The following is a 137,518-nucleotide window of genomic DNA, read 5'->3' as shown; positions in this document are numbered from 1 at the left end:
AAACAAAAGTCAGAGGGATTAGAAAGAAAACAGTTTTACTGCTGTTTCACCTGTAACCACAAACAGGCCCTGCTAGCTCTCTCTCTCACACACACGCACGCACACACACACACACACACACACACACACACACACACACACACACATACATTTGTACTTCTATCTTTGTAAGGCCTTCCCCGGCCTTTAACCCTATCCATGACCATCACAACTAATGCTATGTTTCCACTGAAGGTATCGACTCTCCTCTCCTCTCCTCTCCTCTCCCTCTCCTCTCCTCTCCTCTCCTCTCCTCTCCTCTCCTCTCCTCTCCTCTCCTCTCCTCTACTACATAGACACATTGCAGATGCTGAATGGTTCAGGGTAACATAACAGCAGCACTTCTGAGCGTGTTTATGCTGAGGTCTCTGAATGAACTCCAAAACTTTCCCAAACCCTTTTCCAGGCCTTGTCTTTAGCCAGTGCCACTGTGCAAAAACCTCAAAGAAAGGGAGAGTTTAAGTTAGAATCTGGATGGGTGGATAAGCGAAGGTCAAAAGATTTAAAGATCAATCCAACACAGAGAAAACCAACATCCAGAGGCTCATAGAGGACTGCTGTTTGTTCTGCACTCTTATTTATTTAGTTCATCCATGATAAAAGCTTCCCAAAAGTGTCCTCACTTTAGTATGAAATATATCTGGAACTCACTTTGTACATTTACAAGAGCAAGTATACATCCATGAACTTCTATCTTTGTGAGGACATTCATAGTCATAATCCATCCCCATCCTGTTGACCTAACTCGGACCTTGACTTAAACCCAGTTCTAAACTTTACCTTATAACCCAAGGTAACCCTGGAATAGACCACTGAATCAGTGAGGTCCTCACTTTGCTAAATAAATGTGTATTTTGGTCCTCAATACTTAGCACACACAAGTATGTACACACACACACACACACACACACACACACACACACACACACACACACACAGACACACACACACACACAGAATAGTCTTTCTCATTAGAACAACTGCTGCCCCTCTCAAAAAGTCCCCAGCTCTCTGGAGCCCTGAATGTTTGGGATAAACTTAGTTATCAAGCACCTCTTGTGCAACTGTAAGCACACATGCCCTCTTGTGAGTAATTAGGCCTGAATTACTTTCAAAAGAAGAGAGGGCTTAAAATGCTTTTATATAGATGTATAAGCCTTGGCTGGTTAAAGAGGTTTAGGAATCTCATCATGACAGTGGCAAAATGGGACTCTTGGTAATTAGGAGCAAATGAAATTGCTTATCTGTTATGGAGTTAGTGTGCCAGCTATTTGGTTGTGTTGGAAAGGATTAATCACGAAGCTATCGACGTTACATTGTCCCACAATTATCATTCATATGTTTTATGCTAATTGGGCATTTTTTTCCAGGGTGGAATTAAGCAGCAATTCCAGACAATGAATACACGCAAAGAAAAACATTAATCACGGCCCTAAAATAACAACGATATTTCACCTGCTGTGATCCTGCAAAAGTACTGAATGAAACAATGAGGATATCAGTCTGCTCTTTGAGCTAAACTGAAATGCCACGGTAATAAATCATCGGGGTAAATGATAATCATTAAAACCTACGAGATTCAGTGATTAAAATAACGGCTGGATTTATACAGCACAATATAAATGTTTCTAATTAGTGATTCAATATCTGAAATATGGCTGCTGTGGTGCGTTAAGCCTTCAAGACAACAAGCCAGGATGTGAAATCAACCTAATAAACCTAATAGTATTAACCCCCCTGCTTTGTTCTCAATATAATCTAAACTTAAATGTTACACCTTCCTTGTATGTTCTCAACAGCACCTACACGTGAAAATTACATGTCATTGTAGCAATGGCCTGAGGAGGCGTGTTGATAAAGGAAGACTTTTCCTAATGCTTCCATAAATGTGTTAGGCAAAGTCCAGCAAGGTGTAATTGCGTGTAATATATTTACAGAGGATTGATTTCCCTTCTGCGACCCACCCACCAGGCAGCGGCGAGCTGGACCCAGGTTACCGTGGACGAATGTCTGCTCTGTTGCCTTTACATCACCTAACAAGCCCAGAATGCACAAAGTGTTGAAGTAATGAGCTGAGCAGAGAAAGTAGTGAGTTTTCCGGGAGGCTAATACCTGTGACCTCCTGGATCCTGGATTCCTGTTCCTGTCGCAGGTCTCTGGAGACTTTTACAGAAAATGCAAATGTCCCCCTCTTGGCAAGATACCATTATTACACCTCTATCTCTCACATTTCTTTGTTTTTGCTTTAATTACTTTTCCCACGTAGCCATGACCCCCCCCCCCCCCCCCCCCAACTCTTCCTCTCTGAAGAGAAATAAACCTTCTTATACTTAAACCACTTCACCTGTTTTCCCAGAGAATGAAGTTCTGGGAAATTGACAAGGGCAGAGAGAAACTACAAGGAGGCAAAACGGATGAAGAACACAAAGCAGGTTGATATTTTTCCCCTCTCCTATCCCTTTTCTTTTCTTTTTATCAGGTTATGTGACTGGAGGCTTCATTAATCACCACCTCGACAGCCTCTGCCAGAGGGAACTAACTGCATTTGGCCCAATTAGGCGCTGTAGAGACAATAGGAACGGCACAAGTCGCGCCTCTATGCCAGGAGCTAAGCATCGCCTCCCTGTCATTACCTACAGAAAGGGAAAAATTAACCCCTACCAGCATCCCTGCTTTCCTCCATTGATCTGAAGCTTTTGTGCAGTCCCTGGAGCGTGGCGGACAATTACAGATATTATTACATCTGCATTGATCTTTTTTAAAGAGAGCAGAGTGTCTCCGAGCAATTAAAAAAAATTATGGTTCGGAAGTGGGCCAATTAAAATGCCTCCAGCTCTGGAGGGGGACTGTTGGAGAGAACACGGGAGGAGAGCGACCTGTCAGAATGTTGCAGTTTTTTTTAAAGACAGTTATACCTAAATTCATGCACATGCATTATATTTGACAGTAAACATCGGTGTGCAGAGCCTGTGAGGACTACATTAGCATTTAGTGGTGCATTTTGTTGGTTTCATATTGTCTTATTCTTCATGCTAACTTTAGCATTTGGTTGGTGCAAAATGTACAAAAATTATTGAGTGTTAGTGATCTTTTTTTTAAAGGAAAAACAATCCTGGCTGTGTGTGTCTGACTGCCCGGGACCACCCCTGAGAGTGTTTATGCTGGGGTCTGTGAATGAACTGCAAAACTATTCCAAACCCTTTTCCAGGCCTTGTCTTTGGCCAGTGCCACCTTGCAAAAAGTAAGTTAGAATCATGATGGGCGGATAAGTGAAGGTCAAAAGATTTAAAGATCAATATGATGCACAGAAACCCAACATCCAGAGGCTCCTAAAGGTCTGCTGTTTGTTCTGCACTTTTATTTCTGGGTTCATCCCTCAAAAAAGCTCACAGTCACCTTCTTGAGATTTCTTTGGGAGCAGGTGGGGTCTGGGATTATCCGGACCAGCTTGTGACTAAGAAGGTAAACAATACCTCCAAATAAGACGTCTCGTAACCCAGAAAAAAACAACGGGTGCAGTTTAAGTAAACAGTGTTCGGCAGAAGGACAAAGGACAATGGAATTCTGTCTCTGAGCGGCAGTCGTTTTATCCACTAACTCTTTGCATGTGTTTGAAGTGGAAAATCACAGTTTCTTTAATCCGTGGAGCATTCGAATAAGTTTATTTCCTTCCAGGATTAAAAACAGTAACAATAGCAGGCAGCTACAAACACCCAGCAGAAACAAATGGCGACTCCACCGAGGCGCTCGGCTCCGTTAAGCTCTCCATCCACCGTGCTCTTTGTTAATTTGCAGAAATGCGTTATTATTGTTTATCTGTTCTGCGCGCCGATAAAGCGCGCCGTGCTTCCTCTGTTGGATTACAGAGTTAAAAGGTTTCAGGTGTAATCCACCAAAATTCTTTTCCGGCAACAGCAGCCTCCCGGAGATGGGATGAAAAGGAGTTTTCGACGCTCGAACATCGCAACACGTTTGATTAAAGAGGGCTAATTTCAGAATATCATCAAAGCAGAAGAGAGCTTAGAGCGCGCCTTTATAAGCACTCTAATAGCCTTCTAATATAGGAACGTAGACATCAACCAAGGGCTCTAATTTAAAACAAATGACAACCATGCATACTGTTTGGGTATACATCACGTTAGATGCACTTTGGGGTTTGTGGTGCCCCAATCTGGTGCTTTTCTAAGTTTCTTAAGGGAAGTTGCAGAGGTTTAGGAGTAAAACTGAGCTGGATCTGGTCTAAGATTGTGATTTGTTCATATTCTGCTGATCATTGGGGCACTTTGAAGTCTCATGTCTACAATCTTTCTCCCTTTTTGGGGAGGGAACCAAAATATCAAGAGGAAAAAATATTAATTTGGGTTAAAATTGCAATGTTCATTGTTCAAAAAAGAGCCTTGGTGGTAAAAGGCCAATGTGGGAGAGTTCACCTGCAAATTTGCCTGGAATTGTTGCAGTGGGACCTTTTTGCCAAAATGCCCTCCCAAAAACTATTGGTTACACTTCTGGTGTTGGACATTTTCTGTGGAGGAAATGAGTTTAAAGGGGTCTAACTAAGAAGGCATGACATATATCAGTTTTATTCAGATGATAAGCTCTTATGAGGCAGCTACGATTCACGTTTCTACCTCTGAGAAAGCCCCCACTGCCTGAATGCTCCCTAAAAAAAACATGAACATTTAAATGAAATTATGGAACCTGCTTCTCCTGACAGTCAGGGTGATGACACGCTTTCAGATCCCATTTGAAAGGGTCTTAATGTCCCCGAAATGTAAATGACAGGACGCATGGAGGCCCAAATGGGAAGCAGGATTCTACATGGGTCCGAGACAGGAAGACTATAGAAGGAAGATAAACGAAGGGAAGAGGGAGGTGGAGATTCTCATGCGGATCGTTTCACGTCGGACACACGGTGCCACTTGCATTATGCTGACTGTTGCGTCAAGGAGCAACATGAAGGGGCCCTTTTTTCCAATGCACCCCAGGGTTTTTGCTCTTCTCTGAAAAAAGGAAGTATTCAGATTTAAGAGGGCTTCTTACCCACATGATTAAAAAATAATATAGAGAATGTCTTAATACTAATATTTCAAAATGCTTTAAATAATTTCATAATCACCCGAGAATCAACAGACAAATTCAAATATATATCATATTAAGGATTATTAATAAAGTTTGGTGGAGAACAAGTATCTAATTTAATCCCCAGCGCTCATGTTAGCATTTTACTGCCTGTCACTGTCATTATATCTCCCCGTGCTGTTCATTCATGGTGCCTGACATGCTTTACTCTATCAGCCTGCTGAAATGCACACCCTCTGCTCCCTGGAAGCACGAGGCAGCCTTTTAATAGCAGCCATGCCTCCTTGTTAGCCAGGGAAAAAAAAGGTCATGCAATCGGATTTCCGTGAACCCCCCCCAAAAAAGAAAAATTCCCCAGTGATGTACCGCAGACATGTCAGGCACCTCACGTTCGTAGCTCAACTTTCTTTTCTTCTCTTTTTTGTTTCTATTTGTTAATTTATCAACCATGGCCAGGAACAGTTATTCTATGGAGTCTGAAATGCACGGAGGTTGAAATTGTCCATGTGCAGACACCCGCGTGGCCACCAAGCCCATTTTTGTCTATTTATATATCTTTGTCACTTTGTGATGTGGGAATTCAAAAGCCTGCCAATTAAAAAGAAATATTCCTTTCATGTTTATTTTTGACATTGAATTCAAATACAGTTCTGTAGATCTCCTGCAAATTGATGTTTGTCTTGTATTAATATGGGCTTGTATTCGTGGTGTATGTATTGTTCTTCACAAGCAATAAACAAGGATTTGTTCTGTTGTCTTCATAGATCAAAGCCTTGTCTCTTCTATAATATAAAGATTAAAAAAAGAACTCCGTCCTCCCTGACTCACCGCTCTGCCTGGAAACAGGCAGGTACTCTGGAAGTTTCCCCTGCAGCCATTAAGTGCCAACTTGTGTCAGAAATGACATGCATCTCCTGCTCCCATGTCATGCCATGCATGTGATGTGATGGGCGAGTCAAGGCACTTCCTGCAGAGAAGAGTAGGGGGTCATTATTAAGGTTCTTAAATTAGCCCCATCTCACACAACCCTTGTAATTTCCCCAGGATTGCAACTGCACACACATCCACCAAGCTGCAAGTATTAGACTCAACAAGAGGAATCATTATTTTTGAAGTTTTTCCTGGAGCAAACTCATTTCAAATGTGATCAAATTCGACCTGTATTTAAAGTTAAAGTCACACTTGGCTGCATTTTGAGCCCATTTGAGCAGAACCATGCTGTTAGTGCTCTATAGGCTGGGCCAATTGTATGTGCTTATACAAAGCAATTTACATGTCTCTCCATCACACTCACTTATATGGTTCAACTCACAGGAGCTACCATTTAGGTCACTTTAAGAGGGTGGGGGAAGGCGTAATACCACGCATGTAGTGCAGTGGTATAGAATGAGTGGCAAGAGCAGCAAAAGCTTAACCTCTGCTCCCTCAACTCCATCGGTGCAACACCGACGACACCGTTACGATCCCGACCCGACCCTCACAAGTAGGTCTGACCGCTTTAGCGTCTCTATGGCCGCCAGATTAAAGAGACCCCCGCCTCAGGGTCGCTGTTCGAAGGAAACGATTGCATGTTGAAATGCAACCCTGCCCCTCTCCCCCCACTTTTGCCACTCATTGTCTCTCTTTTATTCCACCTCTCTCACTACATCCTTTCCACTCTTTTCCCCAATCTGCACTTCCCCGTCCTCCCTCTCTTCCTCTCCTGCTCCTCGCGTATGTATATTTACAAGAGTGCACATAACTGGTGTCTGGGGAGAAGTAAGGAGCAGCGGGGAAGGGAAGCCATTAGGGGAATAAAGAGAGGTGCTGCCTCACAGCCGAGCTTCACAGGCCAGTGGTGCAAATCAAATTGGGTCTTGTTCTGTGGCAGAACACACACGTATGTAACCCCCTGCACACACACATACACACACACACGCACACCCATGGTGACAGTATTGGAGCTACGTACTGTAGCGGACAGGCGGGCCGTTGGGACAGAGCAGGGCTGGGCATGACAAGAGCAGAGCCGCAAAGGGACAAATTCATGACCCCTCAACTCTGCAGTCCAAACGACTCTAACAGTTAGTTCATGATTGCTTCTTTTCCTATCAAATGAGTATTTTCGTCAAGAGTATAAATGCTGTTTACAGGGTAGATTTCTGAACAAGGGTAAACAAATAAGCCTTAAACAATACCTTATTACTTCTTAAATACATGTCTCATCGTGACAGCCGAATATCCATCTGCCATCTCTGCACTAATACCTCATCAATAACTGCTCAAATTCTCTATTCCATAATGTTATGAATGAAATTTAAGTTATCAGTGGGCTCATAAAAAAGTTGAAGAATCGGCAGAAGACTCCAGGTAAAGGGCACTAGCGCTAATGAAAAATGAGAGGGGGAGACATTCAAGGGGCTTCACTTTTATTAGAAATAGATGGTAATGATGCCAAAACCTTAGTCAACATAATGTCCCCTGCCATTTATATGATATCAATGCCTACGGGGTGCTATTCATTCACAGCGGAATAAAGGGAGATGGGTAAAATATACACGCGCTGCTTACGCTTCTTTCAGGTCCTCCGAAGGATTGCTACCACAAATCACTTTGGCTCAATTTATTAGGTGCCTGCAGAGAGGGTGCAGATGTCTGATGGATGGCTGTCTGCAAATGGACTCATCGCTTACAGGAAAATGCACAGGCTTTAATTAAAGAGGACTGGACGAGCATATTGGGGTGTCTCCCCACATCTGTACAGACAGGGTCGTGCATCAGGAGGCTCTTTCATAAACCAGTGCATGCTCCTCCTGGAGAGCTGGTAGCATTAGCATAGCGTCTTTCGATGAAAAAAAGGAAACACGAACAAGTCGGGTGTCGTTATGAAAAACCCACTCATCATGGTGAAAGGGTTCAAATGCTTTGGTGAGTGTTTTATTGTGGCCATCTTGACCCTGGAACCATCGCCCATGGCAACGCCATGAAGGGGAAGGCCCAGGTGAAGTGTGGTTCAAGAAGAACCCAGTGAAGAGGAAAATCAAAGATCAGTGTACCCTGTCTGAGGCCCATCCTGAAGAGAAGGCCCTTTGTGGAGCACCTACTGCCTGGACCTCCTCAGGTGCTGGCTAATGGACCCCTTCTTCATAAGGTCCATGCTCCAGCAGCACCTGTGTAGAGCAGGAACACAATTAAAAGTACATTTAAAACATCGACACAGTTATTTCCAAGCCTGTACACACACACACACACACACACACACACACACACACACACACACATGAATAGTTCTACCTTTGAGAGGACACTAAAAATAGCACCCAGCCTTTCCTCCAAACCTCAACCACCACAGCTAAAACCTTCCACCTAACCTAATCAAAAATGTAACCATAAACCATGTCTTACATTTTTCCCTCCTCCAAAAAAATGCCCCATAGATGAAAGTTCATGGCGTATCTGGGGTTTATTTTTTGTATTTTTTCCCCCCTTAAATATAGAGCGATCCTGCAAACAACCATGTTTTGGTTTCTTTCAGCACTAGTTCATGTGTGCAACTTTTTCTTTTTTCCCCCTCTAAAACTACCTCTTTACTTGCTACTTTTGTTTAAAGGGCCCCGTTAATGAAGAGCTCTTGAGCTAAACACATCTCTATTTTACGATTAGCAGTGGTGCTTGAAGTAAGCACTGGTGTGAAAGGAGGCTAAGACCCTTCAGCATCCAAGCCTTTTACTGGCCCGTCTGCCATCAATCAGGCCTTGTGTCCGGTGAGTGCCGCCAACATTTATGAAATATTCATCAGCCATTCACTTTTGCTTTCCACTTACCCTAATCATTGCATTTAGGCAGAATTGTGTCACCTCTCCTCTTGAAAAAAAAAAAAAAAAGTAAAAATCCCAAAAAACCCGACAAAAAGCCTACAATCATCTCGGTGAGGGGAGGCGACTTGAGGAGCTGCTCCTTGTTGGTAGGCCTGTTCTGTCCTGGTATAAAAATCCATTATGACATCCATAAACTGGGCCATCTGCTGGGACTTTTCTATATCTTTCATCAGTTTTTTAATGACCCATGAATGCAAATTCATGTCTGATTTTGTTGTTAACCTCTGTCTCTCTTTCTTTCTATCTCTATAGCTTAGCTACCTACGGCTGTGATTAATGTCATTATAATACAATGAGTATTATATTCCCATCAGTCATGTTCAAGCAGTCCGAGACCCTGCTGATGAAAGGTTATTATATTTATCATCGTATGCTGACTGCACTCAAACACGTCTCAGTTCACAATAGCCAAGGAGGGGGAAAAAAATCCACTTTATTCTTTACTCATTTGCAATTCTTATAGCATTGAGAAACTTAATCTATTCCCAGGAATAACTCATTGGATGTTACAGCTTAAGCGAAGATGTCCTCAGTTGCTCATCTTGCATTTTAAACAGGGCGCAAAGAGCCTTGGTAGAATTTTCCAAACACAACTGAGCTAACACTGATTTATTGCTCCGGTTTATATAACTCGTATTAGGAATTCATGGACCTGGCAAAAGGGATTAGAGCGTTTATTTCAGGCAGGGAGATGATCCTGTCATTAATGGTCGATACTTTCATCATCGTTTAAACCAGAGGAATTTGCCCGGTGACGAATCGTGGCGGACATAGCTATCAGAGTTGTGCAGCTGTACTCGTTATCTGCCGACGACCCGCTCTGCTCGGCGGACGTGGACCCGCGCCCATCAAACTTGGATTAGGCTGTCAATCAAGCGTCGGCCTCGTATATTGTGTTACAATTTCTTCTAAATGTCACCAAGATCAGAGTAATTTCTCGGCTAATTGCATTTCGTCTCCCTTTAATGCTGCACGTTTAATGGTTTTTTCTTTTACATACGTGACAAGATGGTGTTTCTCTCACAGTGGCACGGTGACGAGCGTAAGGAGGGCCGCGCTTTTGTTTGGAGAGGAAAATGAAAGAATAAGTGACTGCTGAGGTTCAGAGGGCGGATATTCTGAAATGGCAGCAAATAAAGAGAGGAAACTGAGAAATGATCCCAATCTTGCTATAGCGTGACATCAATTACTCCAAAATTCTTATTAGCAGAGGGTTACTCTGTAATCTGCGGGCTTTGCAGGGCTCGTTTTGTTCTAGAAATGGTGGCACGTTCTGCAAAAGATCGGTGGCAGAAGTAATATTGAGGATTTTCTCGCCTCTGACACCTCCTTTTCAAAAACATGTCACTCTGTTTAAACAGGACAAATACAATTCCGAGCGTCTCACAATGTCCCGGTGCCTCTCCACAGCTAATAATAGTAGCCACAATAGACTCATTAATTACCTCCTCGCAGAAACCTCTGTGAGGTGAAATACTATTAAGCATATTAAACACACTGAAACACCAATTTCACTGCACGTCAGCAGCAGGATTACAGTCCATCATTAGACTGGAGGGAAGCAAACAAATAAAACTGCATTTCTGGAGTTAAAAAGGCCAAATGTGTATGTAGCGTAAGGCAAAATGGAAAAGAAACATTACTTTTAATGCATTTTAACACAGACACAAGGTGAAAATCTCAAAAAACAACCATGAGTGGCGCTGAAAACTAAAGCTCAAGACTCGTTGCTAACAAACAGTTAACTGCTTTCCATGAGCACACTTAACCTTCTCTACATGTTCAGTCATCCCACTTTTCAGTCCCTGTGGCTAACTGTGTGTTGCTAATTCAAAAATGAGACAACGTTTGGAGCGGCCCTCAATCTCCCCAGTGACTAAATGCCGCAATTAACTTTTCCGCCTTCCCCCCCACCAAAAATAAGGAGTTTTTAATGACTGTTACAGGCAATATCATCCTCTTGCAAAGTCTACGCTAGTTTTTTTTCAATGTTTCTGTGGCACTTAGTATCACAGATGAAGAGGTTATGAGATTATTCAAGGGCAAATTTATAGAAAAATAATCTAATAGTCATCAGATGTTGTCAGCAGAAATGAATATGCAACTGTTAAGATTTTATTTAGATAGCAGGAAACAGTTGTTGCTAACTCAAGTTAGCATGAGTTGAATTAGAATGTTCGGGTTTATGGGCACCACTGTTAGACTTTTATTGTGGTAGAACTTGATCATATTTTAAAGTCCAGTCTGGGTTGATCTTCTCCCAAATTACCCCTCTTGTCAGTGTGTGAGTGAATGGTGTTTGCCCAGCGATGGGCAGGTGAAGTATATTCTGGTCTCTAGTGAACACAAGATGGGCCCTAGCAACCCCTCATGACCCTGATGAGGAATAAATGATTATCTATCTTCTCTGTCATCAAACTATGTGTGTCAACTTCTCTGAGAGCTTAAGCGGCACAAATTATATTCTGAAATTAACTTAAAGGGCCCACAAAGTGATTGATGATGTGATCAGGATTCGTTTCCATAAAAAAAGAGAATGAATCACTGCTTGCAGTGCAACTGCTGACATCACATTTGTAAATAATAACCGGATGTCAGGATTAAACCCGATTTACGCTGTAATGATGTCATTAACATGTGCACAGTGTGTGAGAGTATGTGCGTGTGTGTGCCTGCGTGTGTGTGTGTGAGTCATTACAAGAGGAGCTGGTTGCATCCATAAGCAAAATAGCTGCATAACTGGTGATGTCCATGACACTGTGCTCTCTGTAGCTGCTGTCCCCCCCCGCATGTTAGCCAGAATCTAATTACTGGGGTTTCAGCAGGGAGGTAAAGCAGGCGCTGAGGAGACGCAGCCTGCAAAGCCTGATTCTGTCAACTGACGGGTTGTTCTGTCGGAGACACAGGCAGGCAGCCTGGAATCCCTGGGGTGCGTTTGGGAGAGACCCAGGGACTGGTCATATCAACAAATTTTAATCAAAAGCCTGAAATTGTCAGCTGTCATACACTTTTTTGTGATCTCTGATACCTTACCCCTCTTCCGACCTGATAATAGCAACACACATGCACATGCACAACGTTAACAGACACATAATAACACCTACGTACACACAAAGAATAACGAGATGGCATGGATGCTAACTTGCGCACATGCAAACAGGAAAGTAACAACCTAGAATATCAGGAAATGCAGCTACATGTGTTTTTATGGCGTCATTAAGGCTAAAAATCAAAAGAATTGTCTGTGTAACTGAAAGAAATGCCATTTGTTAACGTCGAAAGGCCTTTTCCCAACAAAGGTTCCCTGAGTAATCCAGGCTGTACTTAATAAACAGGCCTAACGTGTCCACGTTCCGCCGTGCATCAGCTTAACAGCTGCACATTTTGGTTTGCTACCTAAGGTCGGGGACAAACAATGCCATTTTATTTTGCCCCCAAGTCCCCTTTCAACCTTGTGCTTCAGTTCAGGAGCGGATGGAAAAGCTGTGGCAGCTTTGATCGCCGAACTGTTACTAAGAAGCTTTGAGGGGCTTTAAAGGACCTAAAATGTATAAAATGGACGGATCAAGAGCAGGCTGAAATTTGTCGGTTCAGGGGCAGGTTAAAAAAGTAAGAGCATTCCCATACAATATATATCCAGTTAGTGCATATTAGGGGACGGCAGATGACAAAAGTGGAATCTGAGAGCCGATTAGCATTGTAGTTAAACCTTCTCATGAGCGGGGGGCAAAAACAGCTCCATCCTCCGTGTTTCTGACTTTAAAGGGCAGATTTTTTTTATTTAAATGTACACAAAAGAAAACCAGAACAATAATGAAAAAAGGGTTGAGTCCACTGTGAAAGCAGCTCTGAGGAAGAAGCAAATAAGGGTAACATGGAGAAATGTGTCGTAGCTTAGCAACATCGCTAACATTGCAACTGAGAAACGGTTCAAAGTTCTGTAAGCGCCTGGAAAAATGGTTTATTCAGTCCAAAACATTCATGATTAATTAATGCTTTTGTAATTTATTGATTGGAGAGCTGCAGAAACACATTTCTCTTCTGTTAATAAGGACACATGAAAGAAGGCCCTGCCCTCGATAATGAAACAGGCTCGGTCTGCTAATGATAACTGCAATTTATTCCACTGCTACCCGGGCTTACATGGGCCCGTGTGCCACCATCAACCTCTCTCACTTTGGTAATTAAGCGTGTTGATACTGCAGGATGCTTACCTGCAATTACGCCATTTTAATGAGCAGCAGCGGATGGAAAAGGGGCAAGGCGAGGTCAGCCAGAAGCAGCAAAGCACCGGTGTTTTTAATAGATACTTAAATGGTGTTAATTTAGCTCCCAGTAATGGAGAAGACCTCTCTGAGGATATAACCACAGTTGTGCGCTTGGTGAGAAGGGGCTTTTTGAGTACAAAGAGGAAATCCTTAAACTCTTCGGAAACTTTTATTACTCCCCTGAGGAGGTTCTGCTTCTTTTCAGCTGCTTTTTGAGGATCTGTTTTCGACCCTCCAGGCGTTTGATGGGTTTTAGCAATAGTTTGGTGGGACTGTGTCGGTGTCACGCTGAGAGTTGGAGTCCGCTTCCCTCCGTCCAGCGTATGGGCATCATGGGCAGCCTCTATATGCAGATGTTTGAAGGAGATCTATAATAGGTTTCCACGCTTGGCTCTGAGGGTCGTGCATCACCTGCAAGAACACGGAAAACACGCCGGAGAGCTACAGCGCGCAGGTTATTATAACTCCTGCGCCGGCTCCTGCGAAGGTGGTGTGATAACAGTCATTAGGGGAGCCGTGGGAGGAAACGGAGTCTTATTAAAAGCGCGTGGAGATTCATTGGAAAAACAAGCACTTTCATTAACAGGTGTGAAGCTATGCAAATACATAAACACACCACGGTAGCCCACCTACCTCACACCTGCAGGTGGAAATGGCTGCTTATTAACACAACAAGCCTGCAATTAGTTCTGAAGAATCAGATTCAGTTAAACTGGACAAGAACGGATGCGTAAAAGCCTTGATGCACAAAAGAGTGATACTTATTTGATTTAGTGAAGTGTAAAATGATCTTATATAGGAAGGAATGTTTTAGATAAACTATATAAAACACATGATACTCATCTGAAATGTTCCCTTGAGACCATCTGCCCAGTGTGTGATATCTATGGTTGTGTTTTTTTTATAAGAAAATTAAATATAATAATTACTTTTAACATGTTGCCGACTGATCCCTGTCTTTTTGCTCACAGAAATAAGAAGATGAATCTTGAGGTGAGCGTTCCTCCAAGGGTAGTACGACATATACTGCTGTGTTTCTACAGTAGCCTAAAATGGACAAACTTCATGGAATTTGTTTGCATTAATCTATTATCATTGCTAAAATGAATGCTAAATGCTAGTTTTAGAATATTGCTACACCATATCCACACTATCTGCATTTCATAAAGAATTAACATTTAACAAAACAAACTAAATGAAAGTATGGGTAATAAACAGAGGTTTTCACCTTTTCGTCTTTGTTCAGCTCATGTTTGTTCATTTCCTCCCTCTCTTTTTTACAGTAAGGCTGGAAAATTGTGATCAGAAGATGATTTGCTACCTGACACATTTAATGTATAACATGCTTCCAGTGAGGGCTCTTGAATGGATGGATTTTTGAAAGGTGCCAGAGTGGCTCCCTGCTGAGCGGTAAGCTCGCTCTTTGATGTATCGCGCTGTAATGTGGTTGTTATCCATAATCGGCTCGAATTCAGGAGGGCCGTGGCTAAAAAGAGAGGTGCGACGGTAACACGTTCTGGTGGGACATTGAAATGCGCTCGTGCTCCTCCACCCTCCGCCCGCTCCACGGTAACCAAAACTAAACGCTTTATTGCATAAGCACCTGCAAATATGAATTCTTTAGGGAAGCAAAAAAGCACTAATGTCCACAGCCGCTGACAGGATAATGTAAAATATCAGTAACAGAACCTTGTATATTATTACATCCTGTGAACTCATAAAATGGAGATTAAATTGTTTCCTGATGCTTATGCTAATGTCCCCGGTTTGTCCAATGCGATAGGTTTAAGCAAGAAATAATCCCAAAGCCATCACATTAAGCTGCGATCTGAAAGGTGGGACGCAGCCACAGAGTTTGTGATATGAATCAGTTTGGAATGGAATATGGTGATGATAGCTGGAAGAACAATATACAGACGAGGGAGCGAAGAAGAAGGTCTGAAATGTGAGTCTTTGTTTTTGCATTAAACGCTGCCAGTGTAACGGGGTTTTAATGCTGCACCGGGCTGGAAAACGCAGTGATTGGATCACAGGAATTAATGTAATAATGCCGCAAAATCCCGTGCTTTCACCTGCAGTCGTAAACCTCTTCTATAGTTTGTTGTCATCCATAGATTTCAGCGGTCATCTGTATGATAAACGCAGCAGTGCGGGTGTTTTAATGGTGCTGTTATTGCTCCTGAAGCCATCTGATAGCCTGGCTAGCAAAAAATAAATAGAGTTGAGCACCCGGGTTGTGATTGTTGCTCCACAGATATGTGATATTACGACCTTCTTACGATGCGCTCTGGGTTTTAATTTAGCAGTGATAATTTGCTTATGCAGGCCTCCGCTGATTAGAACTCTTTGTTGCACCAACTGTTTTTTAATATAGTGTGAATTACCCACTGCGCTTGTTTATGCCACCCAAACAGGGCGGAAAATCAGCTACCAGCCTGTTTGAAATTAACAGCGGCGGAGGCAGAAAGGGAGCAGGAGACAGGCAGCCAGACAGAAGGGAAGGGAAGGGATGAGATGGTGGGAGTGGTCGCTGGGGGACGAGTGTTTGTAAAGAAGCGTAATCAAACCTCGGGAAAAAAGACCAAAATATAATATTGAATGGCGGTGACTCCCTGACATTAGCAAAGCTATAATAGTTAGTTCGGAGGGGCCGTCCTTATTGAAACCCACCGGAGTGAATGGAAATGTTCCAGTTATGCATCATTATGGGGGAAGAGCTGTCCACTTCCTGCTGGGAAAAGATGCCCTTTGCTTTCACACTAAAAGGAGTAGTTCACAAAATAACAGCATCCCCGGCGTCTGCCCCCCCCACACCCCCACCCCTACCTCCCCCTCCCTTTGACAGATAGGGCTCAAATGAAGAGCCCTCAGAAAAGGATATGCCTCCATTTAAACTTAAAAGCGGGCGCGTAATTCGGGGCTTACAACGCGCAGTGCTCATAATGGCGGTTAAAATGGCAGATGAGGGAAGGCGACAACAGTTCGTTGAAATGCACAATTACGACGGCAAAAACATGCAATTTGGTTTTTATTTTATTTTAGCAAAAGCAGCAGAGAGAGAGAGAAAGCATGAAAATGCGTAAGATTTTACTCGCTTGCATGCACGCACATGCCTCCCCATATCATCAGCCTGCATTGTGAAGAGCTCCTTCTTTTTTCCAAGGTCTTATCCACTTCAGGGGTTCAACAGATTAGCGATCCGCTGGGGTGTGATGGCTTTTCAGTGCCGCACTTTACGTCCAATTTGAAGTGTCTAAGAGCATGCTTGTCATTAGTGTTTACTCAAGACTGTTTTTTCTTTCTCCAGGAGATCCCAGACAGACTGTGACATTAAAGACAAATAAAAGTGCATCAGCCCCGTGTTGATCTTTTTCGAAGGCTCTCGGAGAAACAGGACCAACATTTTATCTTGGCAGGCAGCAGCTTCAGAGGTTATGGATAGGCCAGCCCGCGACGCCATTATTTACCAATGGAGCAGAGTGTCAGCCCTCCTCTCTCTGCTCGTTCTCTTTGGATTGTTTGCTCCCTGTCTGTTTGAAAGGGGGCACTTTATGGAGGTGAACGGCGAGAGAAAATATTTCTGCCCGGCCATCAGCGGATCAATGGAGATGTGTTTACCTGCCTATGGGCACAATGGTCACTCCATATAATGGATATTTAACAGCTTGTTGACCGATCGCTTCTCGTCGATCCCTTAAACTTGTTGACCAGTGGTGGGACACGCTACCAATGTGGGGTCACGCCATGTATCTACAGAGACTCAATGGCCCCCTTTGTCCTGCACTGGTCCAAACATAGTTTGTCAAGTCCATTTTGTTTGTTTTGTTAGTAGGTCATTTTAAACCCCCACGTCCAAAAAGTCCAGCCGGAGGGGTTTGTAGGAGATCAAAACTGAATCTGAGCATAAATTCTTTAGTGAACTCAGGAACTGGAACCTCAGTATTATAAAAGCCTTCAAACATGGAAGCGTGATTGGTGATGGGGCTCGTCTCCATCGAGATGCATCGCTGTTTATACTGATGTTTCTGAATCCCATTTAAACTTTAGATAAATGGCAATGAGTCCTCACATCCACTCAAGCACCTGAAAAGTTGCCAGAATCGATGACGGGTACATACAGAACATTAGCACAGTCAGCTAAAACCTCGACCCCCACCTGGGAAGACATCGAGATGGAGTCGTTCCCTTTTTAAAAAAATCTCGATTTCACCTCCTCTTCACCGCCCTGTTCCCCACTCAAGCCTCTCTCCTGTCATGGCTCGTAGCACCTTGGAACAAACACAACGAATGTCCGCCATCATTTGGTAAAGCCTCGCTTTGGTGCAGCGGAGGTGGCCGAAATGAAAAGGCTGGGTTACTTTTACATAAAGCCTGTAGCCGTCAGGGCTCCGCGGGACAGGCGCAGAGTGGGCCCGATAAATCACGACCTGCATTCATTCATTCAGCACATTTACACCCAGACACATTTCTCTCGCAGCCAGCTCTGCTGACTCCTCATTTCTGCTCCTGCTTTAATATCTGACCTCGGTTAGGAATGTAGCTGCACTGTTCAGGGGGAAGAAAAAGCGAGATTGCTGACAATAGAGCTGTAAGTTTCCACTCTTACATTTATTTACTGAGGGCAAATCAACTTTTTTTCCCCACATTTCAAGAATGGACTGGCTGAACATCGCCGCTTATTCAAGTGCTCGTCAGCCACTGGTATGTGTGTGTGTGTGTGTGTGTTTTCCACCTCCTTTAGGTGAATGCACGGCACCCTTTAGGTTTAATGCAATTCACCGCGGTGAGTGACAGGCTTTGAATAAGCTGGAGAAAATGGGGAGGTAAAAGGGGCATTAGGAGTAGCTAAAGAGGCGGGGCTTGTCTAAAGACTGACACCATCTTAGGGCTGCGACACTCCTACACAAACACTGCATATATTCAATAAAAGGTCACACACAATACATTCAATACACTTGTGCTCTGTGTGTGTGTGTGTGTGCGTGCTTGCGTGTGCATATATAGATGTATGGATGAGAAGAATACTTTTCAGGCCATGTTCTATGGAAGGTGAAGCTCTGCATAAAGGCTACTTGGTATTTGCTCATAAGAAAGTAACAAAATTTAGTGTTTGGATGGAAAAAAGGAAGGAACGAAAGTCTTTAGCTTAGTCAAAATAGCTTAAGGGATATGAGACTAATTTTTGCTATCTGTAACACTGTTTAACATGAACTCTGTATAAACTAAGATATTCAAATAAAGTCATCGTCACATTAAGGATGTTGCTGACATAGAGAGGGGAAGCTTGCCTTCAGTCATTACAGGCAGATTTGCTCTGAAATAACCTGGCGGGAACATGTGTTTCTTTGGATGGAGCGTGCAACCCTGGACGGATCTTAAATAAACGCGTTACATGCAAAACGTTCAGGACTGGCAGACGTCTGGGCGAAACAGACAGCGGCCTGTGATAAGCGCGGGCTTCCTTTGTTATTAATTTGTTATTTGTCATCTGTTTGGTGCCTGGCTGGATTATCATGTCGAGCACACAGTCCAAATTCCACTGTAAACATTAGCAATTAATCTTCTTCCCCCCCAAATGTCTGTTTTACATAAAGCTGATCAAATTAAGTTGTTTGCTGTGGGTAAATTCTGTCATCACTTTGTCTGAAAAGGCTACGATATTCATTCCTGAAAGTCCGCAATCATATTATTCTGTCACAGTAACTGTCGTCCAATAGTTTTCTTTTTTTTTAAACTGCATGTCCAGTGCGACTGACATTAACCACCAGAACCCTGAACCAGAATGGATATGCATAATAGACAACAGCCGGTGAAATTTATATTCGAGGAATCCTTTAATTGCTTCATGGAAAAATGTCTGTACCATATTAAGTAATTTAATACTGCCAGTTAATGGAAAGGCAGGGAGAGATCATGTTTTGCATAAAACCTTTAAAGCCAGTGCTTCGCAATGTGGTCCGTCTCCCTCGTTTTGATCACGCTGACACCTTCACATTCGAGGTAATCCCCAATCTATTTTGTGGTCTGGACTGAAGATCCCGCTTCCTAAGAAGGTTGGGCATGTTACCATATAAAGCTGGAATTACCGGGTCTTTAAAACTGCTCTTTTTGTACTTAGATGAACATACAGATTAGCATAATTCACAACAGTCTGGCATTAAACTTATTTTTCGCATCTCAGGCTTCCTAATCCATGATCTCTGATAGGCTAGTCCAGGGGGAAAAACAATTAAAAAGAAATTACGACCACCTTTTGCAGCACAATCGGATTATAATGATGGTCTGTCGCTTGTGTTCAGAGGCCCAAGGAAAATATATATCCTCAATGTATGTTTTACAAACCTGTCAGTCATTTGCAGATTGCTGGTGATGGCCTGAGGGACGTTTTCCATGCAAGAAGACATCAGGAACCCTGTTGACTAATGCCTGCAGAAGCACGCGCATGCAGCCGCCGCTTCACAAGGATGACTGACAAAAACAGCGGCGGCGCGAGCAGCGCGCCTTAAAAAGCATCTGACCCGCATCTGCATAGCAAACCCCCGTCATGTCGTAATGAAAGTTTCGACAGCATTCAAAGAGGACATGATGGAAAGCAGCAAACCGTAGCTGTTGTTTGAAGACACGTTCAAGTCTCCTGGGAGAGAGCCGTCTTGTTGTCGGACCTTTCTTTGGTAACAGAGGAGCCGGTGGGCCTGAGTCTTTTGGAATTTTCAAATGTATGCATGCGCGGTGCATAATGAGCTCCAATTAAGTGGCTCCTCTTAAGATAGAAAGCCCAGTTTCTCTTGTCACAGGAGGATAAATTAAATACCGTGGTTGTGTACTGTTGCATTTTTACGTTCAAGTGGATGTATAGAGAACATTCTTTGGCAGAGATTGACAAAGAAACTGCTGAAAGGTTTGATCAAAGCATCAAAGACAAGTGAAACAGTCGACATGTGGCTGTATGATATAAATTCCCTAAAAATAACAGCTTTTAGGCCCTCTTGGAATAGAGAAGGGACCATGTTGGCCAGAATCTGCCTCACATGTTGATGGAGAGCAAAAGTGTGACAGCAGTGGCTTTTCAAAGCTATCTAAATAGTGCTGCTCAAGCCGTCCATTGTCAAGGCAAATGGGCGGTCGGTAAAGGTGGTGATCGCTCTGTAAAACAAGCTTAGACCAGAGGTTCAACCAAGCTCTCAGATCAATGGAGCTTCTCCAGCAGGCGTCGGGGTCCCAGGGGTCCCAGTGACGTGCACCCTGGTCTAAAGCTACGGATGCTAACGACGCGTCGGCCTGAATCTCCAACAAAAGTCCAATGGACACGCAGAGTTTGAGTTACGGGTCAGGTGGATTATTGAAGAGCCCGCCATCTTTTTGTTGTTTGGTGGATAATCCTGTGGGAACAAAGAACTGCTGGAATTAAACTTCTCAACCTGTCCATCAGATTTGAGATCATGGGTGGAAGATAATGGAGCTAAAGGCCAGATCCTTGGGAATTTAATAAATAAATATAAAGTAAGCACTATAAATAAGAAACAGCTGTGCAGGTATAGTGTCTCCTTACACTCCAGTCATGTAGACCATGTGAGAGAATAGAGAAAGCTTTGTAGCTCCAGTTCTCCCCCTTCTAAGTTCAAGATTTCAATCTGCCCCAGATAACAAAGGACATGGTAGGCCAAGAAGACAATGGATGCAGGCCAGGGGACAGGGATCTCATATTTAGCTCGTGATTGCACTCAGGGTAGACAATAAGTAAGATTCATTAGGTCATTTTTTACTTGCGTCTGCCAAGATCTGGAATGAAATGTTAAATGTTTCATGGGCTAAGAAAAGGGCAGAATTTGTCTTTGTGTTTGCCTCAGAGAGAAAGAGAGAGGGGAGAATGATAGACAGCAAGATATAAAACAATGAAAATAAGGAATGACTGGATGAAGCGGAATGCTGGGGGGATACTGCGGGAGAAAGTCTGGAAGAAAGGAGAAAATGGGAGGGTAAAAAAGAAGGGATGGAGCCGGGAAGGGGAGCAGGGAAGAGAGGGAGCTGGGCTGGGTGTTTTGGGCTGTCTGATGGATGAGGGTGTAGAGAGGTTGGTGGGGGCGGTGTCTCCTGAATGATGATGGCCTAATATCATCATCCCCCTGTCAGGCCTAATAGGCTTTCCTTGGTAGAAATCACTCACACAGAGCCGCCATAATGCCCAGGCCCCTGACAGCATCATCCATCCACTCAAGCCAAGCGAACGTCTCCAAACTAATAAGGAAATATATGGTTCAAGGAGAGCTGAAAAATTAAACAGGTAGCTTATGAACAATTTGTTTCGAGGGGATGTTTATTACATTTATCGAATGTTGCCGAGGTGTCTTTCTCGCTCCGTCTTCATGTAGGAAACGCCAGTTCGGTGCATGATGTGCTGACAGGGCGGGTCTGTAAAGTATGAAATAAACACCCTCTCCTGCACCTCCGTGCTGGCCTTGTCCTCCAGTGTTGCTCGGCCTTACTTCTGTCATCCTGCAACGCCCCAGGACAGGCCCTTCCCCTCCGTAAATCTATATATTTCCACTGTGGAGGGTCATTATCAGTTGGAATAAAAATACTTTCTGACTCTTTAATCCTCCGATCTAACAGCTCACTTTTCAGATCTTCTGAAATATTCTTATTTTAGCGGCAGAGCCTCGTAGGAGTCGCCCATTCTTGTTTTCCTCGCGGCGAGCCTATCTGCGATACACCTGTCATTGCGTTCCCTCATGCAATGGCTGATCACAGCACACTTTAAACATGGTTACTCTCTTCTTATCTCTACCCATACCCTACCGATCCCGCTATCTCCAATCGTCTCTTTAATCATGTGACACCTCCTCGGCGACTCCCCCCCCCACCCGCACCCACAAGGGAGAACTGCCGCCGTCAATAACAACAGGAACTTTTGCAACATCTACTCTTAAAAGCACCTTCAAAACGGTCAGATTTCATTAGCGATGGCACGGCGTGAAAGCCAGATGGTATCGCGCGTTAGCCAATCATTGTTTTGGTTCTGCTTTGAGGAGCCGTGCGAGCATTGCGAAGACGTCCTCCGTCTTTCTTATGCATATAGAGTAATTACTTGCATACTCTTCACTCATTGTGACCGTCAATATTTGACATTGGAGGTGGGGATGAAGTGGCCCTCACACACGTCACATGCACGTGCTTTGAGACCTGCTTTGCATAGAGGGATGCTTTAGGAGTACGAGTCCCTCAGATTGTTTCGTACTTTAATGACTCTGTTCTTTTGCCCCTGAATATTCTTTTGTTGTCTGTTCTGTGTATTCAGCTGCACTTCAGACGTGGTCATCCGTATCCTTGTTTTTACTGCGCACGTGCCGTATGTTCCACAGGATATATCTGCAGTACAGAGGGTGCCTGGTAATAAGAGAGGGCTTGATGAGGTGTGTTTCGAGGCCATTGTGGTCTCCACGCTCATTGGTTTCTTTTGTACCATGAAAGCCCGGCGATACAGTAACAGCCAGTGGCAGAAAGGAACTGTCTGTCGTCAAGATGGCTGCTAACACTTGTTTTAACCAGCCTTCCAGGAGGCTGCGGAGAATAGAAGAGAGGCAGCTGGTAGGCCTAACAGGAAATGCAATGGTAACAGTGTCAACAGCTGCGCCTATGGCTGCGCAAGCCAAACGGTTGGCAACAACAGGCCATAAGAAAAGCTACTTGTTTGCATAGCTGGAGGGATTTGGTTCATACAGTACGTGTAATGCAGGGATGCCAAATGAGCACCTTTGTGTGTTTTCTCATTAGAGCATTGTACCCGCAGCTTAGTCATTTCACAGGTGATGACAACATGGAATGTTGAGTAAACAGGGCTAAAACCAACAGCTGAAGGGGAGCAGAGCTCTGCTGCGACGAGAGGGACCGTTGCCCCCCCCCCAAAAGCACACGTTTAATACAAAGTCTGTAAAATTGTTACCCAGATTTAATCTAAAAGTCTAAATCTCACACTTGTTTAACACAAGACTAAAGAACAAAAAACATTTTCAATTATTTAGTCTTTTTTTCTTTAAAAATATTTTTATGATATATTATAGAAGAAATGAATGCATATATCTTTCCCCACTACCACGCAAAAATGATCAATTTTAAAAATCAGACAATTCTGAATTGATAATTGTGTTTTATAGTAATCCAAACTGAAAACTTTAAATTGCAATAAATATACAGTGTGATGGATAGAAAGTGACTGGAATGGGAAGTAACAGTGCCATTTTAAAACATAAAAGGGCAAATAATTGATCAAACCAAAACTGACGCTAAGTGCGTTGCTGATTTTGAGATAATATACAGGCTGTACGACAATAAAGTTAGATGAGTCCCTGGATTAATCTAGCAAGGCTAATTTAGCGTAGCAGACATTAATCTGACTCATAAGCAAACTGCATCACTTGTTTTAAACAAAGATAAGGGCATACATTTTTTTCCCATTACTTGTGGCAGCTACAGTGACCTCAAATTCAGGTCAAGATGACCCCCGAGGAGCCGATAAATCACAGTCGCACCTCTGCTGCCCAGTCCCCCTCTTTGCTATCGCTAACTTTGAGTGTCCTTAGCATTTTCTCACTTCCCCCGCTCCTTGCACGACCCCCTCGTCCAAACAAACCGCCTGTCAGCAATGCAGCGACAGGTACAACAACTCCAGCTTAACGCGAGGAGTGATTCCCCCCACAAAAAGAAACACTCTTCTCCGTCCTCGACTTTCTGTCTCCGGCACTGTCTCACCCTCACTTTGTCACTCAGGAATAACTCAAACCTCAGTTTTGAAGCCTTTTCCTTCCGCTTAATCACAGTTGAGCTGTGAAAATATGTAATTATGATATGTACACTAAGCTATTTGAAGATGGAATTTGTTTTTAGTCTGTATCCAAATTCCGTGTAAGAGTTTTCAAATAAGAGACGTGAGAGATAATAGTATAAATTCCAGAATACAATATCAGGGTCTTTATTTAAATCCTGGTTACATCCAATTTGCAGGGAGCTTTAATTCACCCCTACATGATCATTGCTGGACATACATTTTTGAATCTGGTGGTATTATCTACCATTTGCTAACTATAATACCTTGCTGAGATTGCTCTGCATAAGAGCTTATTCCACATCTGACTTGAAGATTTGGAGCTCTTCTTATGTACAATTCATTACTATAATGTGAACGACTCATTGGGGTCATCTGCAGCCATCAGTTTACATTTTTAGCCATCATTAGACGAATAAATATCAATGAGATTACCTCATAAGCCTCGGAAAGTTTTCCCCTGCGAACCCTTTACTACCAAAATCTTTTCCGCTGTGCAGTATTAAAGGGCTATTTCTGTTAGCTCGTGTCATCTTAGCATTGAAATAGCCTTTTTTCATGTGGCAAAGGGACCAAAAGACCGCTTTCTAATTTAGAGCGAAACACGATTCTGATAACAGTAAAGAGGGAGAGGAACAGACATTGGGATCTTCTTTCAATGACCTTAAATACCTTATCTGCACCTTTGAAGCCAGAGAGAGGTGATTGGCAGGTCAATTTGTGATAGCATCAGTCGATGTACTTGGCGTTCTTAATGCTCTTTGCCACAGATAAGTCTGCTTAATATGAAAACTGTCATAATTCATCCGCCTTTTCAGCAACATACATCTTCTCTTGCAATCATCAATCCAGTCACCTGTCAGGAAAGACGCATCAGGATTCCCGTTCCCCTATCCAGCCTCATGTGATTACACTTTATGGAGCTTATCCCACACCATGAAACAGTCGGGTTTATTCCTTTGGTATGTTGAATCAAAGTTTTTACGTGAGTGCGTTGAGATAAAAAAGAAGCGAGAGGAAGTGGGAGCTCACACAGCGCGGAATATTTCACGTGTCCAGTCTCCTGTCACACCCGTCATAGTCCCATCATCTCACAGTTGGTAGTTTCCTGTGTGAATTATCAAACTCAGTGGTGAGGTAGATTCCAATTTTGCAGGAAAGTCTGCAAATTAGCCATGGTTTTTTTATTTTTTTTATTTTAATTAAGCCCAGTGCGTACAGCAAGGGAAGCAGGGCCGCTGTTCTGGATGGGACTGGTGTAAATTTGTTCCCCGGGGGAGCTCTGCGATGTCCGTCCTCCAGCGGGGACTCATCCTCAGCCTAATCAGTCCCCAGCTTGAAAAATGTGCGGGCTTTGGCGGCCTATGCTGAGAATAACTGCTGAGAGTGGTCAGAAATTATTCATTGTTTAAGGGCCTCATTTGTAACATTTCCATTAAAAGTTGCCACCGCAGAGCCAGGGTGGACATTTGATGTTTAATATTTATAGCTGTTGGACAACAGCATCATCTTGTTTTCATTTCAAGAGGGTCTTTTTATTGGATTTCCCTGCGGAGACCCCTCAGGTGTAGGACCATGCCCATGAGGATGCTGTCGATGTCTTGGTTTTTGTTCGCTAAAAATGTAAAACACATGTTTATTTGCAATTGTTTTGTTATTCAGTGATCATATAGCAGTTACTTCATTTTAATTAGTCTTATTATTGGGTTAAATTAGTTTATTCAGAAAGGAACTTGAAGAAGATAGGATATGAAATTTGTCAAAGGCAGGTCCTCCTTTGGATGACAAGTACGTCTTCTCTTTGGGTTGCACACGTTGCTCTGTGGGGGCTTGCATCAGACAGAGTAGCCACAGATAATGAGCTGTCTTTAATCACGGGAGACAGTACTTTGAGATCCCTTGCATTGCATTTGGAGATGAGGGGGAGGGGGGGTGTCTAATTACTGTATCGCAGGAAAAAAAGGGGGGGGGGGGTTGCGCAGCTTCCTCTCCATTCGAACTGATGCAGAGTCCTAAGGAACGCTGACAGGAAGTGACAACAAAGACCGTCTCGGCTCCGAATGCCGGAGACAAAGAAAAGTAAGAGATGGCCAAACTAGAGACGCTGATTGGAATAGATGGGAATCCCATAGGTGCAATTGACAGCATATAACATAACAGATGGGAGTTTTGACATTTTTTATCCTGATAGGATGAATCGGAAGCAAAAATCCATCAGCAGCTGAGCTGACTTCGACTCAGATTCTGACTGATATTGACAGCAGAGGACTCTCAAGAAACAGCAAATATGTTTCCTGATTGAGACATAAAATACTTCCTCATTGTCTCAACGCCAATTGAATGTGACACCTTGTCTGGATTTTGAGACCCACTCAGTCCATGAAGCAGAAATTAAATTTATCAGATGATTATAATAAAACAACCTGACTTTCTACTGTGGTGCGTCAGATAAGTCCACCAATCTCTCCCATATTTCATTCCTGTCCGTGTCCATGGGCAGCAGCATAGATTTGTCCCCTAACCCTATTTGATCATTTTGCATCTAAAACGATATTCGACATTTGTTATTCCATCCATCAATAACATCTCTGCCATTCTGTGCGCGCGTAATCTCAGCGCGCACATGCAAAACGCTTAACAATAACACGTATGTTGTACACGGAGCCATATATCATCCCTGGATGCATTTACATCCTGTTAACAATTTCTCAGGGCAGATTAGAGGGCGCGGAGACAGCAGCCCGGATCCCATGAGAGGTGGGCTTTGGAAGCTGATAAGGCCAGCCACAGGAAGGCAGGATTAATACGTATGACCAGGACACATGGAGGCCCTCTGATTATTCCAGCAGAAAAACGGTCCTATCCCATCAGTCCCCGCATGATTAAATACAGCCCTAGTGCGGACGGGGCGGCAAAGGGATGGGGAGATAACCGATTTTATTTATGCAAGCCGGTTAGCCTGGCAGATCACGTCTTAGGATTGTTCACGCTACAGGGGTGAGGGATCGCACCAGGGGAGCTCACCCCCGATCACACGCAGCGCTGCCTCGGCTGTCACTTTTCCACCTTGACTTCTCTCCTCTGCAGAATATAGATCAAGCATTCCCAAAATATTTCATGTCAAGGATCCCCAAACAGAAATATGTAAATAGGCGCCTTCAGTTGATTTAGAGTTTCCTTTTAGGAGTTGAAAATATCCTTCACCTTCTGGTTTTTTACTTCTTTTTTTTTTAATTTCTAAAGTGACCAAGAAAAAAAAAAATCCATTTGCAGATGAAGAACTCCTCAGGGTGCCCCCTTGACAAAGACTTCAGCAATATTTTGCCATTTGTGTAGTACACAAGACTTTGTGAAAGCCAGGAGTGCCTAATTAACTTCCCCAAAAACATGTACTCGTTATAGATTTAATTCCTTTTGGTAGTTAGGGGGGTACTTAATTAATTAATTGTGTTAATGACCCATTAATAGTAGTGCGCAAGAAATTCTAATGAGCCACCTTAATTAAATATTATCTCACTGTTTAATCAACGTGTTTAATTATTCACATGATATTTTCTCTGGAATCAATTTGGTCGCAGGGGTAAAATGCTGATTGTGTGTTCCCCTTGTGAGTCATCCCGGGATTGGTCATTCCGTTTAAAATTCTCTTATAATCATGGGAATATACGGTAAGCCATTTGGCTCGCATCCATACATTTTTTTGTGTGTGTGTGTAAGTAATTCTGATCATTTTGATATCAATTTTAATTGACCCGGGTTCACATTTTACATCTCTTTGATAGACGTTTTAATTAGCGATATGAGATTGGTGCAATTATATTGCCATGGTCGCAGCGTGTCTCTTGCCATTAGCAAAGATAAATGGTGGGGTTCCATATATTTTCATATTAATGGGCAATCTACCTATAATTTTCCCTGTTGCATGGTGTACAGTATTATGTTAATGACAGCCTGATATGACTTTTATATTTTTGACAGACTTGAGCGCTGTGTGGCGCCATAACACTAAATGTTTAGGCTCCTTCCCAGAAATGTCGAGGGCAAATGTCTCATCTGTACAACAATGTGTTCTTTTCCAGGATAAACGCAGCAGCCAGAGTGTTTGCGTATTTCGTTGTCGTGCCATCACCAAGTTTTTTTTTTATCAATCTTGAGCCCATGAACCTCTGCTCTTCCTTTCTCATCCCTCCTCCCCCTCCCCCGCTTCTGCAGCGCAAACTGGAAGACCTCACTCATCGTCCTCGTTTTAGCTCAAATTTGGTGGGATCAAAGGTGGCCAGCTGGGTGTGGGCGGGGAGCAGATGGCCGCATGCTCAAGGGAACCCGGCAAAGGCCCTTCAGGTTTTAACACCTCCTCTCCCCTGGGTGCCTGGGTGGGGGGGATCCGGCTTGGGGAACCTACCTGAGCTCAGTGGCATGACCAGCAGGCTTCCACTGCACCACCCCCTGCTTTGCTCGCATATGGCGCCGGTCCACAGGCGCCAGCCTTTAGATGAGATTGCGAGCAGAGGAAACTAAACTGTAGAAGGGCAGAGGAAGGTAAGCCTTGCTCATTAGGATGAGTGTTCAAGAACAAATCCATTAATTATCAAAGCAAAAATTAACTTTGGGTTCAAGGAGCTTTGGATTAAATTCGAACAGGAAAAGTTACCTCGGGTCTCGGGGTGATGCCTTTGAAGAACCTCAAAGTGATTCGATTACTGTTTCAAAGATTCATTCTTATAATTTTACCTTGGCTCTTGCTCTTGCAGCGAGCCACCAATGGCCGCTTACAAAAAAATGCAGGTGCTCGGCAGATTAATCCCTCGCCAAATCAGCTCCGCCTCAACAATCTCAAAGTTGCAGGAATGGAGCCTGCTGGGAACGTGAAGTGGTGCTTGTGGTCTGGGATTATGACTTTCAGACTTTCTGGCCTTGAGAACACAAATGTGGGCTCTTAAGATGAAGTTGCAATGGGAATAAACTCTCTGGAGGAGGGGTGAAACCGGGTGGCGGCAGCAGTGAGGGGGAGTCATCAATGTTTTTCTGGGGATAACTATTTTTCCATAAATCCATCTTAAGTAGTCACATTCTCCCTTTGGTTAATAGGATCATGATGAGAATAATCTTTCCAAATCTGACAGAAAAAAAGAATGTCCTGGCCTTCAACTTCTTCCTCTCGGTAAATGAACAATTTCAAGAGTCTTTCCTGTGGGACAAAGGGGGTGGGTGGACTTGTACTGGCGAGCGGACAAAAAAAAGGACAAGAAAAACAACATTATTTCTCTGGAATAGGTTTTGTCTGTACAACTGTAAAAGAATACCTGTGTCTCTTAACTTTTAAGATACAACTGGTGTGTTCCCGAGGGTTCGAGATTGAAATGATGCTCCGTTCTGACATTTGCTCCCCATTCTCCACTTGTCACTCACACCCGGGTCTACATTGCCACACAATAGCTCTGGATGCACACAATATGACAAAGCAAACCTCTTATTGTCGCGTCAAGCTTTGACAGCACGGGAATACGTGCATGTTTGCTCACCTGCACCGACGCACAAACACGTGTTTTTGAAGGCTTTCGCAATTTCAAACGGCAAACAAAGAAATAATCTATCCCTGGTATGATTTCCCTGACCCACGTCTGGCCTCGGAGCAGAATAAACGCCGCATGTTCCATAATATTTCAACACTGTCATTAGAAAAACATCATAACTAATAATTTCCTTATCCTTTTTGTCTCGCACTTGTTTGAATATAAAGTACAAAATGGACGTTATCGCCTTTGATCTGGGTAATTTAAAAAAAAAAGGCTTTCTGGGGGAACAAAAGTTAAAGGACGGAAATGTCTGCAGTGCTGAAAACCTGCCAGCAAGCGATAGAATTGTTAATGGAGGAAAATCCTTGAAATGATCAGAAATAGCCATTGTGAGTCTGAAATGTTTCACAAACCTAAGAGCCAACATTCTCCCCAAAGCTAGCTTCCCGCTAAACAAGCTAATATGTTTATATGTGTGTGTGTGTGTGTAAACACAATTTGGGGACAGAATCTTGCCAGTTTAGTGAGCTCCACAACTTAACAAAGACCAAAATGCTGATGTGCCTTTTCTAATGTAGAACAAAGGCACCCTCCTTGACCTGTCTACCCTTCTCAATGAGAGATTGCTGTTGAATTAGACGGTGTGTGTTTTCCACCGGTGCCTTTGTGTGTCATGGATGTGTGTCTGTACGTGTATCTGATGTGTGACTGACCCATTGTGCCCAGACACCTGCCCAAAGGCCTCTTGTCTGACTGATGAATCAGTGTCTTCAAGGTGTCTTTGTAGAAGTTTGTCTGCTTTTGTTCTATGGTCCTAAGCATCCTGTCCTGTTCCTCCATCCACTACTGAGGAGACAATAAATCCGCTGCTGACACCGCCACAATAAACGGCCGGGGCCATCGTTCCATCAGCTCAGAGCAGACAGAGAAAGATAATGGATGTAATTGTAATAATTGTGTGTACAGGATCTAACAATAGGCCTTCATCTCTGTTCTACCCATCTTAAATAAAGGAACTCTTTCCTTTTTTGTTTCACTTTCACTTCTATCTTATTTGTGATGTCACACCTGCTATCATTCATGTGCCGCGCGGCCTGTCAGGGCAGATTAGAAGCAGGGGCCCGCGCCTCGACAGCCATCGCGCAGTATCAATATTGTGACGGCTGAGGAGCTGCCTGTCCTCACATCTCTTCGGAGTGCAAAGACAATTGAAAAGAGGAAACGTCACAAACCTGACACCCAAGTCACTTCAAGGAATCCCTTTCATGAGGAAACAAAACCTCACCTGACAAAGCAAAGCTATCCCAGGACAAGAGTAAATAGCATCAAACAGAAAGGGTGTTTCCACTTTCAACTGGAGGAAATGCACCCGCTGGAATCAATTATGATGAGAGAAGCGAAATTATCTGTCCTCTTAAAACTATTGTGGAATTGTTGAGGCAATGTTGATGAAATTGCACGTGTTTGGATGTCGTTTTTTTGCTAAAAGCTAACGCAGATGCAAGGAATTTTGCTTGGCTCAGACCAGATGTAGAATGAGGTTCTCCCAAAGGCAGTATCATTGAAAACTTCCTGTTAGGGCTAATTTATGAACGTACATTCTTCAGATCCTGTATCATTAGCCACTGCCCCGGATTTTTTTTTACATAACGTTTACCGCTGGAATTTTTCATAGTTTGATCAAATGTAATCATTTCCTCCACCACAGCACCACTCATTAACCCCAATTATTCTTCCAGGAGGCTATCAAAATGACTCTTTCTTTTCTAGTCTTCTAATAACTCCAGCTGCTCTCCTCATCAACCAGTTTAATTTGGGCAAGCTGGACTGGGATGTAAGCCAAATGAAGAAATGTAACATGAGGTTAATCACCCAAATGCATCCTCAAAGAGTGCAATTTGTCGATTTTCTGGCTTTTCCCCCCTTATTTTGTACATATCCCCACACTGCTGAATGCACTATTACAAGTAGCTTTTGCTTTTCAGAAACAGATTAGAACCCAGTGACTTATCACGATTCTGCTAGCGGATCCAATAGTGAAGTGAATAAAAGCTGTTTGCTGCCTGTGGTCGATTGGGTGCAACAAAATTCCCAGTTTTTCTCTGAAAGAGATGTGTTGCTAACATTTAGTTCGGATCTTTTGTTTAACCTTGGTTCTGACCTGCAGTGCAACTCTGCCTCCTGCGGAAAGTAAAGTCCAGAAAAAAAAATAGGAGGAAGCTAAAACATAAAAAATAAATGAACAAGTAAAAGCCCATGTGTGATTCCAAGATCAGCATGCCACGGCACAATTACTATCACTTTGAATTTGAAATGGCCATTTAAAGGGCAGTAGAGCATCCTGGAAAATTAAACTGGAGCCTAATTAGCACACTCCAACCTGACAACGGAGCAGCTTTCAGCCTGAGCGAGCAGAGCAGTCAAGCACGAGGAAGTGACTGACTGGAGGACTGAAGAACTGCGGAGGCCCCACCGTTCCAGTTCTGAACTCATCACACGTCCAACTGTGGAGCTCACTTAGGGCACATTCACTCCAGAACAAATGCATCATCCATCATAAATACCCACACGGTTTAATCCCCCCCCCCTCCAAAAAAATACATTTCACAGCCAGGAAACGAGAACACGGATGACATTGCTCATTCTGTATCCATGCTTTTGCTTGTACGTGTAATGTCTGTAAAAATCTAATCTTTTTAGTCCATGTTGTTGTTGCTCAAGCCTGTCTTATATCTCTCAGCTTGCCAGCGGTGTTTGGGTCAGGCCCATGACCTCTGACCCCTCACTGTTAAATTAACTCTGCTCCCGCTTGGGTGTTGTGCCAAATGTCAGGAGCGGCCTCTAATCCCGTCTCGCCGTCTCGTTGACCGCTGGGCAGCAGACTACCTTTCCCGCCCTTGCATACCAACCTCTGCTCAGATCCGCTGCGGGCTGTTCCTGCGCGCAGACAGGACCACCTACTTATTCAGCCCGAGTCCTGTCGTCCAACAGCAACAAGGGAAAAGTTGTTGCAGAGGAGTTCTGAGCGGGTGAAAATTCAGACTGTACAATCCTGCCGCAGGGATGGAAAAGTGCTGAGGGGAGGTGAAAATTGATACTGTGAAGGCAACCGTGTGTGTGTTTTACCTCTGTCATTCTACAGCCCTGGGGTCTTTAGGACAGACTGGTCGAAGAGAGGAATAGCCCCATGGCCATACCTGTCAAGGAATACAAGAGGCCAACTTTAGCCTTCCTGCCAAAAGTTAGCACAGTGAACTCGATAATCAAATAAGTTAACGTTACCAGAGAGTAACATTTATTAAGATGTCATAGGCGCTTGCACGGTGTGACTTACCTTTCGCCATATTGATTAAGGCTCCAGCAGGAAATAACTTCCTCTGCACAGATCGATCCAAACCTGTTTTGGAGACCTGCGCGACCTCCCCATACCACCGTCATGTGGTGGCGAACATCATCTGAAGGCGCAGCTAATTTGATTTGAGTCAAATACGGGGCTCAATCAGTGCCTATTAGTTCAGATTTAATTAACCCAAATCACGTTATTGTGTGACAAAGAGGTTTTTTTTGTTTGGAAACCTCATTGTCAGATCATTGTTCCATTGTTTCACTGAGCTCAGTCAAAGGTTGAGGAAGAATGGCCGGCTGTCGATACGAAGAGACTAAAGCCTGAGATTATCGTTAATGTGCGATATTGACTCGATGGGACCAGAGTGACTAAGTTATAGAGAACAAAAGTCACAAATATCACCTGGCAAATATGAATTCAAGCAGAAATTAGCATCAGAAACTATAATTCCTTTTGACTGTCACTGATGGCTACCACTGAAGGGCAAAATATCTGCCATTTAAACAGGACTTGAAAAGCTTTATTGCCAGCTTGGTAAAGAAGGACTCTGCACTTGAAATCAAAGTTCTGCCAAAGACCAATTAATTGGAAAAGAAAAGATGCAAAAAGAACAAAGACTGTAAATCAATCACCTCTGAACAAAATGACCCAAATGCCATTAAATTCCAGAAGATCTTATTCTCCTTTGCTTCGCTCTCTCATCTGGAGTGACATGATATTTTTTCCGCGCCACGACGCACGTAATTGACAAAAGCCCGCCTGCACTTTGCCGAAGCGTATTGAGTCGCTATCAGGTCACAGAATACAAAAATCGGAGGTGCTCGACAAAACTGCTGCCAATTATCTGAAGCCCTGTAAATGATAACTCGGCGGCCCCTCGAGCGTGAAACAAGAAGATGAAGATGAATCTGACTCTTCCCCATCATTTCATCCCGTTTTAATTGACAAGGCCTCATTCGCTGTTAAATTTAGAGGATTACAAATATGAGAATCTCGAGCGCCCCATCCAACCGCTCTAATCACACCCAGAACCGGCCGCAAATTAATCTGCATATTTTAATGAGGCAACGGCGTCGTGGAAGGTGTGTGCAGACGTTTAATGGATTATCATTCCCCATCCCTGGAGTTCAGAAATTGAATAAATATCTTTGCTATAAACACACAAGAACGGCTGATAGCAGAGAGCTTTCTGTTTTACCATATTCTCTTCCTCCTCTCTCTCTCCGTCTCACAGATGAACGTGTAGGCTTTACAGGGCTTTCACTCCACTCCCAGTCCGGTCTGCTTTGGTCGATTAATAGTCCAGGCACTTACTGAACAAAGAATATGTAATTTCCCGGCTCTCCTAATACCAGTGGCTCCTGGGTTTCTTACTTCCAGCGTAATCTTTACGAGCACAGAAGAGAATATGCCTTTCCTAAGAATTAAACCTGCTTTTGGAGACGAGGGAGCTTGAAATGCCCACGTGTAAAACACTGCCATAACTTGTAGATTTAAAAGTTAATATGCAATGTTAGAGCTTATTGGGGTTTACTACTGCCGGTGGCGAACAGAAGCGAGGGCCTGATTAAGATGATCCCTTTTTTCCCCTCTCCACCAATCTTCTTTCAGTCTGCTGGCACTCTTGGAACTTTTCTTGGAGTTTAATAAAAGACCATACTTGCAATATTTTAAATAATTGTTGAATATCCAAAGGATATGTTTTCTTTGCATCTACGCCTCTACACTTCATCATTGAAATGAGCTTTTATTTAAAAGAAGCAACTTTAACCCAGAAGCTAGATCCTCTTAATGCATCGCGGATGACAAAGGGGGCTACAGCTCACAACAGAGGAGGATGACGCACGATACGTGGTCACTTCTAAAGCATTTTCAGTGCGAAACAAAGATGTTTTAACATGCTGTCAGTGGATGTGACATTGACGGTGCACTGATGCAAACAGGGACCGACTCAAGTCACTAACACCTTAGAGCAACACTCTTTCACAAACGTGGCAAATTTCAAGAGAAGACATCGGAAAACTGTAAGGACGGCTGGCTGCACGTGCTGAGGATTTGAGCATATTGTTTTGCACGTTAAGTATGTTTAAAATAAAATGTAAATGAGTCCGATTGGTGGCGAGCAAACGGCTAGGGTTGCAAGCAATATTCATGTCCAGCTCTTAGACAAATTAATCCTGAAATTTGTGAGCCACCAGTGTCAGCATTTAACTATTTTAATCACATCTCCATTGAGATGAACAAGGTTGTTTTTAGTTTACAGAGAAGGCGTAACACCGGCAGCCATATATACTGTGTAATCCTTTATAGGTTCCATATATCTACACCGTCATTATGTTTTCATTGTGCCCAGCGTTAATCCTTGCTCCAAGCAAACACGCAAACACCTACGGAGCAAAAACCTACAGCTTAACCTTCTCTTCACCCTCTTCAAGGCACCCATTTTCTTTGAGAAACACTGAAAATATAAGCTTCCTCTTTCAGAGCAAATAAAGCGGTGATGGGAGTGTTTAAGTGGCAGTACAAAGAGTTATAAATTGTTTTCTTTTTTCACCTTTTCACAATGCCAGGAAGAATATGGCCCCATTACACTGCTGAGGGTCACTTTTAGTGTCTGAAGGCAGTGCTTACACAGACTTTACAGCGTGTATCATTATACTTCACCATATAAGGAAGCAGCCGGGTTGGGTGGAGGAAAAAAGACGAGGTCACCGAAGCTGTCAGTTTCACGGTGAAAGGAGGAACAAAGATCATCGCTCAATCATCACCAGTTAACCGAAATGAATCTCCCAATAAGACACCTGTTTGTGAAGTCATACAGTAGCCTCACAGGGTTTTTGGTTATCCGTTGCTTTAAAGTTCACTTTAGTGGGGACATTTCGAAAGCAACAATCAGGTGGGGGGAAATCACAAATATCACACCTAAGCATTTTATCTTCAATCGGCGGGGACATATCTCGGGACAAAACGGTGATAAAGCGCCGGCGCGACACTGATTTGTCATTTAGAAGTGATTCGTCTATTGCCGTCCCAACTCCTGGCGGAGTGAGACGTCACATGTCAGCGGTGATTGACAGTTCCCAGCGCTGTCAGTTAGCTGCAGGGAAGCTGCAGGGAAAGATAAGGACATCTATCAGTGTAGTCCCTAATGGCATGCCGGGGTCACGTGAAGGTCCCCTCCAAACATGATGATATCAGTATCTGGTAGGTCTGGTTCACTTTTCCTGTAACACCAATCACCAGCTGACCTTTCAACCCTACCTGAACCCTACAGTTCATTTTGATTGATCTTTGTCAGCTGTAATTAAATACAAGATTTGACAGATCACAGCAAAAGTAAATGAGGGAAAATCTCTATTCATAAAAACGGTCATTATCCAACGTGAAAAATCTAAAATGTAATAATAAGAAGCAGACCTGATGATTTTATCCACAGCTGAGGTCCCTTATATTGGATTTATGTACATGTCTTTATCCTGCATTCGCAGTTTGGAGCAAAGCTAAAACTGACTGGACCAGACTGAACCACACCATACGTGTGTTATCAGATTTAACTGTCCTTTACTTTTATCTCTTCAAATCTTCTTATTTGGGTTTATACAAATGCAAATGAAGAATCAGACACTGCAAGGGGTACTGGGGGAGGGAGGGGCTGCACCACTTAACCCTAAAGCACCTTGTTTGTAAATCCCTCAACATATGTAGTCTGGGCCTGAGATCTATGTCAGGGTTTGTGTATTTGTGTATTTAAGTGATTAACTATTTTTGTAATTAATGCCAATGAGGCTGCATTACTGCATGTTGACTGTTGGCGGCCTGCACTCCACACCAACCTGCTAAAGACACCCAAGGTCACATGACCATTAGAAGTAATAAAAACAGTTTGAACAGCAACAGATTTTAATTACGGCTTAGATTTTGACAGTGCATCTGTCACTACACGAAAACCTCTTGTGAGCTCAAAGATGCCGTGCTTGCGTGTGCACGTCTGCGGACGTGCTGACATGTTTGACTGTTTCTCAACAGGAGGGACCTCTGAGGTCAAAGAGGGACCCTGTCTGTTGTTACATGTTACAGTTAATAAGAGTGCCATTTGAGGGAAATGAGGGAAAGAGGATCAATACTGAAATATTTCCACGTCAAACAAATGCTGAGACGGCAGAAAACGCTGTAAAATCAAATAACAAAAGGAGAAATCAGAGAGAGAAAGAAAATGATGAAGAAACAACAGGACTTTTAAAGGAACCAGAAAGGGCGTGTGTGTGTGTGTGTGTGTGTGTGTGTGTGTGTGTGTGTGTGTGTGTGCATGGGGTGGGTGGGGGGGGTGGGAGTGTCTAAAGAAAAAAAGCTTTACCTATTATCTCAGTCATCGAGCGGAATAATGGGACAACAAAAAAAGCCTAAGTGTGCCCAAACCCACCAGCCAGCCTGGCTGACAGGCGGTACTGACGTGGTTAAAAAGACTTTGGCTAATCGACTAAGCGCTCGCCGTCCCCACCTCGGTGACCCAGAACAGCCATCTTCCTCCTCCACTCCCGAGACCCCTACAGAGCAAACACTGCGGGCACATTAAACACTCATACACATTTTTAACCATTAACCTAAATGGCAAGGACTGCTCCTTTCTCCTTCCATAAGGTTTGAGCCATTGAATAAACTCAAATGATAATCCATCAATTTATTTCTACTTAGGTGGGTGAATAATGGCGCAATATCGGTCCTGGAGGGAGCATCGGGGAGTACGGACAAGTTCATGAAAAATTGACATCGTTTGCTTCAGAAGGGATCTGGAGTTTCCCTTCAAAGCTTTATGTTTGACCATTAGTCTCCACCAGTGTTGTAGCCCTGCTCCCTGCTCGTCATTTAGTTTCTAAATCTGATTGTTTGTGAGGATTATCGGTGTCTCTTTCACCTATTGGAAGGTATTGTGAACAGAAACCAGCAGACCTGTTTCCTGTCCCAGTCAGGACAATAGCTCCACCACATTATGGTTCATTGTACAGTTTGAGCAGATTTCAACACATTTCCAATCTTGTAGCCGAGGGACAGTTGGAAATCCGAAATAAAGCACAAGGTGGAGGATTTGTGATGTTAACGGATGAGTGAAATGATTCCAGTGAAATTTCATCTCAGTTTTTGGTAAAATTCTGTCATGAGAAGCCGTGCCAGAGATCAGCAGAGGATGTTGGAATGAGACGATGTTATTGCATAAATACTGCTGCACTTTTGACTCCAGGAAGCTACTTCCTGAGGCGTAACCCTTGGTGATTCAGGGGACTGTTGTACAGTAACCGGTCAGGGGTTCGACATGCTTTTCTAACACCTCATTCCACCCCTCTGTGCTCCTTCCCTCCCCTCTCTCCCTCCCTCTCTTTCCCTCACAGATACCCAGGTTTTCTCTTCTAATTTTAGGACGCTCTCACTCTTGACATGTCCTGGGGTCGATTTTCACCTCGACCACCGGCACAGCTGTCCGTCCTCGCTGTGTCCGGAGGAGAGATGTTCTGCTTTATTAAAACGTGTGAATGTAAAAAAAAAGAGGAGAGTGAGAAAAAGCCTGACACGCACACCACAGGACGAGGCAGAAACTGTATCTTTGAGACGTAGCAGTGCGCCATTTAGGTGTGTTTAAAAGAGAGCTGCAGAAGAAATTGTGCCCCTGCAGAAGCCTCCATCTGACAAACTTCTCTGGCGAACTCACTGCCAATCAAACTGGCTTTTGTGTGCACCCCACCAGATAAAAAGAACCTGACTTTGGAATCTGAAGATAAAAACAAAAGCTCCCTCGTCGGCTGTCTGTAAAAGCACCGACTCCGCGGCAGCTGATTGTGTACCGACCAACTGCAATTACATTCCTGAGCTCGCAGGAGGGGCAAAAGCGAGCCCAAGAGAGGTGATTAACAATTCAATTTGGATTCAGACGCAGCCCGGGCACTGACAGACACGGTCCCGCCGGGTTCCCTCATCAGAGAAGTCAAAATGTGGCCACCAGGCGGGAAAAAACAAAGCATTCTGCTGTCGTAAAGCATAAACACAGAAACGTCCCAACAGTTTTTCGGCCACCGCTGCATTTGATGAGAGCGCAGTGTTTTAATTTAAATGTGAAATTCCCAGACTCCCCCCCGTGAGTCCTCAGAGAACTCCTCAGCTCCCCTGTGCCTCTGTAACTCCTAATTTATTTCAAGAGTGTGTGTGATTAGAAAAAAGGGGGGTAAAAAAGCCTAAATTACTGTATCGCACAAAATGCTATAATTAAATTAATATTGGATGTAATAATTACTTTGTGGATTCTCATTTTTCATACACACAGCTGCTTTGTTGCCTGAACCATTAGCATTTGTCTGCTGCAATTAACAAAGGCCCTAATGAGATTCCAGAGCATGTACGTGTGTGTGCGCGTGAGCGTGACTTTGAGGGGCATCACTCTGGCATGCTCGTGTGTGTGTGTGTGTGTGTGTGTGTGTGTGTGTGTGTGTGTGTGTGTGTGTGTGTGTGTGTGTGTGAATGCTTATGCGTGCAGTTTTAACTGTATGGCAAACACGTGCACAAATACATTCACTGCACCTTTTAAAGGGGTTTTTGTCATGGAAGGCATTTTTCACAAGTACATTTGGGTGGAGTAACTCAGCCTCAATGAGAGCGTGAACTTTAAGGAAAAGGTGGAAAAGTTCCCACTTCTTAATGACTAAAGGTTGAGGAATCTCGGCGGTGCCACGAGAGGTACATTACTCTCAATCTCAACTGTAATGTATTCCACCGCTCGTGAAAAATAGCTACATTTGTCTAATGCACGTCAAGGAACCGGCTTAATCCTAAGCGATGATCCTGTCCGTCGATTTCATTCACATTTCGGCGGTTAGCGAGGGCGTGAGTCACAGTCGTTGAACTTCAGCGGGATTTTATGGAGTTTAAAAGCGCAGTCGTCACAATCGGAGTCAAATATTCAATACTGAAAATCAGCACCAAATGAATTCCATCAGCGTGTCAAGCTGCCTCAGTTAGTCCGTAAGTGCTGGTAGGTTTGAGCTGCTGCCTTTTTGTCCCGTCTGTTCATTTGTGAGCGTGTCACAGTTGCATTTGTGTATTCTGAGTAGCAGCCTCTCCCCACACAAGACTCCAGTGTTCCTCTCTGTCTTCTTCTCTGCCTCTGTCTACAAAAGATACTCTTCTGTGCCAGCACTGTCACTGCCGATGAAAACGTCCACTAGTTATCGGCCTGTGTAATTGCCGTCTTGTTTGGTTAGGAGATTAGAGGGCTGAAACTCTTTGTGTGGTCTTGCTGATTGAACAAACAGGCACCAGTTGGAGCTCCTGTCCAAGAACCACAAAGACGGACTCTCAACTGTGTGATGATAGCGAGCCTGATGGACTGGAGCAGGTGATAATTGTGATGGTTGGTGGGGGTTGATAAGTGTTCCCCTTCCTTTATATATTTCCATGCATTTTTCCTGCTAAGACAACCCATTACTGCCGTAAATTGCCAATTTTAGCGACACTTTAACTGATAGTTAAAGTTGACTACTTTCAGGCCTTTCGTTAGCGTGCTGCTTAGAGGCGCTGCGTCTTTGCAAGTGACTGAAATCTGCGTTGGTCCTCTGTGTGCTGTTGCTAGTCAGCAGTGACAACCTTTATTTCGACAGCCTGCACTTGTCTACCCGTCTCTGAGGGTGGTATCCCATCAGCAGCTCTGTCTCAGCCTCTGCCCTATACAATACCACACCCCCGTCCTCACCATTAAGGCATATTTCCAACCCAAGCCGTCCAAACTCCTGGCTTGCGTGCTTTTACTTCCCTTTTTCTGCTCCCTTTTTTGTCTTTCCTTTCTGCTGTCCACCCTCTCGTGAAAAGCGTAGAGAGCGCCGGGCTCGCCCTGTCACGGTGGTTCCAATCAGCCAGACAAAGCTCGCAGATCCTGTTTGATACTGTCAGATGGCCTGGAAAATTAAAAACCCAATTAAAGTGGCAGTCCAGAGGTCAGCTCCTCTGCATATCAAAAGCGCTCCTCTGGCCATTCTACACAAATTATATCCGTTAACAGCTCACTTTGCTTAGGCTGCACCAGCAGTGCGGTTGGGGAGTAATAAGTGCTTTCCCATCTCGCTCTTCAATTTCAAAAGTAAACCTCCAGCCGGAGGAAACAGCGATGAATAAATCAATGCCAAATCACTTTTGTTGTTTCTGTATTTGAGCAAGAGAAAAGGCTCGGCTGGTATTTTAAGATATCAATTTAAGAGAATTACAACAACTGAAGGAATCTATTTTGGGATGTTGGCCGCCTCACTCTTTTTCTCCGTTTTCTTTTTGCCCACACATGACGTCCTGCATTTCTGCTCATATTCATCTCCTGCTTTTTTGAGAAATAGCCACCAACCAAGCCCCCTCATATCTCTCCCACTGCCGCTCTTTTGTGCTCGCGACTTTGCCTACGATTCATTAATTTCTGTACGGTGGTTGGGGAAGAGGACAGAGAGAAATGGCCGAGCGGGCTTAATGGCATGCATCTCGGGCCAGGCCATTAATATTCAGCTTAATGTTTCTGATAACAGGGCTGGGGGGCCAATAGGAACTGCTGGCCCAGACAGCCTTATTAAGCAGCTGAAGTGGAATGATGCTCGCTCACGTCGGGGATCCAGCGCGAGTGTAAGTTCAGACCCCATGCGTGCACGGCACACACAAGCACAGTCTCAGTCAAGGCAGTCTTCGGGTCTTCCCACTAAATCGCTTCCACCATCCGCCCTCTATTTATCCAGTTGCCAGCAGCAGTTTCCAAGGTTTGATAAGTTGCTGCAGGTCTTTGTAATCGTGTCACGCCGCTAACTACGCTGCATTTCATTGTCATAGGTTGGTCAGCTTATTAAATGTTTATGTTCCTGCAAAATAAGTTAGTGCGGCTCGCCTTGACATTTCTCGTTTTATTTATCTGCCTCACTTGGTTGTGAAGCGAGCCAAGTCCTCGGCTGGGTCTTTTAGCTCCATCTCATTTACATTTAATGACATGATAATACACATTAGCAGACTATTTCAAATAATTACAGCATTTCAGTCGCTTTTTAGCCTCACCTCTTCCCCCAAATGTTCTTTTACATTGGAGACACTCTGTCCTTTCCCCCCTAAACTTTCATATTTCTAATAGCAATGACAGAAAATGCTTTCCCCCCCCCGAAACAATATATAATAATATGTCACAAGGACAGGAGGAAAAGAAATGATTGAGCAATTTTCAAAATGATGCAGGGCGGAGGGGTGAATAGGACATTAAGTTCTTTTCTGTGGGAGAGGTAGTGGATATGTTTTTTTCCTGTCATGCTGGGGGTCTTGCGTTAAAACTAACAGCAGACGGCCATGGAGTGGTGACAGCTCTCCTGTCAGGTCAGCCATGGTTGATGTTGAATAAGAGCCGCCGTAATTGTCAAGTTCAAAGAATCCATTCAGAAAACAGGCTGTGGATTGAATGTATTATCGTGTCACGTACTGTCCCGCATGGAGGGAGGGGAGGGGTGCACGTGCTGCGCTGCTGTTGCCCATGATGAGCAAACAAATGATAAATCATCTTATTTTTGTTGTTTCATTGTATTTGAGAAAGCATATGAAGTGTGGAAACTTGGAGTTAGGATGTTCTTGGACTGTGCAAGTAAAAAGACCTGAAAGAGAGTTTGTAGATTCTACTATTATGATGCTAGCTCGAACTTTCTTTGCTCTTTTCTCTGATTTAATCTGGGAAAAGGCTTGGATTTGATGGAGTATTGCCGAGTGCCAGTTGGAAATAACGAGTCTGATGTCGCCATCCTGACCCGGCGCTCTGCTGAACAGGCCACCGCTTCATGCAATGTATGCGTGTCATGTCCCAGCTAATGGCGCTACATCCGGTTGACTGCAGGATGTGTAGTTTCTTTCTGTGTAGCTCACAGAAACATCATTTCCAAAGCTGCTGCTGCCCTGTTACAGTCGCATTACAGCATTTGACAGACGCATCAGTGATTTAACCTGATGACAGATAAGTGATATTTGACTGGACTTTATGTAGGATTATGCCAGATCCACACTGGGCAGCACTGGCACAGAGGGGCGAGCATGGGAGTTACAATAATTTAAAATAGAGTTTAAACTGGGAGAGTGGGAAGACAAATACAACAAAAAAGGGATGAATGATTGTCAGGAGAGGTAGCAACAGTCTATAGGCAACTATACAGCAGTTCAGAGGCTGGAACAGCCCTGCACAAAGATGGTTTTAACTGATTGTTAAACTTTTTATGTCAATATAATGGGGAGTTGAAGACCACTGCCTGAAAAACAGTGTAGCCCCAAAGGAGCAGGCATGTCAATGTCCTGATAGTGGCAGAGCAGACTGTTACACTCTCCCACTGAAGCCATCCTGGAACACTTTACAGCCCAGTTCATAAAGCTGCAGACACCTGCACACCAGATTTGTAAAGTAACAGTGCCCTGAAGCCATAGTGGAGACCTGCCATTGCATCTTTGCACTTAGAGGAAATCCTGGCCAATTACTAGAGGGAACCAACCGGATTGACTCTCAGGTTACCATAGACTGATGCATCCTAAACTGAAACATCCATTTGAATGAAGAATTCTGAAGTTTTTCCACAAGAAATTATACATCCCACAAACAACTGATGGTGTTTTTTTTGTTGATGTGTTTCGACAGTAGCCTAATATTTACCCTGTAATATCACATTCGAGACCACACATGGATTAAGGATCGTATATATGCACCCAGGTCCTCAGGTTAATGTTTCCTCTTTAAGAAGTGGGGGTAGTAAATGGAAGTATGAGCTATACAGAGTCATTTTTTTCTTTATGTATGAAAAAATTAGCCATGTGGAAGAGTACACTGTGTGGTGCCTGCATGAATCTATTCCTCACAGTTGCACAGCACTGGTCAAACAAATTACATTACTACAACAGTATGTAAGTAATTTTATGTAAATTATGGTGTTAATGTTCTGCAACGTGCTGTTGATGATGGGCTCTTCTGGTGGCTGTCGTCTGCGGGCCCAGCAGCCACTGACTGGAAATGAACGTGTACATTTGCCAGTAAGAGTCATCAGTACGCCCTCAATTCGCTTCCGCCTTGCTGCTGCTGCCGTACATTCAAAAGGGATTTACCATATTTTATCTGGCTTGAGGCTGGAACAGGGGAGGGACTTTGTCGGAACTATTTCTGTCAGTCTGGGCCAATCTGAACTCAGGATTTCCGTGACCAAGAGAAATGCGAACACAGAAGAGAACATCGGGAACAGTCCTCCTACAATGTAGATTTTAAAGGTCAGTAAATACCAACTACAAAATCAGGATCATTTTATATGTCACAAATTCTGGAAGATCAGAAAAAAACTATAAACCCACAAGTGCTGCAGTTAGAAACAATTTTTCGCATTATGAGCACAAAGCAACCTCAATCTCGTCTCTTTTATCACCTTCACCGTCGAGTTGCCTCCCTCCTCCGGCCAGCCACGATTTACACGGCCACAGAGGAGTGCAGGATTTATGCTGGATTTTTGTTTCAGCCATCTACAGAATTAAGAAGTCTATCCTTGCATTTCATTAGATCCCGCCTAATGAGATGACTGACTCTCCCCAAAGAGCAGATGATGAAGCACCCTATGCCACGGTGCATGAATTAGTACGGTGGGGTTAAATACTGGAACTTACTCATGTTTCACAAGAGGGCCCAAACCAGCAGTTAAGCCAACATGCATGAAAAAAAACTGCAGGCTGAATGATCTCCAGTGGACCAGCCGCTTCCAGTGAATTCAGATGGATCCCTAACCCAGAAATCTTGATGTTATGCATTCAGATTGATATGATGTGCATGCATTTAGGATAAATCTATTCTACTGTAATAACATGTCGAGTACATTCACTGACAGCTGGATCGTTGCTTCTAGCTGGAATATAGTTTTCGCAAAGCCTTTCAAATTAGCTGACTTCGTCTGCCCTTCATTTCTGTCTATCTCAACATCTCTTTCACCATATATTTTTATGCGATTCATAAGACGCCCCTGGCAGCAAAGCAGCCAGAGGATGCCGAGAGTCTGCTGATATTCCAGGTATTTTAAGCTTTCCGGTCCGCATGGATGTAATGGTCTTCTCAAGCGGTGCTCGTCTCTCTCTAATTAGTGGTCCCCCCTCGAGCCGTAACAAGGGCACTGACGAGAGAGGCTTTTTCCCAATGATAATGTCAATGGATACCTGCAGGCGGAGATTTCGGCGCTGTTCCTCATCCTGTCAGCCACTCTGGGTAACACTGGGGCTTAATGAACCTGAAAACAAGACACTGTGTGTGGTGGTGGGGGTATACAGTATGTGTGTGAGCTTGGTCCTGTACAGCAGACAGAGATGACTGTGGCGTCTTTCCTTGACAGAGAGACTGTACATAAATTAGTATTCTGCATAGATGATGAAGTTAACTGGAGCACCTCGGCTGAGGTACTGGGCTCCCTGAGACATTTACAGAGAGGCGTTTATCTTGAGTAAAAACCATACACATCATGCTGATGCACGTGTCACTGAACCTGGAATGCGATATGGATGCCCTGCTCGTGAGAAGGCTTGACTGATACGTCGACACCACGGAGATGCATACCTGGGATGCATGCAATGTCACAAATGTCACATGTGATCGATTGAAGGCTGCGCTGTCTGAGTGAGAGGTCATTGCTCTCAATATACAGCCAGAGGGAAGGGATGTGAGGGGCATCCAGGAGCAAACGCCTGGTCAGCACATGGTCACATTTGGATGGGCTTCTCCTCCCCCACTGTCCTGAGTAGGTAATGAGATGAGCTGTTGTTTGGTGGAGCACATGTCACTCCATGTGACACTTGACTCGCTCCGTGCTGCCAGGGATGACCTGGCGCCTCATCTCGGCCACTCGGCCCTTCCACCGGGCAGCCAAGACTACCGTACGCAAGCTTGTTGACATTGAATGACGCCTGTGTTTATTGTGGCCGATGGGTGTCATGTTAGGGATTCATAAGTGGGAAAAGTGAGCCGTGCAAGTTCACATTCCAGGTAACGGGCAGCCCACGTGCACCACAGGAAAAAAAACTTGACCTGGAAATTTAAACCCGCACAAAAAAAGCAAAAACTAGAGAAATATGTATGTGAAGCATTCATCAAGGCATAGACACAAAGAGGGAAAGACTGAGACACATAAATGGAGGATGGGGACCACAGATGTGGCAGGGCCTGGAGCAATACAAGTCATTATGGTGTAAACCGCTCCAATGGCGATGCTGTGCTAAAAGCACTGAGGTCACGAGAAAGCGATACATGCGTGCATACGCAGGAGCATGCACACACGGAGGAAATCGAGAGAACATCTGGATGTGTGCCACCTGCCGAAAGGAAGCCATCTAGTTTACACGCAGTGCAAGGGGGGGGTCCCTTCCTGGATGTGCAACCTTCATGCTAGCCTGTACCGCTGGGAGAGGATGGAGGACAAAGTGGAGAGTGAAGAGCGTGCAAACTAAATGACACACTTTGCAGGGATTAAGTGTTTAAGTAAACAGGGATACTGTGAGGAAGGGCAGGAAATGGAGAGAAATACACACCACGCCACATCTCCCCTGCAGACCCCTATCATGTCACCACAGTTGCTTGTTCCACTCAGCTGCAGGGATTTGTTCCCGCACGAATGCTCACTGAGGAGGGTTACAGAATATCCAGAGGACCCTTTCAAGGAACAGATCAATTAAAAATCAAAGAGGGGAATGTTACAATCTAATTTGTGTGGAAAAAAATCAAGGACGAAAGAAGGAAAAATGGAAAGATGGGGGCTGCAAAACTCGGCATAAGCATTGACCATCTGGCTCCAGCCCAAGCTAGCGTGCCTCAAAACACTTGCATTCATTAGGTTAATTTATCATGGTGGTAAGCTCAATTTACTTTTGCCTGTGTGAGCGTGGCTCATTAAGATTCATCTGCTGTTTCCTCGGGCCTCGTCATGATCATTCACGTAGGGTTAGTGCATTTCGGTACAGATAGGAAGCACTCTGGGGTTATCTGCCGGACCTAAACCGTTTAAATAAAGGCGGCAAGCAAGAGAAGAGAGGAGAAGGATTATGGTGGCAAATGAGTGAATGTCACAGAGATGGTGGTGTGTACGTGGGGGGGTGTCAGCGGAGGAGACACTTCAGCAGCATTCTGGAGAAGAATGCCGATGAGGAGAAGTGGGCAGAAAGAAAGAGGCTCGGCCAGAGTTGACAGAATGGATGTTGCGGGGCAGTGGTGGAAGAGGAATGGAGCGAGGGCGAGGGGAAGGGAGGCACGTGACTAAATGTATTCTGATAACTGAACAGCAGATGCCTCGCATGGAGCTCCTTTGTTGCCTGAACAGCAGGACCCTGCACTTCAGTGGGCTCACTTCACACCGCATTTATTTGCCTGCCAGCTGCCAATTTAGGGTGGAGAGAGTGAAAAAGCAGGAGAAAGGAAGAGAAAGAGAGAGAGAGAGGGAAAAGGGAGGGAGGGAGGCTCACACCAATTCCTCCCTCCCTCAGCACGTCTTGTGGGGAAGCTGCCATTCCCTTCACTCTTCCCCCGGTGGCCTGCACAATTAGCGATCTGCATAACCACCCACACCTCCACACACTCGGAACAGAGGCAGAGCAGCCTTTGTCTTTTGGCTGCTGCACAATAAGTCGCCACAGACTTGGCTGAAAGCACGAAACTGCATGTTCTCGGCGGATGACGAATGGGATCTCGAATCTTGTGAAATGCGGCACAACAAAGGCGGCACGAGTGTCCTACGCTCAGAAGAGTTCATCGCTCCAGCCTCAAGCCGTAGAGATCATTAACGCCTCTGCAAAAACAAAATCACCCCTTCCCCCCGTGCTAAGTGGTACAAGCCCAGGCAGGAAGGGCTAATGGGTTTGACCAGGGCGGGGGTGCAAGGTGAGACTCAGGTGACTGCAATAACTTCAACAGCTCACCTGAATCCTGTGACGACATTAAATAAAGCAAATGACAGCTCACGTTTGATACACCTCCACCTTTTCAGCCAGAAACGAAGAACGTGTTACTTTCTATTTATAAAATGAAACTTTTTTTTACTGCTGGAGTCTAAAGCTCTGCTCATTTGACCTTCAGCATCGTGTTTTTTCAATGAGGCGATGTTGGATGGATGCCGAAGGACTGCTGACCCTGATCTGACCCATCATTAAGGCTTGTATAGGGGAAATAATACAAGTATTGATCAGGGGCCACCAGCTCATCAAAACCGGAGCCGATCCCACCCTCAGGGTCACTGTCCCCACTTCCTGTTCGGGCTAGCGTGGAGATGATTAAAACTTTGTGATCAGGGGCTGGGAACATTCCATTTCCCTGTGATTTGGGGAGGAAGTGGGGGTGGATTAATCTTAAGGCCATCATTTTACTGCCGGTCCCCACTCCTCTCTCAGAGCTGAGGAAGCGCAAGTGAATAATGGCGTGTCCGTCAGCCGTGGGCTCAGGCCCAGATCGGGCTTTTCTCCGGGGATAATGCAAAGCGCTGTGACAATGGGTGATTAAAAATGTACGATTTTAGCCCGATGATACTGCGCACTATTCTGGTGCAGTGGGAAAGGGTCTTCCAGTATCGGCCAGAGTGCTGAGAATAAACATGATGGTCCTGAAGAATCCTCATTCAGTCCTAATTGCAGAATATTTTCCTCATTTATAATCTCTTAACAATCTCCATCAGTTTGTTCTTTTCAGTACAAGCAACGGTCCCACTAACAAAGTTGTCAGGCTCCCCACCAAGCCAGCACCTGTCCTGTCAGACAGGGGAGGCAGATTCCGTGCCAGGCGTCCACGGCAGGAGCGCCATCCATCAGAGGTTCCATTTGATATTTAATTTAGACTTTTATGAGCCTCAGACGATGGGCCCTGTCATTTTTCTCCTCCTTCTGTAGGGATGGAGGATAAATTCCTTCCATCCATGCAGCAGTCTTGCCAAGGTTTCTTCAGATTTATAACTGTATATGTGATAGCGCCAATGCTTGTGGCCACGCACGGGCCACACAACTTCTCACGGGTCGTATCTGCCCCATCTTTGCTCAAAAGTGGATTAAAGAAAAGGACACTCTGATTTATTGTTAGGATTGGTCACGGACATTAATAAGAAAGAGCAGTTATGGTGTTGCCGTGGCGGGGGAATAATAATATCACATTAAAAGTAGCAGACCAGAATCATTTAATGTTGAATTAATCAAGAGAAGTTGATATTTTGCATACATGTTTTTATGTCCATGAGTTATGGTCGAGGTAGAACAGGCAATATTCTCAGAGGGTAATTTTAAAGAGTAGCAAAGAGTTTTATAAACTGTCCTCTCTTAATGTTCTGTTTGAACCTAATTTATAGCTTCATTCATTACCCCTTTTGAGTAAGTAATTATTTCTAAAATACCAAAGTGCCATCTTTTCTTTCCAGGTTCTTCTCAGGCTCTGATTTATCACCCCGTCCATGGTCGGATGCAGTCTTCCCAAGGTGTGACATTTCAAAATATTTATAGCTCCAGCATATTAAAGTCCTTCCTTTAATGGTGGCCAACCACTCCTCCTCACTAGTGTAATTAGTGGAGCCTCCGATGTGCCGTGTTATTTTTCCACTGCGTTCTGTCGGACCTGTACGGAAAACACGGCGTTCGCTCTGCTGACAGGGAAGACGTTTCCTGTCGCAGCCACAAAACTTTCAAATTTAATTAGTTTCATCAAACCTCTGCGTCCAAAGTGGCAATTACCATTCAATTAAGCTGACTGAAGGCATTATATTAAATTTAAGCTCTTTATGAGCTCCATGATCATTCTGGAGGATGTGAATATAATCATAATCTTTCTGGATATATATTATCCTGTTCATTCACTATAAAAGTGACAGTTTTAGGTATACTTTCAATATTTCTTACCTATACCAATAATATTTTATTGCCATTTAATGGACTTTAATGAGTATTGTACTCAGGGGATTACTTTAGGTATTTATTTAGATGTTTTTTTAAGTAAAAACAGGTGGAACAGAGATTGTGCAGCTAAATTATTATAATATAATGACTATTAATAATGACAAAAATAACAATCTGCAGTATTTTCCTGGTTTGGAATTAGCTGACGCAGCGCTAGCGGTCTGGGCAACGCACCCCCTGGTGGAAACGCAAGTCAGATGAGTGCAACCGAACGTACCACGTAATAGTGCACTGCTAGGTGGGAATGAACCACTGAGTGGCTCATATTTACCCTCCTATCACAGCAAATGTACATATGCGTGAATAAAACCTGAGCAAATACAACTTTCAGTAAGAAATCATAGCAAACATTTGAAAAGAAAAAAAAACTCCTCCTGTTTGACCGCCCCGTCTTCTCATTTGTCCTCTGGGCTCATCAAAGGTCAGAGGTCAAGGCTAAGCCACAGAAGGCCATTGATCCCGCGGCGTCCACGGCCAGTCAGCAGGCTATTTAGGCGTACACAGAGAGCAGTGTGGGAGCCTGAGAGAGGCTGGTGTTCCTGAGCGCTTCTCTGTTTGCTCTGTGTGATTATTCTCTCCAGCTCCCGGAGCGGTCCGGCTCCCGCCTCGGTGATAAAGATATTCATTTACCTGATATGAAAACTCTTGCTCATGTTGATCCCAAATGACTCTTTGGAGATGGAGGAAGGAAGCAGGAAGGTGAAGGAGGAGGGAAGAGGCGATAGGATGGAAGCTCACGAGGGAAGGCAGAGAGGCAGGCAGGGGAGAATGACATGAAATATTAATATATGATCCCAGCCGATGTGACACTGAAGTTTACATGATAACAAAATAAGCAGGTCGGGAGTTTTTTATTGACTTGGCCGAGACGCACAAGTCATCCGAAGTGGAAAATATGAGAATATGAATTTCTTTATTTCAATCGGTCCATCTTATTGGGATTCTGGGAAATGAAAGAGTGGATTTTTTCTGTGTTCTAATGTTCCTGCGCTGTTGTCAGGGAGTATTTCTCCGCACACACGTCCTCCCCTCTCTGGTAATAAAACATTCATTCCATTTTAACTGCTCGTGAATGAGGCTTTACGCGCCGAGCTGGCATCCATCCACCAAGCCGCCACAAATATGAGACCGAGAGAGATAGATTTGATGACGAGGGGCTTAAATAAAGCCAAACGTGTCCTTTCGAATGCATGCTTGTGGTTAAAAGGGTAAAACGAGAGGCAGGAACAGTCCCTCCTCTGTCACGGAGCCAGCCTGTCCCTTCTTTCTTTCCTTTGCCCGAGCGTACGGCTCACTCATCTCAGGTTTTATTGTCTCTACCCCGGCGAGCGCCGCATGTTCGCCGCGCGCAACGCATCATGCAAGTTCTTGATTCTGTGCTCAGTAATTTAAAGCCTTTATGGAATTGCAATTTCAGGGCTCAGTGCTTGTTTTTCTAAAATGTACTCAAGGAATTAGCTACTCCAGCCACAAATCAGTTGAATTTATGCACAGTTGTAATACACTTTATGTGCTCATGGTACATTGCTTCAAAAACAGCAGATGGGAAATTATGATAAATATAATGAGGATTTTTCCCCCCTCTTTGCTGCCTCTCTCTGCCCCCCCTCTTGACTATAGGAGAGAAGGATGTGAAGCGTGTTTACTTACCCCATACAATGCATTTAATGTCTTAGTAAGGGCAGCCAACAAAACCTGATTAATGTCCTCATCTCTTTTATTAAAGATAAGAGTGGCACTGCAGTCAGGAGATAGAGAGAGCACCATAAATCTCAGGCAAAATGAGCAGTCAAATAATCACTCATCAGAAATGAAATCTACATACATTAACACTCGCAGACGTACGGCGGGGAATATAAACACGGGGCCACGGGCGAGGAAGCCGGATCCATTTATCCACATATTCATGGTTAGGGGAAGGTTTCTGGAGAGGGTTCTCAGCCGGTGATGATGTTTAAGGGAGTCTGGCTCTGCAAAGCGACAGTCCACCATGTGAGCAAGGGAGCAGACGCTACGATCATTAGGGCAATGGATGGGTTAGATGGCGAAGGCAATTAGGAGTCAGCCTGAATGGGACGTAATGTTGATCCATCCCTGTGATTAATCATGGCATGCATTAGACAGTGATGGGTGACCCTCTGCCTTTGTGGCAAAATGATTCTTCATCCTGTGTTTGGGGAATGGGATTCTGAGGTCCCTAATGCGCCTTAGAGGTGCCCCAATGGGTCTCCGTCATTTATTCTCTGTCCCTCCCTGACAGCTATCAACCTGTCTTCCCCTAGCCAAGAAGCATTATCGGAACTGCTGTGGTAGTTAGCAGCAGGAACTTAGCATGCATGAGTGGTGATAGCAGACAGAGTGATATGTGAAGCAATGCTGATGCTACTTTCCCTTTGTCCTTTCACAATCCCTGTTAACCTGGAGTTTAGCCTCCACTTGGAAATTGGAAAAGTCCAAAAAAGTTCATCTTCTTTCAGGAATAAAGTTTGCTGTACCGGAGCTGAATAAATAGGTGAGCAGTATTTAGCCATAACGAGCAAAGTTACTCATATTTACATGTGTGACACAAATACAGATAGACAGGAAAGAGCAGTATTTCTCTGAACGTTCACACCATATAAGTTGCATTTAGTGAATCATAACAATGAATAGCAATAGCACAAATGCAGCTGTGCTATTTCCGTCACACATCCAAGGCCTTGCTGTGACAAATACCAAATGTCAACAATTCCAAATGAATCCACAATGAGTCAGGACTGCTCTTTGTTTTGGTGTCAGTCATATCTTGATCGTCAAAATTATTATTTTCACTCCTCTGGCTGCCACCAGTGTGGCATCTGGCAGGGATGGGATGATTGGGTGTTTTTACCGCGCAAATGACAAGGAATGCGTTTTCGATGCCTGATAATACTGTCAATCCACCTCGCGTAAAGTTGTGCAAAGTGCAGCAGCTTTGCTCAAAATATTGATAGTGATGGGGAGCGGCGCCGACGGTCTCGCTGTGATAATGATTTACTTGGCAGCGGATGTATGTGCCTGACTGACATGACTCTAAATCTCATGTTGCTAATCTTTCCGAAGTCTTTAACTTTTTCAATTATTGAGATTTAGCATTTAGCTCCTAATGCTCCCGTCTCCCTGTAATTTCCCCTCCGTCCACATGGTTACCTTTTCACCTGTGCTGAAGGATCATGAGAGTCATTACCTCCATCATTGAGCCCAAGCATCTGAGAGCCCGCTAGCCCAGAAAAGGCTGTGCCATGGCGCGCTGATGGTACAATATGCTCCTTGTTATTGCGGGATCATTGGCGCTAAAGCCCTGGCAATCAAGCCAGTTTTGTTGAAGCTCATTGGCTCAGTGGGGTTTCATCTCATCAGTTTGGAATGAGGAAAGGAGTATTCGGGTTAGTTGGGTCGTTAGGTAGGAATTCTTTGATAATGGTGCATGTTACATTAGAGCCCCACAAACCAAGGATAAGTGTTTCAGACTCTGTGTAATGCAGTTTATAGAATGGCTATAGCTGATAAGACATTCTCCTGAGGTGGAAAATATGGAGATGAATACTTTCTTATTAAACCTGAGTGACTTCTCCGGCTGTAGAGAGAGATGAGACACTAATGTCTGGACAGGTATGTATGATATCAAGGTGCAGTACAGAGCAAAGCAGCATTTGGCGTTTGACTGAATGTATGTTTCCAGATTGCTGGTGTGAGTGTGACTGCTACTCTCCCGGCATTAATAAGACATTCATAAATGACCATTAGGGGGAAACCATCTCTCAGCGCTGACAGGAGCCTGATGAGATTTACATCCATGATGAAATGGAAACAGCTGAGCAGCTGTGGTCAGAGGCGACCTGCAGCCACCAGATTCCCCTCAGAGTTCTGCGAAACACAGTGACCGGAGACACTTTCCACACCAAATGTCTCCTTTAGGTCTGCGGCACCAGCCTTGCAGTGGGCGTGCTGTAGCGGGGTGAAGATATTGGTACGGTCCAATATTGAGAATTGTGTTACTCATGATAACGGCCACAACTGGACACCATTCAAGCTCACACATACACGCTATTTTACCTCTCTGTGTTCTGTCATGGCCCGGAATGACGTGCTAATGCTAAAAAAGTGCTAAGAGAGTAGGAGAATTTATGAGAGGCCACGCATACCGCTTTCTTTATAAAAGATGAAAGATTTTAAGATGTATTGACTGCTTTTCTTCTGTGTGCACTGGACGACCCGTTTTGGCTGTCGGCTTCTTTAAACAGCCATCCTTGTTGGTCACTTAGGCCTGGAAACATCCTGGTGGTTACGTGCTTTTGCCCCATCATGCATTTCAGTGTCATCAACTCCTGGAACCCAGCTAATTAGAATCAAGAAGCAAATTTATAAAATTTTGGACACTGTTGTCTTGAGGTGTCTCGCCGTCCGTGCCGATTTCAGGTGTTCCGAGCGGTTCCCCCTTCTTGAAAAGTCTAACGAGAGTGCAGAAGTAAAAGCCGTTTCCCAGGGGGGCTCAGCAGCGAGTTGTCGCGTAATGCTCGCCACAGCCCCTCGGCAGCATCTCCGCTTCATCCCTCTCCCCCTCTGGGATGTCAAGAGGAGAGGGGGCATCGCGGAGGAGGTGGCGTCATGCAGCTGCCGCGGCCCAGCAGAGCTCCTGGAGGAAAGACGCGTTGTCAGTGAGCATTAATCATCGGGCCCACCATCGGAAACAGATTCCCCTCATAAGCAATTTCACTCATTAGAGTTACAGTGCTGATTTGCTGATTGAAGCCGTGCTGAGGCCACCGCGCTGCGAGGAAGTGGGGGGGGGGGGGGGGGGCAAGGGAGGGAGGGCATGACACATTTACAGTGACGTGAAAACTGAGATGTTGATTAATGCGCCTTGTTCCCGTCACATAAACTGAAGGAATAAATATCAAACCCAAGCCGAGGCAGGCGCTCATTTCCAAAGCAGGAAAGGAAAGTTCCATTTGGAGGCAGGCTGGGACTACTGGTGACACTAACTGGGTCCAGAGAGACACACAGAGGAACGCCGACTGTTCCTCCCAGGTCCTCCCAGGTCTTCCCCTCCCATAAGTGGCCTTCCTCTGCAACCAGCTCTTCAAATGAATACACACTTTTTTACGCACAATTTATCCCACTGGCATGACGCGCTGGGTCCCTGCAACAGTTGCGGCCCCTGTTATCATTTATATTTATGCTCGGCTGTTTATGTTGATCTACATATCCTATTCGCAAACACTGTTGTTTACATAAAGGCACAATATTATGTTTGCTGCCATGGAAACAGTTTACCCGGGCCTCAAAAATCACAGTTTAATGGAGTGAGATGTTTACTCGGCAGGGAATTCTGCCTAATAATGGCATAGCTCAACTGTCCTATTATGGCTTTTCATAAGTTGGATATGTGTTCATGCAGGCTCTCGTGGCAACGCTGTTCATGCTAACGCGTGCATAGCTGCGATTCTAGCGATTTTTGGAGCATCAGCGGTGTTCTCCTTACAGTAGAGATGTACGTTTGGAAGGGAAACAGACTTTTGGTCCTTATTCGGGTATCAAATTTCAGTTTATTTTCACTTTGTTCCTGACACAATGTCTGAGCAGTTGTTTCCTGCCGTGGCGAAAACCCACGAACAGATGCAACAGACTGAGTCCATTGTTTAACCTTTGCCAACTTGTTTTGATTTGATGCTATCCATTACACCCCCCCCCCCCCCCCCACACACACACACACACACACTTGGATCCCTGAGTGACCCCCACCCCACGAGTGCTCATTAGCTCGTTTCTCCATTTTAGGAAGCAGCAAAACATCCGAGGCCATCCGAGCTTTTCCTGTGGAGCGGAGCCAACAACCGCATGACTTAATAAACGGTGACAAACATAAGCCAGCGCTCACATCAGTAGCATTACGTAGCAACAAAGACGCGGCGCGAGTTCAACCAAATAAACTGTTACTACAGGGTGTGCGCGCATGTGTCTGTGTGGTGTGTGCGCGTTGTCTTCATCACTTCTCTGCTTTGATCCTTTGATCTATTTCAAACGGCTCCTGACGTGGTTCTTCTCTGACGGCGTTCGGCGCGCTAATTAAGCGTCGGTTTGTCAGGCGAGTGATGGCTGCTGATGCACCTCTGTCGCTTCCACCGTGACAGAACAACACTCGGGCAGGAATTCCTCAGCCTCCTTTATTCTCCCTGGTTTCACAGATCCCCGTCGGCCCGGCAGAAGTCATTTTACAGTTCAATCAGGAATTCTAATAAACTGACCTGTGCTTTAATGACTAATTCATTGTCTCCTTTACTACCTTCATGGGTATAAAGTGGATTAATGACTTGAGCAGGGTTAAAAACAGTACCACTGTGCTTTTCCTTCATCTATTATCAATCATCCTTTAGATTCTTTGGAGAGCAACGGAAATTGAAGGAAAATTAGCAATCCTTTTGATGGATGATGGCACAGGAGTGCACGCTCACAGTATAGCTTAGCTATAGGGTTAAATGGAAATCGCCTTATAAATAGCATCACAGTAGGACATAGCAAATTATAACGTCATACGATGGGAAATTTAAGACCAACATAGATTTATTCAAGGAATCAAATGGAGGGAAGCCGTTTTCTCGATGGACGCAAATAATCTGCCGCGGTTCTATAGCCTGTTTACAACAAAGTGCTTTTTTATTTATTTTTTTTTTTTTACTTCTACTCCAAGGTAGAAGCCGAAAAAATGGGAGTTGAGTTTCATGGAAGTTGTTAAACTTTGTTTTTGACAGTTTCTTTACTCCCCCCCCCCTCACTGTACCTCTTTCTTGTTTTTTTTTCAAAAATCCCAGTGAAGAGAGAAAAAAGGAAGTAAAACAAAGGAGAGGCAGAAGGAGAAGAGCGAGGAGAAGTGCAGAGTGGGTATAAGGCTGCGTCTCTTTGTTTACCGCTCCATATTCCCCATCATGCTCCTCACTCCTCGGCTGCATCTCGGGGCTCTTCCCATTCTTGGCCCCAGTCATTTCTGACAATGTTAATGATTTAGCGGGGCGCCCGCCACGGCGGATGATTTGTGACACGTAGGAAGGCTCAGAACGGGGGAGGACCGGGCAGGTTTCTGCGGGGAGTGTTTGGGATCCAGGGATGCCTTGAAAAAAGTGATTCATTATATTTAAGACAAGTGTGACATCCTACTTCAAGGAAGCAGCACACATACGTATGGAGGAGGAGTGTTCCTTTTTTTTTCGGGTGGCCAAAGTGGGGAGGGGGTAGGTGAGTACAAAGGAATGCCTGGGTGTTTTTTTGAGATGACATAGGAATAGGAGGCAGGCATATAAGACGGCAGACTGGGAAATAATGGGTAATGGAGGAATTTAGCCCGGGGCTATATGCCTGCTTTGCCTACTTCTGTATAACTAGTATATTTATAATTCAAATACATACCTTTAATAATTAACAACCGGCGAATATTAAAGATGAATGCAGGATGTCTCTCTGCCGATGGAGTCAGGTGAAAGATGCCATTCGGTTTCAAATGTGACAACAACAGAACAAAAGAGGGAGGCCATAACATTGTAAAAAAATAAAGTAAAATATAAAAGTCAGCCGCCATTTTGGGACTGACTCTGTATGTTGGTCGGAAATGGATGGGAAAAAGGTATATTTACTGGCTGGCCATTAGATAGATTATAACATCGTGGGATTTTTGGAATGTATTGACAGCTTTTGCTTTATCCTTATGGAATCACCGGCTGCTTGTTCAGTAGCATTGTTGTTTTGTGCGTTGTTGTTTTGTGCGTTGTTGTTTTGTGCCACTGACTCGTGGCGTCAGGTTGACTCCCTTGAACGATCAAGCAATCCAACCATCTTGCTGACAGTCGCCTGTGAAATTCCAGCAGCGTCACCGAAACGGAACCGGTCAGGTATTGACACTGTTTTGTCTACAGCGTGACAGCCGCGTCACCTCCACACGTGACGCTCCTGTGACTCGACGATAGCGATCGGCTCGCATCAAACGCACCCCCCGTGATGTGGATTCAAACGCATTTGTGCCGCAGCAATTTGGAAGCATTGAGATTCCGAGTGTTTATGCCGAGCTCTGAGCGCGCCTTTTAAAGTAAACTATCCCAGAGGACGGTGTGTTTTGTAGCACCGCAGAAACACACCCTCAGACTGCGTCGACCCAAGTTATGCAAACACGGGAGTTCAACAAAAACCAACAGATTTGCATATTCTGGAAGTGAAATGTGTTCCGCTTTTGTGCAGGCCTCATTTCTGCCTCCGCGCTTTGATGTAGCTCATGCATATTGACGACCCGCCGAAGAACCCGACCACGTTACCGAGAGCACGGGCTCATCCCCTTTTTGAAAAACAGCGGCACATTCGTTTGTCCCATTTATATTTCCGGGGTTAATTAGAGACTGAGAGATTGGACAATTAGCTCATCCGTGCTAATTGATTACAATATTACAGCCCGGCGATGATAGGATGAACATAGATTCCTTGTTCCAGATTCCTCAGAGGGGTTCCAGAATACATACAATGCTTGTGTGTAATGAGGGTTTTAAAAAGAGCAAATCAGCTGGGAAATTGTTAATTCAATTCCAGTCAGACGGCACTGAGGTTTTCAGGGCACCAATGAACTGAAATAGATAGCAGGGCGCTTACACGCGTTTGATTTCGACTCGTGTCGACGCAGATCAGGTGCGGCTCTGCTTCATTCCCGTCCGTGGAACAATTTAGTGCCAAGTCCAGAAGAACTGATCAGATCCCTAAAAGAGCCCGCCTCGTGTCTGCAGCCCTCCAACACCAGTGTGTTTTCACATGGACGCGGGACCACCTCAGTCATCACCTGTCAGGAACCTGGAGAGGGACGCTCAGGTGCGGACGTCCAACCAGCTCTCACAGGAGGTCCCTCTTGAGCTCTGGCATGCCGTGACAGACAGTCCTGGCTATGCGGAGGAAAGGTTTAAGCTGCTTTACCTGGAAAGTTGCACAGGAAGTGCTCAAACTTCCACACGGCGCAGAAAACTCAAAGCAGGGTTTATATTTTACAGTCGCCTGCCGTTAGATTTGATGGAAAACTTGGGCCTCCTCTGCCTCCTGGCTCAGATTAATCATGCAAAAGCATCGCTCTTGCATGATTATAACTCTTTATCGCTTAGAAGGCCTCGGCACCGAGAAGATTCCACTCTTCCGGCCCCGTTTTGTGAATAATGTTTGCTTTCACCTCAGAATGTCCGTCCTGAGGTGCCGCGGATGAAAGAGCAAGACACGCTAATGTTGAAGCGCTGCGCTTCTTTACTGCGCTTAATAATTAATAATCCAACACACTGCCCTATGAATATTAACATGCAAAGTGTCCCTGGGAGCCCTGCGAGTGCCAGAGGGGGGCGGGGAGTGTGTGTTTACCGCATTAAACGCTCAAACATCTACGGCAGCCGTATTTCGCCTGCAACCACGAGAAGCAGCCACTAAAGCATCGTGAGCGTTATTTGTTGTTGCTCATTGTAACCTATTCAACTTCCATTTAGAAGTGGCAAGTCAAATCACAGGTACTCTCGCCGCGCTCGGCGGAAGTCCCAGGACGCCGCTTGTCTCGCGGAAGCTGTTTTTTTCTTTCCTTAAACGCGTCTTTCCAGAGCGCTGGCATCATTCACTGGGATCAACATCCCCTTACGGTGTCCAGGGGTCAAAGGTCCCGTTGTTAGACCTCCCTGGACAAGGCGTGATTCTGAAGGAAAGGGCATCAATTAAATTTAGCTAACCGAGCTAATCGGACTCTTCAGTTCTAGGCTTGACAGGTTCACCTCTATCTCACGTTTGATTTCATAAAAGCATTAAATCCAGATTAAAGACGAGCAGAGAAGCACCGGATGACCGCTCCACTCGTGACAGCTTCAGAGCACATTTGGATTCATGCCTCCCCGACCTCTGACCTTTGGAGAGACACGCAGCGGGAAGCACATCAGCAAGGTCTGTCAGCACAGCGTCGTCGCTCTTGTTGAAGTTGCTCTGCAGCCACCATCAAGGATACCAGCCGCTAATAATGGACAAGCGGGCTGTGTGATACCAATAAACACGCTCGGGTGAACCCGGACATGTTTGGCTCTGTTGCCGACATTGGTGATATTTATGTAGGAATGGAAGGCTGAATGTTGTCCCTGCCTCCCTGCAGCTCCCCCGAGCTCTCAGATCTCCTCTCCGTCTCCTGCGTGGATGAGCCGCCGCCGCAAAGGCAACGGCGCTCTTTGATATTTCACTGCTCATTTGAATCAGTGGCCGCTTTATTTGACAATGCCAGGTAATTACCTGGGTGGCAGGCTTGATCATGTGAACTCCCGCCCAACCAGTTGAGATAGAGGGGGAGGGAGGGAGGGAGGGAGGGAGTGGGGAAGGTGGCGGGAGTGGGAACGCGTAAACAGGAAGGAAATAAAAGCAGGACAAAACCAAAACACACAAACAGGAGACGTCTGCATTTGTTTGCCTGCTCATTTTTCTCAAGTGAAGGCCGCACGGTGTCGGGTTAAACAACTTTACGTTTTATTCCATTCATTGTAATGCAAACACCTTTTTTAAAATGATTTTTTTGTTCTTTTAGCGCGTATAGCTTTGTTGGCTAGTTATCTAGCATTTGTTATGAGGAAGAAAACACACACACAAATAACCCTTTCTTTAAAAAAAAATACATTTTAATGTCACAGCATTAAAACATCCATAATTTCACAGAAGCAGTTGTTTCAACATGATACAGATTTAATGCTGGTTAAAATAAAACTTCCATTTACAAATGAAAACGGCAGTGAATTTCAATGGGCGGATATGGAGGCTCGTCAATGATGTTTATTGAACGGGAAAGCAGTGTTTACTCTGTTGTGTGACTGGAATATCAAAAGCAGCCAGCCCATGTGAATGCAGCTGCGTTCAGGCTGACTGCCTGAGCCCTCCTTGGAGGAAACCCTGTTGGGCAACCCTCAAGTTGAGCTGACAACACGGGGTCAGGGTTGCTTCAACAAATAAAACAACTTTAGAATTAGAAAGACATTTTTAGAAATCTTTTTTTTTTTTTTATTCTAATACAGCAAAGACTCTAAGCGAAGCTCGTGATTATTGAAAGGTAGCTTAGAGGTAAATACAGCACAGTTATCTATTCAGTTTTTTTTAATTACCTGCATTTATTCATAAATCGAATGTTATTTTCTGATCGCACATGCACAGCAGTTTTTTTTTTTTTTACAGCCGTGTGAAATATCTGCTCTCCGTGCGTAATCTCGGACACTCGCGCACTTTCAACTTTGTAGTTTTATACCCTTTCTGATCTTATTGGAAGCTTGAAAACGTCGACACTTCACATTTCCCCGCTCCCAGGCTGGACAAACAAGGCGAGGGTGGAATTTGTGTTCATTTTAAAGCTGAGTGGGGGAATTAAGACAATTTAATGAAGGCTTAAATCGCCGGGGTTGATTCTCCGGCGCCCGGAGCCATATTTCCTCAGATCAGCGGAGGAGGGCGACTTTATTGGACATGTTTCTATTTCCAAATCCGCGTAACAGGCAACGATGCATGCACTTCCTATAATGCAGATAAGGGAGAGAGGGTTTGATATGTAATAAAAGGTGGGCCTGGGCTGCCTGTTTAAGCCCCTTAAGCCTGATAAATGATGAGCGACAGAGGCACAGCAAGAGGGTCACCGCTATTAACTCCTCGCTTTCCCGGCCTCCACTTAAACTTCTCTCAATTACATCTGGTAATGTGGCTGGATATGGGCCTTTATGAGCCTCGATCTGTTTCAATCCAACCTTTAAAAAAGATATCTAAAATTATAGCCATTTTCCCGCGCGCCTTTGTGGCTGCGCGTATCGAGCTGTCCCCAAAACCACGTGTTAAGGAGGAAAAACAGGAGGATTACGGTCTGTGGCGTTCCTAACACATGCACACCAGGTATTCTGGGACAAACACCCGGCGCAAGCTCATTAAATCAGCATTTGGTGTATCCACACAGGCGTTAACGACGGGCTCTAATCTCGGCGGTGACCTGCTCAAAGTGTGTCACAGCTGAGCAGAACTGACACTCGGAGCTCCACAAGGTGATTTTTATTTGTTTTTACGCGTTCAGATAATAGAAATGAAAAGAATGACTTAGTCTACAAATTTGACGTGTGAACTTTTAGCATTAAATTTACCGTCGGCTCATTTCTGTTGTTAAATAGTATAATAAACAATAACTTAACCGGACACTACGTGCTTCGATTATTTTTATATTTAAACAAATATATTTGTTTCAGATTTTTCAAATGAAATAATTAAAACCAGATACAAAAATAACAACAGGCTTTAATAATTTCGGCCTCGGTGTTTTTTCTCGAATATTTAATTTTCCATATCCTCGACTTTAATTTTTCTTTTATTTCTATTGTTTCACTTTTTTAACGTAGGAAATAATTTCATTTGAATCCTTAATTCACACTTTCAGAATAATGGCGCCTTCACCTGAAGACAAATCATCGCGTTAAAAGCTGCTTAAATGACAGCATTTCCAGACGTGCTGGGTTCCAACAGGATCCGAGCTGCAAACGAGTGAAAACTCCATGAGCCAAAAATGCATCCACACGGGCAGAGACATTTTCTTCTCTAAATTTTAATGTTCGTGCTTCTGTGTCGTTACGAATCTGAATGGACTCGCCAGCATTACAATCTAAATCAAATCAAACGCAATTTTTTAAAAAAAGTACTAATCGCGCCAGTTTAGCTAATGACTTCTTTTGTTTTAGTTTTATTGGTCTCTGATTTGCTGCAACGCTTTCACCAGATCGATGCCCTCTAAAACCGCCAGGTGTCGCTATATGGCCGCCTATTTCCAATGAGAGCCGCTTTTACGCAGGGAGAAGCCGCGGTTCCCCTCAGCGATGGTCTCCCCCCTCTCTCTCCCTCTCTGTCCCTCCTCCCCTGCACTAACCCGCTGACACCAGAGTCTGAGAATCGGTGGAGGGGAAAATGAGGCTTTGGAGCCGAAGAATTTACAGTTAGTCGCGAAACTTTTACAAGTATTTGAGTTGCTCACGCTACTTTCTGAAACCCTATAGTCACATTTCATTCCAGGGTCAGAGAGAGTTCAGATCCAGATGACTAATGCGTTCAGCATGAGCAAAACAACGAGGTGCCAAATTATCATCAGTAAATCAAACTTTCACTCGAGATGCAATTTTTAAATATACCTAACCGGAAAGAGGGCAAAGACGCATAATTGAAATTAGCAGAATTTGGCCTCAGTAGGTGTATAAGACAATGTGAAGCTCTGTGTTAAAAATAAAGTTTTATATAAAATGACTGAGCGGGTATCGCTTAATTCCCGTTTTTGACTGGACAGGCTGGAAGAGGTTCCCGTGAACTCCAGTATATGAGGCTGTGATCCACTCTTATCTCGGCGCCTCTATACATTAGCTTAGCTGATTTGCATAATCTCAAATAGTGAAGAGGGCCAAAGAAGAACAAAGTTACAAACAAGATTAGGGCGATTTTATTTGTTCCTGTGGTTGAGCGCCAATTGTTTCTCCAGGAGTGTTTAAGGTCACTAAGAGGATTTGAAGCCCGTTTCATATCAGTAATCTTTTTGAGGGAATTAAATCAACAATGCATTTCTCTCCATATTTAGCAACAGGCTGGCCTGTAACAGCCGAGCCCTGCAGGGCAGGAGACGGAGAGAGGACGTGTAAGTCCCGCGAACGAGTAAACAGAGGAGGGGGGGAGGTCTCCGTGCTGCCGCCTGAAAGCAGGCAGGCGGCCCCGCGCACCTTTCAGGATGTGACATTCAGTGGATCTTTAGCCTGGTGATTGTCCCACTAGTGTTTTCCTTGAAATGGATCTTGCCCCCCCCCCCCCTCCTCCAGATGAACCCAACCGCAGCTGGCCATGTCCCACACGGACACCGAGAGCTTTAACCCTAAACTGACCCCAATTTGACACCACCAGATGAAATTTTACCGCCTGTTAATGTCATCCCCTGATTTTTCGTCCACCCCCCCGCCTTTTTTTCATATGCGTACGAATAGTGAGCGCGCACCTGGAAACCCAAACTAGTTTTTAAAAACGGATCATCGCCTCTGAGAGTCCTCCTTCTGGAATTATTTGGCTTGCAAACGCCGTCATGTTGCAGACAAAAGGGGATTTAAGTTGGCACGGGTCTTGTTTATGATGAAAATTAATTTTAATCACCTATTCAGTGAATGGTGATTAAAATAAAATTAGAAAATGAAACAGCGGCTCGCGTAATGTGGCATCAGGTGGCGTTAATGGGCCAAAATTAACCAATTTCGAAACCTGAACGTAGCTAATGGTGAAGGCTTGAGTTTATAGCTGCTATTAATTAGTCCAACAAATAGTTAACAAAAGATGGAGTCCCAAATTTCCCGTCGTTTTGAGTCGTTGCTGGAAGTTTTATAGGCATGGGTGTCTTTCTAGAGCCGTGGACACGCATAATTAGCCTCCGCTATTTTCACACACTTCGGGTGTTTACATCACTTGCCTCGGGGCCAAATCACATATTTCAACAATAACTTTGGAAAAATGCCGCACGATCTGTAGCCTGTGCGTTAAAATCAGCGAGAGGTGGCTTTTAAGAGTCTAAAAAACCCAAAACAATAACGTTATCATAAAATACAAAAATCGAGCCTGGAAAGGCGTCTTTTCTACTTAAATGCGCGCGACTGCAACAAATCGGCAAATAAAGTACAACACAAGGTTGATTCCACTTACCGGGATTGTCCAGAAAGAGGGTGGAAGGGGGGAAAAAGTCAAGCGTTAGCGCACAAATCAACGTGAACGATAGTATTTAGCTTATGAAAATATCAGTCTTCAGTGGTCGAGGCTGCCGAGCGGCTTGTGTTTACAGTGGAAGAGAGTCTTGGAGACGGTGAATGCCTTGGCTCTCTGCGCACCGCTCTGCAGCTCCTTCCCGGGGTATTGCGCGTTGAAATGTCCACACAGTCGTTTGTCAAACCCAGCAGTCCCTCACTTCCCACCCCCATTTATGCCAACAAACATAACTGTTGCCACGGTTTCATTTATTAAATCTTTTTTTTTTCACCCACTATTTTTTAAGACCCCCGCTATTTCTGTAATTGACCCTGAGCGACTCTGCTGGCTATTTTGTTTGTTGGGTAGGGCGGGAGTTTATTGACCCTCCAACGGTAGCCGCAACCCATCTCCCTGAGCGCGTGTCTTCTTTAATCCTAACCTGTGAATAATTAATTTCGACCATCAAAAGTGTTACGAAGCCATAAATGGAGCTTTTATGAGAGTCTGTCAATGCGGCCACGGTGCCATCTTAGTACTGATGGAGCTAAATCTTAAAGGGGATGCGTGGCCTGCTTCTGTTTTGTGCGTAAAAGTGCCCAAGACTCCAAACAGGGCTCCACTGCAATCGATGACCGCGGCTTTGCTCCTCCTCTAAACTTCAATCTCCTTACATGATTGATGATCTTTTGGGGGGTGGTGGTGGAGGGTGGAGGGGGCTTTGATAATTGACTACTCCGAGGTGAGGCGCGGATTTCTATCTGAACAGCCGATTGGACGAAAGAAATATACAAAATTACTTCCTCCACAAAAGCTTTTTTCGCCTCCAGGAAAAGTTCATTCTGAGCTCGCAGGGGTGCGGTGTGTGGTTTAATTTGCTACAAAAAAAATTAAAAAAAAGAACGAGAGAGAGACTGGAGCAATAATTAGCTGCGAGATTAGGAGGCATTACTGACATATTAGGCACACCAGCTTATAACCACAAAACAGATAACAAGTAAGCGTCATGCTCATATATTAAAGTCAGTATTCATGAGATATCCTGATAATTTCAGCTCGGGACAATCCTTTGTTTAACTTACGCGCCGGCTGCAATTTTACGCATTCGCTGTTTATCCGTGCGTAAAAGTTTATGTGCGTCATTTTGTGTTAAAACATGATTCGGTGTCGTGTGTTATGTGATGAATGGCCGCCAAAGTGTGCGCGCTGCTTCAAACCTTCCTCACACACTCTTCTCTGCTCCTCTTTCTTTACAGGACTCTTCTCTGCGAGGCGGAATTGGGGTGGGAGTTGGAGCTGTGCTGCTTTGGCTTTTTTACCCCCAGTGTGGAGTTGAAGCCGTCCCCGTTCCTCGCACACACTCTGCATATCACAAGATTTGGTCTCTCCTCTCTCTTTTCTGGAGCTGCTATAGGACTGGCTATGGCCACCGCTACTTCCGGGATCCGTCATTTCATTCGCCCACCGCTCAGCGCTGCGAACTGACTCTGTTTCTATAAGCAAGCTAGCAGCCAACCTGCCAACACTCGCTGACACTCACTCATCTCAGTTTCGCCAGATAGACGAAATACCTACGGGGGGAAGAAAGGAGAGATCCGAATCGCAATCGCAATTTCTGCTGCCTCTTTTTTCTCCATTTTTTAAAAGAAAGAGTGATAATAAAACAAGATAGCGATCTGGAAGCTTTAAAGGAAACGCGGACTTGCCGGATGAAAACGGACTAAAAAGATTCGTCCTTCTCTCGAACATCATCACCAACCGTCATTCATTCATTACCTTGACAACCTCTGGCTTTGATTGACAGCTGGAGTGGCAAAAAGCCATGAGACACGACAGTTTAGTTACATGCAGGTTGTTGATGGGCCGATTGTAACCCTCACTTTGGCGCATTTTTTCTTCTTTTGCCGAGGAAAGAGGGGAAACGAGACTAATTGAGAAAAAAAACTCCCCGATGCAACGGTCTCAACTGAGCCACACTGGCGAATAGGAGAATTCGCAAAGTTGGTTGAAAGCTGACTTTCTTACCGGGACTGGGATATTAAACACACGACAGATCCAGGAGTTTATTGGAGCGCAGCCTGATGGCGCAAAGGGTAGGTTTTAAATCTCCTACACTTACCTGTTCAGATCCACAGGGAGGCCCTGCTATCGATAACCTCTCGTCGGCTGGTGGCAGATTTACAAAGTATTCCTATCAAAGCCGCCGTATTTGACATTTTTGCAGCGCCCCTGCTCTTCAGCTGAAGTGACAGCCCCTGCTTTTGCCGACAGCCTCCACCAGTCGCGGGGCAGTTTTTTCCACGGGAGACTCCAAACTAATTCTCTCTTTTCCTTCGCACCAAACTTTCCTCCGCGGAGCAACCCGAATTATAATGTTTCTGGTAATGGCAAACCATTAAACACATTTCATATGTGGCACTTTTATGCGTCGGCGCTGCGCGTTTTCAGCGCAACAGCTTATTTGTTTTTCCGCTGCGTAGGTTCAGAATGAGACGGCGTGCTTTGTGCTCCTTACACACTTGTTTTGTTTTCTTCTTTCTTATTTTTTTTTTTTTTATAAGTTACCGGGCAGCTCGTGTTGACTTTTGTTTGATTTCATTCCCAGTACGATGAGCTGGCCCATTACGGTGGGATGGACGGAGTTACGGCGTCGATGTACGGGGACCCGCATGCTCCCCGGCCGCTTCCCCAGGTCCACCATCTGAACCACGGACCGCCGCTGCACTCCAGCCAGCACTACGGCACCCACGCTCCCCATCCGAACGTTATGCCCACCAGCATGGGCTCTGCTGTCAACGACGTTTTAAAGCGGGATAAAGATGCAATTTACGGGTAAGGGTCGCCCGAGCCGAAGAGCCTACACCTAAGTTTTTTAATTTTTTTTTTAGATTTCCTATTTTACTCCAGTTTGGTTTGCAGAAGTTTCTATCCGGCCACTAACTGGGAGTCGTGCTTTGTGCCGGAGCGGGCGTCATTTTTTGGTCCCCATTGTTTGGTCAGGGGAGTTCTGTTGATGTGTAATTTTAGACGCATTGTAGAAGTAGGACTAAGCCTTGAGCCTGAATTACAAACTATAAAATAATGTGGAGTCTCGCTGCGCGCATTCCGAGCCCAGAGGTCACAGTCTGCACGAAAACAAACTAAAGGGCGAGTTCCAAATATAAACCAAAAAAGGGAAAATTAAACCGTATAAAGTTTGCGTTAATTATAATTTTCACCAGGGCGACGTTTTGGAATAGTCCGGCAGTGTTGTGGCTGCCCATAAAACTCATCTGGTGTTTTCTCATGCTGCCTGGACACAAAAATCGCGTTAAAATCTGAACGTGTAATTATATTTTATATCAGGTTATTCTTAAAGCGCGTAAGAGACGCCGCAGAGACAATGGCACGACTTTGAAAAGGGTCTTCCGAAACCTGCCCATTTCATAGAAAGAGTTATAATCCCAGTGTGTATCATTATAATCTCGGGTGTTGTGCGGAGCAAATCCTCATCTGCTCTGCTCACGCGTCCCATCACCGTCTTTAGTTTAATTTAACTTTAATTCATGAAAGAAACGACATTTGTCTTATAATCACGCGTTTAAATTTTATTTTCCTGCATGACTCCTGGCGCAGGTTGGATACCTAGTTTTTTATTCACCTCCTCACGCTTTTGGATCGTGATGATGTGCAATGTAATGCATTTCTGTAAAAATATTTTCAGAACAAGTTTATTTGATTTTAAACTGTAAACGCGCTGCCTCAATTTGCCCCAGTGTTGTTTTAAGTTGCGTTCACGTCCCAGCCGTTTTTATTTTGTAGCCTATTGCAAGAAATGCCAGCCTCAACAAGTCGATTAATATCAGACCGGGACTTAATCCCTTAAATATCCCAAAGCTAGGAAATAAAATATTCCAGATGCATTTATTCATGCTGCAAACTGAAAACTTTCATCCCGGCTCTTGTTTGCATTATCTGACTGTCCTTTTTTGGGGGGGTTGTTTTAACAAGGTGGCTACTTGTTTTAATAAACTCGGAGAAAACAGTTTAAATAAAACAAAATGGATTAAAATAATTGCTGTTGTATTCGCAGTCAGGAACGTGTGGGGCTGGTCAGAGACGCAGGGTGCATGCGGACATTTCTTGCAGTGGGCATTGTGGAGCCGGTGAGCAGCCTGTGCTCAGACTGTGTTTCCCTTCTTGCAGTCACCCATTATTCCCACTGCTCGCGCTGGTTTTTGAGAAGTGTGAGTTGGCGACGTGTACTCCGAGGGAGCCCGGTGTGGCAGGAGGCGACGTCTGCTCCTCAGACTCCTTCAACGAGGACATCGCAGTCTTTGCCAAACAGGTTATTCTGAACGCAAATGTCACGCAGATATCTGGGACTGTTGCGGCGGATGCAGCCTCTGCTTTAAAAGTTTCTGTTTCTAGCAGCAGAGGAGAGAGAGTGTGTGTGTGTGTGTGTGTGTGCTTCAAACGTCCCCCATCCTGCAACATATTAGAATGTGAATTGATGCACAATTTTATTTTGTGCCAAACTAACGGTGACGTTTGCGCTATTTTAGGTCCGAGCAGAAAAACCTTTATTTTCATCAAATCCAGAGCTGGACAATTTGGTAAGCCACACTCTGACATCTCTGTCTTCATAATTGCCGCGACGCTGCGGTTGCACCCGTCCTTGTTTCAGCGGCGCTCACGATTGTGCGCAACATTAGGCGGCATTGAAGTGAACGTATGATTTAAATGTCAGATCCGGTTTGCATGTGAAGCTGCGCGGCCACAGTCGCCGCTGTCACCGGTCAAACTTTTTTATTTAATTCATCAGGAATGAAGGACTGTGCAAATGCCAACTTTTGAAATAATTAACGCTGAGTGGACAGCGTGTAAAATATTTAATAAAATACAACAAATATTAATTAGCCCTTTTTGACTCTCTTGCAGATGATACAAGCCATACAAGTATTACGGTTTCACCTTTTGGAATTAGAAAAGGTATGTATGTATGACTCTATATTTGTGTGTGTGTGTGTGTACATATATATCAACAGAATTAATTAATTATGCAAATTTATGTAGCCCACCACGCGTATAAAATAAGTTAGACCTTTGGGATGACGGTTCTGATTGTTATCGATCAGCAGATATAGTTTTACCTGTTCATTCCACCCAGCTGACGGCGTGTTGCTTTTTGCTTTTTGTCGTTCGACTTGTTGCTCAGTCTCAGGAGAATAATAAGCACAGCAACAATTTGACTATTGTTTCCTCGCCGCCGATAATGCCCCCTTAATTGGAGTTATTCTTGGACTGGCTGAAACGTTTCCTCATCCTGAGAAAAAAAAGGTGTTTTTCCTCCCTGTGTTTTTCTAGGTGCACGAGCTCTGCGACAATTTTTGCCACCGGTACATCAGCTGTTTGAAAGGAAAAATGCCAATAGATCTAGTAATCGACGAACGGGATGGTAGCTCGAAATCGGATCACGAAGAACTCTCGGGATCTTCGACCAACCTCGCAGATCACGTAAGTGACCGAGCTTCTCCTTCGTGTTTGTGCTGGTTTCCAAGCGCCTGCGTGCGCAAACGTATTTCCCAGTGAATAATCGGTCCGTATAAAAATGAGATTAGACGCCAAGTTCTCTGCTGCCACTGCTCGGTGCGTGACCCTGTTGTGCCATCGGTAAATAGAGCAGGCTCTGTTCTGCAAGGAAAATGTGCCGATCGATGTTCTGAGGTCAAAAGCTAGATGTGATACAATAGACAGAGTTATTGTTTTAGTCTTTTGATTAGGGGCAGTCATGTGTGCATAATGCGTCCCAGCGCGCGCGTGTGTCTGCGTGTGTGTGCATGCGTGTGTGTGTGTGTGTGTGTGTGTGCGCGCGCGCGCGCGTCACTGCTGCCGTGCATTACGGAGAGTTGCACGCTGGAGGAAAGAAAAAAGTCAGGCAATTATCTGTTACGCGGGTTTACCGTTAAAGCAGGGTATCAGCGCTAAGCTTTAGCTTTAGGCTAATATTTAAAAAGAAAAAGGCTTTATATTTGGGGCTGTGGGAGCTGGATATGGCCTGTGCGTAAAGCGGAGAGGGTTTTCTTTTTTTTTTTTTTACCCGCAGAGGTGGAGAAAGTGGTAGCCCGTTGAAATAGATCTCACAGCTGAAGGCTTATGCCTTCAATGGCAAGTTCACATGGCGCAGGATGGCGCGTCTGGAGGCCTTCTATTGCCCCTGATGTTAATGTGTTTAATTGTTTCCTATTGATTGCCGCGTGGTTCCCTCTGCACTTCCCCTCTCCCTCGTTCTCCATTTTATGACTGGAGGCTCCATAATGCTGAATTCAATTATATGCACCTGAAGTACAGGAGCTTTAAATTTGAAGATCAATTCTTTGGCTTAAATCGTGCATTTTTAGTGTAATTAAACACACACACGCACACACACACACACACTCTTGTTCAGCTGACAGTGTATCATAAAGTTCATATAGGTGAATTATTGCCTTGTGCGCATCTGCGATAAAACTAATGTTTTGGTGGAGGGGAGGGGGGTAACAAAGTGACTAGTTAATATCTCAGCTCAAGGCCAAGCCTATTAGGAATTAAAGCAGATTTAAGTGTTATGCAAAGTCACCACCCTGCATCTGTTGGGTCTGGCTATAGGCCTGATTCCCTCTGAAAGGCGTTTCCGGAGCCACGCACCACACCGCACAGGCCCAGTCCAACACCACGTTACGGATGTTGCACCGAGAAAACGGTCAGAAAAGACAATATTGCGCGCGTCCGAGCCGAGTGTAGAAATGAGGCATGCTGTTGTTTATATTGTAGAGATTAGATAAACTGGCCTGTTTAGTTTCATGGCAGATGGTTGATACTCAAGCCAATTTCCACCGGCGCTGCGCTGCTCAGACACCAGCCTTTGTCATCAGGACACTTGTGGGAAATATTCGCGATAATCTGGAAAATTAGGAGATGCCAGTAAAGTGAGTAAACACAGGGGGCAAAGCATTTATCCTGGAGTCATCTGGCCTGACCACTTCATCGGCTATTTAGGCTTTGAAAGATTTATGTCACTTGTGAGGAACTACATCTAACCGCTGAGTTGATTTGACAAAAAAGTCCCCCCCCCCCCCCCCCCCCACACACACACACACAGACACACACAGACACAGACACGCGCGCATGCACACACACTTGTTTACTTCTGGAGCTCTGAGTCAGCTCAGTGCCTCATGTCATGGAGACGTTAATGAAGGAATGCTGTATTTCTTGTGCTTCACGACGCCTTAGTGAAAATAGTTCAGAGTTAATTTGTTGGATGTTCAGCTAAAAGCTTTGAAGCGTGTTCATTTCCTCAACTGCAGCGTTCATACCTCATTAAAGAGACCTTTCCTGCCCAATATGTGCTTGGAATATTAGAAAAAAGGTGAAAAAGAACCCCAGTCCTACTTGTTTTGACTTGTTTATTTTATTTATTCATTTGTGTTTGCCTCTGTTTTATTATTCATTTCTGTCCTTGCTTCTAGTGGAAGGTGGTTCTGATAGTTAGGTATGCTAATTTATTTAGTTGGAATCTCTCACATCCATTTTTCTTTGCTCTGATATGCATTTTTAATGTATAGCCCGGGGCTACATCTCATTTGGTGAAAGTTGGTTTTTCTGGAGATGATGAGGCTCTTCACTGTGAAGGAGGCATGTTTTTATGCATGTATGTATGTATGTAATGTATGCATATGCGCAAATATATGGTGTTGGTGACATTCTCTATGGTTACTACCTGACAGCAGAGCACTGTGAATTCTTATTTACACCTAAATGCAGCACTGTCTTACGGATGATTGGATTATTATAGAAAGGGAGCAGCGCGAGTCCTTCATTCTCTCATTGGCTCTTCCTACCCCACCGTCCTTCCTCAGATAAACCTCATCTCAATTAAAAGATTTAGAAAAAAAATTCTGTCTTACACATAAAGCATGATGGAAGGAGGGAGAAAAAACCACGCAGCGCTGTAAAATCGTAAATGGTTGGCTAGTGTGTGACAGCGGTTTCCTCTCTTGTCTTTTAATTAATGAATAAAATTTCTGTCTCTCCTCTGCTACATCCAATTAGGGAGGCAAATAGAATTAACAGTGTCTGAATATTATCTGTTCTAATGAATTAGCCTTTGTGTCTATTGTGGAGCTCCTTCACTGAAGCTCACATTTTAAAGAAAGCCTTTTCATTTCCTCATATGCATTTGGCCTCTGAAAGCGTCTCTGGATTACCGCGTAGTTTTCAGATTTGTTGCGGAGACATTCTGTAGGATTTGCAGGTCCCGCTACTTTGTTTTAGCGAGAGCTTTCCTTGGGGAGTGATAGCGGTTCCCGTAGAGGTTGTGGTGAAGCTTATCTTTACTCTGCATGGTTGGAAAGGAGGGAGAAAAGCTCCCTTTGTTTACATTTAAGTCTCTGGTGCAGACTGCGAGCCATTGGCTGGACGTGGTGATGTCACGGGGTCAGGAGAGCCGGCCAACGGCTCATCTCCACCTATAAGTGGAGATGGTTGCTCCGCAGGTAACTATGGGCACAGCGTAGGCGCGCTTTTTTCCGCCGGTATTACCGCGAGCCTGCGGGCTGGGCCGGCCTGTTGAACTGCTGGTGTTTTACTTCAAACAAGTTTGGCTCTTCCCGCGCAGTTTTAGCTGCGATCCGTTCCACGCAATTATTTCGTGACAGCGGGGACATCTGGCCGAGCATTTCCTGTTTTACTGGCGCTCAGGAGGCACTGTTGGCAGCCATGTCTAATCATCACTACCGTGGTGAGAGAGAGGCGAAGGCCACTTGTGGAGTCCTCCCGACGACCCCCTCCACAATCACCACCCCTTCCCTTAACTGCACATATGCTCTAAATGACTGCAATAAAACACAGTTGCTGTACAGTCATCTCAGGATCATTACATGCATGTTTGCTGACATGTATTCAAACATTGTGTCGTTAGATTCGGTACGGACGTACTCTGAGCTGCCACTGTAGTTACACCCGGCAGCCTGCTGCAGCAATTCCACTTATTTTCTCACGCAAGACACATTTTTGTTATTAATACGATGCATGGTTAATATTGGTCATGCAAAATAGCATTAGGTTCTAATTAAATTCAGTAAATATCCTCATTAGAGTGCTCGTTACATGGATTTCTTTTACAGCGTAGGTGGTTACTGTCTTTATTTTCCAGCCTGTATTTTAGGATTTGCCGCAAGGGGAAGACATCTTATTATTTCTGTATGTCATGTCTTATTTTGAAAGGGCTCTGTCATTCTCCTGAGCGGCGAAAACTGTGGATCCTGCCCCTTCATTTGTCATTTAATCTTGTCTTTGTGAAAACACACGTCTGCGATTGCATCTAATCTTTTACAAAAGTGCTTTTGCCCGAGAGAAAGTTTTCAAATTGAATTGCAATCAGCGGATGCCTTTTCTCTGCCGAGACACGCCGTTGCGAATTATTAGCTGCTAAATTTGGCACATGTTACATTCTGGATAATTGAGGGTGTTGTAAATGCTCAGCTGTTCAATAGAGTTGCACCTACTCTTCACTGGAGCGGGCGTGTATAATTACAAGCTCATCCCAACAAAAAGAGGGGGAGTTGTTTTTTTCTCTCTGTCTGTTTACTCCAAGTGGCACGATGTACCTTGAAATGTCAACCGGCTTCATGATTTATGGTCCACTGTACTTCTGGCGTGTCAGCATTTCCGTACATGTTGAGCACAGGATCCCTGATGCTGCTCTTCGCTGTACAACACGCACGGGGTTGGCCCTCAGCAGCCTGCTTTACGCCGCAGATTTCTCCACTTCCCTGCAGGTTCCAGGGGAATTTCAGGCAAATTCAATGATGCTGCTAAATTCAATTTTATTTGAAATTCCTAGGGATGTGGTGTGGAGTGAAGTGAGATTGTGCCAGGCAGGTGTTTGTAAATGAGAAACAGGGGACAGGAGCAGAGGAGCCGGCAGAATTCTCCTGCTCTCCTGTGGCCTGGCTCCACCACGAGCCTTCCTTCCCATATTGTCTCCTGCTTTTATATTAATTACAAGTTGTATTATCAGCTGCCAGTTGCTAACCCCGGCAAATAGAAAAGGCTGCCCCCAGAGACCGTGCTTCTTTTGTATCTTATTCTCAATCTAGTCCTATTGTGTGCGTGTCTGTATGAGTGTGTGTTTGCTTGCTACCGTTCCCTTCCTCCTTCTTCTCCTCCTCCTCCTCCTCCTCCTCATGGTAACACTGCTCTTTAACACAATTAGTGAAGAGCATGGACCGAACCATGTTTGACTCCTAATTATACGCAGCTTCAGGGAATAGTCACATGTCTAGAGGATCTTTCCTTTTTCCTTTTGCATTTTCTTTTGCTTCGCGTGTGTGTTTCTTTTTGCGAGACTGTTTGGGCGACACAATTTTTTTTTTTTATTATTTCCAACTTGTTTGAACTTTATCAGACCCACGAGGGTTGAGACAAAATGCTTGCGTTGTGCGGTGCACCCTTTGAGAAGCACACTAAATTATTCATGCAGAGGAAAGACTGTTCCTTTTGTCACCTTGTTGAGCTTGGAAAGTTAACGCTTTTGTGGTGGTGTTTGTTGTGGTGTTTTGCAGACGGGATTATAAATGAGACATGACTTACAGATATTAAAGGACTGCTGTGTGCCTGATCAAAGATATTTGCTGCGTGTTTACTGCGCCGAGGACCCACCGGGTGATTGTTATTAGGTCATATAAGCCGTTGTCCTTTTCCCTCTGGTAAAATAACTAACATAGTCTTTTCCATTTCCCTGCATACAGGCCTATTAAACCTACAGTAGCAAAATATAACTCCCTTTAACACCATTAGCCGTGGCGTCTTTGAATTTAATTTAGTGCCAGCACCATTAAAAATGACACATCACTCTGCAATGATAGCTAAATTAAGTCCTATCGATTCAGCTGTTGCATTAAAATCGGGCCTTGGTCGTTGCTGGCAACCGTTTCCAGGGATGAGAGACAGAGAGGGAGCGTACATGTGAACCAGAGAGCAACAGGAAGGATTTTTCAGGTTTGTTTTGCATCTTGCTGGCATTGAGTGCCTCACTGTGTGCAAGTAGAACCCGCTCATGTTCTCCTCTGGGAGCAGCAGCCTTTTCTGCCTAAATACATTATGTACATTGGAAGTCTAGGACTTTCCTGTCCACTTTTCTGTTTGTGCTATTTTACAAATAGAGAATTAATCTGCTTTGGGTTGCCGCCTGGTGACTTTACTTAGTGAACACTGTTGGGAATAGAAAAGTGCTACAGCAACAGATGTTGTTCTCATGAATTAGAGTCCAGCATGTGCTGATCAGTTGTTGAGAGTTAACGCATCACAATCGGTGGCCTCCCTCAGAGCAGGGACACTTTTCCCTCCACTCACCGGCCTGGGATTAAACCCACGCATGGCCTATTGTTCCCCTTGTCTTCTCTCCCCTCTTCTGGATTATTCTCCAGGTTCTTTATCTGATTGCCATCCGGCAAACAGCTGACGCTGAGAGCGCCTTGAGTGGAGCGGAGGGTCTGAAGGGCCTTGTGTGTTTCTGTCTGCTGTTTTCAGCCTCAAGCTGTTTGAGAAAACAGCCCCTTTCCAAAAAAACTTAGCAGATAAAAGGGCCTCGCTCACAGGCATCACGGCAGCCTCGCCTCCGCAGCAGTACAGGCAACAGCAAATCAGGACTGTGCACCCAGGGGAGCTGAGCGGCTGCTTGTCTTATAGCCTCTGTTTCTCTGCAAACCTCCGCTGGTCTCCAGGCCTTCTCCTGTCTGTCCTCCACCAGTACAGCTCACTCTGACTGGGACACCAACACAGGCAGGCAGGCAGGCAAGCAGGCAGAGGGGCAGGCAGGCACAGGGGCAGGCAGGCAGAGGGGCAGGCAGGCAGGCGGATCTTCTCTCTGGCAGAAGTTGAGGAAAAGAAAGTCATCAGAAATGGTAAAAGCGTTCTCTTTCTTGGAATATTCTGTGGCACGTAAATTTTCCTTCTGCTTTCGTTTGTATGTATATGTGTTTATATGTGTTTGAGGGAGAGAGAGAGAGAGAACGGGAACTGAGAAGTGGGTTGAGGTTTGTGGGAAGCCTTGGTGCAGGCTCGTGTTTGTTTGGCTTGGGCTCCACTCAAGGGGCCGCGTTCCTACGGCCCCAGACGACTCTGGGCTCTCGTTGGCCAACATTTTGTCATCGGACTCAGGTGACAGGTTAAATTGGGAAAGACTGGCCCCGAGTTCCTGTGAGCCACAAAAGCTGTATCAACCTTGTGTGAGAGGATGTCTTAGGCGGATTGAGTCTGCGGCAGTGACGCGATCGCTCTGTTTTACCAGCGGCTGAATGGCAGAGGAAATTCCACCTCTAGCCTGCCTTCATGTGGCGCTGATAAAGCCCTTCCTGTACAGTAGAAAATCCTGTCCCCCCCTGATCAGGGTAAACCTTGAGAGACCAGGAAAGAGGGGAGGAGATGGAGAGAAAAAGAGCCCAGAAGAAGGGAAGGGAAGGGAAGAAAAAACAGAAAAACAAATCCTTAAAGTTTCCTATTTGTTTATGGACCTCTCTTTGTAGCTTGCCAGCAGATATTTAACACTTTGAATCAGCATGGCCTTGTATATACAAAAGTAAGTGCATGTGCATTTGTGTTTATACTTCTTGCTCTATTATGTCATTAGCATGTGTGCACGTAAGTGTATTCCTGCAGGTCTGAGAGGGTGTGTGCACATTTTTGGCAGATTAGAGGGAGACTCACTGTCATATCTTATTTTCATTTCTGACAGTGGCAGTGATTAATGGTGGCTGTGGCGTGTTTGGACTTCTTACCTTGATATTTCTCACTTGCCACGGAAGTCTCAATTGGTCATGGTATAAATGAACTCCGCTGGGCCCTGCCATATGTGTTTAGACAATTACTCACGGGCGCTCCACACAAAATCAAACGGCAAATTAACGGCGGTCTGCTTTGCTCTCGTGCATTAATGAAACACTTTGATTAGAGTGTTTTGACTTATTGCCAGCTGCTGTCGTGCATCGCTTTCCTTCTACCCCTGGTTTGATTTTGGCGGCGTCCTTTGTTGCTCACCAGCTTGGAAAGCAGCGGCAGCACTCGCTGCCTTTGCCAAGATAATGGAAGCAGGCCAGGGATCCTCACTCAGTCAGGCGACGCTTACAGATGGCACTCTCACTTTTCCAGCATACTCATGTGGTCTTTCTCTTTTTCCTCCATCCCTACCTTCCCCCCCCCTTCCTGCTCTCTCCCGTTCCTGGTCTGCGGTTTGGTCGGGAATGTGGATGGATGCACGGACGAATGGATGGATCCCACGCTCGCTTTCTCTCCTCTCAAAACCTCAGAACCCAGCTTCCTGGAGAGACCACGATGACGCCACCTCCACACACTCAGCCGGCACACCGGGGCCCTCCAGCGGGGGACACGCTTCACAGAGCGGCGACAACAGCAGTGAGCAAGGTGAGTGCTACATAGAAATTGGCACCAACTGTCCACACACACACACACGACCACAGGAGCACTCCATATATTCGTGCGCTCAAGCGTGAACACATAAATGCACGTAGATGCGGGCGCAGATCCATGCAGAACATATTAATCATCACGGTTGAATAGAGTTGCCAACACTTTAACCCCATCTCAAGTGTGATCAACAGTGAATGGATGGCACATCCTTACACAGACGTCCCAGTCCTTCCTCTCACGCGCTGGATTATCCTGCTTTTTGAGTGGCATCCATGTCAACACACAGTCACACCTAAAAATGAACATTCTCAGCCCCCGTTGCACTTGAAAGCAAGCGTCAGTGCCTGTAACTCTCCTTCCAAAATGTTGCTATTTACGGAGCTGAACAAAAGCTGGTGATTAATAGTATATTCCTGCCAGTTCTTGTTTGCGTTTAAAGCATATTAACTTTGCTCGCACAACGGCTCCTAATTATGTCTCAGCGAGCCTTGTGTTATCTCGTACATGACCTGCCAAGCAGCAATAATGCATTTCAAAACAAATGCATTTGAATTTATTACAGACAGCGCGAGCAAATCACAGCCGTCTGTCTTGTGTTTTTGTCATGGTCCACATCAAATTTGACGCGCAAATTCTCCAAAGCGTATGCTATTTATTGAATTTAGAGGTTAGGCCAAGTATCAATATGTTTTTTTGGGTTTGGAATTGTTCCTTAAACGTTGCTCTTGCGTGTCCTAGGAGAGCAAATGAGGAGCTCTCGGCCTCCCTTTGAACACGCCGAGGTCTCACACACTGTCGGTGCAGTGCCTGTGTGTTTATGTGGACCTTTGTATGTACTGTATCCGTATATCTACCCTCTGGCAGTGTCCATGCTTTTGCATGAAATTTCATCACACAGAACCCCTCTGATAGTCGAAAGCGGCTGCGCTCACTGCGGGAGGCTGTGCGCTGCGTTCCTTCAGATCTGTGGTTTTGCCAATAGGCGATCAGATGGATCGATGGGATGAGTGTCTGTGGTGAAGCTGTTTAAATCATCCTCTCCTCTTCAGACAGAAACTGCTCCAGTTTTAGCCTTTGAAACGTTATTGACCACAGGCCGAGGGCCACGGCAGACCTCTGTGGTCGGCCATACGAGGACCAGCTGGATCACAGGCTGTTTCTCAGGCAGGTTGATTATTGCTAGGCCTCGGCTCAGCAATGTTAACACAAAATAATCAACTGATGTGCAATATTTTGCAACCATTTTTCCTGAATGGTGGCCAGAGCAGGGTCAGTTCAGTAGGACAAAGGACTATTTAGTGTACTGTTTTCACAATAACTTATTAGGAAAAAAATGTGTGACAGTAGCAGAAGATGGGAGGATACTTTGCAGAGCAAGTGCTGCAGATGGAGACTGCAAGAACAACAGAGGGGAGGGGCCACCAGAGAAAGAAATGCACTGCCTATTGATTATCTTACACACATAAGTACAAGTGACCTGTAATCCACAGAGCACTTATCGACTCCTCTCCCCACCGTATCCAGTAACAGCAGATCAATACAGACCAAAGACAGTTACGGTACAGCACCGCGCACTGGGCCAAGATGGGCCAAGACTAGATCAGGGCCCGAGTCTGACCTGAACTGAAGAGCGCTAAATGGTACAAGCAGTGCAGCCTTTTATTTTGAAAGCCGAGCAAGTAGCGTGGAATAAAGGCAGCGCTTTGAAAGGAAGCAGAGGAAGGGCTATTGTGGTGCTGAGGTGAAAGAAGGTGAGAAAGTAGGCAGAGTGAGGGAAAAAAAGAGAAAAGACAGAGGGCAGCTGATTTAATGGTCTAATGAGGCCGTCCTCCAGCCAGTTGTTTTGTGTGAGGCATACTCTGACCTTTCGCTCCGCTCGGGAGCCTCGCTGCCTCATTTTTCACATTCTTTCAATTACGTTAACGCTTGAAGCGCTCGCTGGCTCCCGACTCTGGCCCTTCCATTCTGACAGAGCCTTCTCTCCCCAACCTCTCCACCTTTCCCTCCACGGCACTCCACTCCACACATGAACTCGCCTCCAATCTCAATATATTTCTACATAAAATTTGTGCTCCACACTTTCAGGTCCGCAGAGGAAACGCGAAATGTGCGCTTCACTTCAGTAATGGGGTCTTTAACAGCTTGGCCTCTGTTAAAAGGGGTGACGCTGTGGATCAGTTGAGGATAGACTGAATAGATGAGGAAGAGGGAGAGGGAGCAGTGAGTAGGTGAGAAACACTTTGGCTTCTGCCAAGAAAAACATCAACTTTCTCCTGCCCACTTCCATGTTGATAGGTGTTTTGTTTGTGACCCCATGGCTTGAAAAAAAAAATCACCTCAGAATATTTAATTCGCACAAATCCCAGTGGTGAATATATTACAGCTACATCATTCCTCTAAAAAGGGTAAAGGCTTTTCCCAACTGGGTGTATTGGCAATAAAATACAGCTGAAAAAGTTTTGTTTGTACAGTGCACACGCAACTTAGCTTGGTCACTGTGAGAAAACTCCACTTCCTCGATATTTAAGTTGCGTATGAGGCCCTGCCAAAACAACAATCCTACTAGTGTGTTGCACCTCTCGTGGAATAATTAAGCGTCAAACAGTAAAAGAGAGGTGAAGCGGGCTCAGTAGCCGTCAGTAAAACATGCCAGTTAAGGTTTATACATGTGAATAAGGGTTTCAGTAGAATGCACAGATCTTTAACTTTTCCCGTCCCCAGTCTCTAACCAAAATCTTTTTTTATATATATAACTTTCTCAGAATTTCCCACCCCCCCAAAAAAAAGAAGTATCAGCCTGAGGGCAAATTTTGCACTCTCACTTACTGAATCTTAGCGAGTGACTCCCTATGTTCTGGAAAAATAAACAAATACAAGCCTTTAATGGGAGACAGTTCAGAAGGTAACCCACAACGCACTAAGCCCATTGGCTCCTCATGCACATCATTTTGATTCACAGCCTTTTGGATGTCCTCCAAACTTATCTCAAAACATCAGAGATATCAGTTGTAGGGAGTTAAAGTTGATGAATGTACGTGCCTTCAGATAGCACTCCTTTCCAAGCCCGCGTCTGTAACAGTTTAAACACCCAAGCTATGATGGAGCGCTGTGTTGAAATCCTCTGCACATTTGGACACGGCAAATAAAGAGGGGGGTCAAATGCTCCCAGTCGTGAACCGCGAATCTCTCAACCCCGAATCTGTGTGAGCGCGCATGCCTGAGTTCTAGTCCACGATTGTAATTATTAGCTATGCATGAGGACCAAATCCACGTTGACATCTTGAGTGGAGAGCAAAGGGGGCTTTCAGAGCAACTGGTTGATTCCGCACTAGATGGAATAGCTCAACAAAAGAGAGGAGAGAGCATTTTGTACATTTTCTCAGCAATTGAACAATCCCCACGCTCTGTGGATAGACAGACTCCCCAGAGAGCTCTAGAAAGGCTGGGATGGAGAGGAGGGGAGGAACAGAGGCAGCGCTCGATGGTATGGTGTGTGCGTGGGGAGTGCTGTGAGCTCCCATGGCCCTGGCCAGGGGCTCCACTCAGCAAGGGTTTGTGTGGCTGAGCTCAACAGAGCAGGAGGTCACTCCTGGTTGGAACCCGACGCCCTGACAGTCCCGGCATCAAGTTCTGTCAAATCTGACATTTTGGCTTTTGCACTTCCTTCAACTACACAAAAACCTTAACGGAATGCACATTGGCGTCAAAACAGAATGTGTGATGGAACCCTTGCAATGTTTCTGTTGCCTTTATTCTGGCTCTCAAGTGATCACAGAGGCGTGTGTCTGTACATAACATGGACAATACAGTGAGTGTGGAGGCACAGGTACGTGTGTTAGCTGCTTCCCTCTAAGAGCCTGTTAGAGTTTAATTTAGTGTTGTAATTAAAGCTGAACACTGGCCCATAAACAACAGATAAACAATAAAGCCGACCCCAGCCCTGCTGTTTCATGGCCCTCGCTCCCAGCTGTTGAACGCTGATAAGTTGTTGTTTTTTTACGCAGCTCTTGCCTAATCACAGCACAACGCCCAGGTTACGAGCGTGCGCATATGTGGAACGTGTACTGGGGTGTCTAACTGGGTGAACATTTTAGAAGGTCTAAAGAAATACGAAGGGCAAAAGCAAATAAGGAGTTCCACAGCGGAGCGATCCCAGCGCGTAAGAGGACCAGTCTGCCCTGATGGCCAATTACTTACTAAGCCAACTCAGTGGCAATAGTGATCACATAAACATTAAACAAAGTGCAGCCATGAGGTGCATCCGCCTCACAATGTACGGCAATTCACTGACTGGCAAAGTGTAAATGTTTCCTCAGAAAACAGGTTAAAGAGGCTTAATGCACAGAGCGGCGGGAGTGTTTCTCAATCAGCCAACACGGGCACTTGTAGTCACAGCGCCACGCGTTGGCCTCGCCGTCGCTACGTGTCTGCGCTGTGGACGGAGCAGCGAGGCTGTCGGATGGGTTGTTGGGAAGGGGCAGGGCGATTGTTGAAAGCTGTGGAGGGGGAGAAAACAGTGTACAAAGGGGATACTTTCATGATCCCATTAGCATAAGAGAGGCTAAATTATTCATGTGGAGTGCTTAATCTATGGGGAAAAGTATAGTTAATGCACATAGTTTTAAAATGGATCTCTCTCTGTCTCTCCTCTAACACCAGATTCTTGCTGGATTCAGCATTTGTTGGGCATTTACGGGAATGAGTGTCACTCTCCCTCACACACACACTCACGCACACGCGCACAAAAACACAGACACACACAGACACGCACGGGAATGTTGGTACTCTTGCTTAAGCGCTGCAGCACTTCAAACTGCTTCAAGGGGCTCTGCTCTCAGGCTCATCACCTCTCTCCCTTTTTCCTTAAGTCCCCTTCTCATCTTCTCCCTCTCTCCAGCTCTTTCCATCCATTCCTTCATCCTCCCTCTCACATTGTCTCCCTCGCACTCCTCTCCTCACTCACCCTCTCCGTCTTGCTCTCGGTACCACAGACTACCTGGCTTCCATCCAAAATGTGATTAAAGAGAATGATCAGCTCCCTCAGCTCCCTCCTTCCTTCCTCCCTTCCGCTCTTTCTTCCCCCCCTTTTTTAATGTCTCTCTGTCTTTCGTCTGACCCTGTGTTATGTTCTTGGAAACTGTGGAAGGAAACAAATGAAAACAGAAAATGCAGACACACTGTTAGGAGAGGAGTAGTGCCAATGGAGTCAGGTTCATTTCTGGGAATGTGGCCCTCTTTACACAAGGTAACCCCCCCATTCTATAGCTCTAGATGATTGTTTTGGTTCTTATCTTTAACCGTCCCCCCGAGCATGATCTGGTGTGCCCCAGCATTGGTGTATGTTAGGTCAGCCTGTGACCAGATTTATTCCAACTGCAACAGGCGCAGATGTCTCTTTTACTGATTTTCTTTTATTTCTGTATTATTTGTTTTTATCCATGCAGCCCTTCTATCTTGAGCATTGATTAAAACGCAGCTAGAACAAGATGCTGCTGGAGAATTGTGATTGTACGATTGTAAAACGTTTCAACTGGACTGCAAACAAAGGCTGAGCGTCGTGCTGATGTATCTTTTCATTATCCAACGAGTTTACGCTCCCGTGTCCCTCTGCTGATTACTCCTGCGAATGTGCCGATGAGGACGAGTGCACAAAAACACTGAGAGGGATTTGAGCACATGCCCTGAAGGGTATATCCACGTCCATTGATGCCGCTGTATTTTCACGAGGACGACAGTGCTTCAGTTCTTTAAAGAGCAAATGTTTTCCCAGGAAATTTTCTGTCATGTTTTAGCGGGCTAGCCTGAAGGGGGTCAGCCAAGAAGTCACCCTTAAGAGGTGATAATCCAATTGCTCTAGTCCTCACCAGATTTGTTTTCCCCTTGTCTGGCAGTGTGGTTGCGTGTGTGTTTACAGAGAGTGTAAGCATGCGTGGGTGAATGTAACAGACAGAGAATGGAGATTTGGAGAGGGGGGGTGGGCAGAGGCAGCAAGATGCCACCAGTTTCTTCTGTGACTCACCCTGGGCCCCAGTCTAAACCAGTGAGAGGTTATGGGAGGCTAGGTCTGTCAAAAGCACACCTGCAGGGAAACTCTGAAAACCCTGACTGCCAGCACAGACCCGTTTAAGGTGTGCTTAGTTGGAGTTTAACCCTGACTTCAGATGTCCTTTCCCTCTCTCCCTCTTTGTGTTTGACCAATGGGCCTTGTGCTCTTTTACTTTCTGTTTTCCACCTCCCTTGTCTCTTTAATCCCCTCCACCTCCCCCACCCTCCCAGTTCTCCTCCCCCTAATATCCCACACCGCATCACAGCAAAGGTCCCTCCCAAAAGACGACATGCGGTTGAGTCGGGTGGCTTAGCGAGGGCAGCCATCGCCTGTTCACTTGCTGTGTGGTTTTCTCCCTTGTAAACCAGGGTTTCCACGCGAATGCTTACATTCATATGGAACCGAGCAGAGCAGCTATACCCTACAGGTAGTGCTTGAACCGTGCTACCACCATCCAAGAGAGTGGGAGGATGAGAAAGAAAGTGTGTTTCAATCCGAGTTCCTCCTCTCCGCTCCTGATTTTCATGCACACATCTTTCACGTTTATGCAAAGCTTTTGAGGGCATTATACAAGATAAGCTCATTTTCTAGTCTGATTCCTACTCTAGCACATGCTTTAATGACTCTTAAAGCCAAGGGCTGCTTTTTTAGGCATAATAGCACTCCCGCAGTCTCAGTTACCGTGTAGCCAGAGTGCTTTTTCCACACCTGATCACTTTTGTTTGCCCATTTTATGGGTATTGGGGAGCAGGCAGAGGTGAGCGATTTGACAGTAGTTCCTGCCATGAGCCCTAATGTTTATTGGAAGCAAGCGTCTAATAATTTTTGATTACCCCAGAGGAGGTATTAGCCATGTTAGTCAGCAAGGATAATTTCTTATTTACATGCCCCAAGCAGTGCACACTCTGAAAGAAGGCTGGGGATAAATGTGCAACAAAACGAATCAAACATGCCAAACCAAGATGCTCAATTCTGGCTGGCTGCAGGGCTGAGGCTGAGCGAACCTTCATTATGCATTTAACATAATTCATTTAGAGGGTTATCAATTTGCAGACTATAGAAGAGATGGTTGGAAGGGGAAGCAAAACAGCATAGCAGGCGCAGCAAAGGAATTGGGGAACGCAAGATGAAAAGGAGCAAGATATTCAAGGCTAGCTCTCTGCTTGGATTTTTTTTTTAAAAATGCTCCAATTACACACTTTTCCATGTTTTGAGGGAGAACTTGCATGTTAAACACTGCAATCTCCAACGGTGCCGTCACACTCCGCCCCCTAAAAATCAGAAACTGATTTCCTTTTAATGAAAGCTTTTTTTTCAGCGCGAGAGAGGATGTAGTTTAAATATTACCCTTGTGTTCATTTAGGGTCCCTCTTTGTTTGACTTCTGCCTTGCTTACACAACGGCTCCTTGCATCAGTCCCCCAGTGTGGATTGAGGGACAGTTACAACATGTTTTCATTTTTCTCCCCTGGCAACATACTGATTGAAGAAAAAGACCTCTAAAAGTATCTTTCCCTCTGCCATCAGGCAGAGCTGACGGCCCCTTTAGAACAATTGGAGGAAACTTAGGGAGACAGGGAGCATTTAAAAGAATGAGTGCACCACTATCTTGCGATAACCAGAGCTTTTCTACATTATCTAAGCACAAAACCGTCCACCTTGGAAAAGTACACTCAGACTATGGCCCGATTCAAAAATAAAACAATGCAAAGTGAGAGGTGGAAAAAAGGGGGAAAAATGCAACAAAGTAAGGGGAAAACCTTCATTGTTTAGTGTGAATGCTTACTCCCAGGGATGCAATCCTTAGACAACTGAGTGTCTGCAGGAGACATCTGTGAAGGATGACCTTGTGACCCCGGAAAGAATGCTCTTAAGGTGTTGGTGGTGTTTTTGGGGGTGTAAGGGGGGCTGCCTTAGCCACTGCATCACAGCCTACAGGATAGCCCAGCAGCCACACAACAAACAGAAATGCTGTTGTGAGGAAAAAAAACGGGAATAAAGTGGGAAAAAAACACAGGGCAGAGATGAAGAAGTCAAGAAAGGCTGATAAGATTCACAGCATACACAGACAGCCTTATTGCACCCCCACAGACCTGGCTGTCTCCCACCGCAACCCCCAGTCACCCCGCCATGAGATCTTTTTCCTCCTTTATGAGTCAAAAGGAAGCCTGGTCGAAAATGAAAGGTTACATAAGCCAGAACCCAAGACCTCAGAGCGAGCGAGAGGAGCAAGGGCCCTGCTGCCATTCAAAGCACCTGCCATTGTGTGGGCGTCCATTCAGGCCTATTGTTGTGCAGAAATTAGTCGTGCTCCCTTCAGGTCCAGAGGCATGCGGCGGACCCCCTTGTTGTTCGGGGTTCATATATGTGGTTGCAAAGATGCGTGGCCCCGGCTACCATCACCACTGGCTGTGGCCCTTTGCCCCTTTCCTAAAGCACAGTATGATTGCGTTTTTTTTTTCCCTCACCCACTCGGTGTTGTTCATTTTTTAAGAACACTTGCCGGCCAACATTCCTTCAGTTTTCTCTCTCCCTCTTTTGTACTCCTACTCTCCTTTGGTGTATATGCTTATTGTTTTTCAGAGCACCTCATTATACACATGGTTATATTTTAAGGGCCTCTCTCTTTGATTTTGGCCTCGGTGGGAGTGAGTGGTGGGCTGGTGGGAGCTGTAGGGCTGGACCAGCTTACAGGGCTCCCCAGCCATTGTCTCGGTGAGTGGGCTTCAGGGTATTGCCGGGCTGGGCACTCCTGCAGAAGCACTGGTGCTATTGCTAGATCAGGAGTTGGATGTGAGGGGAAAATTGAGAAGTCAATAATGAGGGCCGCAAAAAAAAGAAAAGAAAAGAGAGGTTGAGACAAAAGGAGATGAAGAGCTTCAAAAAGACGAGCCATAGAGCACTTCTAATTAATAACATCAGAGGAACCCCCTGCCCCCCCCTCCTTCTGGAACTTCAGCGTTGCATATTAACTTGCGGGGTGAGACGCATCGTGAGTCAGGTCTATCACACTGCCAGTCTATGTCCATTTCACCTCGATGCAGTCTCTGGCATGAATCTTGAAGGCACGTTTGTATTAACATGCACTGGTTGGACCAGATTGTACCCTTAATTTTTAATAGATTGCCATGTTTGTCGTCACTCAACCCTATCAGCTAATCAAAAGATAAATTCTTGAAATGGGACAGATTATAAATCTCGGTGGGTCAGCGAGGTAGAGTGGCAGTAATTTGAGCCAAGCCTTTGCAATTTCTATTTTTCACAGCCGTAATAGGCTCTCCTCTCGCTGTTCACTTCCACAGCCGTTCCCACTGCCAACAGCTGTCAGGCTCCTAAAATCAAAATTAGTGGCATGGATTTGGGCCCTAATGAAATGACCTGCTGGATTTACCTTACCGAGCAGGGCGGACAGTCGATACTAGCCATGTCAGAAGCCTCTCTCTGCACGCTGCAGCCCCATTAATGGAAGGAAATAGGCTCAAGTAAATGTATTAACCACTACTTCCACCTTCTAATTATATTTTTTTCTTCTCTCTTCATAATTCATTCACTCTTTCATTAGCGCTCAATATTGAGGGAAAAAAGTCATTTAACTGGCTCTTTTGGCCTCATTGGGACACCAATTATTTGTCCCTTGTCAAGCAGGGACACAGATGAGTCCATGTTGTAAATGGGTTGAAATTGGGCAGAAAATTGCTGAGGCTTATATTTTGCTTCAATTCAGTTCTGTTCTTATTTATCTGTGTTTCCATTGTGGGAAATTGTGAATAATTAGATATAACCGATCCAATAAATCCTACTTTTCTGCATCCTTTGATTGGGTTACCACGACCAGGGCCTCTTCCAATGGAGTGAAGGAACCTGTAGCAGACATGTGGAGGAGGTCCAGGCCTGCTGTTGTACAGGGCTGAAAAGTAAGCCTGGAAAATGGTATTAGTGTCCCACCACAGCCATGCTGTTGGACCGGATGGAGGACACTGGGCCCATGTTATTGACTTGTAAAGGAGCTGTTAGGTGAGGGGTCTCGGCAAGACATGTGCAGCTGACACTCTTGTAAAGATGTATCTGATTTCTATGCCCGCTGGCTCCCTGGAGAGTCGTCCTTATGTTGATCAGATGCGCTCTCGCGGCTCTATAGAAAAAAAGCACTGCAATAAAAAGAATGAAATTATAGTTGTGTGAAAGAAGACACTGCTTTTCTACATGTTTTAATCCATCATTAAGGTCAAAATCATAGTGAGGGAGGGAGTGAAAGAAGGAGGTAAAATAGTCATCTGCTGGTTGAAAGAGCCGCCTTTTGGCTACATGCATGTTGGTTTGCCAAAAATAAACCATTTCAAATTACTGCTTCGGTGAGTTGTGTAACGAGGATATCTAAATCCACATTTCTGTAGGTGAGCATAGAAAAATAGTGAATTGATGTAGCAAGAAGGTGGACATAACCAGTATCAAGTGAACAAGAACCGTACTCCTCACTGATCTGACTAATTTATGAGTGTAAACTGCACTGGCAGAGAGAGATGCAGGTGGAGGGAGGAAGTTTTCATTGACTCCAGAGCAGGCCGAGCAAAAGCCCAGGAGGGATCTCTCTCAGTTTGAACTTTATCAGGGGCTACGCTTAATCAATACACTATCGGAAAAAGAATTAATTACTAAAGCAGAATAAAACAGCTGCATTTTAAACCAAGGATTCATCAATTCTGTAATCTCTTGGTTACAGCTCAGGTGTCAGGAGGATCATTTTAACTCCATGTAATGAGGAACTGTGGGAGTTTACCCCAACCCTTTGCTGTCCTCCTCCTCCTCCACCCCTCTATTTCTAACCTTCCTTCTAACACTCACTTGCACTCTTCTATCACCTCATCAAGACATATTCCATAGCTTAACCTTCATTCTCATCCAGCCGTGTTTGACACAGTTTTGTTTTTAACATTCCCCTCATTTCCGTCCCTTTGCATTGCCCATTATATCAATTTATTCCACTTGCATAGCTCTACATTCCCATTCCATCATCTTTATCTTTGCGAGATGGAATGGGACATTCCCACTGTTGCATCGATAGAGTTGGACACTCTTTGCTATGGCTGGGACGCCGCTGGAGTTTCAGAAGAAGGGATTTGTGTATAAAGTCAATAGAGCATGACGATTTAAGTAGAAGATTGGTTGGAATTAATTTCATCATAGGACATTTACATTTGTGAGGACAAAATGTAAGCCACATAGGAAGCATCCCTTTTTCCAAAATAACCTTGGCTGGTGTTGCCTTGTCCATCGCCTTCCACACAGCCCTTGACCCAAGCTCAAAGCCTGTAAACGGACTGTCCTTGACTAGCCATAATGGGGGATTTCAAGGGAAGTTGAAAAGGGGTTATGGGTGATGAATTGGGTTTTTAGTGAGCTCATTAGGAAGCCAAACAGAGTTTAGACTGGCGGAGCAGGGCAGCAGCGCAGTAATCAGTTCTGCTCGCTTTGTTCCCTGCCTCCAGGACATTTGTCTAAAAAAAAAAAGAGCGACTGAGGAAAAAAACTTCATGGCATTTGGCTGATGAGAGGGCTGCTGAGCAGAGGCTGCAATCTGATGGTTGACTTGTTGATTTATAAACCTTTTTCATACATTTACTCTACCAAAGCCCTGCAGCTGTAGGAAAGCCTCATGTCTGTGAAAGTTTGATGGCCCTGTTTATCAAGGGTGCCAATGATGTCTCCTGGAAATCTGAGAACCCCCCCCCCATCAGTCTGAAAGATTTGTTTATATAGTTCATTGCCCATATTGCTATCAGACATAGTCTAAAATGTCTAAGCTGTTTAAGTTCACAAAACCACACTGAGACAGTAAATAAATGTTGAAAGATGTGTTTACAGTGCAATGAGTTAGATTGTAGATGTCACCGAGCAATTTTAATATTGGGTCTAAAAAGCTCAATTAAGGAAGTATCAGAGTATAAAATAAATGAAAAAATGAATAGGACAAGGGAACTGGCAGGTTTGTGGTTCTTTTTCTTCCCCATTCTGAAACAATGGGCGAAATAAGGTTACCTGAGAGACCAATTAGCCTCCATTCGATCTCGACTATGAGGGCAGACCAAGCGGTCGTGTTGAAGTGCAGGGGGAGCAGGGTGGAGTTGTCAGAGAGGCAAAGAGTGTGAAATGCCTGGTGCGGACCCAAAGCCCTTCATTAGCCACTGATCCCTGTCTGTTGAGTGAAGAGCAGTCATGGGCATCACAACTCCTTTTTTAGTTCCCCCCAAAAAGAGTGTGGGGAGGCAGTGTGGCGGGAGGCTACCCCATCCCCTGCAATTTAGCCCTTTGCCATTCATGCAAAGTGGGCCTTGACATCTGCAACAGCCCGTCTCCTTTCTTTTATACATCTTTATCCGTTTTCTTTCATCCAATGCTCTTTTCCTCAAATAAAGCACAGATTTGATGGTACTGTCAGCCGACATGGCTCCTTTCATGCATATTCCACACAGATTTTTCTTGCGTTTGGAAGGAAGTATTAGGAAAACTCAAGATCTTAAAAGGCTAGAATTTTGCAATCTGTTTAAAGTTTAAAATTATGATGCAATAAGAACATTTTTGCTTCAGGTATACGTGCAATTGCACCAACAGTTAATTCAGTGTGGGGCTCTGAAAGTTGTGCTAACCTTGAAGTTTTGGCAGATGATACTCTTTAGAAAAAAGATCAAGAGAGTTCGAAGCAATGGCTTTGGAGAAAAGGCTGTAACCAGGCAGCCTGACCCCCCCGAACCACTTTTCTTTGGCTTCAGGGGGGAGGTGAAAGGGGAGGATATCTTTGCTCCAGCCCCTTTTTTAGGTTAAAAGGTAAAATAGCCTAACTGGTTGTTAAAACCAGGTTTTACCTCCAGCACATCCCCTCCCCTGTCTTTTTTGTGCTCTCTTCACTTCAACCTTGCCCTCTATGGTAGGGATGTGCACAGTGGGGTCAACATTGTGACTGTGAGAGGAGAGAGGCCTTGTATCACTGAGAGGCGATAGTTATCTCCAGCATTCCTGGGATGACAGAGAGATATCTGCCTGATGGCAGGGTTAGGGAGTTTAGAGAAAGGGCGGGTAAGGGAGGGAGAAGAGGAGGTACAGGATCCGTTGAGCAACTACCCCCTCAAAACTACCCCTGCTACCACCCTTCGTCCTTCCCTCTTTGCCTTTCTTACTGCCTGACTGCTTCGCTTCCCCACACATAGGAAAAAAAACATCTAATTAGAAGCTCTTATTCCACTTCATTTAAGGGAACACTTAATGATGTGTTTTTGGGGGAAGACAACTACACATTACTTCTCGCGTAAAGGGAACCACTCAGTCGTGCCACTCAGGATGCAGATACAGCTGCATCTGAAATGGAGGCTTTCACCTCATTTCTCTTGGGCTCTATGACCACTGGAAGAGAGAGCCAAACACAGCAGTCTTGTGTCCTTCACCTTTAGCCGTTGTTCATGTGGTAAGAGTGGGCAGTAAATAGGAGGTGGGTTGTGACAACTGACTTTCGCAAGGAGACAGGCTGAATGAGAGAGTTTGCTGTAATTGTACTGACAGGTTTTAGGGCTGTTAATGACTACAGCCTGAGCGCTACCAATTTGTCAGCATGCTTGCTGTTTACTAAGCTGTTGTTTTATGGTCCAGTGCTAGGGGCTGCTGCCTGTTTAAGCACAGATCAGGAAATAATCAGCGTAAAACACAGGCTGTGGTGGTGCAGCCCCACAGAAACAGTTTACTTTAGATCCCTCATCTACTGTACCAATGATTGCAGTGAGCCATATGGTGTGTTGAAGGTGTTCAAGAGCACTGATGGGCTACTTATTGGTACAAACAGTGAAATATTTGTTAGTTAAAAATGATTACTTTCTTTAACTATTGTCTGTGTTTAATAATACATATACATAAAGCATATTGCTTACATGCTGGTGAGCCATAATTCTCTGTCATTACAGGGTGTGTGCTGACAATTCCACTCATGTGAACAGAACCAGTACATTTGTGTATGTCTGTATGTGAGAGAAGGTGGGTGCGAATGTGTGTGTGTGTATGTGTGCATCAAGAGCATGTGGTCCCAGAGCCGGCAAAGACCCCTTCGTAAATCCAGAGTAAATAAAAGGGGTAACCGGACGAACAAAAGAGGAGCCCCCGCGGCTTCACTCATTCGCTTCCATTTGGGGGACTGAATGTGCTAAACGGCGCTTATGTTGGCTGAAAAGTTGAGGAGAAAAAGAGGGGAAAGGAAGGCTCTAAATCCCTCTCTTCTTTTCTCTTCATTCTCTGTGGCCAGGCCTATGGGGCGAGAGGTGGTGTAATGGAAGGGCATTGGAGGGAGGGTTGGAGCCCTATGGTAAAGCAGAGAAGGCCAAAAGAGCCCTGGTTCCCATTGTTTCTATCCCATATCTACTCATCTTTTTCTTATAACTTTCCTCACAGGTTGTATTCTCATTTGTTTGAGCTTGACTGAGCACAGTTGACTAGTTTGGGCTGACAGGGGGCTTGGGGGGTCTGTTGTAATTAGTCACTTTAACCACAGCTTCCATAAGCCACTGCCTCTACACTCTTGCTTCATTACCCTGAAACAAATGCTGGGGCCTCCCAGTGCAAAATCACTGCGCAGGCCACGGAATAATATGCAAAAGTTTGTCTAGAGGCTGTCTAGTAGGTGTATTAATAGTACAGAGACGGTTAAATCTGTAGCGTTGTTTCATAAGTTACTGGCTATGATGCTAGGATGGAGCAGCATTCAACAACAAAGGGCAGGGAGGCATTCTTGGTGTCCTGACAGGGTTTGGATATGTGTTACTCACAGTCATATCCATAATGCTCCCAGGGTTGACAAGACTTTGGTGACTCCCCCAGGGCCAGCGTGCCTCCTGGACATGAAGCATGATCTCCAGCATCATTAGGCCTTCTCCAAATCTTACACCCCCCCCTTCTTCAGCACAGACTGTAGAACATTTTGTGTTAAATCAGTTCTTTGGGCACAAAATCCTGTAGCGAGCCCGAATGTGCCAACATTAGATAAGCAGAGTTGCCGTGTGTGTTTACAGTCCTTTCCCAACCCGTTAATGAGCGCAGCCCTGAGACCAATTTACTCACAGGGAGATATATGTGAATGCATTTTTAATAACCACCCACTGGTGATGAGATGAGAGAGGGAATGTATGTGAGTGTAATGTGCTCTTGGACCTGCGTGCTTGTTTGTTGGCTAGCATTTTCTTTCACTCTCTCTTCCTTATTGTTTCTGGTCATTGTCTTTCATCTAGCTTGATTACGCCATCTCAGATTCTTTGCATAGAACATATGCACAAAGTTTCCCAGCAAGCACTTTACGTCAAGATATTGGTGTAGCGGGTGAGAGACGAGAGCAGCAAAGAGTGAGGGAAGACAGAAGGAGGGGTGGGGGGCTGTCTTTTTTTCCGTCTCCAAGGGCGCTGCTTTTCCAAAAGTGCCTGGGGCTACACTCCAGCACCTCGGCTCCCCGAGGCCTTTCGGCTGCCTCCTAATAGCCAACCCCCATCTGTGTCACATGGCCAGATGATGGGACGCTTCCCCCTGCTCTGCCCTGCACTTTTTTCTTTACCCATTTTTTTTTCTCAGAGTGCACATCCACACAGGTTAGAATGGCAGAGTTGCCAGGGAACAGTCAGAAACCATTAGCGTTTGGGACAATTTGCCCTGCAGCGTTCCTTCTCTTGCTCATAAGAAAGAAGTGGGGGTGGATGCAAAGCACCAGCTCTCCTTTAAATGTAATGAGGTTGTGCAAGTTGGGTCTTCTTTCTTCTTTTTTCTTTCTCTCTCTTCTAATGTTTGTTCTTCTTTCCCCTCTTTGTATGTTTTATTTCTCCTTTCTTTTTAGCTTTGTTCTGCCTTTGTTCTTTATTAATGCACTTTGCGTAGAAACGTAAAACCTTTATAAAAATAATCAGGAATCGCTTTTGATGTCACACGTTTAATCTGGGTAAACATAAGGCACGACACACAGCAGAGAGAGAGCGAAGTCGCAAGCCTTGGAGTCTGGTTTCACCTTTGCAGGCAAGGGCAAGCATGCTCGGTAATGAAGTGACAGGTCAGTCTGTAAATACGCATGGGTCGCTCTGGCCCAGGCTGGAGGGAGGCTATCGCATTGCAGTGAAAATGGAAATGTCAATAAAATTAATCTGCCAGCCTTTTGGCCACTGTGTGGTTCCATTGGATGAGCCTGACCGCTCACAGCAGGAGTGGGGATTTGGAGGCTAGCTTAAAAATCAACATCGAGGCTAGCGGCATGCAAACAAACAAACCAAACTGTGTTACAACTTCATTCACTGGAACTTCAAGGTGGAGAAACAAGAGGAGGGTGGTTGACATTCACAGCTCACTAGTTGTGTTGTTATTGAAGTTTGGAAGCAAACTGGGGGAGTCAGACTTGACTTCCTTCTGGGTCACATTTCTCAGGAAGCCCCTTCACAGCCAGAGGAGGGCAATGGCCAGACCAAAGTTTATTGTTTTAGGCTTTCCTGAACAAGGATTCATACTTAGCCTGGGATTTACGGCATTTGCCTCTAATGAATTCCCATTCTACGATTACAACACCCCTAGTCTGTCCCTATTCCCATATGTCCTTCAGATGGGCTGTTGCTTCTCTAACTTCACACAGGGAGCACAAAGTCGGCCCTTCTGTTTTCCTGTTTCGTGTGGCTCTGCGCTAATGATGTGGAAGGAAAACACTGTGCACAAAAAGAGGGAACAAAAACGGGAAAAACAAGGCAGAGAAAGAAGATAAAGAAAGTAGGGAAAGTAGTTAGAAGAGAGGGCCCCTGCTGTCCTTGTATTATTCATTTATTTTGCATTTGATTATGCCACCAGTCAGATCCTTTTTCTTTCGCCCCTTTTAATTTTATTAGTTCAAATATTTATGCAAGATTACGACATGTATAGGTGGTTGTGATTGATGCCTCACTAAAAACAGGAAGACATCTGAGGCTAGATTTTGAGTGTCCGGGTCCTTCACTGTCTTAGTGGAGGAGTTTTTCAGATACATAATTTAGATGCCCTCAAGGAAGGCTTTCAAGGCATTTGTGCCCGGGGGCAAGAAAAAATAACTATGACTGTTAAAAGTAAATCATTTTTGCTAATGCACAATTAATGCCGGAGGAAGCCGAACAAGGAAAAGGCAAGGGACAAAGATTGAAAGTTAGATTTGAAGGAGAAATTCTGTGTGTGTGTGTGTGTGTGTGTGTGTGTGTGTGTGTGTGCGTGCGCATGTTTTCCTCTTGAAATCAAACAGTGACGGACATTAATGCAGGCAAAGCCGCCACTGGTCTGTCATGCTAATCTTCTGGCGGAATGGGGAGGGGTTGCTGCGAGGGAAAGGAGTGGGAGTGGAGGCCTAAGAGAGTCGGGTTCTATGGGGAGGAGGGGGGCAGACGAGTCCATTATGTGCATCGAAGTGCAACAATGAGCAACCCCAAATCACATCCCTACTTTAATATTTGTGCATCTCAAATGGATGCTGTGAATTATGGTGTTTCTGGGCGAGCATGTGTCCGGTATTGCTGGACATGTGGGCCTAACTCCTTCCCGTCCCCTTTGGCTTTCTTCAAACTATGAAAACTGCTCCACATTCTGTCAAGCATGCAAATTTAATTGAATTAATGTTATGAGCTCAAGTCTCTACTGTATGCGAAGGCTCCCTCTCCTTTTTGTTGTTGCCTTGCTCCAGTTTTTCCTCGTTTCAGTGCAGTTCTCCAACAAGGAACCCAATGTTTCATCGTCCAACCATAACAGTCGAGTTAATAACGTCCGTTCCCCTCTTCTGTGCTCCAGAATATAGACAAACTCTGCAAGGCCTATGTCTAAATTCCTCACCCACTGTACAGGCCTTCATCTAAGGCTCTAAATCCCCCAGCCTCCATATCTTTTCTACACAACACGGGCTTTGCTGCAGCCGCACCACAGAGCTTTTGAATTCTTTCATAGGCATTTGTGGTATTTGTCCATATATCCATCTTCCACGTGCCTTAAACTTCGTGAGCCTCGACTTTCTCCATTTTAGTTTCGGCTTCTTGTGGATTTTACTTTTGTGCTCTCAGTCTGTGGCGTTGCCCGCGATGTTATTTAATGCTGGCTTTGGTTTCCGTCCAGGAGATGGCTTAGACAACAGCGTTGCATCACCTGGCACAGGGGACGACGATGATCCGGAAAAAGACAAGAGGAGGCAGAAAAAGCGCGGCATCTTCCCCAAGGTGGCCACCAACATCATGAGGGCGTGGCTTTTCCAACATCTCACGGTAAGAACCTAAACCTAAATAAACGTCCCATACAGAGGACACACACACACACAGACACACCTGTCACACAATCATTAGTGAAGGAGTAAGTGACAGCAGTGCTGTGATGCTCACCTGTCAGCCAGCTGTCAGAGGAACACAGTGACCAGGTCAATCTAATCAGTTTGGATTGTTTACTCCCCTCAACACACTCTGAGCTCTTTTTCTACAGCACAGAGTAGGTCCCAGCACAGATGCAGGGGTATTTGGTAATTAATCCACGGCAATTACCTATTTTCCTAGTTAAGCACGGTTGCAAAACGAAGGGCATGACGGTGAAGATGCAACATGTGCAACGATGGGAAGATTTTGTCAGCAGCTGGTCACAGGGCCAGGTGGTAGAGCAATCTAAAACACAACAGGATGTCCACTGTATGCCTGCAGTTTCCCCAATAAATCCTGCTCAAATAAACCTTTTTTCTCTATTGTTTTCTGTGCTCTCCAAGCAACCAACACTTCAAGCAACTCAAGTAGCAACACATGTGCCTAAATTACAATTAGATTACGCGATTCAATCGCTAGTACGCGCGCTGGTACACGCGCTCACACACCCTTCACTAATGTCAGGACATTATCAGAACATCAGGCTGTATTGATTTTGCAACACAGGTCAGATTTCAGGAGGAGTCGGCTGTGATGCAGGACACAAGCTGCTCACATGTCCCAGAGATGGCAGGACAATAAAAAGAGTGTGAGAGTAAAAGAAGAAAGAGCTGCACAATTGTAACTCGGGTCTCCCCTGCTTCCCCCTTTCTTTCCCAGTGCCCGCTCCTTACCAATGGCCCTTGTACCCTGATTACCGAACCAAAAGCCGAAGTAATGTGTGGCCAGCAAATACGGTCTAATTGAAAGGGCTGTAAATCCATTACATATTGGTCAGGGATAATCAGGAGTGCTTTAATCACTTTTATCTATTCAGGAGCAGTGAAGCTGCAACAGCAAAGCCCTGAGCCTTGCAGGCCTTAGCAGTTCCACCACGCCAGTCTGCGTGCTTATTATTCCCGTCATTATCAAAATGACTTCACAGCTGTTCACAGCTCCATCTCTCCCTGACTCCCAGACCTCGCACCACACTAAACAAACCCGCTTCCATTCACACGTTCAGGGCAGGCGCGACACCGTTTTTTTTTTTTTTATAGTGGCAATTTATTTGCGCTTGAAGGGAACAAATTGTATTCTAAATTTTATTATTTATTTTAGGTGTGTTCAAATCCAGGAATTTTTGCCTTGGAACTACATTGTTATACTTCTAATACATTTCGGGTTGTAATATTATTATCTTAATTGCTACTGCTGGGGGCAGCAGATGGAAAAGAGATGTTGCATCATCTCCTGACAATCAAACTTTAAATAAATGGAAATGGAAACACTGCTGCGGTGGTCCAAAAATTAGTCATTTCTTTAGAATTGTTTAAAATTCAGTTAAAAAGGTGAAAGGGAAAGGAGAGGGGGGAAACCCCAGTGTTGGGCACAGGCACATTTTTTGCCCAGTTCATTCAGAGAGCTTTCAAGGCCCTCGTTTTCTCTGTCTTGCTCCCCTTTATCGCATCCACTGCTCCTACATGTTCTCTCCAATCTTTATTTGTTTCTTTTGTTCAAATAACAATCCCTCCCTTTTAACCTGCCTTCATTTCCCTACTGAGGAAGAGGACTAATTGAATTATCCCCCTTCTCTTCTCACCATCAAATTCTCCCACCCATAAACTCTCTCCCTCTTTTACACACACACACACACACACACACACACACACACACACACACACACAACACACACACACACACACGCACACGCACACACACACACACACGATTCTTCTTTCTTTTAATTTGTTAAGCAAATGTATTTGCTATTGCTGGATGCATTTGTGCAAGGGTGAATTCTTGGGGACTTTGGCCCCTGAATGGCCTATAGTGGCATTCTGCTATTCATGCATTCATTAACTGAGGGGTGAGGAGTGAAAGGAGCGGCCTTGTATTTTCTCAAACTGTGAGGGCCAGCATGGAGCTCCTCGTCCATGAGCCACAGGGGTCTCTCTACATATGTTCTCAACACCCAGCCATTGTCAGTTCTTCTGAAAAGCTCAAAAGGACTCGACCCCCCTGTGCTCGCACACAGAAAAACAACAGAGGCCAATAGTAACAAATGTTGGCTTTTGGATTCAGTATAACAAAATTGCCCTCTCCCTATCTCCTTCAAGCCCTCTGTGCACCATATTTGCCTGGAAGAAATTACAAAGTGTCATCACATGATTGTGAAGTAATCTTTGTGTGTCCCTCATCCCAAATGAGAGGATATATTAAAGGACACATATAGATTTAATTCTAGCTATATTCAAGCTGACTGTACAGAGTGCATTTGAGGTAACAACCCTAAATGCCCCATATACTGACAAATGGCTGGACAGATCAGCTGGAGTTAGCCGGCAGAAGAGGGTCAGCCGGTCTCTCCAATCCCCTTTCTATCCCTCCCACTCCCATGTCTTTCTCTCTTTCTAATTCCCCCCTCCCTCTCCATGTGTTTCTGGATGTCTTCCAGCCACATTAGGGCTAGGAAAATCCCAGACTGTTGGTATAAGCTTTTCAATACTGCAGGGAGATTATGTTATCTGAAAGGTAAACTTCACTGTTAGGGGTAAAATGTTCTAGAGCGCTTCAAAAGCACTGGCAACAAAACTGCACTTGAGGATATGGGTTTAGAAATAATAGGGTAGATAATGAAGTGAAAATAGAGATTTTTGCAGATGGTGCAAGCAATGTCCTTTTGTTTGGTGAAAACTCTAAAATCTACAATTAGCCCCCAGGTGCCCCTGGCCTTCTTCTCTCTCACCCCCTGCCAGCCCCCTGTAAGCTCCTACTCACCCTTGTAAAGACAAGGGTCGGCCTCGCAATGAAAACAGGAAGCACTCAAATCCAAAGATACCATTCTGGGACTGTGGCCTTGCCTTTGACAAGGGTAAACCCTCAAACACATCTGAAAATAAATAAGAGACCTAAGAAGCAAACTAGGCCAGCGGAGAGCGCGTGTGCTAGATAGATGGTGGGAGGGAGGCACGGAGTGGCCAGTCTGGTCAGTAAGTGGGGATCCGTAGGAGGTATCAAGCTTCTCGGGTTTTGTTTCGGGACACCCTTTGGCCGGGGTGTTTGGGGGAATTTCTGTTAAGCTGTTAAGCCAGGTGTATTGGTCCCCTGGGCTCCTTTGAAGGGAAGTGTTATTTGGAAAAGCCTTCAGCTGTGAACTTTAAAACCGCCGTTTGAGTGGAATACCGTGTGCGTAGATGAGGTTAGACATAAATATGTTTCTTGTTAGGTGACCATAAACATATTCTGGGTCTGTAGGGGCGCTGTGTGAATATGCAGGTGTCAACCACACTCACGCCATGTGATGAGTGTATTGGGCAGAAAACCTCATTAGACACCCGTGACAGTGGCTACCCCCGCGTCCCTGCCGCCACCAAACACCAATCTTAGCCCGGCATAGCGTTGGTCTCCATGGCGACGGGGTGTCATCGCCAGGTCGAGCCCTCCTGGCTGCCCTTTATAGATGCACATAAAAGAGTCCGCCAGGGTCATTCACAAGACATGTGTGCAGGCAAGGCCGAACCCTGGCAACGGATGTTTGTCCTGTATGATAAACAAGTGTACGAGTCCATCCATTTGAAAAGAGAGGGCATGTTCTCGGCGTAGACTAAACAGTTTGCTCTGTAGTATCCCCAGTTTTGTTTAAGCTCCTCCAGTCCATCTAATCATTGTGTGTTGTTACCATTTAACTGGTGGGGATGCACATCTGCTAACAGTTTGAAATACCTGAGCTATTTCTCCCTCTAAGCTGTCAAAAACTGTTGAATTAATTTTTTTGGATTCAACTTTATCTTTTTCTCTTAAAACAAAAAACTTTTCACCGTTTGGTGACTTTATTTGTCTGATTTGTTTGATTTTAGCAATTGTGAGTGGCATTGGTTTTAGCTAACTGTTTCAAAAGCTGTTTGCTTTTCAACGTTCTTAGACTTTGGATGAGGGGAGGGTGGAGACAAAGAACGAGTGGGGAGGGGTCTCCTAAAGTCTCCTAAAGAGGGGGCTCCTAAGGGTCACAGAGCTGGAAGCTCTGGAGGAGGCCCACACACTAATCTGTCATGTGCTTGTTTGCGTTGGAGCCCAAAAGTCAGCTCTCCAATCACCCGTAGAAAGCCAGGCGACCGTTTGGTTCACTGCCGCTGCCCGAGTGTGTGTGACGATCAGCGAGGGGAGAAAAAGAGTCATCACATTGCCTGTAAGGCTTACTGCTTTGTGGGTTTACAAAAGAGACCTCAGTGTCAATATGACAGCATAATTTAGCGACATTTAGTGCAGAAATATTTAAAAGTCATTGTTAAGGAGAAGATCTGCGGAGAGGATCGTCGGTGGTGGTGATGGTGTGTGTTGGGAAGGGGGTGTTGTGCCTGGCTATTGTCTAGTCACTGTTCTCCAGCACTGGCTGCTGCAGAGCAGAGACACAGCCCACCTCAGTCTGCCATCTGTTCTTCCACAAGTGGGCCACCTCTGTCTGTCTGTCACAGCAAACACAGACAGTCGGGCTGCAGAGTGGCAACGACGGCAACATAATTATTCTTTTTATTTTCATCGCCATCACCCATGCTGGAACTCATGTGATGAAGTTGTTGTTTTCAAGAGCCCAGAGAACAGAGTGAAGATTTAGAAGTGCTGGGGGAGAGCTAGCGACATCCCATTTTCACAGGCTGTATAATTATATGGCAGACCGCATCAACTTTGCCATTTCAGAGCAGAGCGGCTTTGTGGTGATTTCCCAGTGTTAGCATGTCACAGCTCTGTTTACAGTAGGCTCTGGCTGAGCTGGTAGCTGTTCCACAGCTTTAGTGCTGCATTAGAAAGCAATAAATCCCAGTTTATTTCATGCCTCTGCATCAGAACATCACACTTCACCTCCAAGCCAGATCTGTGAAAGTTCCAGTGTGAACTGACCCTACATCGAATCGGGCCGCACATAAAACCAAGCACATTAGCCATGCACGTGCTGCCATGTGGTTATTGTTGTGTGTTCCCTTTCCATGTCATTTACAAGCGGAGCGCCATTTTACTCATGTAAATGCAGCAATTTTTGCATATTCCAATACTTCTCCACCCTCCCTGTTAATTTTCAGCCCTGTCAGCTGAGATGAGTGCTTTCTGGGAAGGGACTGCTTGTGCCATGTTCCCACTGTATGGAGGTGAATAAGCTGTGTGAAGGAGCAAGATTTGAGAAAAAACGATGAAAACAAGGCCAAACCCAAGCATATGAGCAAAATAAATACAGTCCAACTATAGAATATATATTAGATTTAATATAATATTCCATGCGCAACATCAGTGTCATGGAAGTCTTGGAGCACAGCAGGAGTTTGGCCCCCGGCAGGGGTGACTGCCTGTGTCCTGACCGCAGCAGAATCCCGTGGAGGTCAGATTTATAAACTCACAGCTCCGTACATAGAGAACCCTTCCAAGAACACTCGCAGACATGTTTGCTATTGCAAAAAAAAAAGAGCAGAGGAAACTTCTTTTAAGGCCCACTGAGAAAAGGCCCCAGAAGGGGGATGTTTCCCTCCCTTTAGCACGGCAAGGCAGTCCGCCGCTGCTGTAGTCATAACACAAATCTGTTCGCTGGGGTCTGGCTGAGCTGACTCTGTAAGAAATAAGGCTGAATGACATCATGTGTAGCCTGTGTTAGCATATATGCCCCTGGTGGGAAAGCAGTTATTAAGATGCTGGTAGCATGTTTTGGTTGTGTTCCCTATAAGTCCATAAGAGGATTTTGGTTTCATTCTTGGAGCTAGTTTTCTTAAATTACCCGTGCAGAGGTACCACCCTGCAGGCTAGCCTCATCTTCCCACAGTTGATTGTGGGGTTGTGGCAAGAGGAGCTAGAGCGGCGACTGCTAGCATGCCAGCGGATCTCGGACGCCAATGAGATTTTGCTGCAAGCCTCCAAGTTGGTGCAGTAGTGCTTTGATATTCATCTCACACCAAAAGAAAAAAAAAATGCAAAGGGGAATAGGAGCAGCACACGCATGGAAACGGCAAACCAGGCCAAAAGGAGGCAAGGAGGAACAGATAGAAAAGGTTTGAGGGATGAAGGTATGGGGCGGAAATCAAAAACAGACCTGATGTTTCCCTGTTTGGTTTGTCATGGGACCCTGGCTGCACCAGATCCTGCTCCAGCCATTTTTTTCTCTGCCCCTCACCTTCCTCTCGCGCACATACATTCTTTTGTTTTGCCAGTCCAGTGGCAGGCTGTGGGATTCCTGCACAGTGGGCTCCTTATAACTGGGAGCCATGTCTCTTGTTCTCACCTCTTCCCCCCACTTCCTCACCTTTTCATTCCCCCCCCACCCCCTCAGATATCCTCCCCTGAACATATGGACTGATTTTTAAGAGACAGCCCAGTCCACATCAAAGTCCGAGGCTGAGCGGGTCAATTTGTTGCTCTTTTCCCAGACTCTTCCCCCTCGACAAGCCTCGGTGGACCCTCCCAGTGCTGCAGCCATTTACCCAGAATACACCATTGCTCAAGCGCTCCAGCTTATATCGAGCCATATGTCGTCGGTGTCCCTATTTTTTTCCGCATGGACCAAACCTCATTCTCTTCAAATGTCTGGATTTCTCTGCAGCCCAGGAAGATGAGAAGGCTGTAGAAATAAGCACGTGTGATGGATAACAAAGCTGGTATCAAAAATAGCTCCACCACATGCAGATAAGAAAAGGCGTCTGGATGGATGATGATGAGAACAAAGAGAAAAAAATTGCATAAATAAATTCAAAAAGAGTGTAAATAAGTATATATAAATCCAAATCCAGGCAGAGCAGGTCTTGGCTCTAGATGTGAATCTCTGAATATTGATCATGGGGAAAGCTAGTCCCTGATATCCCCGGGGCTCCAGAGAATGACACACAAAGCGCCCCTGTAAAACCCATAAACCAGCTTGTACAATTATACTGATAAAACAGGCGACAACGCCAGTGCATGCCTCCCAACCCATCCTTCTTGGCGCTCGTCCTCCTACTACAACGCTGCTCCTCCTTTCCCCCTTTCTCAGAAAGATGAAGAAATTAAAAAGGGGCAAATGTGTAATTAGCCACACATTTCTGAATCCTCCTTAATGTTCATTAATGAAACCCGGGGCAATTACAAGTTCAAAGGGGTTTGGGGCATCAGCAGCCCGCATAATCAGTGGTAAATTAAGCACAGCTCATTTGTTACAGCGCAGCATGCGTGCTCGTATGTGCCCACGGTAACACGTATGGATGCATACTGTCAGAGTTGAGGCACAGAGGAGCTGACAGCCATCAATTTCTGCACAGGCACAAATCTCTGCTACCCCAAGGCTCTAGGTTAGGTTGCACAATCCTCTTAGAGTCTGCCGCTTTGTTTTCACTAGACAACAGCAAACACCACTGACACCTTCACCTCGGCTCGCTCAACATTTCACTGGATCCAACTGCATTCATCCTCTTATAAGTGTCCTGTTTGCTCCTACAATCCCTCTCCGCCACCTGGCCTACCCTCCCTGAGTTTATAGGTTTATTTTAAACCTATATCCTCCACCACGTCTGTCTCCACTGTCGGAAGACGTGCTCGGGCAGTGTTCTTACCAGTATATGTATACTATATATATATATATATATATTGAATATTCCCCATATCATTAGTATTCCCCGAAAATCCTTGTTTTGCTCCTATCATCGACCCACTCACACGGTGAAACTGTTGATATATTCCCATAAATGTGGCTAAGTTGTTGTCAAGTGCAATACTTAGGCCAAGTTATTTTTCATTGTGTGTCCCTCTCCACCTGGCTGTGTCTCTGTGACACGTGACAGTGTGCGTTTCACGTCTGTCCCCGGAGGCGTAGTTCAGTTACCTCTGTGGCCAGGTCACAATAGCTAATCCTGTCTTCAGGTGGCTGTTTAGCACAGTCAGAGGAGAGCTCACAGAACCGGAGGTGAGCTCCTGTTACAGGACTCCCTGATCAGGGGTCACGTCCCACACCGCCACGGGACGTGCGCGCGTGCCCTGGTGAACACGCATGCACACGCACCGGTGTTTTCAAACACCAACACTGTCACTCAAACCCTCAGTCCCTTTCTAAATCCCAGCAGGCCTAGCCTTCATCTGCTGTCTTCTTCCTTATCTTTGCGCTGTGCTACTTCTAAACTTTCCCTCCCTGCCCAGATCAGTCAGACTTTTGTTCCATTAGGGTTCCCTGATATGATCTCCATGGAGACTTGCTCTGGTGGCCATGCGTTGCCTGTCCTACCCGGCACCCTCATTGTTTAAGCTGCTCTCACACGGGGACGCTGTCAGGTCTCCAGCGGATTGAATAGAGCCCTATCATGTGTGGCTCAGCACAGGGAGAGGGAACTCATTTTTCACTGGTGGAACGACATCCATCTCAGCAGCCAAACGCAGGCTGTTTCATTAAGTAGCCCATCCAGGCAGACAGATGTGTTCCCCACACAGCCGTGCTTGCCTATGCAAGAGTGTGTATTAACCCACAATCCTTTGGGGGAGATTAATAGGCTACCAGCTCCTTTCCATTGATTATCTCGCTGCCATTTTCTCATCCCTTCCTTGGCTAGATATTAAAAACTAATGAAGCCTGTTGAAAACGGGAACCGGGAAGCTTTTCACGGATCATTTTAGGTTATTTGGACTCAAACAGAGAGGGATCTCTTTAAGGCACAGTTTGAGTTGAATTAAGAAAATAAATGCGGAGAGCGGTGGTGAAGAATTGGGGGTGCAAGACGGAGAGAGGAAGCTGAGAGGCTGCGTCTGTGTTCAAGAAAGCTCCGCTCTGACACATGGAGCGGAGATGTGGCAGATGTTAGCAATTCCAGCGCATAGAAAGCATTCCTCACATTGGAACCATGTCTTAATTACTGTAATGGAGGTGGAAAGCACTGGCAATAATGGATTTGTGAGGATCCATCCTCAGAATCCTGTCAAAGGGGCCACTTGGTAGATGCTCCTTCATATGGCCTTTGATTTTCATTATCTAATCTCTGTATCAAGCTGGAAATAATTCTCATAATCAGCTGTTCGCCATTGTCCTGGCGCTAGAAGTAGGTGGTTCAGCTGTGGGAGTTGCCAGGGTGAGGGTACGATACGGAGGGAGATAGACGGATCAGAGAAAGCAGGGTAGAGTAAGCAAAGAGTTAAAAGCATCCATGTGATGGGTTCACCTCTGCACCAGGCCTGGTGAAAGGCGGCAGGGTGCTGTCGGGAAAATGACTTCCTGAGACATTACCATCAATCACCAGACAGGTCAGGCCCCCCAATCCCGGCATCAGGATGGAGGAGAGGAGAGGGGGATGGGGCAGGATTAGACTAGAAGGAGGAAGAAAACAGAAAAGAAGACTGTGTAAAAGCACGTTGGGGAACGGACTATTAACATTCTCCTTTTCTAACCGCCTAGCTGCTCTTTTCCTGGACCCATCTGTCTCCCGTTGTCTTTGTCTTCTGCTGTTTTCCTGTTCTTTATGAAACAGCTAACGCGGCTCGCAGGAACAGCTCCTGCTGGTCAAAGTCCTCTGCTGGACTCAATTGCATCATTAATTATTCCACAGCCAGTGGACTAGAAGCGCCTCTATGAACCAAGAGATAAATAGAAAGCAACAGTGACATTGGAAGACCGGGTAGTGCTGTCTTTACACCCCCAGTTGGTCTAGATTTTGCATTTCTTTCCCTCTCCCCCCCCATGCCTTGCTCATTCTGTAAAATGATGGACGAGGGGAGGGGCTTGGGTTACCTCAGTGAGCGGTTGTGTTACATTCCTGAGAAGGGAAGGGGTAGTGTGGCGGTTCAACGAGTTGTTGAAAAGAACACAGATGCTTGTCAACAGCCTTCGGGATGGGGAGCCATCCTGCCTTGCCTTAGAGCCGGAGGTCAGTGACCTTATATTGTACCCAGATAGAGACAGAGACATAGGGAAGAACCAGAAAGTGTAAGAGCTCATAATGTGGTGTGTGTCGTGGCTCGTCCGTGACAAAGGTCAGACAAAAGTCCTAAAAACCCTACTTTTTCTCTCTTCACCCATAAAATATTGTACATGAGCTGTGAATTAGCTTTCTCCCTAGCGCCCATATAGGAAAAGAAAGTGGCGAGACAGGCGTAGAGCGGCTGGGAACACGGTAAGCACCGCTCGCAGTCATGGCGGAATGGCCCATTAGATTTAAGGAGTAAAAGTTCATCAGCTTTATTAATGGCAAGATATATAAATGAAGTATGAATTACCTGACTTTTATGGAGTGGTGTGAGTGAAACTACAGCGTCTTATGATATAATGTTTCAGTGAGCTGTTCTGAGCGCTCTGATGAGCAGGCTGCGGAGAAGAGGAGGAGGGAACAGGCAGAAAGAGAGCGAGAGAGAAGTGTGCTGGGGTCCCCTGAGTCCAGTGGCTGGAAGGTTGCCTGATTGTTGCTAACATGCGTAGCTGATCGGGTTAGCTTGGAGACAGGGACGTTTGTAGCTTCCAGGGTTATTCTCTGCGTGTCATTAGCTATCGGTGTGGGGGGAAAAAAATACCGAGACACATAAAAAAAGGTCAGACACTGATTTTGTTGCTCCTCCTACATTTGCGTTAAATTTGCCAAACAGGCATGCAGATGCGTGTGTGAACACCAGTGCATGCGAGGGAACAAGCGCACCCACAGACAGACACACAAAACACACATGCTCCCCACCATCCTGTAATAAGCGGTAAGCTGAGCTAGCTGATGGTCATCATCCCATGGGGCTGCTGGGTGGCTGCCAACTTCCTGACTGCTTTGTCAGTGGATAAAGCCCCTAACAAACGAGAGGGCTGTAGCTAGGCAGGCCAGCCAGGTCGAAGGTCACCTCGGCCCCCGGGCAGGATTGGGCCTAAGAGCACTACAAGGAGAGAGGACGGAAGAATGCCCTTAATGATTGACTAGTATTAGCGTTAAAAGCTACATAGCTCCTCTTCTCCTCCTCTCTTCTCTTCTCCTTATGAGGGTGTCTGTCATTCTGCACATACGATCAGCTGCCTCGGGTGTTGAGCAATGACAGGAGAAATGCTCTTGACTTCCACACCTATAGATGAAAAGAGAATGGCAAAAGTGGTATTCCAGTAAAAAGAGCAGTCACAACAGGTCTGGTCGGGGTGGTGACTGATAAGGGTTCGGCTGGCTTTGTTCCAGGGAAGCACTTGTGTTCTCAAACGAATGCACCTATGGTTAGCGCCAGCCATGTTTCTCTCACTGACGGGGACATGATCTGAGGAGCGTGTCAGTCGTGGCCTGAGAGCTTCTCTCACCAGAAGAGGACAGAGGAGAAACGGGAGGCAATAGAGGAGAGAAAATCTTTCCATCCCAGCTGTCCTTTCAAAGGGAGAGAAAATTTGCCATGGTTGACTTGAACACATTTAGCATCATTAGCAAACAGGAAGTGTCCCCTGCAGCTGTTTTTTCGGTGGAGGAGGGGGCCTGCCCTTCTTCCACTGTAATGGACAAATGTTACACACAATTGTCGCCTCTGATTTTTGACCTGAAAACAAAAATTGACATTACAAATGTCCTATAATATCGTCCAATTTGCCTTGACATTCCATAGCTGGCCCCGGGGGATTCTTGTTTGTCCTCTTTAAGTGGTTGTGCTCTTGTTGTTGTGTCCCGAGGCTCACTATTAGAACGTACTGGCCTTTCTTTCAAGAATGCAGAGCCTTAAAGAGACAGAGGGAGAGACTACAAAGAGAGAGCTAAAAGAGGTCCTAGTTGTGTGTTTGAATACTTATGCTCATTAACTTAATGCACAGTGAAAGGGAGAAGCATCGAGTGGGAACTCTCAGAAGCTTCTATTTGAAGAGTAACCCGACTGCTTCTCTCTTCTCAGTCCGCCTCTCCACAGATTAATCTGTTTCTGTTTCAATCGAAAGATCAGTCCCACTGCTCCGGCTTGGGGAGTTTAACGAAGTCTAAAGAACACAACAGATAAAGAGGACACACCTAAAGAGACACTGTATGTTAATACTTGGTCCCAACAGACCTCAACAGGCAAGTCTGTTCATCAGCCCCCTCCACCGTTTCCAGTAGTCTATACTATTAAAAGTGTTAAAACTGCATATGGAACATAAACAAATAAATATAAGGATTTTTTACACAGTCGGGGTTGCAGTGGCGATAATATCACATTAATAGGAACAAAAAAAAACTTTTTCTCCACCTTAGACTTTTCTTACATGTCTCATTAGAAAGCCATTGCTTTTTACAATATGTACACACCCCATTAAACCAGTGCTGGTGTTTATTCAGAGGCTTTGCTCATTCAGCACACTTTAACTACGTTCCCACCGACTTTATGACCAACAAGTGTGGAGATGAGGATCGTCCCGCGCAGACAAGTGGGTGGGTCTTGTATTTTGACTGGCTCGCCCGCTTGATCTCCTCAATGTCCCTACACACAGCATCCCAAAAACCATTATTTTAAAAAGGCATTAACACGTGTCTGTAGTAATTATTATAACTACTAAAACAGGCCCAGTTGTTATCTTTACAAGTCTTTTCAATGGAGCAAGTAGCAAGCGTGGCTGTGTGTTGAACTCAGGCGGGCTGGAGAGCGGTGCAGAACAGAGCCGGGTGCCCCTGAGCAGGCAGTTACCACAACAAAGCCAACAGACTGGTCTGAAAAACCAGGCCAAATTCCTGCCCTCTAGGACCTGGCTTAAAGCTTGAGCGGAAGCTTTGAAAAGAGGGGGACGAGATGAGATGAGAGGAGAGGAGAGAAGAGGAGGAGAGGTGGAGGGAAGGAGACGAGGCCAGACGGGTTAGCGTGCAGAGAGAAAGAGATAGCTGCTGGGGCCCGCGGAGTACGGCAAGGAGAAGGGGAGAGAGCGAGAACAGACCTGGCCCCCACTGAAATGATGGAGGGATCGTATTCCTCCTCTTGAAAGTGGAGGGGCAGCCGTGTGGTGGAAAAAAAAGAAGCCATGAACTTGATCTGATGATTAAATAGGCACATCTCTGTGGCTGCAGGCCACAGAGACGACCAGGTTCAAGCTCAGTTTGTGCGCATATGCATCTGCACGCAAATTTCAAATGGTCTCTGGGTCGAGCTCGGCGAGGCTTTGGTCACGTTTCTACACAAATAATCAATAATTTATTCGAGCATTTTGCTTCCTTTATTGGATAAAGGTGGTGCAAAATGATCACCGTAGCGTTTAGAAGCGGATCCGCTAAATCTGGAGCTGCGTTGGGATTGTGTGGGAGTGATTGCTATTTAGCCTCATGCAGCTTGGAACAATCAGATGCCTATAACTTACATATCCTCCAGGGCTCCATCCTCATCCTCCCTCTCCATTCATTCCTCGCTCCCGCCGACTCCCCTCGCCCACTTTCACTGTAGCCGTAGCTTTGGCAGGCGAGCGGGGCAGTTATGCCATGGAGCTTCTCTACAACCTTGCACCATCTCTAGTGAACATAAATTAATGGTGTAGAGCAAACAGGCTGCTGGCTGACAGCCAGGAGCTGGCTTCAGGAGCCCAGCCAGCAATTGTTGTGGCTGGCCGTGGCAGCAACAGCAGCGCTAGTGCTGATGAGCTGCCAAACCAGCCAGCCAGCTAGCCCGTCAGAGAGGCAGACAGACAGACTGGGGGCCCTTTTGCTCGATAATAGATGCCGTGAGCCTCACCACCGCGCCTTCCTTGTATTTGCAATCATCGGTGTATTGTTGTCAGAATGCAGCCTGTCGAGAGCCCTCGTGCTTAAGGTGGAAACTCTGGAGGCTGGAGCGAGAGAGGCAGGAGTGCAGCGGTATGTTCTGAATGCAGATATGGACGCGCTGGCGTTTTCTTTTATCACAGGTTGGTTGGCATGTGGGGCGTGCAGTTGGCAACATGCGAGCTGTGTTTATAAGTTGGCTCCATGAGCGCGCGTGTTTGTATGTTTGCAATCAGCAGAAGGGGAAGGGAGTTGCAGGGTTAGATCACTGAGTCATGCGGCATTCTTGTCTGTTTTCAGCCTGCTGTCAGGAAGCTGTGTGAGGCTCATTATAATAAAACAAACTCCCCAAACTCCTTTCCGTTTAAGGAGAAAAGGAAAAAGCAGATTGAGAGTTGAAGCTAAAAGGAATAAAGTATATTTTTACAATTATGAGTTTGTCCTCACGTGATTTGGTTCCCTGAATCAGCCTTAATGCAACAAACACAGGAAACAGGCGCTATTCCCGGTTATCAGAAACATTTGAAAAATAATTATTTTAACATGAAATTCTCATATATTCCTTTTAAGTTATGATTCATTCACCGTATGTTTCCACAAATGACACGGAATCTGTCAGAAAACAGCGGCTGAAAAGCCAGGTATCCCCAGCACTCGTGCAGGCTCCGGAATCTCCGGCTGGATTCATCTGTCATATCTGTTTGATGTCCCCGTAATGCCGATATGCATTCAATCCCATCGTCATTTGTCAGAGAAGCCAATTGTGGCATTATTAACAAAGGCAAGTCTATATTTAAAATGTGCCAATCTCGCCTCCATCCAATGCAGATTCCATATTAAAATGTCATTCCTATATTTGATTGTGTTTGTTTCTGACAGTGAATATTATTATCATCCTCCAGTCACTTTGATTAAAAATAAATAAGATTCCAATCAATGCAAAGAGGGAATATATGAAAGGAAACACCAGAATGGGCTGTTGCTGTAACATTAGACGCAAGCTCACAGCAAAGCCAATCAAAAGCCCATGAAAGAGAAAAAAACAATACCATTACAATCAGTATCGAGCAAAATATGAGGGCTTCTATAGAATAAAAAAGCGTATATGCAAATCATCTAATAAGGCTCTCCTTAAGACAAAATAAATATGGTTAAATCACAGAAGTCATCATCAGCAATTGCTTTCTGTTGCCGGGATACCGAGGTAAACAGCCACTGGCCTGATTATCAATTTCCTGAGAGTCATTAGTGTGGAATAGGTTTGCAAGCCTCCGCGACCCCGTGATCCGACTAATAACTAATAAGTCATGTCACACGCTGATGATGTCATCCATCAGCTTCTCGGTCAGGCAAGGGGGCAGGGCGCGAAATGTGTGAGGGGGAGGTGGGTGAAGACATGCGGTGTGAGGTAAGAGCTGGCTAAAAGTAGGTGTGGTTATTGTATGTACGGTGCAACCCCAAGCTGGGCTCAGGGGGGGTTTAAGGGCCGAGCACAGAGGATGATGAAGCTTCCTCAGGTTGTAATGTTCCCGCAACCACAGGGGCCATTACTCCCAGCGCTATCAGAGAGCAGAGAGCGCATCACACCCTGTAATTTAGCTGGCAGTTGGTCGCACAAACACACACACATACACACATGTACACAGATGGCAGAATGTGATCCACCCGTGCACGCGTGGTATGAATCGGACAACACGTGTCACTTTAGTCCAGCGCACGCTCAGGCACATTAACGGGCTTTAGCGTAATTAACGGAGGTGTTTCGATTGGAGGCCAGTGCTGCCCAGACAGCAAATTGAAGCCGCTCATTTCTGGCCTATTTATTGACTGGCTGTTTTACATGTTGCGGTCAATCCTCTTTTAAGGATATTGGCCTCGGTGTTCGGAACTGAGCGTATTGAGCGATCGCCGAGCTGCTGGGGAGATTATCAATAGCATCTTTGATCGCGGCCGGTGTTTACGTTTCATCCATTAAATAACCATGTTGTTCTGCTTCCCGGGGGTGAAAAAGAGCAGTCGTGGGAACCAAAAACATTTTCTGATAGCTTTTGCATTTGGACTTTATTTGATCACTTCCGTGGTGACTCTCATTTTCCCTCATTTTTGCATTAATTTGGATGATTTACTAACTTTTTTTTTTTAAACTGAGGTAATTAACATTAAAAGGTTACATAGAGGTCTGAGTAGCCCTACTCCAATTTCATGCATGCAGGAGCACTGCGACCACTGGGCCACCATGTGTTGGCTAACCTCTCATGTCCCTGTGTGTGTGTGTGTGTGTGTGTGGGGGGGGGGGGGGGGGGGCCATTGCTACCACACATCATTTTGAGAAGCTGAGATTTCAGAGGGGCATGCTTCACGCAAAGCTGCCAAAACGTAAAGTGTGGGTGGCCTGCAACCTTGGCCATAAAACGCGTGTGTGGGGGGGTGGGCTTGTGGGGGGGAGAGTGTGAAGAAAGGCTGTACGTAGGCACATTGTGTGTGTGATTGATTACATTTTTGGTGTGTGCATATAAGAAAATGTATGCACGATTTGGGATGGGAGGAAGGCGAATTGTCTCAGACACAGGAAGCCAAGGAATTGGGGAATGGGAATGAGGGTGAGGAGAAGTGTAAGCTGAACAAAATAGGATTTTTGTGCATGTGTGTGTGTGTGTGTGTGTGGTGTCTCTGTGGTCAGAGTAAATCTCCTTACTCAGGGGTTTTGTGCACGAAGGGGGCTTTAACGTCCCCACTCTCCTTGATGAGACATCTTTCTTGTTTGTTCAAACCATTCATTACGCTGTGGCTGTTGGAGGAGCAACATGCCACTGGCTGGTGTATTTATCACCCAGCTAAAGCGCGCTCTGGCTGACAGTGGGCGATTGATGACCGGGCCCGGGCCTGAAAGCCCGAGGAAGCCTTAATACAATGTAGATGACCCACTCCCATTTCCAATTTAGACTGCTCTTCTCCCCACACCTCGGCACTGCATCTCAGCTAGTGTACGTCTCAATTTGTGTGCCGGGCACGGGGGTGTGTGGTACCATTGTGAGTGCATGTGACAGCAAGCGAGAGCGTGGAGGCTCTATAGGCATGCGGGTTTGATGGTGACTGAGGTCAGAGCTAATGTGAACGCTGAGGAAGCTTTGCAGTGTAAGAGGGAGGGGAAAGGGGGTCGCACTCTTGTTCAGTCCTGTTCACACACACAGACACACACACATGTTGTCTTCCCAGGCCAAAGAAATGTCATCACCTTGCAATTAAAAAAAAAAAGTATTTCATTCAGTTATCATCTTTCCATTGTTAATGATTTTAGCATATTAAAGAGGAATAAGAAGAAATCAGATTAGTCCCTCTATGCAGCTCATTATTTGCTCCATCTCAACCTCGCTTGTTATTGCTTGGGCACATTCCTGAAAACCATTTGTTTTTAATCTCAACTTTAATTAAAACGAACCCCGTTAAGACAGTCTGCGCCACCATGGACGACTCTTTGCCGTCTCTTTTTTCACCTGTAAATGGGAAGACGGTTGTGGAGCATGTGGTATCACTCCATGTTCAAACGGGATTCAATTAAGCCGAGCGCACATTACGAGCTTTATGAACTTTGCTCCCTCGATGACTTTGGAGGAAGGTACGCTTCCTTGAGACTGAAGGACTTTTACCCTGGAAGTAAACCAAATGTTTGTTAGTAGACCTTGAAAAACACCTGATATCCGGCTCAAATTAGAAATGGCTTTTTCTAAAAGGATACGTCTTGTGCAGGTGTGATAGGCAGGAGTATTTGTGCCTGATTTACTCATAATGCGTCAGCGTGAATGTGTCTGTCTGCAGCGGCAGAAGGAAACACACTGTGTCTCATTTGTTTCGTTTGCGTGTGCCCCAACTCCTAATCTGGCCCTTAAAGACATCTGTCACCAGCGATCACTGTTGTTTTGTCATGCTTCATGGAAGGCCCAGGGGGAGCAACGCTACCCAAGGTCTGCCATTTATATCAGCCCGTGTTCCCTAGATTGGACCTGACACAAATAGTGTCACAGCAGAATTATATTTTCAGGTAAAAATCTTGGTGGGGGTTGTGGGGGAAATTTCACAGGATTCACTTCCTGTACTTGGCTGCACCAGAGTAAATGTGAGATTCTCAAGGAAACGCACGTCTATTCAACACAAATCTGCACCCACTCAGGAGTCACACTACTCTATAGGTACTCGTAGGTTCTTCAGAGCTTACGTGTAGTTTTTCCATATGTCTTGTTCGTGCGTGGGCGAGGTGCGGCGAAGAAAGGTGGGGGGTTATCACAGTTGACAGTTTTTGACAAACTCGCTCAGCCAGCCCTGACAGGTTTCGGACGAGTTTTGCATGCGCTCGCATGTACACGCGTGTACGTGTTATATACTGTGTGAGGGAGGGGCAGGGTTGATTGGAGGTCAGAAAAAGGTGTAGTCTTGGGTTACACAATACAACAAACAGGGGAACATATTGAATACATTCAGTTCGAAGCCAGAGCCAAGAGCCTGACTTGCAGCATGTGCTCCCTTTCAGCGTTGCCCCGTGCGAGCGCGCAAACATGTGTGAATATTTACCTTAATCTGTACGTCAGAGAGGCTAACACGTGTGTATATATTCCTGTGTTTGTTTCCGCAGCACCCATACCCTTCCGAAGAGCAGAAGAAGCAACTAGCCGCAGACACGGGCCTCACCATTTTACAAGTAAACAACTGGTGAGTCAAGATTTCCGCTCGCCATATCTCCACCACCAGCACGCCGCTGCCTTTCACTGTGAAAAGCTTTCACCTCCCTCGCCCCGTTAAGTGTAAAAAAAACCATTTTTATACATACATCCCCTTTAAGTATACACACACACACAAGCACGGAGGTGCACACACTGGCATACGCACCGACAACCTTTGTGGCATTATCATACATAAGCTACTGGGATGTTCCGGCGTTATCGGCGAAGTGTTCCGTGGCTAAGTCACTGGTCTTTGTGGTTTGATGCACATGTGTTCCGTGGGATATATTTAAGGGAGAAAGGCAAGGATCATAAGCTACACCCACACCCACCCCACCCTTTTATCCAAAACCGTACCTACTGCTATGGTACTACACTGGTGCCCCCACATAAGGCAAAACCTGCTTTACACCCCCTCCCCATTTCATATAAGCTATATGGTGGATTAAGGTTTTGGTGGCCTGGCCAGCAGGCCCTTTGTAGATGGCTTAGCGCATAACTGGGGGTGGTGGATTAAATAAAATGATCACAGAAGCAAAGAAATGATACAGGAATTACTTATCAAAATACTAGCCCAGGTTTTATCTGCAGCTTAATTTTGTTCAGTACATTCTCAGGGTGATGTTCAGATTAATTGAACTGACAGCTTCTTTTCAAATTTCCGGCAAGGTATTTGCACGGATTTCAGGTCTTACACAAACTTAATTATATGGAACCCCATTTTATCATTCTAATTCCATGTAGCAGGGGTTCTATTTACAAATGACAAGTCTGTGCCTTTTATTCACAGCTTTCCTTAATATATTTATCAAAGCGGGTTCATTTACAAAGTGCTCTATCTGTTGGGTACAGGCGGGCTGACATTAACGAAGCTTTTAGGTTTATCAGACTCGCAGCCTGACAAGCCACCCGAGGGTCAATTGATTTTTTTGGTTCCGTGATGCATTTTTTCCTCATTTTTCTGCGGATCACAATGAGAAACATGCCTGGAGAATTAGACCGGTTTGTCGGTCTTATCTATCAGCCTCCTCCCTCGCCTCTCCCCCTCTTTCATTCTAACATGCTCTCTCTTTTTTGGTCTCTCTCTGGCTCTCTCACCCCTCTCTTTATTCCCTTCCAGCCAAAGGAAGTCAAGCTACTTAAATTGGCCACAGGAACCACTGTTATCAGACTTTAATGCACCCTACAGTGTGGATAGCATTTCAATTACACCAGTAACCAAAGATTAGCCCCCCGCTTGCCTGTTTCATGCCTCGTGCCACTGTTTCGGGACGCCAAACACCTTACCTACAGGAGCAGAAAATTGAGTTGCCTTGCCTGTGTCATGGTGATTAATGCAGGAATAGTCGGCAAACCTGCGAGGGGAGAGAGACAGACAGACAGACAGACAGACAGAGATGGATATAGTGGAAAAGAAGAATCTGCCTTTGGAGGCATCGTGGAATCCAAGACAGGCGCTGAAATGGCTCAGATCCTTGCAGAAAGGGCACTCATGCCAACTATCATCCTCATGAACTTGGTTAAGCTGTGTGCCACCATGCCAGGAATCAGCTTTATTTTTACTTATGGAGGCACTAGAAAAGGAGAGAACGAGGTTTTCTCCCGGAGCCGATGGTCCACCCAGGATATGACAGACCTCCAGCATGTGGAAAAAAAAGTCAAATTCCTGTCTGGCCCCTCACATTGTTCTGCATTTCCCTTTGATGCATGGCCGCTGCCATGTTGTAGGCCAGAGAGAAGGAGAGGGAGATAGAAACAGAGGGAGGGTGAGACAGGAGCATAGGATGAGAAGTTGGGGGGGAGGATGGCCGCCGTCTTTGGTTTCCAGAGCTCTCCCTCGGGGAAAGGATGTGCTGAATCAGGCCTTTGTGCGTCGGCACAATCGCAGTCCGGCGAGGGCACAAGGGTGCTCTGTGTGATAATCAATAGACAGTGCATCTCGGAGCCCCCCTCCCCATCAAATCTCCCTGAACCATACCCTCCAACCAACGCCTCCCTGAGTTTACACTCACCTGTAGCTCAACCGTGTGCACGGAGAAAAAAAAAAAAAAATCATGCTCTGGACTGTTAATGATTTGTCTCCTAACTCAGACACACCACCTGGCTCTATATCTAGTCTGGTCTGTGTCATTAGCCGGCAGGCTCACCCCATTAGTGGTCTGATGCTAATAAAGAACAAAGAAAAGGGTCAAAGTCCACTCCGCTAATATTGAGATGACGGGGAAAGCACAATGTTGTTACGATCTTGGTTGATAGTCTGTTTGTTTAAGGGTGTCCACATGTAGCGCGTTATTGGTCGCACCCCCGGCATGCTCAGGGACAGCCTCCCAAAGGTGTCGCTACGGCGTTTGCTGACCAGCAGCTCGTGTGTTTGCTGTTTACATGTGAGACAACTGGCGTCACGCTAACCGAGCGGGGGAGTGGTCAGATATGAAATTGCATTTGTTTAAGATTGCGGGGGGGAGAAAGGTGAGGGCCGTGTCACACATGGCTTTGAGGGATAATCAAGTAGGTGAAAAAGCAGGCTGAAGTTTCTGTTGGCTGGAGTAGCGTTTACAGTTCGTCCTATCTAGCTTTATATTAGCCCGCCTCAGCAGCTCCTGGTGTCCTGCTATCAGTCTGGGCTAAATGGGGCCTGACCAAATCCTTTCATGTCTCAGCGTCAGCCCATAAACACACACGCCAACTGTTGTGCCATTATTTACCACTGTGACGATACACACACGCACGCACACAGAGGGAATTGAGAGACAACGTTGATGACAGATGACTGAGTGAAACTACAGCAAAAAAAAAAGGAAGGAAATTGCCCCCTCGTCATTTCCACATCACATAGGCAACAGTTGCCCATGTGTGTGGCCAAGAGACAAGAGAGGTTGAACTAGACCAGTGCCGTTGTTGGCATCCAGCACTGCTAATAACAATAAACAGGGCACTATTTTTACATGTCTTTTTTTCACACAGCCCCAGGGGAAACTGATGTAAAGACACACCTACACTCACACACACACACACACAGAAGGGAGAGACTCTAATTAGCAGCAGAAAAGAATACAATGAGTGAGTTATTAAGACACAGGGGTGGATTGCAGCCAACCTTTGCCCCCTGTTGGAGCACAGGTCATATGATAAGAGAAGGATATCCGACAGACGACGGCGCCACACAGCCTGTGCCTACTGAGGAGATGAAATGGGTCCAGTCTCCTCAGCCAGTCAGGTTCAAGCATGGTTTTTTCATCCTTAAGAATCCGCCCTAATCGCTGGCCAAACTCCACCTTTAGCAACAATTATCATATCACACAGCTACGATTACAGTGAGGTGGAGACGAACAATACAATGTACTGAAAAAACAAAGCCATGAAGGGATGTTCTTCCTACTTGGACATCTGTATATATTGGTGGGGGGGGGGGGGGGGGGGATCCCAGATTGCGTTTCAGCAGAGATCAACCAGGTTTAGTTTATTCTAAACAAAGATTTTCCCCACTTTTGCAATCCTCTTTTGCTCTGCTCTCCCTTTTATGCCACATTGGTGGGCCAGTTGAAGACGCCGGTTATCTGTCCGACTTGACCCAGATGGAAACGTCAGGCCTTTTTTTGTCCACAACTAGGGACTCTTGGTAGTGGCCATCTTATGCCCTCGTCTTTCTAAATATACAGCTTGAGCGTGGAGTGGCGGGGTCCGTGTGTGCAGCTGTGTGCGTGAACATGAGTTCATGTGTGTTTCTGAATAGGGGTTGTGTGTGTGTGTGTGTGTGTGCGTGTGTGTCGGGGGGGTTGCCAACAAGCATCATGATCCCTCTCATTTAGAGACTGCTAATTGGCAGTTAATTAGCAGAATTGACTCTGTTGTCAGATCCCAAGTGCCAGCCCCCCTACCGGCACCCCCTGCCCGTTAAGCAATAATAATCCCATTTTATCTGTTTTGGAAGGGGAAACGCATTTAGAAACATAAAAACATATTTTCATTATTGGCAGCATGTCGCAGTAGGTTCAGCATTCCTTACAAATATCCGCTCCTGCTGTGAAATTCACGCATATTTACCATTTCCTATTGATCGCTGATGACATGCTAGCGACGCTAACGTGGCGGGGACCGCCACTGCGGCCCGCCTCTGCTGGACTCTGGAATTATGAAAAGCAGGTGGCACTTTAATAAGACTGGCAGCGTCCGACAATAAATGATCCATCCCCCTCCTTACTTGTTTTCCTTTTAGAAGTCTCAAGTCTCTCCAAGGCTGCGGAATTCTCCCAGCAAAGATGGTACACAAGGAGTTGGAAGCCAGATGAGGCGAGATAGCGAGGCAACGAGCTGAAAGAGGCATTACAGGGAAAGCATTAGAGAGAGACGGGAGGAGGGAGGTCTTTGTGCTCTTGTCTCTGCTCCTTTTGGCTCTTTTATTCCTCAACGGCTTGGTTTTATTGGTGGGTCGTTTAATAACAAGGGCTCGGCGTTTGAAATGAAGTTGAGCTGCATTTGCGTGGGCGAGTCTCCTCTTTTTTTTTATTTTAGGATGGTAATTTCTGCACTGGGGGTGAAAACCAGAGAGGGATCCAGAGTGAGGAGGAGAGCGAGGAAGATAATACAACAGAGAGCAAAGGGATGAAAGAGGGAGAACATAAGGAAGGAAAGTAGGTTAATTTATTTCATTTGCAGGAACAGACAGAAGTTTAAGGAAGAGAGAGGCTGGTGATAGTGAAAAAAGAAAGTGCAGGGTTCTGTTTTCATGAACGAGCAGCTTAATGCACACGGGCAGCCACAGTAAGCCTGCCAGAATCTCCCTGTGCCTCAGGCCATCTGTGAGCAGAATAGCAATTTTATTACTTTGTCATTAAACCAATTTCACAGCAGTATTGTTTGTTAATGAGCAGCCACAAACGAGCAGAGATGTCACGTTCTAGAATAGCAGCAAGATTTGTGACCTCGCTTCTCCTCCGCCTCATACCGCCAACCTGCGTCTCATTCTTATTCCGCTCTTTTCCGCCATCACCCCCTTCCTTTCACATCCTTACTGTCATCCCTGCTCTCTCCCTATACCTTCCTCTCCCTGTTATAAGGGTCTGCCGCTCATAAAAAGGGGAAACGGCTGAAAGATAAAATGCAAAGTCTATACCGTCAAGTCTCTGTTTATGAGCTTCCATTTGCCTCTAAAGCTCATTGGGTGGAATGGTTTCTCCCTGGGCTTTCAGGGGCTTGCAGCTGGGAAGCCTGGGATGCAGGACTGTTGTTTAACTCCAATTCCCACAACTCCCAAGTGCCAAAAGAGGGACTAGTTGTCTTAAAAGATGCGTAACGCCGTTGGATTGGACAGTAGATACTGCGGTGCTGTATGTGTTCTGCTCCGGAGGTCAGTTGGCAGAGATTCTTATTCTTTTTGTGGATTATGGTTACGATGGAGGGGGGATGGGGTGGCGTGTGGGAGCGAGAGATTTAAACTCAGGCCCCCAGAGGATCAGACAACCTGACAGAGTAGATTTGGAATAATTAGTTTTATCTCCTGTGGGATCTACCCGGGGGAGCAGCGCGTTAGCCACAGGGTGCTGCTGTTTGCGGTGCGGCCAGCGAAATGTCGTGCACGCGTATGGAATGAGGGGGTGAGGGTGTGGGGGGCTAAAAGGGATAAAGGTGACCAGGTGTAGCAGAATGGCCTTGAGGGTGTGTGTGTGTGAGAGAGAGAGAGCGCGTACATGTGTGTATTTATGTTTGAGCCAGAGAGGACAGGAGCTCCTTCTTTAGCTGAGCTCTTTAAACTCTCTGAACCTCCACATGGTATTTTCTCTCTGTCCAGACATGCTCGCTCTCTCGCTCGCCCTGCCTGTTTCTTCCATCTATCTCCCGTGTTTGGATATGCAGTGACAACATGCAAACATGCGTGCTCTTTTATCAACGCTGTCGCATTCGTTGAATGGACAGGAGCGATCTCTAAGAGCGCGGGCACTTAAATTCTTACCTCTTGTGCATCTGTTGAGTCTGATTCATGACCCGGTGGCCTTGGAGGCTTTAAGGTACAGACCAATAAGCCCATCATCGAAGACCCTATAAATCAATGTGGTCTCTTGTTTGTTTAAGCTACGCTTTGCATCCAAGCCTGTTATGGATGAGATATTAGCCGAGCCTGTGCCAAGCTACCGGGGGGAGGGAGAGGCGAGACAGAGTCGCAGTGCCTCTTTATTAAAACAATCCCGTCTTAATTGGAACACAGCCCGACATCTTGGAGATATAAAACCTGGTAATTTGCCATTTGGGAGAGGTGAAAAATAAATGGCGTGGCTCGTTGCAGCCTGATTTCGGATGCACGCATATGTGCATGGAAAGTTATCGGTAGCTGGAGGTATTAGCTACAATTAGCCAGAACTGTGGGGTGGGAGGGATCGAGATGGGAAGGGTGATAATGGGGTGAGGTAACCTGTAGAGCTCCTTTATTTCCAACCTTATGAATATTTATTCCTCTGATTACCAGCAATTTATTCCAGGCAGTGTGCTATAGGCAGGATTATATCTGGGAAAAACAATCCTAGGTTTTGATTAGATCCTTTTTTTCAGATTTATAGACCTGGAGCTTGAGAAATGACTGCATTTGTTTCGGAGTGTCGCGTATGAAGGAGGCCAGTCAGAACTGTGCATGGCCTTTCTGAGGGCTCGCTTCAGGCCACCGGGCACACCAGAGTCCCTGCGGTCGGCTCTTCAGTGTCAGTGCGGCTCCTGCCAGCAGCCCCTTCCACAAACAACAGTTATTTATATCAGCAGCCTGCTGCTGCTTTCATCCCCAAACTCTGCCTCTGACCCGTGCTCGCACATGCGTGTCGGCGGTTTTTTATGTGTGTCAAAGCCATTATGTGCAATTGAAACTCCGCTTAATTATTCAATAGGTAAGCTGACAACATTTAACCAGTGACTCACTGATATCTGCACGTCGCACACTGATTCAAACACATCATGGAAATGTACTTGGTGGAAAGTCACTCACTCACTCACCAAAGACCCGGTGATGAGAGGAAGATGACGTCCCACAGGAAGGAAGAATCCCTTTCCAGACACATGCTTGAGTCCTGCACTCTCCTACATTCTGGATCCCGGCAGACTCAGCTCAGAGTGCAGCAGTGAGCATCCATGTTCTGTATGTTTGGACATGAAGTGGAAAAATTGGGGCGCCTTCCCAGCGCAACCTCCACCCGGCTCTTATTTCTGACTTCTGCTAATGCATTTGAGATTCGGCACTGTGAGTTTTGCATGTGTGTGTGTGATGTACCCAACCATATGTGTGTGTTACATAGGGACGCAACTGTTAAGCCCCCTCTTGGCAGGCCCCCTTCTCTTTGAGCTGAACCCATTATAGTCCTACAAAGGAGGGAAAATAAGATACGTTTGATACGAAGCAAAAGAAATAGATTGGCCTTATTTCCTTCCTGGCTGCTGAAACGCAGACACTTGTGTTGCCTAGACGATTCAGGCAATTGACACTCAATTTTGTTTGAAATATCACGCCTCTATCATGTCATTATCAGCTTCCCCTGGTAATCCACAAAGCTGCTCTGTTTGATATCTGACAATAAGGGGGAGTCACAGAGTCACGGAATCTCTCACTCGATTACCAGGCAGAGGAAGAAAGGGATGAGCATGAAAGGGAGCAGAAGATGACATAGAGAGAGGGAGCCAGGCAAAACGGCTAAAATGATCCCACACTAGCACGAAAGTGTTGAGAAGAGGAGAGTAGATCATACCTGCCCTCTCTGCCTCTACATAATGCCATAAAACAAAGGCGTGATCCTGAAAGCACACCTACTCGCCTGGGCATTTGATTCATATTCCTGTCAGCTTCCGTTTATGTATGTGCAAAAATACCAGCAGGTTTCTGTTTATTTGGCGCCGGCTGACTCACGAGGAATGAGCATTACCTTCCGGCGCTGACGACCCCTGTCTCGTGCCGCGTGCTGTAACCTTTGATGGGAGCTGATATCGACATATGTTGGAGGATTTCAAACAGGAGACGCGGCTCTTGGTCACTCTGCTTTAACATCATTTATTCATGCACATTCATAAGTTTTCCTGAGGGAGGCAGGAAGGGGAGATGCCCCTGAACTGGCTGTATGAACTGGGCCTCTGAGGAAAAGGAGGTTAATGACAGGAACTATTAGTGGGACTGGGAAAAGTGAAAGGATAGAAGGTTCCACCGGTTTATCAGAAGTCTGGTAAAGCCGGGGCAGGTTAGCCGTGCTGTGTTGCTACGGTAGGGTCCCGTTCATACAGGTGTGTTGATGCCTGGGGCAGGTTTGGCCCTGGTCCATCCCATTCACCCAGGCTGATCTGAACAATAACTATCATAGCTCTTAAAAGGGAGGGTGAAGCGTTGAGAAGGAGATGCCTCAGAGCTCTATCAGGGCCAAGAAAAACCCCCCGCTGCCGTTGTCAGAGCTTGTTGACGATTTAGCGGAGCTAAAAACGGGCAAGATTTTTTTTTTTTTGTCTTTAGCCCCTCTACACCTCCATAACCCTCATATTTTCCCTCTTCTTCTCCCTCTGCCTCCTGCGCTGGGTATTTTTCTGCTGCCGTAGGACAGAGCGTGGTGAAGAGACGTGAACAAAGTGCTGCTGTGTGGAGCAGCAGCTGCTGCTCACCAGATCAAAGGGGCAACAAGCATGGTCTTCCTGGCTGAACGTTCCTCTGGAGGTGTTTGACGGACAGTCAGCAGCTGGGGTCCACCCGGCCCGCCACGAGGGGTCAGGCTGCTGGACCCCGGGCGTGTGGGTTACGTGTCCTAGCTCAGTGTTGGCTGGAGTAAATAAGGAGGCCGGGATTACTATAATATAATAGCCTAGAAAGTCCCTGCACTCCTGGGATTATTAGTGCGTAATATTTTTCATAAACCAGTAAGAATTGAGAAAGTGAGACGTTGATGTTTCAGCTCAGGATGCTTCTTATCTTATCTTAATTTGCCGACAACCATTCAAGGCAGGAAATGCATGGGCACATGCAATGCAAGGAAAACTTCTAAATAAAATATAATATAGTTAAATATAATATGCATATTTTTAAATTGTGTCTCAGATCAAGGGCTGATATTGGACAGCAGTAAAGCCTTCCACGCTGCAGCCCTCCACCGCTTTAGGAAATCAGAGCAAGAAAGGCGCGATACACAGAGCGAGCGTGCCGCAGTGCTATTGATTTATTTTAATTAGCTGCTCGTTAAATCTTGTCAGTTTGCAACACAAATATATAATTCTTTGTCTGATTTTCCGCTCGAGCCTTAATGACTCACGCACCCCGGGTTTTGGGGAGCAACGGCTTCTGCAGCGAGACTGACAGAGCAGTGCAAATGTTACTCATATGAGGCTGAGGGAGGGGGGTGGGGGTGGTGGTGGTGGTGGTGGTGGGGGGTGCCACAAAAGGGCAATGAGCAGAGTAATAAAAAAGGAAAGAAAAACAGGTCAGTGAAAGTCCATGGAAGAGAGGTGAAACAGTTCCCCTTTGAGAGGGAGACAAAAGAGTATAGAGGGGTACGGTGCAGCTCGGCCCGCTGGATGAGAGAGAGACAGAGGTAAAACTATGTAAACACGGCAGCTGCCCCAAACATGGGCCCTCTCCGACGTTCTTAAAAAACCATCCTGCCTCGCTCTGCTAGACATCTGCACTAAATCAAACACGGCGGTGAGGTAATGTTCGCTTATGTCTCTTGAATCCCTGTTTTAGCTTAAAGAAGGAACAGCTTTAAAGAAAACCGGAGGGGAAAAAATAGACCGAAAATGGGAACGCGGTACCGGGAACGCTGGCCCTTCCACTCCTGTCTCTTCACCATCCCTTTGTGTCCTTCCTGGAAAGCCGAATCCTGGGAAAAGCTGCTTTGTGGCCATTTATGATGAATTCACTGATAGCGTAAGTTCAGTCAGGTGGTAAACCTTAAATAAACGGTTACCTTGAGCCTGTCGGGACCATGTGGGCGGATTTAAGCCGCTGTTGTTGACACTACAGTAGATCAGTGTTGGAGGTACAGTAGCCCCTGACTGCCCGCTGTCTGACCAGGCCATAATTAGACTTTGCTTATATTAAACAAATCTCCTCATGAAGGTTAATTTGCATCCACTTCCTGGTTAAAGTGTGGCTACCCCCCCTCTGAATCTTTCTTAAAAAGAGAGGAGATCAAACTAAAGCCTTCCCTCTTTTATTCAAGTGAGCTGTGACCCAATCACTGAAGGTTTGGAATCTTATTTCTGTCTGAAGCCGAAGTATGGAAGCAATGAGCTTTAATGGGAACCATGTTTGCGAGCAGTGATCGGGGATTGAGTGCAGCACATTCTTATTCAGATTGTGTTGCAACTAATCTTTCTGCAAAGACAGGCAGAGGCTCGGGGATTTGACGGGCAAACGGAAACTTCCAGCCCGGTTGCGGGCACACGATCTGCCCAAATTGTCAGATTTCAGGACTGGCGGACTTCGAACTTTCTGAATTGTATTCACTCCCTTTGGACTCTGAGTATTTTGACTGTGATTCCGGGGACAAAGCTCTGTTTCTGTTTTCCCTTCTGCTCGACTCAGTTCATTATCACAAACTCGTCAAACAAGTGACCCTACGCCCGATTGGTTGGATTTTGCTCCGCTCTCTGCTTTAATTGGCCGGCGGAGCAACGATTCTCTCTCTCTCTCTCTCTCTCTCTCTCTCTCTCTCTCTCTCTCTCTCTCTCTCTCTCTCTCTCTCTCTGCGTTGGATGCGCTCCAGTGTGGGGTGGTTTGGCGTGATGATTTCTCAGGGAAGGAATGCTGACAACAGGAGCGTGTTACCAGGTGTGGCTGCAAGTCAGATAACCAGAAACAAGGCCGTTCTGACAGATCGTGATGAGGCAGCGAGGGAAAAAAAAAAGAATAAATGAGCCTGACTGACTTGTTTTGCTGTGTTTGTGTCTTTAAACTTCCAGTAACCTTTGTCAGCCTATTAGGGCCCTTCTTTTATGATGATCCAGCTGCTTTTGCATTGAAGTGATGCCTCGTAAAATTAAAAGACTCTACCTTATAAAACAGAGCCGCGTGATGTTCTTGATTAAGCTCCTCCTCCTCGTGGGAGTCAGAAGATATTAGTAACCAGGGATGCCGTGTTGATGCAGTCTAGTCCAGACCCTGGGTCAAGTGGCCTCCTGCTGCCCTGGCTCCATGACACATACTGTATCTGTCAGTCATTGCAGTCTGCAAAGAGCTTCATTGTGGTGGGAGTCCCCGAGCGAGATGCATATTGCATCTGCACACACACATGCTTCTGCACATGTGCGTCTTGCAGCAGGGCAGCAAGAATTGCCTTTGTAAGCCAATTGGCAGCAGCGTGTCGAGAATGCGCTAACGTGCACATCAACGCATATCGAGTGACGAAAGCGAGCGCATCCGTGCTGCAGCAACTTTTCGATACGCGCTCGAAAATGTGTTTGAGGGAACCCGGCTGTGCGCATTAAGCCGCAGTGGGGCTTTGTGTTCCCCACCGGGGCCGCTCTCCCCTGCAGTAATGTACACATTCTGAGCTGTATCCCCAGGAATGACCTCCACGTGACCTCATAACCTTGCCTTTAATTATTTGTTTGAAGACAGCATGGAGTTCCCATGCTGAGAGGCGCTCTGTGTACCGTGGGTGCGTGTGTGTACATGTGTGTTGGTGTGCCTGCATTCTAACGCTGAGCAGAGGCAAGGCCGTAATAGGCTGCACCGCCAGATGTAGATAATAAAACAGGGGCTTTGGGTAGGAGGGTTTCGGCCTGTGTCCCCTGTGAGCCTTCTATGTTCTGGTTAGCCTACAGACACACTGGCGGTACTTGTGGTCATGTCAGCCGTGTCCATGTCTGTGCAGACGTGTTTTAGCAAGAGGCTGGGAATTCAGAGTTCCTGCGGTCGCTCGGTCGGTGGGTCTGTCTGTCTGTCTGTCTGTCTGTCTGTCTGTCTGTCTGTCTGTCTGTCTGTCTGTCTGTCTGTCTATCTATCTATCTATCTATCTATCTATCTCTATCTATCTATCTATCTATCTATCTATCTATCTATCTATCTATCTATCTATCTATCTATCTATCCATCCATCTATCCCCTCATCCCAGGGGGATTCCAGTTGTGTTGTCCTAAGCACACACCATTAGCAGCTCACCGGTCAGGGGAAAACACTGTTATCAGACCCAGCTCTGATAATTTCAATTGACTTTACTCAGGCTGATAAAAGGTTCTCTGAGGCTAAGAGGTGAGCCCATTGGTCACCCCCCCAACCACACACACACACACACACACACACACACACACACACACACACACACACACAAACACACACTGCCTCAAGTGCATTTCTTTTCCTCCTGGTTACTGTAGCAACTTGTTAGCATACAAAATCAGCCCGTTTCGTGTGACGCGAAAGGTGAAGCCAACGAGGAATGTTGACAAGAAGCAACCTGCAAGACAAGAAGGGATTTGCTTTTTAAGAAATATAAAAAATTTAATCTTTTTTTAAAAGAGCAGGTACCACAAGTGCTCCCTCCACCGGCCCCTCGAGGCCATTGTGTTTCCTCTGCAGACACCACAGGCCATGTGGGCTAATTTAGCACCCGTGAAGAACATTCCTGATATTATGTGTTTATGGTTATGTCCCAAAATAGGCACGAATACACGTGGTTGTGATTTAAACCCATAAAGTACACATAGAAGGGGAGAGAACGGGATGCGTGTCGTATTTTGGCGGTAGGTTTTCACTTAAAGAAGCGGCGTGATCTGAGCAGCTCGCCGTTTACCCGCTCGGTTTGTTGTGATGCCGGGAGCGTCTTTCTGTCGCGAGAGCCTCAGACCTTCCTGACTGTTGCTTCAGCTAAAGCTCTGTCAGTCGGCATCCTTTCATAACCAAATACTTTCCCAGTCAGTAAAAGTCAAGCCTCATTTGTTTCTTAAGCTCCAAATCATACAAAACAGTTACCAACTATCCCCCCCTGACATATGGATGCATTTCATCTTTTCCTCACAGGGGCATTTACCTGCATTCTGGATGCCCCCCCGGCAAATCAGCTCCGAGACTCTCTTTTCCCCAACTGTGCATTTTGTACTTTTAAGCGTGTCTCTTTGAGCCTTCAGATTACAGGCGTTTATGTTCATTGGAGAAGGTAAAGGCAGGTATCAGGGCTTCATGGGGAATTAGGAGGCCAAATTGGTTCCAGCTCTCCCTCCCTTCTAATGACCACTTCTTTAGCCGCGCTGATGGTGCCGCCGCCTGCACTCGGGAAGAGGACTGAATTGCTCTTTTGCTTTCTTTTCTTTTTTTTCCCACCAAAATGGTGGACAGCTCCAATGGGAGTCACCTCCTAATATCAACCACATGGTGATAGCCACGCCGCTACATTTGTAGCATGTTGAAGCAGATGAGAGAGAAAATGGTGGATGAAATAGACTAGTAGATGTGTTTCTAACACTTACTGGCCAGTTTAACACAGCCCAGGACATCCCCCTGGAAGTTAAAAGGTTTGCCCCTGGCTGGTAGTCACCTCAGCACGACCTCTGGCTCCTTGCTGGAAAAGCCGCAGGAGTGAGGCAGGCTGGGTAGGCTTTGTGGAGCTCCTCACTGCTGTGCCGGTGATAAAACTTCAGACAGCCTAATTGATGGGCTCGCTGACATAACAATACTTTGTGAAAGCACGGAGTGGCCCATGCCTGGTCCTCATTTTTAGACAGCTGTAAGGGGAGCAGAACCCCCTACAATGCGGCCAGCGAGGGGTTCCAAAGAGGGGAAGGGTGCAGGGTGGAGGTGGGGAGCAATGAAAGGAACCATTTGTATCCCACACTGCTAACCTAAAGCTTACTTTGGAATTCCAGTGGGTGATAACATGCCAGGGGTACATTGTTTTGGTGAATGATCGGTAGGCCGGATCCTGTACAGTGTCGTGTGCGCGCGGACACAGAGGGAGGGATGCACCACCGCTTCTTCAGCTTCTCCAACTTCCACTTAATAGCCTACTTGAAGAATGTCTCCCCGGTGCCTATAGCAACCAAACATAATCAAAAGCTTTATTAAAAGAGGGGGGAATAGATCATAAGGAACATTAAAAGTATCTCCGCTGGGCTCCCAAGTCAGCACACAATTGCCCTTTTGTTTGCCGCTGTTTTGTTGCGGGCGCCGCTCTTAAGCACTCGATGGCTAATGTTGCCATTAAGTTGTGCAAAAAAACTGTTTCGTCTCTGTGTTTGCCCGGGATGAATCTGCATGCGTGCCTGAATGCCGGGTGATTTAAAATCTGTTTCTCTCTCTCTCTCTCTTCCCCCCTCCTCTTCTCCAGGTTCATTAACGCCAGGAGAAGAATAGTACAGCCCATGATTGACCAGTCAAATCGAGCAGGTAAAAACAAGTCAGCTGACCCTCTTTCTCTGTTGCTCTCCCGCATGAAGAAACCATCCCAAAATATTATCTCGCATGCATATTGTATCCGTAGCCTGTTTTTAAAAGGGGCATTCCTCCTCTTTGTCCCCGGATTCTATATTAGCACCCTTTAAGAATTACCAATCAAACCCGAGAGTAGTGCCAACACCATCATTAGCACCGATATTAGCTTTTTAGATCATGGTTTTATTTACTTCCATCTATATATTATACAATGTACAAACAGCCCTGAGTGACAAGTAAAGCTGGAAGTATTTGCAAGAGTAGGCGACTCCTCCTGCAACCCATGCGTGGAATATTTGCCGGCATGCACTTAATGTGCTAATCAACAGTTTCCACAAAAGCAGCATGACTAATAGCTCCTTCTAATCTTTGACGAATTACAGATTATCCAAGATAATGCTGTTATAGTCCTAGAATACACTGTTTTCCTCAGTCTCCGAAGAGCATTATTCAATTAGTGCTAATAACAGACAAAATAAGCCACAGCCGAGCATGACTGATGAAAAACTGGCCCGACTGGATGTGATACACATACATTTCAAGCATTTTGAGGTTTTACTCGACCCTAAATGCGGAAGATGTGTGCGTAACTCCTGTAAACCCGTCCAAACGCATGTTTTCCCCTCTTACTTAGCGAACAATGACTCCACGTGCATGCACGATGACCTACTGTATGCATGTTTGCATGTCTCACACGAGTCAGTGTGGTCAACAAACATGAGCACAATGTCTTACAGTATGTTTGGGCTGAAGCTGGGACAATTGCTGATTGTCTGGTGTGTTTTCTCTTCTTCTTCTCCTCCCCCCTCCCACCCTTTTTCATGTCCACGTTTTGACTACAATCAGGTTTTCTTCTTGATCCTTCAGTGAGCCAAGGAGCAGCGTACAGTCCAGAGGGCCAGCCGATGGGCAGCTTCGTGCTGGACGGTCAGCAACACATGGGGATCCGACCAGCCGGTGAGCGTGCCCCCCCCCACTCCCACTGTCTGTTTCCCACTCCCATGCCTGCCTCACCTCCCACCATGACAGGCCCACTTGATCACCTTGTATGCTGCATGATATTTAGTGTGGACAGCCACAAATAGAACTAACAAGCCGCTCCACCGTGGCGATAACACCTCACACTGAGCTGCATGTGGTGGGGGGAACTCTCACCAGAGGATGTACAGGACGCAACGCACTGTCGTTCCTTTACCTGCTTCACTTCCTCTCATCGGTTTCCATCTAATGCTAACTAAGCTCATTCTCCCTCTCATGGGTCTCACCTGACCTCTCTGTGATTCGAACTTCTGCTGACGCTTTTCTGGCCTTTATCTCTTCTTTCTAGGGCCTATGAGTGGAATGGGAATGAATATGGGCATGGATGGGCAATGGCACTACATGTAACCTCCATCTTGTAAAGCAAAACGCAAAGAGAAAGGGGGAAGTAAGTACTAGGTTCTTTTTCTTGTATTTTGTTGGGCTTTTTTTTTGTGGCGGGTGGGTGGGATGGGGGGATTTCCTTTTACTCCAACACAAAAAGATTTTGCAAAGGCTCAAACCACACAGACCCCTACTGTCGAGTGCGACCCAGGCGTTTCATCAAGCTGCTTTATGGGGACTGCTCGGAGAAAAAGGGGGAACCGTCCTGGGACCCGACTTGTGGCGCCAGACCACAGCAACAACAACAGGAGAAGGAGGGGATGAAACAAGCCGGTGTGGCACGGGCAGATTTATTTATCACAACAGCGCCATCGCTCTCCCCATCCCGGACAGCCAATGCAAATGTTGGACATTTAGGGAAAAAATAACATCTCCAGGGGAAGGGGCTGTCGGGGAGAAATTAAGCAGGCTCCAGTGAAGCGATAAAGAAGGAGAAGTGAAACTGTCCTCCGAGTGGCATAAATCTGTCTGGGGAAGGATTGATGCCCAAATTATCTTATATGCAAAGACGGGAACACCACAGTACATTACGGCCCCAGAGCGAGATATACGGTCCTTGGGTGACACGGCCGATCCTTCATTGGGGGTTTGGTTTGAGCCGAGCAAAGGGAGCCATGAGTGTGTGTGAGGGTCGGAGGAGGAGGGGGCCTGTGTTTTGATTATATTTTTTCTTAAACTGGAGGATTTAGGGTGGGGAAGGGTCTTTCCTGACCTGAGACTCACAGACGACAAGAAAGACAAAATAAATTTATAAGGTTGTGGACGCAGGCGCGAAGGCATCTAAAAGGGAAGAGGGCTTGTTCACACATCTACATGTAGTATCCTTGAGTTGGCACACACACACACACACCACACACACACACACAACACACACACACACACACACACACACAGCTAAATGGCAGCGGTCTGATTAAGCCGGCCATCCCACCTCCCGCTTGTGCAACAGTGCTGACATTTGAAAAAATCAAGACACATCACATCCCAAAGGCGGCGGGGCAGCAGCGATTTTATTTTAACACCCAAACACCCCCCCCCCCCCCCTGCCCAATGAGGCACAATACAATAACACTTACCTTGATTAAAAGAACCCTTTATATGTAAATGGAGGCGGGATTTTCTAAAGGGTCACGGCGGCAATTGTGCCGATAGACATCATTTCACCCTTCGAGTCCCTGCTTCCTCCCTCTCTTCCCGTGGGTGTCTGCGTCTCTCGCCCGCTTCTGTCATTGCTAATGGCAACAGGGGGAGAAAAGGGGAAAAAAAAAATCTGGAAGCAATGTTCCCTAAAACGGCCACACAGAGACAACATTTGCTCAGGTTGGATAATTCTTAATATAGGGCGATATCGTTTTGAGACTATTTAATTATGCAACATACTTTATGCCTCATGACCAATTACATTAATAGCTTAATCCAGAGGAATATCATCCTCTCTTGATTTGATTACACAGCCACACAATATGGTATACGTGGTACTTAATTATGACCAGCCATTGAGCAGGACCGCTGTGCCATAACAGAAGTGCGGCAGAGCCGGCGCGCAGAAGTGTTAAGAGGCAGCGAGAGGGGCCCGGTTTGTCCACAGTTATTGTCTTCAGATGGTTTTACCGCTCTTGTTAATAAAATAGGAGGGGTGGGGTGTGTGTGTGTGTGTGTGTGTGTGTGCATGCGTATATGTGTGTGTGTGTGTGGGGGGGGGGGTCCCCAGATCTACTTAGCAGAATGACTACAGCTTACAAGACTGGAGATTAGCAGCTTACAGTGTCAAAAACATCTGCTGGGCCTTTTAACAGGAGCCGCTCTGGGTTATATGGAGGTGAGGGGCACCCATCATACCCCGGCACCTTGAATGATTTATTTATTTTATGACCCCAGTAGTGAGGTTTTAAGAGACCTTCACTGACAAACATGTGCATTTCAAATGAACTGACACAGAAGGGGAGTATTAGAAAATGGTGCAGCTTCCAGCCAATGAGAGCGGTCATTAATCTTGGCCTTTGCTGTCCCTTTTTTTCCTCCTCTCTCCCTTCTGTCCTCCTCTTCCTTTTCCCCTTGCTGGGGCCCTCCAGTGTAATTTCTTAATTGCAGTGTACTAAGGTGGAGGAATGCAGAGAGTGAGCATGACTAGTGACCTTGCAGCGACCTCTCCCCTCCTATTACAGCTTCTAATCCCCCAGGGGTTCACATTACAAAGCAGGTCGGCCCAGACCCAATCGCAGACCCAGGCCCCCTGGCTCCAGCGGGACCCCCTGCTCTCTCGCTTGCTCTCTCCCCAAGGTCCAGGCCTCTGGACCAGTCATGTTCCCATACTCCAGCCCCTGGCTCCAGGAACAACCCCCACCGGCATTTCTTTTTTTTTTTTTTTTCCTGATTACAACAAACAGCCGTGCGAAAAGCCAAACAGTGGCACTGCTGAGCCGGCTCTGTGTCCTGGGTCCCGTCACAGTGTGAGGGGAAGCCAACATGCTGGGGTCCCCACACATATGAAGCAGAGTCTGTCCTAAGGGGTATCAACATGCCCCGGCAGCTCTTTCTTCTTTCCCCTCCTTTTGTCTTTACTGCATCCACTTCCTCTCTGTGCATTTCGTACGGCCGCTTTGTGCTTCTCCATTAAATGTGTCGAGGACGGCGTGCAGTGACCAGCGGCTGCAGCAGCTTTAGCAAAAAGGTTTTGGCAGCAGGTGCTCCGTCTGAGCACCGTCGAACGCAGCATGCACGACGAAGGGTAGCGAAGGCCACTGACCGAGCTGGCCGCCCAGTAAAATGCACAATATGAAATTAAAGTCATTATAGATGCAAAATCAGCAGACTCAACTTCTCCTACAGGTCTGAAATCCAGCTAAGCAGGCCCTGAGTGATTCAATCATTTCTTTTATGGACTTTGAGTCACGAGAGAGAGTCTGTGGGGTTTGTCAGCTGGGGATTTGGCCGCTCCACTTGTAAAAGTCTTAGCGCTCCTCCACATCAATACGCTCCGTTCGTTTTTTCCCTCCCATCCTCTTTGTACAAGCGTGGTGTCTGTGGATGACTGAGGATCATTTTCCGACCTGAGACCTGACCACAGCGCTATTGGGCATTGTAAACCACTCACCATGGCCTAAAATAGCCCAGTGCAATAACATCTCTCTTGACTTGTCCGAGCTAAAAGCGCCGCCGTCGCAGTGTCATAAAATCTGATAAGCTCTTTGTAGCCGCGGTTGTTTTGTAAATTGAATTAACGGTGGAAACAGAAAGTCGTTTCATTGATGTGTTTTTTTTTGTTTGTCTTCTCAGGTCTGCCAGGCATGCCAGGGGAGTACGTACCTCAGACCGGTCCTATGGGCATGAGCATGGCCCCACACACTTACACTGACCCTCACCAAATGGCCCCCCACCCCTCTGTCCTCCGCCACGGACCCCCTCTCCACGCGTACCTGCCCGACCACCCTCACGGCCACCACGCACACCACCACTCCCACCACACCATGCTGATGCATGGAGGACCCTCGTCACACCCAGGAATGGCCATATCTGCACAGAGACCCCCTTTGCTCACTCCCATTGACCCCAGTACGGGAGGACAAGGCCTGGACATCCACGCCCAATAAAATAAGGGAACTTTGCTACCACGACAACAGCAGCTACTACAATTAAAAAGAAAAAAGAAAACAGCAGCCAACAATAAATCCTATTTTGAGGCTATTTTTAAGAGTAAAAAGCGAACACTTTTGACCAGAATTTGACACTAAAGAAAAAGAATTCCAGATGAGCTGTGATATTTTTTTTTTTTAAAGACTTGTCAATTTTGTTACTTTCATCCAAACGGAGGACCAAGCTGTCAAGAACACTTTGTAAAGTCTTGGGCTTTTGGTAAAGATCAACGGAGGATGTTTTGATGTACACGTGCGCGACGAACGGACAAGACGCACGCACCCAAACACACACACACACACACACACACACCTTCAGCGCACTCACTCACACACACATACACACATACGTAAACACGTTCAGTACGCTTTCATGTGATGTGCTCAAACGCTTCGAAAATAAAATCACTCTGAAAGATTTAAAAAAGAAACAACAGAAAGACTCCAAGAGTTATAACTACTGTAGTATAAAAAGTATAGATAAATAAGTTAAAACTTGTGCTTTTTTTTTTTTTCGTTGATCACATGGTTTATGTTTCCTGAGCTAGTTTTAGAATTAAAGGTTAACCTTTTCTCTCTCACACTGTGTGTGCTCCTTCCTGGAGGAGAAACTGTCTCGCAGCGTAGCACTATTAAAAAAAATCAAAGAAAGGAACAATAAGAAGATGGAACATCTCAAAAAAGAAAAAAATTAAAGGCTCCAGAACACAGAGGGTGATCCGGTCCTGTCCCCCCCACCGTAAGAGCAGGGCATGATGGGAAAAGGCTGCTAAACGACACCGGATCTCTCCAGAAGATTTTGAACATTTGTCATGCCCTTCTTTTTTTTTTTTTTTTTTTTTTGGTTAATGAATGAATGTCGCCCTGTAGTTTTTAAAGGAAAAAAAAGGTTCTTTGTTTGAATTGCCCAAGCACTGGATTGTGTTGGTTTTATACATTTTTATTTTATTTTATTTTTATTTTTTTTTTGTACCCTGGACTCTCCTTGGTAAGAGCCTATTGAAGGAAGCTTAGCAGTGGAAAAGCAACATCCTACAGCGCTTCTTTACCTGCGGATCAACGCTGTCGCCATGAGGACAGTACTGACACAAGCGTTGAGTCTGTGGCACTGGAGAAGCATTTGATGGTTGATGCACCAAAAAAACTTACAAGTAAAAAAAAAAAACAAAAGAAAAAAAAACTTAAATTATGAACTCAATGCTTTTGGGGGAAAAAAGCAGAGAGAATATTGTAACAAACTTCGTACAGAGTTCAGTCTATTAATTGTTTCATGTTAGATATTCTATGTGTTTACCTCAATTGAAAAAGAATGTTTTTTGCTAGTTTCAGATCTGCTGTGGCATTGATATTGTATGTCCATGAATTCCTTCCTTTTTCAGCACGTGTTCCTCACTAGATGATAAGATGCCGTCTCCCTTAAGCTTTGTCAAAAATACATTAAATACTTGTATGGGGACTGTGACGTAATGTTTAAAAGGTGTTCAGTCACAAATGCTGTAATAAATATTTCATTTTTTGATTTTTGTTAGATTTTTGTGTCATTAACTGTGTTGTAAAGTCATTATTATTATCATTATGCTGTAGTTTTTTATTCTATTTTGTAAATTCCCCAGAAAAAGCCCAAACAAACTCTACTTTTCCCTGCACTCCCCTTTGCAGTAGCTTTTTTTGATTTACCCAGATGGACCCGTTTGTTGCTTGATGTCATCTTAAAATTACAAGATAGCAAATGATGCCTGAAATGTCCTCAGCATCAAATGTAAACGTTCAGATGCAAGCGAAGGGTGCAGATTACACCGCAGATTCTCCACAACCGTCTTTGTTTTAGACTCGAAGACAAACTGTCAACATTGATGGAAATTAAAGTGCCCCCTCCCCCAACACACATACACAAACACACACTTTAGAAGCATAAGGCTCAAACTCTTGCTACCGCCATAAAAATGAACTTTTTATTTTTGCTAATGATTTACCATTGCTTTAAAAATTATTTTAAAAAAAATCGTTTCCCATGAAAAAAGCTTTTTTTGCTTTTTTTTTTTAAATAAAAAGTTGAGGGTTTCAGGTTCAGACAACAGAACGCGGATTTGTCCCGGGTGGAGCTGCTCCTGTGGAGCTGCTCATGGCCCCCGGCCTCCTCTCCGTCTCTGCTCTGCTCAGTTCTGCCGCTTTGAGGCGCCGCCTGTCGGCAGGAGGGGGAACTGCCCGATGCTGCGTCTCTGATGTCTGCGGTCAGTCCAGCCGCAGCCTTCAGCCAAAAAGACTAAAAACCACCCCACCAAAAAAAAGAGACGGCCTCCGCTTCAACATTTCGCTCCTTAATTTAAAATAAACTCAACATCTGCTGTGCTCTTGCATTTAAGGATTTAATTATGTTTATTGCGAATATTTGGCTCCTTTATTTTTATTAATTTGGCGAAATAAAACGCATCAATAGTAATAATAATAGCAATAATAATAATCATAACAACAACGATAGTAAAAATGTGTTTCCGTTTGTTTTTAATATTAATAATAATTTTAATATTTAATTATGTGTCAAAACAGAATTGTCAGCAGCAGCTTTTGGATGTTTTACAGAGGACTATTCATAGTATTTTTAATTTATCCATGACATCTTTTGGCTATATTATTTCCAAATCTTGAGTCGAAAAATTTAAAAGTAAAAATAATAATAATAAACGACTAATAAAACATATAATTAATGAATTAATCAGAACTATTATTTTGGGATTTATTTCATTCGTTCAAATGCAAAATTCGTTTAGTCAATAATTTATTTAATAACTGATCAGCTGGATAATGCAGGCCTTTCCTGATTTAAAGATTTAACTGATTTTTTTGCAGTGGAAAAAAGTAAAACGTAATGAAAGTCGTTACTATACTTATCTAATTTAATGTTTTTTTCCTGTTCATAATTCCAGTTTGCGTAATTGGAAGGTCACATTTTAAATGAGCACCTTGATTTATGAGCAGGATTTGTACATTTTGCTTTAGCCTTTGTATGTTACTTTGCTTCAACAGCCACGCACGCAGTTTGTTGTGTGAAACTGCACGTGTGTGCGCAGCTTCTTCTTTTTAAACGTTTCTGTTAAATCAGAATCGCCGAAGGCCTTGATGAAAATAGGCCTGTATATATTTATTGGTTTCACACCACCTTCTCGTTAATGGTGCATTTATTTGGTCTCCTCCGCGCTGT

The 137,518-nt window shown here is 45.4% G+C and overlaps 1 protein-coding gene and 1 long non-coding RNA gene across 9 annotated transcripts; one reads left to right on the top strand and one right to left on the bottom strand.

Annotated features, from left to right (window-relative positions):
* Positions 1-60,534: 60,534 nt before the first annotated feature.
* LOC130539964 (uncharacterized) lies at positions 60,535-65,405 on the bottom strand. Its single transcript, XR_008954264.1, has 2 exons — positions 64,617-65,405; positions 60,535-61,436 (listed from the first exon to the last, which is right to left on the bottom strand). It is a non-coding gene; the product is annotated as an uncharacterized LOC130539964 (long non-coding RNA).
* Positions 65,406-65,528: 123 nt separating this feature from the next.
* meis2a (Meis homeobox 2a) lies at positions 65,529-135,838 on the top strand. 8 transcript variants are annotated; one of them, XM_057058741.1, is made up of 14 exons: positions 65,533-65,652; positions 65,912-66,748; positions 67,261-67,487; positions 68,841-68,982; positions 69,200-69,250; positions 69,576-69,626; positions 70,002-70,151; positions 77,984-78,098; positions 96,270-96,415; positions 114,803-114,879; positions 129,162-129,220; positions 130,112-130,222; positions 130,593-130,691; positions 133,964-134,210. In XM_057058741.1, the coding sequence occupies exons 2-13, from the start codon at positions 66,737-66,739 to the stop codon at positions 130,649-130,651; spliced, it is 1,200 nt and encodes a 399-aa protein (XP_056914721.1). In that variant the 5' UTR covers positions 65,533-65,652; positions 65,912-66,736; the 3' UTR covers positions 130,652-130,691; positions 133,964-134,210. The 8 variants fall into 8 exon arrangements, with proteins under 8 accessions (XP_056914718.1, XP_056914717.1, XP_056914720.1 ...); XM_057058743.1 differs by having other exon boundaries at positions 65,534-65,652; positions 130,133-130,222; XM_057058738.1 differs by lacking the exon at positions 130,593-130,691 and having other exon boundaries at positions 65,529-65,652; positions 96,273-96,415; positions 133,964-135,838.
* Positions 135,839-137,518: the final 1,680 nt, after the last annotated feature.

This window comes from Takifugu flavidus, chromosome 16, assembly GCF_003711565.1.
Source record: "Takifugu flavidus isolate HTHZ2018 chromosome 16, ASM371156v2, whole genome shotgun sequence".
Lineage (NCBI taxonomy): Eukaryota > Metazoa > Chordata > Actinopteri > Tetraodontiformes > Tetraodontidae > Takifugu > Takifugu flavidus.
Note: the sequence above shows the minus strand (reverse complement) of the source record. Positions and strands in the feature narration are given on the sequence as shown.

What these genes read in the sequence shown, in the direction of transcription:
- meis2a (XM_057058737.1), top strand. An exon ending in TCGCAGTCTTTGCCAAACAG is followed by an intron (nt 68,983 to 69,199) that starts GTTATTCTGAAC and finishes GCGCTATTTTAG; the next exon opens with GTCCGAGCAGAAAAACCTTT. An exon ending in ATTTTACAAGTAAACAACTG is followed by an intron (nt 114,880 to 129,161) that starts GTGAGTCAAGAT and finishes CCTCTTCTCCAG; the next exon opens with GTTCATTAACGCCAGGAGAA.